Consider the following 144,179-nt stretch of genomic DNA (forward strand, 5'->3'; position numbering starts at 1 on the left):
TTCTTTTCCTTGCAGTGAATATGGATAGGAATGGACATGAGCTGCGAAAATATGGTTTGGTTCATGGAGTGCTCAGTTCATGAACCACAAACAATCATGAACTTTTAGGGGATAAATGAACTGGTTCAGTTTGTGAGGTCCATGGTATGGTAGAATGACCCCTAGTATACCAGAGACTCCAAACTTGCAGGGAATCTCCTTTTAGTGAAGATTGGATTTATTAGATATGTGACAACTCCAAAGAAGGTGCCCCCCCCCTTCTCCATCATTTCCAATGCACTGAGGTCAAATCAGGGAATCTCTCAGTAGAAACTGAAGGTTTACGTTATTTTTGGAAGTCCAGCAGAACCAGTGTCCCTGAGCCAATGCAAACCCAACAGCTCTAGGTCAAGCCAGAGAAACTCTGCAGTAGAAACTGAAGAGGGGGACATTTTTGCGAGGCCAGCAGAACCAGTACAATGTCCTAGTGCCTAGTAGAATGCAGTGCCATTGTGGTAATGCAAGAAAAAGGACTAATGTCAAACCAGAGAATCCCTGCAGTTACGATGTGCAGAGTGCCCAGAAGAACCCAAGCTTAAAAGGTCTGCTATCAAAGCACAAGGGCACAGCAAATCAAAGAACAGGGATAGATTTTGCAATCTCTTTGCAAGATAATGGGAACACAGGATGGCAGGCAAAGGAGAAAAAAAAAACACAACTTGAAACTGACATGACTAATTTGAAACTGACCAGAGTGTTTCCAAAGCTGGAGAATCCTCCCCACATGTTGCTTTGATGTATTGTAAACATTTTGAATGAGTGGAGACAGTCTGTCTGGAAATGTACCCATTCATGAACCTGCTGGAACTTTCTCAAACAGCCTTAAAGTTTGGAAAGTTTGTGCTTGTTGACCCATCCATAAACTTTGCTTGGTGAAACACGAACCAATCAAAATTCATCATGAACTTTAGTTCATGAGCCGGTTTGTGCCCAATAAATATGGATGTCATTTAGGAAGCCTGGAGCAGGGAAAACATCTATTAACCACTCACTGGGATCATCTCTATTTCTGACCAATGCAATGTATTGCTGTTCTTAATATACACTGGTACTAGTGTCATAATGAAAAAGGATGACTTACCTTTATTGACCATACTATTGTTGTTATGCTCTTTAACATCTACTTGGACCTACTGGGTGGGGACATCTGGTATTTGGGTTATGTAGCCACCAGTAAGCAGATAACATGCTGCTCTATTGCATGCTACTAGATTATCCCAGGGAGGGTGTAGAAACCTTGAACTGAACAGGTGCCTGGAGGCAGTTTTGGAGTGGATGCAGGATAAAAAACCTGAAGTTTAATTACAACAAGATGGAAGTACTACCGGTAGGTGGAAGGTCTGACCCCAAATTTAAGGAGTTAAACTCCCACTGAATAAACAGAATTCTAGTCTTGAGTGCTTTGGGACCCAGACCTACTGCTACATAAGCAGGTGGCAACTGTTGCAAAGAGTGCCTTTTATCACCTTTGACTGGTTAGTCAGTTGAAGGCTTTTCCTTTAGCTTTTCCTGGGAAGAAAAGATCAGCATGTTTTGATTACATTTAGATTAGATTACTAAAACATGCTCTGCATGGGGCTGCTCTTGTAAAGTATTTGGAAAGTTCAATTGGTACAGAATGCTGCTGCCAGAATATTGACTGGAGTGAGTTATAGGGCCAAGTTGCCCCAATTTGCTTCTGGGCACAATTCAAGGTGCTGGTGTTAAACTTTAAAACCTATGTGGCTCAGAACCAGCATATCTGCAAGTCATTGAGAACCTGTCTAACTACTGTAATCATTTTTGGATGCTCTGCTTCCAGTGCCCTCACATTATGAGATTAGGCATACAGTAACATAGGAACAGGGCCTCGCAGTTATGAAACCAAGGGTGGTTTCACACAGGGGATTTTCCTGACCTAGCCCCACCTCCCATTTGGATTAAAAGTGCATGATCACACAACCACATCTGCCCTCCGAGCTGCACCCATTCTCACCCTGTCTCCAGATGTCTCCTATCTGCATTAAAAAGCTATCTGGATTTTCCCGGTAGCATCCTCCTGAATCAGATGTAGGTCACATAATCGGCTGCTGTCTGAATGCCCCAGCACTGTCTGAATAAGTGGAAGAGCTGTGTGATTGGGCCAAGCCATTTCCAGCACTGTAGGGTTTTTTTCCCCTAACCCCTCTCCAAGGTGTGCTTCTCTGCTTGAGCACACATCAGGGGTCTTTTGTAAAAAAACCAACCCTTTCTGCAGCTGGTTCGTGCTTAAGCTGCGCTAGCAGTGTGAATGGGCAACCACGGACCGCTGCTGGGATCCTGCCGCTTCAAGGGCAGCTGTCTTGATAGCCCAGAAATGGATCAAACTCAAGCGGGTTTTTTTTCCCCAATGGGATAAAATCACATCCATTTCACAGTATGAAACCAGCCCAAGACTCTGGAACTCTTTCCCAAGGGATATGTATCTGTACTCTTCTGTTGCTATCTCCCACCAGTGGGTGAAGACTTTTTTGTTTCATTTTACATTCCCTCAGCAATCCCTCTTTCCTAACCAATATTTTAATTGTAGCTCATGTCTTTGTATATATTTTAACTCTATATTTGTTTTAATAATGTGTGCTTTATGTGTGGAGTGCTGGTTTAAAATGTGATTCTATTATGTTTGTTTTAATTTTTAGCTGCCATTGAGGGCAAAAAGGTGGGATAGAAATTTTGTAAAAACAAAAATCCCACAATATTGGTCTTTGATACAGTAGGGGTTTTTTTAAAACCATTCAACAAACATCAAATTAAATTAAAAAAATACTGTCAAAAATTGCTGAAAATCTTGTATCTCTAACTGAAATCTGAATTGGTGGTGGCATGATGGAAAATTTTGAGAATCTCCGGTCCTTATTGCTCAACTCATTTCTGGCACTATAACTGTGCATATGGAATGAATGCACTGCATAATAATCTTCTAGTATATGTGGTTGATTTTTTTTGGAGGAGCAATGTGTGGATTTTCCATCTCGGTACGTGTATACTGACACCAGATTAATCTGAGGTCTTTTACATGTGTTGCCCCTGTTATGTGTTTTATCTGGACCAGACATATTTATGTCCCTTACCATTAAGGCTTAGTTTTAAAAATATACTAAGCAACTTTGCTCTTTCTCCACCTTTCCACCTCACACATGCATATATTGATTCACAAGTCAGATATGCACTAGAACAGTGCAATGTCCTATGTGTCCTTTTTATGCTGAAAACACAGTATTCACAATTATGATCATGGAGATATGCTTCAGATATTGTAATACTTACAAAACAATTTATTTTATTTTCTGTTAATTTGCTACTTATTTATTTTAAACATAAAGAGTTTGGAATAAGACTTTTATTTCCAGGCTAATTCAAAGTCTAATAAGTTCAATAATGCATGTGTTAGCAGAGGGCTTTAGGGAATGGTTTGTCTTCCAAAACCACAAATTAACACAACAAAACAGAAAATATCTCTTGTACTGTACTTAGGGGAGTATGAGAAAATCATTGCATAATACCAGCAGTCTTGGGAAAGTGCTGTTTGTGATGAAAGGAATAAGGTAAACAGCTCAGTTACTTATACAAGTGCTACTTTAGGCTTCTTACATCAGGTCTGAAACACTGGAGTTATTCGATACTGCTTCACAAGAACATCTAACACTGGGATGTGCAGTTGGATATAATGACCCAATAAAATGTTATTGGGTCAGCAATATCTAGCGTTGGGCATGAACTGGATGATGAAATCACAAATTTCAGCTGGTTCATGGTTCACAAAGTGGTGTTAGTGAACTGAAGAACCACCACAAATTTCCATGGATTTTGGTGTTCTTCACAAAAAAACAACAACTCATCTGTTTGGTTTAAATGGTTCAGAGTCATTAAAATCCTGCTTTTTGTTCCCTATGAAAAGCCCCAGAGAGAAGAAAGCAAGGGCTTACTCTTTAAATGGCTTGTGAATGGATATGTGTAAGATTATGCTCAGGATCTGTCACAAGACTTCTTGACTAAATGCACAAAAGAAGCATTTAATGAAGAAACATTTAGCAAACACTTGTAGCATGTGCATGTGCATGCAGGGCTACTGTCTTGCCAGACTGATAACAACAGAAAGTCACAGTTCAGATATAGGTTACAGATTAATGGCCCATCAACTCTCCCACCTGAACGTCTGCTACCTAAAAGACTTTGGGCGTTTTTGCACTGACCTTAATCGGCAGCGACATCCCTCTTCATCGCGCAGGATCTGCGCGGATTTCGCACCAATTGCTGCGGAGCACCCGGAAGAGCCGCAAAGTCCCGCGGCTTTTGCGGCGCAAATGGAAACTGGTTTTTGGCGGTTTCCATGGTATTGCTTTTTTTCCCCGGGGCCTCATTCCAGTTCTGAATAAATCTTTCTGTTGGTGTCTATGTCTCATTTCCAGGGAGACAATATTAGGCTCAGGCTTCCCACAATAATCTACCATCTATTGGGACCCCATACATCCTTTAAGTAATAAAAGCCCCACCATGGTGGCAAATTTGAGGATTTTCATTGGTTGGACGTGGGCTATGCAGGATTGGTTCTCACTCTGTCTCTGGTGTGCCATTGGCTGATTCTGCTTTCACTTGCCCATCACCGGCCCTGTCAGGTGAGAACCACACCAGATGGCCACTGACCTCTGAGGAAGACAGCTCTCTGCTGACAGGTTCTCCTGGGGGCTTATTGATCACTACTGCCTCTCCTCAGGGCCTGTTGTAGGAAGTCCAGGGCAGTCCATCTCTACCCTCCACAAACAATGTTGCTGCAAAGCAAAAAGTGATGTAAACAGTAAACTGTGAGAGGCATGTTCATGAGGCAAACAGTAGCAATAACTTCTTTTCCACTGACACGAAAGGAATGTTCATTCACAGCAGGGAGGGGCCAGTTCAACAGCAGCAGATAAACAGACTGACACTATACAATGTATCAAACCCCCTTTACACCTGCAAATACTCTTCACTTTTTCTATTCAAATTAGGCTACAGTGGGCTCATATGATAGAATGGATTCTATTCTTTCCTATGGATCCATAGGACACGATTGACTCCATTCTACCCTTTCAGCCCATATTGGCCCATTGGACAGATAGGAGTTCATTCTATACTATGAGTCCATTGGGCAGAATGGACTCCATTGTATCCTATGGGGCCCATAGGATGGAGTGAACTCCATTCTGTACTGTGGACTCATACGATACAATGCAGTCCATTCTATCCTATGGCTGATAGCATAGAATGGAATTCACTCTGTCCTTTGGGCCCATAAGATACAATGGAGTCCACTCTATCCTATGGCCCCATGAGATGGAATGGACTCCCTTTCACTTTCCTGCCACCTGCAAGTGGGAGGGAGTGAAAGAAAGGCTTGCAATGGCTCCCTGCCTCTTACAACCACCAGCAGAGCAGGTCCACCTGTCAGCTGCTTGCTTTAAGAGGCGAGGAGTCATTGGACGGGTCCCTTTCGGTCCCCTCTGCCTGCAAGTGGGAGGGGGTGAAAGGCAGGCTTCTAATGGCTGCCTGCCTTCCTGTCATTTTTCTGTCTTCCTATCTTCCTTCTTTTCATTTTCTTTTTTTCACTCCTTTCTCCCCCTCTTTTCTGTAACCCTCCCTTCCTTTTTTCCTCTCATTCTTTCTCTCTCTTTTGTTCATGAGGCAAACATTTTTAATTCATTCTATCTTCCTTCTCATTTTTCTTTCACTCTTTTCTCCTCTTTACCTCTCTTTTCTGTTCTTGCTCTCATTCTTTCTTTGTATCTCTGTCTTTCTGTCTTTTTATTCCATTCTGTCTACCTTCTTTCCTTTCATTTTTCTCTTACTCCTTTCCCCCCATCTTTTTTCTACCATCCTTTCTCTCATTCTTTCTCTGTCTCTTTTTCTTCTTTTTCATTCTGTGTCTATCTTCCTTCCTTCCTTCCTGCCAAATTAGGCTACAGTGGGCTCATATGATAGAATGGATTCTATTCTGTCCTCTGGGTCCATAGAACACAATTGACTCCAATCTATCCTATCAGCCCATATGGGCCTATTGGACAGATAGGAGTCCATTCTATAGAAGATGAAGAAGATATTGGATTTATATCCCGCCCTCCACTCCGAAGAGTCTCAGAGCGGCTCACAATCTCCTTTACCTTCCTCCCCCACAACAGACACCCTGTGAGGTGGGTGGGGCTGGAGAGGGCTCTCACAGCAGCTGCCCTTTCAAGGACAACCTCTGCCAGAGCTATGGCTGACCCAAGGCCATGCTAGCAGGTGCAAGTGGAGGAGTGGGGAATCAAACCCGGTTCTCCCAGATAAGAGTCCGCACACTTAACCACTACACCAAACTGGCTCTCCTATACTATGGGCTATACTATGAGCCCATTGGACAGAATGGACTCTATTGTATCCTATCATTTTTTCTGTCTCCCTGTTTTCCTTTCTTCCTTTCATTTTCTTTTCTTTCACTTCTTTCTCCCCCTCTTTTCCATAACTCTTCCTTCCTTTCTTCCTCTCATTCTTTCTCTGTCTCTCTCTGTTTTGCCACGTACACATTCATCACCCCCCCCCCCCAATATTTTTCTAGGGCCATTGTATTTTTTCCTACAATGGGCTTTACTGCTAGTTATACTATAAAACCATAATGAATATATATGGATAGTTACATACATAACTATATAAAACAATACAGATGGAAATATAAATATGAGTACTTGGATATATGTGAATATGTAAATAGATATAAGTAATTATATGAATATAGATGTGAATACATGTCTATGCTTTTAGTAATTGACCATTCATTAGCAATGACAATATTAACAAAAAACCCCACTTGGTTGTTTCTGAATCACAAATCTAAAACCCAGTCATTGTCAAGGACTTGTACCTGACAATATGAACTAGGTTGGTTCGGGAACCAACCACGTGATTCATATAGGTTTCATGATTCAGCCATGAACCAGGAACTGAACTGCAAAAATGTGGTTCATGCCCATCACTGGAGATATCTAAAACAGTAAAAGACTTCCCAATAGTTTCTAATTTTCAATAATTTTCATCTGATAATTATCAGAAAAATCCAAAATTAGGTTCTGAGGCTAGTTTTCAGTTCTCTGAAGCTTGCCCAGGACAGATTGGAAGGGGGCAGGAGGGATGGATCTCGCAGCCAATCTGATCCTGGAGTGGCAGGTGACCAAGAGAGCTACACTTGGCCAAGCAGACTATCTTGTGCAGCAATTTGCCTCCTACCAGTCCTCACATGCTTCTGGCTGTTAAAAAGCCTTGGATTGTTTTGATTACCCTACCTGGAAGTTGCTTGCAAAACACAAATAGAGTACACACAGCCTGGACTTTAGATTTCCCTGCTGACCCTCTCTTGGACCAATCTGGTTTGATTCATTTTGATTATTATTAGTAGCTGGCTTTTCTTTTCCCGTGATCGTGGTGGTTAGTTAGAAAGAGGACACTTGTGTTCACTGGGATGGAGGGAATGGGAAGTTGCTTTGTTTTTATTAACATACTGTTCTTGTTCTAATTTTTTTTTTTAATGTGTTGTGTTTGGGCATACCATTTAGCTAAAAAAATAGTTGCTCCAGAATACCTATTTTCCCTCACAGGGAAAAAGGAAAGACAGATGGGTGGTACCTTCTACAATGGTCCATAATATCAGACCCTTTTGTCGAATTTATTTGAAACTTGGTGGGGTTATTAGTAGAGAGAGAGAAGACTATTGGCATGACTTTACAATATAAGCTGACATTTAATGAAAATGATTATCATGCCCTTTCTGAAATTATGATACAGAAATAAAACAATATTTTTAAAGTGTGTTCCTCTATTTTACACCAGAATTTAAGAATTAGGGAGAAGCATATACTTTACTAGAGTGGCTGGCAGGCAGGCAAGCTGTAAGCTTTTTTATTATGATATGGTCAATTTATGCTTTCAGGGGAGGAAAAAGATCTTTTTCATGACTTGTGGCATTGTGTCTATTGGATCTCCTCCCTCCTCCTTGCAGCCTCTAACTAGGAAAAAGACAGTCTTTCTCCACAGTGGGGACCAAAGCAGGAGGGAAGCGACTTCAGCAGGGTAAAATGACACAGAATCTAGCCTGCAAAGCAGCCATTTTGTTCAGGGGAGCTGATTTCTGCCATCTGGAGAGCAGTTATAATTCTGATTGATCTCTAGTCCTCACCTGGAGATTGGCAGCAATGGTTCTCCAGGAGGAAATGGCTGGTTTGAAGGTGGAGGATATGACATTGTACCTGTCTGAGGTCCCACCCCTCCTCAAACCCACCATCTCCAGGTTCCACCCCTCAAATCTCCAGGAATTTCTGAACCTGGAGTTGGCAACTGCTAAGTCACACTGGCTGTCCTAGGGGGGTTGCTGCGAAACAGGAGCATTTAGCCGGACCTAGTTAAGTCATGCCAGTCAAATGTGTCAAGTTACCTAGAGGGTGTTGCCAGGTTTAGGGTAGCCAACTTCCAGTTGGAGCTTGAAGATCTCCTGGGATCACAACTGAACTCCCAACAACAGATTGTTCTCCCCATCCTGAAGAAAATAACTGCTTTGGAGGGTGGACTCTATGGCATTATATTCAACTGAGGGGTCTCCCTTTACCGCCTAGCAACAGCCTCTGGCTAGCAGCTTTCCCAGTGGCCCAATCCTCATATGTCCTGGAGTGAGGCTGTGGGGAGGAGGGAGGGAGTGACAGGAAAGAGGTGGCTGCCATGACATCTGAGGAAATGCTTTGTGAGGCTGCAATAGAACAGCAGCCCTTTCTGAGGCCAGTTGATGGAAAGGACACAGAGAAGCATTAAATTACCGGACAAATACGTAGATTTTGCTTTTTATTAGACATGTACTATGTATATCATATACAAAACAGGATGGCTTATGGTTTAGTTATTGTTAATATTATCGTTATAGTTGATGTTTGTAAAATTGTGTTTATTACTAATTAATAAAAAATTTAAACTGGGGGGAAAAAAAGAGAGAGAAGCATTGGAGATGTGTCTGTCTCTGAGGAAAGACTATTTTAGCGGTTTGTTCAGTGTTCCCAGTCCTGCAGTAGGTGGGAGACAGGGGAGTCAGCCAATGGGAACCCAGAAGTGGTGACCGATGCATGATGGGCCAATAGTTTGTTGGGTACACCTGTCAGCTAACGGGAATGCTCTGTTTGGCCACCACCATTAGGGAATTATTATCTATGATACAAATGGGTAGCCATGTTGGTCTGAAACAGCAGAACAACGTTTGAGTCCAGTAGCACCTTTAAGGCCAACAAAGTTTTATCCAGTGTATGAGCTTTCCTCAGAAGTGTGCATGAACACAAAAGTTCATACATTGGATAAAACTTTGTTGATCTTAAACATGCCACTGGATTCAAACTTTGTTCTACTTTGTTATTTGTTTCAGATTCTGTAATCCTAGTGATAGCATATTGCTTATTAGATGTCTTATCCTATGGATTGTGTTGATTTACACTGTGCAATCCAGTTTGCAGCTCAGTGAGAAAGGCAAGCCGTGTGTGTGTGTGTGAGAGAGAGAGAGAGAGAGAGAGAATAAATAAATAAATAAATATGTCACCAAGACATCTTTTCACTGGGTTTCCAATATGATGTGTCAAAGATACGTTTTACGGGGACACATGAACATACTGAACATGTGGCAATGACATTTCTCAGACTGTAAAGTATATTGAAGTAATCTCAGCAATGGCACTGTTTTGATAAATGATTTTACCCATACTTCTAATCCTTTAGCATATTTGCTATTGCATTTCAGGATTATTTGTGTCACTATAAAGAAGAGTGTTCCATACTTTATTTTTATTTTAACAAGCCTGTGTGCCATTCAAAAAGCCTCAGGCCTTCATGTTGCCCTCTCTTGCTCTGCACAGAAGGAGTGTGAACGCACCCTAAGGCTAAGGAACAAGTATGAAGCTAATGATCTCGTCTGTTTAATCATGCTCTGACATTTTAATAATAGATTATGAATAAGTAATAATCCTTCTACATAGCTGGAGAGAAGAAAACACAGATGAAGCAATGGAGTCATTATAAGGAATGGGGATCAAAATGTGTTAGAGCAGGTAGCAACTAAATGGGAATAGGAACATTGTAAAAGAGATGTTGGTCAGGCCAGCAGTATGATAGCTTTGGATATACACTAAATCCTAATATAAGCTCAGTTTCCTGTAAAAGAAAAGAATACCCACCCAGACCCATTTTCTTCAAATAGCAAAAAAAAGACCTTTAAACTACCTTGACAAATAGCAGCTGACTAGAAAATTACAGTCATTAGCAGGATATCTCGAGAGTAGACTATTGTAAAAAAATTATACTAAGAGACAGATGTTAACAATTTCCAACCCCAAAAGACAGCTACAATAAAACCCTACATTTTTAGCCTTCTAAAGCCTTGCTATTGAGAGTCAGCCTAAAATGTAAAATGTATGCATTTCCTTTCTCTTTGCAGGAGTGAATTATACGGCCAAAGCACTGGAAGCATTCCACTGCATAGATTAATCAGATAAAAACTGTCTTAAAAATACAGACATCTGTCAGTATTTGACAATGAGGGTTCTAAATTGAGATCACTTACATTTGGTCTAGCCCAGTACTGGTAGGAAAGCTATAAATCACAAACTGGCTTCTTGATTACTGAGTACTGCTTTCAAAGATACTTCCTAAACACATGGTGGGGAGTGTGCACAGGTGTTTTAAAAATGCATGTAAATGTAATGCTGGTAGAGGAGGAAGAGGAGAAGGAGAAGGAAGCTGAACTGAGTCCATTCTGAAGGTACTTAGATTTTTTTGTTTTATGGAATGCCTCAGTCACTATAAACTGTATATCAGTATATAGAGGTCTCTTTTCCAACACAGGGATAGTCTTGAGCAAAACTCTGGAACACTATACAACAAGTGTGCATATCATCCTTGAGAAATAGGAAGATAATGTTAAACTTCCACTACTATGTTGAGAATTTAAGAGATGGAGAAAGTAGGTGGGTGCAGTCCCTTTCATATGAACTCATGTTAACCCATTTTGACTTCTGAAAGCAAACAGAATATTTTTTCACACCCCTTATGGGTAAAAGGCTATATTCCTGCAGTTAATGAATCTTTCACCTGAAGGTGGGTTCTCCCCCCCCCCACCCCCTTCCTCCATTTTGATCCAGTTGTCCTTAGGAGGCCCTTAGAGAAACATTTGTTAGAACTAGTGTGATGCATGGTACCACTTACATTGCTGGATGGAACCACTAACAGCTCCTTTGTGAAACATTGTGCTACTTATGTATTTAAGATTTGCAATGGAGCCAATGCAGCAGCTCCATAGGGAAGAGAAAGCAGTGTGGAGGGGAAGCTGATAGCTGCTTCTGTCCACATGTCCTGGTCATGAGGAGAAAATGATTTGTAGGAATCTGGAAGATTTCCACTAAATTTCTGATGCAAAGTCCTTGCGTTTTTGTCCAGCTGACACAAGGAATTTGTAAATCGTAAGGAGATGTTCATATTAGGATTTGGGAAGCCTGCAATCAAATCCCCACTGTGCTAGATTGCATACTGGGTGACCACAAGCAAGGTTTCTTACTTTCAGCTTCACCTACATCAAATGAGGTACATTTCCCAAGGGTGGGATAAAAATGCACGTGATAGAAGATTTGTGATTTGTAAGAGCCAGAGAGACTGCATGAAAAATGGTGGCTATCATGTGTCATTGTCTCACAGACTTGTAACAAGGACAAGGCAAGTGAAGCACTTGCCTTGAATGTACAAAGCTGAAGGGTACAGAAAAACTATATAAAATATTCATCTACTATCCCAAGCTGCCATGCCATCAGGAAAATGGAACATTTCTATAAATTCAAATTGAACCAACCAGCAGAGGCAGCTGGTACATTAAGGCAAAAAAGGCAGCTTTTTGCCACCTTTACAGAAAAGTAAAGCAACTGCCATACTGAACTTACAGGCAGTGCTTGCAGGATCCCTCCTTTTCTTGCTCACTTGTCTTTCTCAACCTCAACCAAGTTCTTTCCTACAATCAAGCTAGAGGGCTTTCCTCCCTGTAATGTACTGGGGTCGGCGCAGCAAGAGACCAGAGTCGGAGAGTGATTTCAGCAAGCTTTACTTCAGGAACACACACACAACACACAGAGCTCTGTTCAAACTTCCCGCTACTTTATACAATTCTTGCCACCTTCTGATTGGTCCTTACCTATCTACATGGATTGGCTATTTACAGGGCCCTAAGGGCCTATCAGGGTACAGTATGAGCCTGGATGTTGATTGGCTACTTATGTTTCAATCCTTCCCCTGATTGGGCACGCTTAGGCCTTCTCTAGAACCTTGGTGTGGAGTTCAAGCTCTGGCTTGTTCGGCTTCCCTCCAAAAGTAACAGTTCCCTCCAAAAGTAACAGTTCTCCCATTTGAGCCTAGGACACAACACCCCTCCTCCCATAGTTCCAGCTATCAGGTGACATAGTCCTGGAGATATGCCGGAGGGCGGCGGTCTCGTGTCGAGTGTCGGAGCTCCGTGGGGACTGGGCGTTCCGACTCGGTTGGTGGTTCCGTGGCTGCAGAGCTGGAGACATCTGGGACGGCGGCCCCGGGAGACCTGGGTTCAGCTGCGCGGTCAGGGGTCTCCTCCTGCTGGGCTGAAGCGGGCTCCACGGAACCCTGTTCTGTGTCAGGCTCTCGGGGACTTATGTTGTCCGCATCTGGAGCCTCTGACCTTGGCTCCCCGGCAGGCAGGCGACCTCAGAGTTGGTCGATGTGTCACCTCAGGAGATGTCCACCCCCCAAGGTCACTGCATAGGAGACTGGTCCGGTGATGTGGTCCACCTTTCCAGGGAGCCAGGCAGGGCCAGTGGTGGCATAGTTCCGTGCCCACACTGTCTCACCTGGGTAGAACCCTCTGGGGGCTTTAAGGTGTTCCGGCGCCGGTCGCCTGTCTGGGGGTCGGTCAGGGTGCAGCTTGTCCAGCAGGGTGCTGATGCGGCGGCCCATGAGGAGTTCTGCTGGACTGCGACCTGTGGAGGTGGTGGGTGTGGTCCGGTAGGCCATTAGGAAACACGCCATGTCTTTTGGCCAGTCTGAGGGGCCCAGATGGTTCAAGGCCTCCTTTGCCGTGCGCACCATCTGCTCTGCCTGGCCGTTGGTGGCTGGATGAAACAGGGCAGAGCGAATGTGCCTGATGAGGTTCCTGGCCAAGAAGTCCTGGAACACTGCGGACGTGAATGCTGTGCCGTTGTCGGTGACGATGGTCTCCGGCAAACCGTGGGTTGCAAAGATGGTCCTCAGAGCCCTGATGGTCGCCTGCGACGATGGCGAGGGCATCTGGACCACATCCAACCACTTGGAGTATGAATCCACTAGTATGAGTAGAGTCCGCCCATGGAAGGGGCCAGCAAAGTCCATATGCAGTCTTGACCAGGGGTTTTTGGTGGATTCCCATGATTGCACTGGGCCATGTGGGGGGTCAGGCCTTGACACCTGGCACGTCGGGCACCTTTTAACCCAAGCCTCAATTTCTGCATCGAGGCCGGGCCACCAGACATAGCTCCGTGCGAGAGCCTTCATGCGGACTATGCCCGGGTGTACCTCGTGCAGGGCTCGCAGTACTTGGTCTTGCAAGGGTTTGGGGATGACGACTCTGTTGTCCCATAGTAGGCAGCCTTTGTGGGTGGATAGTTCATCTTTCCGGGCTGCAAACGGAGTAAATTCCGGCCCAGTCGAGCCCTTGGGCCAACCCCTCCCCACCCAGTCCAAGACACGGGAGAGGACTGGATCACGAGCGGAGCGGGCAGCAACGTCGCGGGTGAGCAATGGCCTGTCTGGAAGCATGTCCATCAGTAGGATCTGATGAGCCAGGGCTGGATCGGGATCCACGTCAGGCAAGGGCAAGCAGCTCAGGGCGTCAGCATGGCTCATTGCCTTGCCCGGGCGATGCACTAGGGTGTAAGTGTAGCCGGCTAGAAAAATGGACCAACGGAGGACCCGTGAGGACAACACCTGAGGGGTCTGCCGGTCCGATGCAAAGAGGCCCAAGAGGGGTTTGTGGTCTGTATAGAAGGTAAAGGGCCAGCCATAGATGTAATCATGAAATTTTTTGACGCCGGCCACGACTGCCAACCCTTCTTTGTCTATTTGGGCGTAGTTCCGCTCCGCCGACGAGAGGGTCCGCGAGTAGTACGCGATAGGGACTTTGGTCCCATCCGGGAGTCGGTGGCCCAGAACTGCCCCCACACCATAAGGGGATGCGTCGCATGCAAGGACCAAGGGCAGGGTCTCGTTGAAATGGGCAAGGACGGAGTTGGACATCGGAAGGCCCTTGATATCCTGGAAGGCTTTAGCGTGCTGGCGGCCCCACGCCCAGGGTCAGTTCTTGTCTAGAAGCCGGTGCAGGGGTTCAGCCACCGCTGCCTTGTGGGGGAGAAAAGCATGATAAAAGTTTAGGAGGCCGAGGATGGCCTGGAGTTCTTGCTTTTTGGTGGGCACTGGGGCATCTCTGATGGCACGTAGCTTGGCGTCGGAGGGGTGGACCCCCTGGGCATCGATGGAGAACCCCAGGAATTCCACCCGATCCACGCCCAGGAGGCACTTCTCCCGTTTGACCTTGAGGCCGGCTGTTTCAAAACGTTGTAGGACTCCTCTAAGGCGGGCGGCGAATTCTTCAGGTGAGGCTGCCACGATCAGCACATCATCGAAGAATGGAGTGACTCTGGGGAGTCCTTTTAAAAGGGAGTCCATTAGTTCCTGGAACAACCCCGGAGCCACACTCACGCCAAATTGCAACCGCTTTACTCTAAAGGCCCCCCGGTGGGTCACAATTGTTTGGGCGTTGGCCGTGGCCTCATCCACCGGCGTCTCTGAGAGCTTCCTGGGTTGGAGAACAGCCCTGGCTAAGTCCACAGTCTCCATGCCACATGTACTGATAAGCAGAGGTCTCTGCATGGTAGTCTCTGTAATCTTCTGGAAGGTCAGGTATGACTGGAAGCCTTCGACCCACAAGTCCCACAGCTCGGGGCGATCGATATTAAAGGGCTGTAGGAGGTTGGCTGGAGCCTCCATTCTTGGCAGTATGTCTGGGCGGCTTGCGAGCTGGGGTGTGCGCAGAGCAGAGGTGCGGACCCAGATGGCTTGGATTTAGCCGCCTTTCCGTGTTCCTGGTTCTGTTGCTGGTTCTTACTGGCATCCCATCCTCGTCGCCAGTGTAATGTACTGGGGTCGGCGCAGTAAGAGACCAGAGTCGGAGAGTGATTTCAGCAAGCTTTACTTCAGGAACACACACACAACACACAGAGCTCTGTTCAAACTTCCCGCTACTTTATACAATTCTTGCCCCCTTCTGATTGGTCCTTACCTATCTACCTGGATTGGCTATTTACAGGGCCCTAAGGGCCTATCTGGGTTCAGTATGAGCCTGGATGTTGATTGGCTACTTATGTTTGAATACTTCCCCTGATTGGGCACGCTTAGGCCTTCTCTGGAACCTTGGTGCAGAGTTCAAGCTCTGGCTTGTTCGGCTTCCCTCCAAAAGTAACAGTTCTCTCCAAAAGTAACAGTTCTCCCATTTGAGCCTAGGACACAACACTCCCATTCTTCTTAAAAGCACAGGCTCTTTCAGGACAATGTTCTGAAGTTTTAGGTTACACATTGTTGGTTTTTCAACTTAAAAAGCAAAAACCTTCCTACACAAACTGAATATTGTCCACACAAGCTGAAATTTGTAAAACAAACAAACAAAACAAAAACACCTTAAGATTGAATTGGAGATTAATTTGCATATATTTTGGTTAGCATGAAGAATGCTTAGCTCCAGGGTTTTATTTGTAGAAAAAGCCCAGCAGGAACTCATTTGCATATTAGGCCACACCCCTGACACCAAGCCAGCCAGAACTGCATTCCTGTGCATTTGTGCTCAAAAAAAGCCCTGCTTGGCTCAACGATAACTGGGTGTAAGGAGAAAATAAATAATTCCAAAGACATGTGGACTGGCTGGTCCTGCTGACCTACCTACTATGTGGAGAACAAGCTAGAGCTTATGTGTCTCTACTGCTTCTCCCATCTGCAAAGCCTCCAGCTACCTCTCAAAGGCAAGGCAAACCACAGTGTTTGTTTCATTTTCCCCCACTAACACCCCAGACTGCCCTGTTTTGCTTTCAGAAAGAGATTAACCCTTTCCCCTGCGTACTTCAGCAAACAAAAACCCACATTTGTACTGTATATAGCCAAAAATAAAGTGTCCCCAAATGCAGTGAGATAGCGATCATTAGTAGAAAGTGGAAATATTCTGAACAGGATTCTTTAAAAAAAATAAAAACTTTTATCCTTATATTATGTCCACCAAATTAAGATTGACTGAGATAATTGTGAATTTTCTTTTGACTGAGCCCTAACACCCCATTTAGTTTAAAATTTTCATCTTTCTATGAACCAATGCCTCATTTTAAACTTTTAGTCTTACAAATCACACTGTCTATTCTTGAGTATAGGGGTCTTCCAGATGTTTAAGGAATGTAGTAATTCTCCTTGGGGGTAAAAAAACACTAATTGTTGCTTTGTTTAAGGTGGATGGTTAAAATTTAAGTGGTTTGGAGGATGTAACTGAGAGACCATGTTAAATTAGGGCTAGCCAGGGAATGTGCTCAGACCATAACTCATGTCTACATTTCTAATCACTGACCCTCAACTTCCTTGAAGACATGTCCCATAAATTATGACTATGTGAGACTTATTTAAATGTTGCATAATTTTGTCCTGTTTTTTAAAAATGAAAATTGATTACATTTTCTGCTGACTATCTTGATTTTTATATATCTATTCAGTTATTTCTCCCTGTGTGTTAATCAAAGGACACTTGCTTCTATACAATTGCTTGGAATAAATGTTCAAGAGTGGAGAAAGTTCAAGGGAATGATAATTTACTGACAAGAACATTACTTTTTATTTAGCATTCAAATTTAGGAATGTGATACATATGACTTGATTCAAGCTATAAATATGATTTCTTTAAAAAGATAAGGAGTTCCCTTGAATGTAGAAATAGTATTATACATAGTATTATATCTTCCACACTGATTTTAGAATTAGGTAATACTTGTTAGGCTAGTCGGTCTCCTCTGCTATTATGCTCTGTTAACTATTGAGTAATCAAGGTCATTTAGGAATGAAAGCACCACCTGTCTTCCAGTGTGCAGACGAAACCAGAAATTAACCTTTCTGAAGGATGTGTGCAAGTTCCATGGGGGGGAAAAGATACCATTTTAAATCAGGGCAGTGAGAAAAATAGTTTTGAGGCCAGTATTTTTGGGCCAGGCTATGCAGAATCAGCCTTGGGAAGTTCAAAAACTATGCTTCTAGTTTTATAGGACTAGGGTTGCCAACTCTGGTTTGGGAAATTCCTGGAGACTTGAGGTTGTGTCTGGTGGGGAGAGGCATTTGGGGAGAAAAGGGAGGTCAACAGTTATGTATTGTTATACAGTTGGCCCCTTGAAGCTACCATTTTATCCAGGAGAACTGGTCTCTGTAGTCTGGAGATCAGTTGCAATCCTGGAAGAACTCCAGCCCCAAAGAGGGGCTGGAGAGGGGTAGTACATAAGCACCTAGTTTATTTAAACGAAAATAATTCCTCAGAACCATGAACTGCATCCAATGATACTAGAAGAAATTGTGGATGTAATTTCTGAGACTCTGGCCATTATTTTTGATAATTCATGGAGAACAGGTGAAGTGCCAGAAGACTGGAGGCAGGCAAATGTCCCTATTTTCAAGAAGGAGAAAAAGGAGGATCCGGGTAACTAACCTGTCAGCTTGATGTCTATTCCTGGAAACTTTTTAGAACAAATCATCAAACAATCAGTTCTTGAGCATTTAGAAGAAGAAGAAGAAGATATTGGATTTATATCCCGCCCTCCACTCCGAAGAGTCTCAGAGCGGCTCACAATCTCCTTTACCTTCCTCCCCCACAACAGACACCCTGTGAGGTGGGTGGGGCTGGAGAGGGCTCTCACAGCAGCTGCCCTTTCAAGGACAACCTCTGCCAGAGCTATGGCTGACCCAAGGCCATGCCAGCAGGTACAAGTGGAGGAGTGGGGAAGCAAACCCGGTTCTCCCAGATAAGAGTCCGCACACTTAACCACTACACCAAACTGGCTCTCCAGAAAAGATAATTGTGATTACTAAGAGCCAGCATGGGTTTTTCAAGAACAACTCATGTCAGACTAAACTTATTTTAAAAAGAAAGTTACTACCTACAGGGGAATGCTGTGGACCTTAGTTTATCTTGATTTCATTAAGGCTTTTGATAAGGTTCCACATAATATTCTTGCTGAAAAATTGATAAAATGTGGTTTGGATCCTGTTACTGTTACTGGATTTGTAATCAGTTGACAGATCATGCCCAAAGAGTGTTTGCGAATGGTTCCTCATCCTTTTGGAGAGGAGTGACGTGGAGTACCTCAAGGATCTGGGACCTGTTTTGCTTAATATCTTTATAAATGATTTGGATGAAAGAATAGGGAATGCTTATTAAATTTGCAGATGATAATAAATTGGGAGGAGTAGCAAATACAGTAAAAGACAGAGTCAGGATACAGGATATCTTGACAGGCTGGATTACTGGGCTAAAACAAATCAAATTAATATTAATGGGGATAAATATAAAGTTCTGCATTTAGGCAGGAAAAATCCTACCTAACTTTTCTTGGCAGTATAGTGTGTGAAAAGGGAGACTTGTCTTGGCAGTAGAGTGTGTGAAAAGGATCTAGGGGGCTTAGTGGACTTTACACTGAACATTAGTCAGCAATGTGATGTGGTAGCTAAAAAGGCAAATTCAATTTTAGGCTGTATTAACAGAAGTATAGTGTCCAAATCATGTGAAGTGATGGTATCACTTTACTCTGCTCTGGTTAGACCTCACCTAACTAGAGTATTGTGTTCAGTTTTAGACACCACAATTTAAGAAGGATATAGACAAGCTGGAACATGTCCAGATGAGGGAACATGTCCAGAGGAGGGCAATAAAGATGGTGAGGGGTCTGGAGACCAAGGCCGAGGTCAGACGCACATAAACTGACGAGATGGGCATGGATGAAAGCCAAATGCATGTCGGATTTTATGCGGTTGTCCAAACATCAGCATCTGGCAATGGTTGTTGCCTCGTTCGTGTCCCGAACTGCCACGACTGAGACGCGGACTTTTTTGATAGTACATTAAATCTGGAATAATAATGCTTCTGACGACTCTCGCATGTACTTTCTATGTTTGAATGCTCCATTGTAGCCGACTCATCGCAAGTGCACATCCGCTTCCCTGCAAGAGCCCACTCCAAATGATATCATTGCTCCAGCAATTGTTGACTCAGCCTTCCATCCTTCCGAGGTCGGTAAAATGAGTACCCAGCTTGCTGGGGAGGGGGGGAGTGTAATGACCGGAGAAGGCAATGGCAAACCACCCCGTAAAAGGTCTGCCGTGAAAACTTTGTGAAAGCAGCGTAACCCCAGAGTCAAAAACGACTGGTGCTTGCACAGGGGACTTTTCCTAAATGGGGGGAGGGAGATCACCCACATTTGCTGTCTCCCTGCCAGGGGAGGAGGATGACCCACCTTTGCTGTCTCCCCGCCAGGAAGAGAGACAGCAAAGAGTTGCTGTGCGCCCCCCCCATTTAAACACCATGGCGGGGTGTTTAAATGGGGGGGGGACAAAGATCCCGCACCTTTGCTATCTACCCGCCAGGCGGAGAGACAGCAAAGAGAGTTGCCGTGCGCCCCCCCATTTAAACACCGCAGCGGGGTGTTTAAATGGGGGGGGAGGAAGATCCCACACGTTTGCTATCTCCCCGCCAAGTGGAGAGACAGCAAAGAGAGTTGCCGTGCGCCCACCCCATTTAAACACCACGACGGGGTGTTTAAATGGGGGGGAGAAAGATCCCGCACCTTTGCTATCTCCCCGCCAGGTGGAGAGACAGCAAAGAGAACTCCTGAGCTTCCCTTTCCTTTCCGGGTGTTTAAATTGGGGGTGGGGGGCAGATCGCCCACCTTTTCTGGCACTTAAAAAAAAAAAAAGCCAAGCATGATATCCCATGGTACTGTGCTTGCACGTGTGTGGAATGCCATCTCAAAAAATGAGGTCCGGTTGAGCACTCTGATCGACCAGCGATGGGACCCACATGGGATAGAACGGTAGCCTGGCTGTTGTCTGATTGGGAAATTGGTTGTGCGGATTATAATAGAGGCGCGTTGCAGATGGATTTAATGGTGAGTGTGACCGCACCCCAAGTCCTGCAAGGAAAGGTTGAAGGAGCTGGGTATGTTTAGCCTGGAGAGGAGATGACTGAGAGGTGATATGATCACCATCATCAAGTACTTGAAGGCTGTCATATAGATGGTGCTGTGTTATTTTCTGTTGCCCCAGAAGGTCAGACCAGTACCAATGGGTATAAATTAAATCAAATTAGCTTTTGACTAAACATTAGGAAGAACTTCCTGACAGTGTGATTCCTCAGTGGAACAGGCTTCTTTGGGACGTGGTGGGCTCTCCTTCTTTGGAGGCTTTTAAACAGAAGTTTAGCGCTCATGGTCCCTTCTGACATACCCTGGAAAATGCTGTTTGCCATTTTGGAGTCAAGCAGCAATTTTTCTCCAGGTCAGTTTTGCCATCTTTTGGGTGTGGAGCAGTTGTCACTGGTGGTGTGGGTGGAAGGTGCATTGTGTTGGAGCTTGTACTTGATGTCCCTGGAGGTCCCTTCCAACTCTATGATTCTAATATGAGCTAGATTTCTGTGTCTTCTATTATTAATTATATTGTTGTTTTGTAATTAATGAAATAAATTTTCCATTTAAAATAATGAAATGAAAACAAAATTTTATTTCATTTTTTTTGTTTCTTTTGTTATTGCAGCCTTTGCCTCTATTGGTTTCACTTTTACACAGCAGTCAGCATTTTCCAGATAAAAGGCATAGAGAGAGAGCACAATACTCCTTAGGGGGAGTAGGAAGGACATGCTATGGATTTTGCTTTCCTTTCTCCTCCCAGAGCCTGCCCTGCTGTGCCAAATTTCCCTTTGCTCTCTGCACTCCCCTGCTTGCTTGCTGCTCTCCAAACTTCATCCCTCCTCCAAGCAAATTTACCTCAAGGTCCTCCTGCTGCCTACCAGTCCCCCCAGATACCTTATCCTCCATGTGCCACCAAATGCCTTTGCCTTGTCAGTCTGCCTCTTCCTCATGCTGCTATTTTTAAGCTAAGCAGATGGTACTGTGTGCGCTACTATTTGGAATCTTTCCTATCAATTCTCCTTTATAATTTAATACTAAATATGGATGCCCTTCATTGCCTCAAAAATAGGTCCATTTATTCTATCTAAAATTTGTTAATGTGGATGTCCTTGGGAATTATTACCAATACCCCTGATTTTTGTTTCCACTATACATGACCATGAAGGCATAGTCCCAAGTAAAGGGGGATCTTCCCTTGAAACAATGGGAAATAAGACCAAATAGAATTAACAAAACAATAATGAAATATACAATAATGAAACACACTCATATGAAACAATCCAATAACAAAACATTTCCTTTTGGACAATAACAAAAATGAAAGCCAAAAAATGAAATCCCATACACTACTGCAGTAGGAACCATACAGCTTAAAGAGTAGCACTTCCCGTATGCCTGCTTATTTTTCACTCACCCCCCTCTTGCAAGGGAAAGAAAAAGATGGGGGAATAATATTTCTGTGGCCACAGATGAAAACTACAAAATGAGGAATGGCTTAAAACCACTTTAAAAGAAACAGAAACTAAAACAGGTTGTACAGAAACCTTTAAGCCTTACCCTAGAACAAACTTAGGATAAGTCCACAAAATACTAATCCTTTAACATTATTACATATAAAGAAAGGTCTCTGGATTCTAAATAATGATAGCATTCCCGAAACTTCTATCCAGACAATTCAAGCAATCAAGCTAAGCCACATGACACTTTAAAAAAAACAAAAACCTTTTAGCTATTTTTGGTGTATTTGAATGGCAGCTTTTCTATCTTTCATAACTGTGCTACTCAGAAAGCCCTAACCCCCTAAATAAATTTGTCAGGATGTCACTGATTTTCTGGAAGCTGCCATGCCTTATCACACATTCTAGAACAAGCCATGGAAAAGCATGAGCCACCTCTCAAAAGTCTTAAGAGTCATCAGGGCTTTTTTTTGTAGCAGGAACTGCTTTGCATATTAGGCCACATCCCATGTAGCCAATCCTCCAAGTGCTTACAGTAAGCCCTATAAAAAGTGCCCTGTAAGCTCTTGGAAAATTGGCTACATCAGGAAGGTGTGACCTAATATGCAAAATAGTTCCTGCTACAAAAAAAGCTCCAGGAGTCATACTTAAATTTTCCAGATGCATTCATCTGGCCACAGTAAGTAAGTAAGTAAGTAAAATTTTATTTGTATCCTGCCCTCCCCTGCCGAAGCAGGCTCAGGGCGGCTAACAACATCCAAAAGTGAACAATACAATAATAAGACATTAAAATCACATTAAAACCAATCAATAATTAATTAAAACATTTCTAAATCTAACACTATTAAGTCTGGCAGTAAATATTGTTGTTTGACGCTATGTCTGTCAGATGGTGTAGTGGTGGTGGATCCCTAGACCAGACCATTTTGGCGTTTCCTTTGTTGTGCACCTATAATTCAGTCATTGATAAATGCCTGTTTAAATTGGGTGGTCTTGCAGGCCCTGCGGAACCGGTCTAAGTTCTGCAGGGCCCGCACTTCCTCTGGGAGCTGATTCCAGAGGTGTGGGGCCGTGGCGGAAAAGGCCCGAGTGCGGGTGTTTTGAAGTTTAACTTCTTTTGGCCCAGGGATAGTCAATCTGTTTTTTTCCTACTGACCTCAGTGCTCTCTGGGGCTCATATGGGGAGAGACAGTCCCTCAGGTAAGTCGGTCCTTGGCCATATAGGGCTTTACAGGTAATGACCAGCACTTTGTACTGGATCCGGTATACAATCGGCAGCCAGTGCAGTCCGCGCAGCCCTGGCCGTATATGCTCCCATCTTGGGAGACCAAGTAGCAGCCTGGCCGCCGCATTCTGCACTAGCTGTAACTTCCGGGTCTGGCACAGAGGCAGCCCCATGTAGAGAGCATTAGAGTAGTCCAGTCTTGAGGTGACCGTCGCATGGATCACCATTGCTAGGTCCTGACGCTCTAGGAAAGGAGCCAACTGCCTCACCCGCCTCAGATGGAAAAATGCTGACTTGGCAGTGGCTGTTATCTGGGCCTCCATTGATAATGAAGGTAAACTATGGTCTGGTTTCTTCCAGTTTAGATTGTACCATTGACTCCTCAAGAGCCAGTTTGTACCAGGAGAGCCAGTTTGGTGTAGTGGTTAAGTGTGCGGACTCTTATCTGGGAGAACCAGGTTTGATTCCCCACTCCTCCACTTGCACTTGCTAGCATGGCCTTGGGTCAGCCATAGCTCTGGCAGAGGTTGTCCTTGAAAGGACAGCTGCTGTGAGAGCCCTCTCCAGCCCCACCCACCTCACAGGGTGTTTGTTGTGGGGGAGGAAGGTAAAGGAGATTGTGAGCCGCTCTGAGACTCTTCGGAGTGGAGGGCGGGATATAAATCCAATATCTTCTTCTTCTCAAATGGAGCTGTTGTGCTTGGAAACTGTGTGGAAACTTAATTTAGTCCCACATGTTCTACCTATTTATATTAAGAGTGAGCAGGATTTCACCAATGCTTCAGAAACTTCAGGGACTACTGACTTATTTCTGGGACCAATTTGAGGCACTGGTTACATCCAATCTTTCCTTCAGGAGTTCAGGACATTATACATGATCCATTTTATCCTCACAAGAACCTTCTGAATTAGATTAGGTGGTGAGTATAAGACTGTCCTGCCTCCAAGAGCATTCAGTGAGCTTTGTAGAGGTGTGGAAATTTCAGCCCAGGTCTTCCATATCTTAGCCCGACACTTTTATCCATAGTACAATGCCCACACATAACAAAGGTTTGTTTCTGTCAGCCACACATAAAGAAAAAGTCCAAGGAAGCAACTGTTGCTAAGGTCTTAATCCCATTATGAAGACCATCCCCATTGTGTTAGCTATGGTGTTACAGTAGGTTACAATGTGGCTCTAAATTAACCAATTCTTTTCTTTGTTTAAGGTAGTTTACCTTAAGTAACCCCCCTTATGACTTGCTAATTCTATCAAGCCTCTGGGAGCATCCCCCGTCCGCCTCTTTTGGTGACATAGGAGTCACATGTACTGGCATCACTGCAGTGTCACAGGTCACCTGACCTATTGGTCACACACCACATGACCTCATTACCTGAGGGCACAAATCTGGTTATATCAAGGCCAGCACATGGCAAGTTCAGTGTGTCTTGTCTTACCCTACCACAGACTTGGACCCCCAAACTCTATTTGGGACACTCTCTACCTTCATGCCTTCTGCTTCAAGGATCCGTGAACCAGGTAGTACCCCCCCACCTCTGCAAATATCCCTAAAAAACCCCCTATATTCCTCACCACTTATTTCCTAGTCTCTTGTTATGAGTGCTTGATTGGATGTGTGATTGTATGAAGTAAAAATTTTATTTTAAAAACTATTTAAATTGTTTAAAAAAAACCTATTTTATTGTTGGAGTCTCTTTTCTGAAAACTACACCTCCGTAAATTGGTGAAAGATCTCTCCTACTCTCTGCCAGGGTCTCCTCTGCTAATTCCCCCATCTAAGAGAAGAGGAGATCCACAGCAATTTCCCTAACATTTAGGGATGGGAGACCACCAAGGAAGCCCAGGGTTGCTGTGCAGAGGCAGCCAATGGCAAACCACCTCTGAATGTCTCTCGCTTTGAAAACCCTACCGGGTCGCCAATAAGTTGGCACTTTCCATTACCAGTGTGACTGTATTTTGAAAAGGGCTTTGAAACTTTTTTTAAAAATGTAAAGTGGTTTAGATATCCAGAAAAAGCATACATTTTGACCCTCAACCAAATCTACTATCTTTTCAAAAGTTTAATGAACAACTTCAGCACACAGTCTTGATTTTACCCAATGAGCAGAATATGCTGCCTACTTTGATACAGCAATAGCAGCAGTAAATAGGTCCCAATATATCTTGCTAGGTCCCAATATATCTTGCTACAGTTATAGAATCATTGGTCTGGCTGATCTGGTCTACAGCAGTTTGTTCTGCTTTTTGTTAAAAAAAAAAAGATGTTTGAACCAATCTGTTGCTACTCAGTGATGTGCATCCAAGTTACTCCCTTAATTTTGAATTCTAGCAAATTCAGAAAAGGAGACTCTTTCTTCCACTATAATATCTGCCAGTGTTGCTGTGGAATTAATTTAATATTGGTAAAGAACTTGATATACCAGTAAGAGGGTGCAATAAAGGAACACATTATTATTTCTAGAAATTAAATTAGCTACAGCATTTTGCATGGAAGAGCTGAGTCCTGCATTCTGTCTATAGGCAAGGAATGGTCATGAAACTCAGGAAGGGGGTGGTTCAAAGGTGACCTTTCCAATCCTGGAGCTCTCTTGACCTTCAAATAGCAAAAATGAGCTAGAAATCTTCTGAGAGCAGGCTCACATAAGCTTTCAGCCCAGTTGTGCTTTGGTCCCTGCCAGAAATAGCATGAGAAATATCTTTTCTCCAAATGCTTTTACTGTCCCTTGGACCTCACTTTAGATGTCCTGATTGACATCACTGGAAAACTAGGACCAGAAAAACCATATTTGCTTGATAGATGGTTGAATGCAAATTCTACTAAAGTGTTCTGAGCTTGGTATAAATGATAAGAAAAGCTTTCAATAATACATTAGTTGCTTTGCCATAGTACAGCATGCACATTTTGAAGCATGCATTTTATTTCAATTTTACAAGAATATACCATACAGGTACAAAATTTCAGTGATTATATAAAATCACATATAAATATACCCCCAAAGTAAAAGAAAATCAAGAGAAGGAAACCAGAAACCAGAAAAAAAGAAAAGCTGTCTGGGTAAGAAACTGGTAAGAAAATAAAAGGAGAATGAACATTGGCTCATATTAAATCTACAATTTTGTGTTTGGCAAAAATATGCTTATAAACCAGCAGGATCTCTATATATGTAATAAAGGGAAACTAAGCCAAAATAGACCCCACAGGGAAATCTTTTCCAGAAGGCTAATCTTATGGAAGGTTAGTAGCTAACTATATATAATGATTTTTAAGCAGAATCTCCAAGCAGTAAGTGGTATTATTCCATTTCCATACTATTCAGTGCCACTGTGGTGCATGTACTGGTAACATCTACTAGATTAGAGTAATGCAATGGGCTCTATATGGAGCTGCCCTTGAACAATGTCCAGAAGCTATAGTTGGTACAGAATTCTTTGGCCAGTGTTGACTGGAGTGGGTCATATCACTTCAGTCTTGTTGCATCTACACCGGCTTCCAATTTGCTTCCAAGCACAATTCAATATTCTGGTATTGACCTTTAAAGTTCTGTAAAACCTCAGAGCAACATTGCTTAAGGACTGCCTTCTCCCCCATGAACAGTCCATCAGGTCCTGCTTTGGTAGCCATCTAAAGCTACATTGGTTTCTCAATGTTTTAAAATATAAAACAAACAAGGTGATGTATGGTATCTTGGTTTGTACTTCTTGCTGTGATCAGGGGAAACCTCTGGAAGCTCTAATCTAGTCTTCTTCTTCTTGTTTGTTTGTTTATTTGACTTAATGAATCGCCCCATCCCAGCCAGTGCCAGGCTCTGGGCAATGTACAACATAAAAATAAAGTACATACATTTAAATCAATAAAACCAGTTACATTAAAAAGAAATTATAAACCCCAATGTTGTCTCATTTAAAGTGCTATTGTTCAGTTCCCAGTCATTAGACTGAGGTGAGAGGACCCCGCTCAGTACGGGGTGGGGGGAAAAGAGGCCTGTGCTATTTGTATAAAGGGTTACCAACTTCAAAGTGGGGCTTAAAGGTGTCCTGGGATTACAACCAGTCTCCAGACTACAAAATTCCGTTTCCCAGGAGGAAATGGGAGTTTTGGGAAGTGGACTCTATTATTCAAAGCATCACATCTCTTCTGAGTTCCCTCCCCAAATTCTGCTCCTAATCTCTAGGGATTTCCAAACAGACTTGGCAGCTGTATTTGAAGAACTTGCAAATGGTTTAATTAATTAACTTAATCCATACTCCACCCTTCTCCCCTTAAATGCATTAATAAAATTTGATTCAAGTATTGCAGATACTTGCTTGGTAAATTTATATATTACTATCTCCATCGTCTTACGCTATTTTTTAGTGTGCTGATGGTATTTTCAGTGTCCAGTATGTGAAATATGTCAGCATTATAAAACTGCTTGATGAAATGGATTCTAAGATAGTTAGATGGATAGGAATCTGGTTGGAGAATGACATTTTAAGAGTAGTTGTCAATGGCATTTTATCTGATTGGCAAGATGTATCCAGTGGGGGTGGCTCAAGACTTGGTTCTGGGCCCAGTACTTTTCAATATTTTTATAAATGGATGAGGGGGTGGGGGACTACTCATTAAATTAGCGGATGACTCCAAGTTTGGAAGAATAGTGAACACATTGGAAGATAGAAATAGAATTCAACAAGATCTGAATACAATGGAAAAGTGGGCTGATGTGAATAAGATGCAATTCAACAAGGATAAGTGCAGTGTTGTACATCTGGGCAACAAAAATGAAAAGCACGCATACTGGATGAGGAACACACTTCTAGATAACAGTGTATGTGAACAAGATTTTGGAGTGGACTGTGAGCAGTCAGTGTGATGCAGTGGCAAAAAAGCCTAATGCAGTCCTGGGATAGATCAACAGAAACATAACTTCCACATCACAAAATATCATAGTCCTGCTGAAAACTGCATTGGTCAGGCTACATTTGGAGTACTGTGTGCAGTTCTGGAGGCCTCACTTAAAAAAAGATGTAGACAAAATGGAACAGGTACAGAAGAGAGCAATGGAAATGATCAGGGGTCTGGAGACCAAGCCCCATGAAGAAAGGCTGAGGGACCTGGGAATGTTCAGTCTGGAGAACAGGAAGAAGGGGGAGCATGATTGTTCTTTAAATATTTCAAAAATTGTATATTTATATCAAAAAGAAAAGAGGAGCAATTTTGCCACATTCCTGCTAGCAATACAATGTAATTTATTTATTTATCATATGTCAGGAAGCATATCTTATAAAAGCCTAAAGTCCTGGCATTTTCCAGCTCTCGCATTGACTGTGGTGCATACCATATCAGCCATTGGCCTCTGAACTGCCAGTCAAAGCAATGTGTGTGCCATTGGCTGAGTCCACTCATCTTCCCTACCCAGGACAGATGAGGATTGAGCCACTGGGGAAACTGCTAGTAAGTATCTGTTGCTAGGCAGCCAAGTTTGCTTTTGTCAGTAAAATACAACCAGCCTTGGTTCTCTCACTAAAAAGTGAGGGTAGGCCCTTGCTAGGCCTCTTTTGGCCTCACTAGTATTTATACACCATCTGTTTGTTATGTGTATTGTGCATTGGACTACTTTATAATCGTATAGATTAATAATGCAGGCATGCTGTAATTTAAAAAAAAATTCTAAATAATAAAAATAAATACATTAAACTTTGAGGGTCAGGCAGCATAAGGAAAGGACACATGCTAGAAAGATGAGGACAATCAAGGAAATGACTTCTTTTGAAAGCAATATTTCCATATTGGATGAATGGATGGGGGAACTGGGATAGTCTTGGTAAAACATTTGTGATTAGCAGGGCTTTTTTTTGAGCAGGAACACACAGGAATGCTTGACATCAGGGGGTATGACCCAATATGCAAATGAGTTTGTGCTGGTCTTTTTCTACAATATATATATATTCATAATAGCTATGTAAGATAGATAGATAGATGATAGATAGATAGATAGATAGATAGATAGATAGATAGATAGATAGATAGATAGATAGATAGATAGATAGATAGATAGATAGATAGATATTATGAATGAGGAATGGGAATGTGGGAACATACCGTATTTGCCAGCGTATAAGATGACTTTTTTGCCGTGAAAAACATGCCTCCAAGTGGGGGGGTCGACTTATATGCTGGGTGCACTTCAGTTGAATAGGGGGGTTCCCTGCTCGTCCCCCAGACACAGCAGCCGGGCTTTCGGGAGGCCACCTTGGAAGTGCCACTGGAGCCACTGCGCTTTGCTCTTGGTCCAGCGGGCCCTGAAAGGGACTCGGGGGCCAGGAGGAGACTTCGGCGGCGGCAAGAGCAGCCGGTGTGCCTAGGGAGGGGGGGAGTGCGCGTCATGGTGCCTGTGCAGCTGGGCCCTACAAGCCCTCATGTGGGGCGGATGGGGCTCTTCAACTCCCCCCCCCCCGCCGAAGCGAGCAAGGCTGCCAAGAGACCAGCCAAACCTTGCTCTTGGTCCAGCAGTTTGGGGGTCCTGTCAGGCTGCTCAAACGGCTCCACAGGCCTTGGTGTGGCTGTGGCTCAAGCCGCTCTCCTGCAGGCCTCGTGAGTCCGAGCAGGGAGAAGAGAGCCCGCCGGGGACGGCTCTCGGGCTCGTGTGTGCCGCTCGCCCCCTCCGCTCTGCTGCCAGCTGGCTTCCACTCAAGATGGCTCTTGTCCAAAGCCACCCAGCCCCCGCAGGCCGGCAGCGAACCCTGAAAGGGACTCGGGGGCCAGGAGGAGACTTCGGCGGCGGCGAGAGCAGCCGGTGTGCCTAGGGAGGGGGGAGTGCGCGTCATGGCGTCTGTGCAGCCGGGCCCTACAAGCCCTCGGGTGGGGCGGACGGGGCTCTTTGACCCCCCCCCCCCCGCCGAAGTGAGTAAGGCTGTCAAGAGACCAGCTGAACCTTCGCACCGGCGCCCCCACCTCGACCCTGTTGCGTCTGGCGGCTGGGGGGGGCAAGGGGAGCATGGAGCGCTCGGAGGTCTACTCTTTCTTGGCCGCCCTCAGCTGCTCCTTCCTCGCCTCCTGCCTGCTCTTCTCGGCGCTCAACTGCCAGCAACGGGGGCCATACATGGACGAGGCCTTCCACATCCTGCATGCGCAGGCCTATTTCAAAGGCCGCTTCTGCAAGTAGGGAGGCGAGCCGAAGCGGGATCCCCCCTTACCTCTCCGAGGAGACGCCTGTAGGGTTGCCAGCTCCACATTCATGAGCAGTAGCCTTTCCGTTGCCCCCTCCCCCCTTCTTATGCATACCATACATTGATAAATACTCCCTATCCAAATCTCTTATCAGGTCATAATATACAGTATGTCACTTGGTATTAATATATGGTACGGTACTATAATACTAGTACTATCCATAATATGGATTCAAGGGCGGACCAGACTGCTGCTAGTGACATGGAGACAGGGAGGGCAGACAGGGAGCAGAGACCAATCCAATCAGGCTTTGTATACAGCCAACAGCCAACCACAGTACTGCACCATTGTACAGTACAGTACAGCATAGAAAATGTCCAGCAGTCAAACCCCTATCAACCCTATCATGGCACCAGCAAAAAGAAAGAAATATGATGCAAGTTTTAAACTTAAAGTTGTAAACTTTGCCATGGAACATAATAATTGTGCTGCTGCAAGACAATATGGAGTAACAGAGAAGATGGTTCAGGACTGGAAATCAAATGAAAAAGCATTAAAGAGTATGCCAAGGGGTAAGTGTGCATTAAGATGAGGCACCCCACACTGGCCAGAACTCGAAAAACATGTAGCAGACATGGTGGCTCAGCATTGCCAAAACGGTTATGTGGTGACACGAAATACAATTCGCTTGTTTGCACTTCAGTGGGCCAAATCTAACCCAGATTACAGCAACAATTTTAAGGCCACTATATCCTGGTGTAGTAGATTCATGGCAAGGCATGATCTGGCACTAAGGCAAAAGACAAAAATTGCCCAAAAATTACCTGCAGATCTGGATAACAAAGTGGATAGTTTCCATCGATACGTAATACAACAGCGCACTAAACATGGCTATGCGTTAAGTAATATTGGAAATATGGATGAAACTCCAATGAATTTTGATATGATTGGAAATAAAACTGTCCATCAAAAAGGTGAAAAAACTATTTTGATAAAAACAACAGGACATGAGAAGTCAAGTTTTATAGTGGTACTAGCATGCACAGCTGATGGCAACAAACTGAAACCTATGATTATTTTTAAAAGGAAAACAATGCCAAAACTCAAGTTCCCTGCTGGTTGTTTTGTGCACGTGCATGAAAAAGGCTGGATGGATGAGGAGGGTGTGAAACTATGGCTGGATAATGTATGGAGCAGACGACCAGGTGGTCTACTTCAAAAACATAGTCTACTTGTGTGGGATATGTTCAGGGCTCATTTAACTCCCACCACCAAGGAAAGGCTTGTGAGAATAAAAACAGATGCAGCAGTTATTCCTGCAGAATTGACATCATTGGTACAGCCCCTGGATGTGTGCCTAAACAAGCCGTTTAAAGATCGTATTCGAGAACAGTGGAATGAATGGATGGTTAGCAGCGAAAAGTCATACACAAAAGGAGGAAACATGCGTGCTCCACAGTTGGATGTTTTGTGCCAATTTGTCATAAAAGCCTGGACTGATATTGATGCACAAACAGTAATCAAGTCTTTCAAGAAGTGTGGCATATCAAATTCATTAGATGGTATGGAGGACGAGTACTTGTGGCAAGATGAAGAGGAAGCTGAAGCTGAGGCTACATCATCTGACATGGAATTAGATCCGTATGATGACTGCCTTGCAACTGTATCCCAAGATGTCATTGATGAACTTTTAATATCAGATGACGAACAGGAGTTTGAAGGCTTTTAAAGGGAAACTGTCACGCCAGCAAACTTGCTAGGGACTTGCCCGGCACTTGCTCTCTCCCTCTATTTGTTATCTTTCTTCTATCATTGACAGTTCCAGTTTGGTTAACAGCTTAGAAAACAAACAGCATGGCAGTTCCCATAGGTTTATTGTTCCATTCAGCTTTAGTGAATTAGCCTCTGGCATTTACTATTGGCTGGTAGAATACAGGATGGGGAGGGGTCTTAGCCACCCTCACACTATTTATGAACATTCCTTTGGGAGCTCAGCAAGGTCTGACGAAGGGGGCGTGTCCCCAGAAACATGTTACCTATCCCGTGGTTTTGCTGATCCAGTGTTTATACTCTTGATGTGCCTGTCATACTCCTATGTTTGTGAGTATCATTTTATCTCTGATTTACGGATCTATTAAAAAGGTTTTACACGAGGAGGTGGCGCCCACTGTTTTTCTTCTTGTCTGCTACAGTGTGTTGCCAGAGTCCCTCTGGGTTGTGGGCTGCCTGCCTGTGTTCCTGAGAAGCATCTACCCATCCATAGGGTCCACTTGGAGTGTTGCTTGCGCTGAGGAGGAGGGGAGTGTGTTGTCTTTAGTGAATTACGTTTAATAAACTTGCACTGTTTTATGTTTACTGTACATGTTTGATAACATACAGCCTTGTGACAGTTTTCCTGCATGTCATAAGCATTTGAATATAAATTAACATGTTGAAATCAAATCTGATGTTCTTTTACCTTTTAATTGGTGTGTGGAAGGTGTGCGGAAGAGGGGGTAGTCTTATACGGCGACTATATAACAAATTCTATATTTTGAGTGGAAATGTTGGGGGGTCGTCTTATTCGCCCAGTCGTCTTATACGCCGGCAAATACGGTACATACTCCAAGGATTTTCATCATTTTAACGTTTTTTAAAAATGATATGTTTTTAATTGATAAATGATGCTTGCAGTTAGTAAACACATTATGATCCAAATGAAGGGCTGACCAAGCATCCCAGGCATAATGTCACAAATGATGACAAAATAGATTGCCAGTTTCCTTTGGCCAGGTTTATTCTTATATCCGCCTCTGAGGCATGGCTTTAGCTTGGTTTCTCAATTCCTGGACTATTAAAAATGATAATGTGTCACTGTAATGATGATATCTAGTATTTTTAATGCAAAAAATCCAACGATTAGTCCCAGCAGAATGTGGTCATTATTGGTAGACCGTACTAACGGGGCCTAGTGCTTCCAGATATATGGCAAGGATGCTGGTCAGGAATATTGTTGTTTTGGCCTTTTCTAATTATCTGATAGAGCCAAGGATGAGTAATTTAATTGTGGAAGTCACTGCCAGTGGATGTAGCAGTAGCCACTAGTTTAGATGGCTTAAAAAGGAGATTAGACTGATTCTTGGAGGACAGGTACATTAATGGCTATTAGTCATAATGATGATAAAAAAGAACCTCCATACTGAATGACAGAAGAAATACTCAGAGACACCTGTAAGAGGCAGCATTAGGAGAAGCCTTGGACTCTGTGGTGTATTAGCTGTTTCTCCAGGGTAATTGGCTTTTCACTATGAGAAACGGGATAATGGACTAGACGGACAGGCTCTTCTTATGCTCTCATGTTAGACTTGATCTTCGCGTCGGGAGTTCTAGTGGACGATCTTGCTTCTATAGCGGTGCCATGGTCGGATCACTATGCCCTCAAGGCTCGTGTGGACGTCCCACCCCAACCCCGTTTGGGCGGCGAGCTTATTTTAGCTCGCCCGCGGAGCCTGATGGACCCGGAACGGTTCCTGACGGCTCTGCGGGATCCCTGCCCCCCTGGCGATTCCCTCGATGACCTGGTGGAGTCCTGGAATAATAGGCTCACCGGAGCCATCGATGAGATCGCGCCTAGGCGTCCTCTGCGCCCTCGCGCAAGGCCGACACCCTGGTGTAACCAGGGGCTGCGTCGGCTGAAACGGGGACTCAGACGACTAGAGAGGCAATGGCGGCGTACTCGAGACGAAGCGACTCGAACATCTTATAGAGAGGTTATGAAGTCCTATGAGATGGCAGTCAAGGCCGCAAAGAAAACTTACTTTGCGGCGGAGATTGCGTCCGCAATTTCGCGCCCGGCACAACTGTTCAATACAATCCGGACCCTTACAACGCTGCCACAGGGCAGACCAAATTTTAATGAATTGGAAATTGGCTGTGAGGCTTTTGCGGATTTTTTTGCGGATAAAATCGCATCGCTCCGTTCCGACTTTCCTGCCATATTAGATACAGTTAGCGAACCTGAGGCTCCGTGCCTGTCTTCGGATCGCGTCCTGGACGGCTTCGGCGCGCTCAGCCTGGAAGAAGTTGACAGGATCCTCCTATCTGCACGCCCAACAACTTGTAAATTGGACCCATGCCCCTCCTGGCTTATTAAGACCTGCCGGAGGGAGCTAAGATATCCTATACGGGATATCATAAATAGATCCCTACTGGAGGGGCATTTTCCATCAGCGCTCAGAGAGGCGGTGGTCCGTCCCCTCTTGAAGAAAACATCGTTAGATCCGACCGAATTGGCACACTATCGGCCGGTATCGAATTTGCCCTTTTTGGGCAAACTTATCGAGAGGGCAGTGGCGTTGCAGCTACAGAGCTTCCTGGAGGACGCTTCTGTCCTTGACCCCTACCAGTCTGGTTTTCGCCCGGGCCACGGGACGGAGACGATGCTGGTCGCCCTGGTGGATGACCTTCAGCGGCATCTGGATCAAGGCGGCTCGGCGGTGCTGATGTTGTTGGACCTATCGGCAGCGTTCGATATGGTCGACCATCGGCTTCTGGCGCGCCGCCTTGCCGACGCAGGGATTCAGGGGTTGGCCTTGCAATGGTTTTCCTCTTTCCTTGATGGTCGGGGACAAAGGGTGGCGATTGGGGAGGAACTGTCCCGGAGACACACACTTGATTGCGGGGTGCCTCAAGGGGCGGTGCTCTCCCCGATGTTATTCAACATCTACATGCGCCCCCTTGCCCAGATTGCCCGAAGGTACGGGCTCGGGTGTCATCAATATGCTGATGACACCCAGCTCTATCTGCTTATGGATGGCCGGCCCGCCTGCGCCCCAGAAAATCTGGACCGAGCGTTACAGGCAGTGGCTAGGTGGTTTAGGCTGAGCGGGCTGAAGCTGAATCCGGCGAAGACAGAGGTCCTGTGCCTTGGTCGCTGCGGCCCGGGAAGGGAAATCCCCCTGCCAGTTTTTGACGGCGCGCCACTAACAGCGTCGGGCAGGGTTAAGAGCCTGGGGGTGCTGTTGGAGCCTTCACTGACAATGGAGGCCCAGATAGTAGCCACTGCCAAGTCCGCGTTTTTTCACCTTCGGCGGGCGAAGCAGTTGGCCCCCTTCCTGGAACGTGACGACCTGGCAACAGTGATTCATGCTACGGTCACCTCGAGGTTAGACTACTGTAATGCCCTCTACATGGGGCTACCCTTGTGCCGGACCCGGAAACTGCAGTTGGTGCAGAACGCTGCTGCCCGGCTGTTATTAGGGCTCCCAAGACGGGAGCACATTCGGCCGGGGCTCCGGGATCTGCACTGGCTGCCAGTAATATTCCGAGTCCGGTACAAGGTGTTGGTTATTACCTTTAAAGCCCTATATGGCCTAGGACCTGTCTACCTTAGGGACCGTCTTTCCCCACACGTTCCCCAGAGAGTACTACGCTCGGGTTCACAAAACCTGTTGGTAGTCCCCGGGCCAAAGGAGGCCCGTCTAAAATCCACCAGGGATCGGGCCTTCTCAGTAACGGCACCTTATTGGTGGAACCAGCTGCCGGAGGAGGTGCGGGCCCTGCGGGACCTAGGGCAGTTCCGCAGGGCCTGTAAGACAGCCCTCTTCCGGCAGGCCTATAATACTGACTGACAAGGAAATCTTTTGGATGGAACAAAATGCATCTGTAGACCGCCGGTTTTTATCTATCTTGCTTTTATCAATTTATGGTTTTAATTTTACTTGTAAGTGTTTTAAATTGTAGTATTTGAATTATCATGTTGTGAGCCGCCCTGAGACACTTTGGTGCGAAGGGCGGGGTATAAATCCCAATATAAATAAATAATAAATAAATAAATAAATTATGAATTTTCTTCCAGTGTTTTTGTAGTGTTTCTAGAATGAAATTATTTAGCTTTTTAAATGCAAGATTACTAAAACTGAAAAATATAGCATTCTGTTTTCAAGTGTTCAAATAAATTATTCGTTCTCTTAAGTAATATCTGACTTTTACTGGTATTGCCCTGGTGTCATGTAATGTTGGTCTTGGCAATCAAAAATGCTAAGAGATAGTATTTTAGTCCTACAGTATTGCAATAATTATTATATTTTCCCAAACAATATACTTCTAAAAAAAACCCCTTAAAGACAAAAAGGCTGGGGAAAATCTCTGAAAGTAGTATTGAAATTACAATAGTTCATACTCGCTTGAGATTTCATGGGTCTTGCAATAACGCAGCTGTTTTCCTCAGGGTATTCTCACAAGTTCGTAAAGAAATCTATTTGTTATGAGCATTCTGGAACCCCAAGGAAGGCAGCTGTGTTTTTGATAAACTGGGCCACATTTTCAACACCTCAAGCTACAGAGACACTTATACAGGAATTCTGTGCAGCATATACATATATATACCCATAAGGAATGCATTTTTACAGTAACAACACAGTGTTGTTAGCTGAAGTTTATGCAGTAAAGCAAAGTGAATGCCAAACAGAGCAGTGATATGAAATTAAAAACCTGACCTCTAGCTCAGGATTTGCCCTAAACTTAAAACATGCCACCCAGAGTGAATTAAAAGTCACTGGGGAAATCACAGAATGGTATGCTCTGCATGTGAACTTTATATTGAGAATTTCTTATCTTCTTCCTGTTTTTGTTTGTTTAATTTTTACACCTTTGTGAAAGTGAAAAACACAATAAATGAGCAGAGTTTACTATGGATCTTTGCAAAACCAACATTCTCTTCCATCTTAAGCAATGCTTGTTTTTTATTTTTTTAAACATCCCACCCATAGCTATCTATGCTGTATATATATACTGGAGGGAAATATGAAGAATAGAGAAATAACCATTTTCTCAACATTATGCAAAGTAAAATTGGTTTGCAGAAAACACAGAACAAGTGGATCATTATTGAACGAATACTAAATGGTCTGTCTCCTTCTGTTGCCATCTTCTGCCAGCAGGTAAAGACTTTTGTTTTGTTTGGCATTCTCTCAGTGATCCCTCCTTCCTGACCAATGTTTTAATTGCTGTTTTTATGCCTTTATACATTTAACTCTGTGTTTAATGTGTTTTAATGATGTGTGTTGAAGGATTTGATTTTAAAAAGTGACTTTATCATGTATGTTTTAAATTGTTAGCCACCTTGATGTCCCTGATAATGGCATAAATGTAGAGCATAAATTTTGTGAGTAAATACATAATAATAAATATAGAAGTTGCAGTAGAAGTTGTTTCCTTTCACTTCTCATTCACAAGAACAGCACTTTACAGAGCTGATGTATTTTAGTTAGCTTCTTCAGAAAGGATGTACGTCTGCACTGAGACAGAAGTTGTTCCCATGGTTCTGGATGTGACATTTAGGATGCGGCAATTGTCCACAATTCTTAATTCTTTGGAGACTCTTAAATGTTTAAGGAGCCCTGCTTCACCCTCTCTTAATTCAAAAATGGCATAAGTTCTGCCAAATTTCAAAAAGCTATTTTATATTTGGGTTATGCCCATCATTTTTAGCATTTGGCACCTTTTGTAAATTGTATTGCATAATAATGATCCTTTGCAAATACTTGCGAAATAAAGAGCAGTGAGAAAATTCAAAACTGTTTGCAAAGCGCTTTCCTTAACCCAGACATTTTTTTTCACAGTAGAATTCAGTCCAGAGCCCTTATCTATTTTCTAATTTACAATCATTGATTAAACATTGGCTCATCCAAGTCTTCAGCATAGCAACAAAATTATCATGAACCAGAAAAGGAGAAGGTTAAAGAAAAATGAATTAATGGTCTGTGGGTTCCTGCATGCTAGTCCAATACTATACCAGGCAGTGTTCCCTCTAAGCTGAGATAGCATGAGCTAGCTCACAGATTTTTAGTCTTCAGATCACACATTTTTGTCTTAGCTCAGGAAGGATGACCTCAGAGTACAGTAATTTATGCAGTAGCTCATAACTTTATTGCCAGTAGCTCACAAAGAATTTTTGCTCACAAGACTCTGCAGTTTAGAGGGAACACTGATACCAGGTCACCTTTTATAAACCTAGTTACATTACGTACCTTATAGCAACTGCTATCTGGCCATGTAATATATAATTATATAAATAAGTAATTTGATATTCAAAATGCTAAGTAGAAATTGAGGTAAAAAGCTCCCCCCCCCCTTTCATTATTGGCCTTACCTCCTGAAGAGCCCATTGGCATAAAACTGTACACAGAAACAGGTCAAGTTTACGTTATGTCACAGAAAATTCAGATTTGGTTGAATGGATCTTTAGATCTGAACCACCAAAACCAGTTTTAAAGAAAACTTGTTGCCATCACCATTTGTTGTAATTAATATATTTCATTTATGCTCATACATAAACAAATGAAAGGGGAATATGGATTACTTTAATCATGGACCACATTAGCCTCTGTATACTGAATCAGACCATTGGTCCACAAAGTCATCAGAGGCTCTCCATGGTCTCAGGAAGAGGTCTTTCACATAACATACTACCTGTTCCTTTTAGCTGAGAAGGATATGATTGTACCTTCTGCATACAAAGCTGACACACTACAATGGAGCCTGGCTGCATCCCAAATATTGAAAAGTCAGAATAGATTGTTATCTGAACAGCTTCATGATTACAACACTGAAACTGCTAAGATAACAGGAATGCCAGGAGGAGGAGCTTACACTTAACTGTTAGTCATCAGGAATAACTCTTTCTGCCCCCCCCCCCCCATACACATAATTCTCTGTGCAAATCATACAACTTTCAGACATGGTTAACCACTGAAGAAGGGCTATTTGGAACTATCACAATAGTTCCCTTTTATATACATTGTAATTTTATGCTGTAATGAGACTACAATTGGGCCCCGAAATGTGTTTAACCATTAGATAATAAATACATGTATTTTTGGTAATGTTTAGGTTTCATATATCATTTTTAACAATTGGCCCTATATTGGTTCACCTTTTCAGTTCTTGATTCAGTGTTTTAGACTGCCCTAGTCCATTTCAGGACTTGATGTGGGCAAGAACACAGAGAAAGGAAGTTGTTCTCCATGCAGCTCTAGACAAAGAAATGGATTAATTCAGCTATGCTCCTGTTTGAAATTATACTGCCTTTTTATTTTGATGCCTAGAATTAAAGACACAATAGATGGAAGGATTTCCATCTTCTCACCTCACCCTTCCATAATACCCCCTCCAAATTAATGCATAATACTTCCCCAAACACTATTCATTAGGGGTCCCAATCCTCCCGCTCTGGCGGGAGACGCCAGGTTTTCCAGTCTCTTCCCCCGCTCCCCTCAAAAACGGCAGCGGGGGGAGGGGAGGGGAGGGAAACGGCGCCTTCTGCAGATTCAGAAACGAATCTGACTCTGCAGAAGGAAGTTCTGAGAAAGAGGTGTGCGTGCGTGTGTGAAGCGGCACGCGCAGGTTTCTGTCACATGCGCAGTGGCTGAGGCTCTGTTCGAGAGAGCGTGCCATGCCGTTGAGGCGCAGGCTGAGGGAAGGCGGGTCAGCCAGCTCGCGGCTGCCTGGCCTCGGTCTGTGGCGGCTCCGGCGCCCGCAGGACGTTCCAGAGTCCCCGGGGCTATGACCTGCCTCCCTGGCTTCCTCAGCGGTGGCTCTCCCTGCGCCGCCCTCCGCTCCCTAAGTTTCCCCTCCTCGCCTCCACCGGGCTCCCCGCGCCTTCCTCGGCGCAGTCGTCGCCCTCGCCACGGCACCTCAGCGCGGAATCAGTCGTCCCTGGGATCTGTGACTGTCAGCCATGAACACAGATGCCTGTCTCTTGATGAAATTAGATGGGGGTATGTGAAGAGAGCAAGCACACACACACACACACAGAGCTCTTATGGTTTTTTCTGTGTGCTACATGATAGTGATCTGTTTGGAAGCTACAATGCCTTTTAAAATTTAACTATGCCTCTCTTCCTATATTTCCTTCTGTATATAGTAGGCCAAGGGCTATTTTAAGTTTTAGATTTGGAAACATGTTTTCTTTCTGGCATGATTAGGGCTGTTTGTTTTCTGCCAGCTGCTGGTTAATATTTGGGCGGGGGGGGGTTAACATTAGAATAGGCAATAAGCAACTTTAGCTTGACATATATGTAAATGAAGAGTTATATGAAAATAGTCTGTGCCCTATTTTGTGCCCTCAGAGTTCTTGTTTCACATTCACAGTAGAGGAGCTTTTCCTTTATAGAGTGTCACAAGATTGCTAGAAACTATTTTAATAGCTATTTTTGCCATTTTGAATGTGAAGTAAGGTATAAAAACAGCAGGTTGGACCAGGGGGTCCAATTCTATGAGCCCCAAAAGAAGGTGCCCCTATCCTTCATTATTTCCTATGGAAGGAAGGAATTGAAAAGGTGTGCTGTCACTTTAAATGTGATGGCCAGAACTCCCTTTGGAATTCAATTCTGCTTGTCACAGCCTTGATCTTGGCTCCACCCCTAATGTCTCCTGGCTCCACCCCCAAAGTCTCCTGGCTCCACCCCCAAAGTCCCCAGATATTTCTTGAATTGGACTTGGCAACCCTACTATTCATGCAAATTCCGTTTCCCAGAACCAGCATTTCAGCAAGCATTTTGAGCTGCAATGGAAAGACAGAGGCACAAAAGTCATAGGCCATGGATGGAAATATTTCAGCTGACAAAAATCCTCTGTTGGATCCAAGCCATTGCCCAAGCACATTTGGGAGGACAGGAAACCCAGAGTAGCTGTATCTACTTTGCATAGATCCAAATCAAAAGGTGGTATAGTATGTGCCAATCTTATACAATATTATGAATCAACAAGATTAAAAATTATCTCTGCTTTGATACCTACTGTTCAGGATGCTCTGGTATAGATGATAACAAGTCTGTGCTAAAATATCACTTCCTTAGTTACCTTGGTATCTCAAGAGAACCTTACTGAATAGTAATCTTATTAATTACTTCATGTTGATGCTACAGTGCAAGCACAGAAGAATTTAAAAAATGGTTGAGACTGTCAATCTCTTTAGTAACATTTTTCATTTGTAATGTTTACTTTAAAATGGTCTGTTCTGGGCAAAATATAATATTACAACATATATTGATGCAATAACAGAAGGGCAATGCAGCTCTTTAGAATAAATATAAAATAAAATGTAGAATAACACTCTCATATAGTTTGGATATTTTCAAATACAGGAATACATACATTCAAATCCAAGGGAATAACATCTGAGAATTTCATTACGAAGTCTGAAGAGTCAAAAGTGCACTTTCTTAGTGTAAACTCCATTAAATAGAGTATTTTTTTAAAGTAAGAGGTCTCTTCATTTCCTAGTAGTGTAAGTCACAAAATGTTTTGCATATCATGGTACTTACCTTAGTTGGATTCTTGGGGTGCAAAAGAACATATGAAACCCAAACAACACTGTGAATTGCTGGATATACAACTAGTGGAACAGTATAGAAAGGCATTAATTAGATGGGTTTATGAGATTAGAAGCAGGGTTTTTTTTTTTTAGCAGGAACTCCTTTATTAGGCCACACGCCCCTGTTGTAGCCAATCCTCCAAGAGTTTACAGTAAGCCCTGTAAGAAGAACCCTATAAACTCTTGGCAGATTGGCTACATAAGGGGTGTGTGGCCTAATATGCAAAGGAGTTCCTACTACAAAAAAAGCCCTGACTAAAAGAGTTGGACTTGACTGTGCGACTGAACAACAACAAAAAGTATGACAGAATTCACAATATTTGTGTAACATTGCAAAGAGTCAACTAAGGCACCTCACAGATTAGCCCATTATACTTTTGCCAAAGTCATCTTGTTGTGAATGTTGTGAGCTGCTTCTAAAGGGAAGTCATCCAAACAAATGCTTTTCACTGTATTGCAGTGAATGAGGTAACTCAGCCCCAGTACTTCCAAACAACTTTATTTATTAGGAAACAGATAGAGCTTTCATTCATATACATGACTTTTCCATTGTAAAATTTCTTTGTGTGAAGGGAGACAGCATCCAAGAAAATATTCTGTTGGAAGCTCTCAGTGAGAAAGAATGGTGTGAAAATCTTCTGTCCTTGGGAGATTAGTACAGCATTTTCCTAAACACAGTCTCAGTGGCATCTGTGCCTATGCCTGATCCAAATAGCTCAATGGCTTGAAACAAGCATACTGATTCTAGTCAGTTTGGCCCTGGCCCTCTGACAAGACACTGGCTTTGATTAAAAAAAAAAAACAAACTCCATAAGATTTCCTTTTTCTTCAGAATGGCTGGCCTTCATTTTTTCCTCACCCAGAGAGCTGGCAAGTTATTGAATTTTACATTCCAACAGTTTGCAAGTTGCTGAAGTAAAAAAAGAGAAAAGTTCAGAATCCTTTTGAAATAAAAAATGGTCCCCTATACTATAGCCCTGATTTTTCAGAGGACTTAACTTTCTAACCTTAGTAATAACAGTATGTCAGCATAACACATTTTGCTAATTCAAGCATTTATATACACATGTAATGCAATATTTGACTGAAAAAAATCTATACATTCGGAGAGCTGAGGCTATGTACATTTGACCAATGAATAAAGATATATTTCTTCTGAGAAGAGCATAAGAACTAAAGAGGAGCCCTGCTGAATCAGACCAATAGTTCATCTAGTCCAGCATCCTATCTCACATAGTGGCCAACCAGTTCCTCTGGACATCCAGCAACAGGGCATAGTGGCTGAAGCCTTCCCTTGATGTTGATTTATGGCTCTGGGATTTAGAGGATTAGTTCTTCTGAATATGGAGGTTCCCCTCAGTTACCATGGCTAGTAGCCATTCACAGGCTGCTCCTCCATTAATCTATTTAAACCCCTTTTAAAGCTGAATATCCCTGTGACCATCACTACATCCTCTGGCAACAAATTCCACATTTTAATCACTCTCTGCATAAAGTAGTATTACTTTTGTCCTTTCTGAGCTTGTCCATCAGCTTCATTGGTTGCCCTCGACTTCTGTTATTTCGAAAGAGGGAGAAAAAAAAATATTTGTTAAATTCTCTCCACCCTATTCATAATTTTAGAAACTTATATCATGTTCCTCCTTAGGGCAAAGTTAGACTCCAATGGCATATTTAAGACCAACAAAGTCTTATTCAAGGTATGAGCTCTTGTGTGCACATATACTTCTTCAGATACATAGAAATGGAAGATAACTATAGACTTATAGACAGAGTCTGAACAGCAAATTAGCACGTAACATCATGAAGATAGTTTAAGATATGCAGGAATAACAAGTTAAGTTTATACAGTCAACAGTTGTTTGGATTTAATTAAGAGGCAACAACAGTGAAGCAATAAAAATGTCAAAATAGGAGATACATATGTGAAATAATCTTTTCTAATTGTGGGAAGTTAACTGAAGCCCTTTGCACACTAACCATTCACTCTGGTGCCCGCCCCCCCCCCCCCCCCAATATTAGATTCAAGGTGATTAAGTCCACAGAGAAACAGCTTCCAAAAAAATTCAGGGCAATAGTGGGCTGAAAGCAGGCCAACTGCTGATGGGAGGTAATATAATGCAGAACTGGGGGGAAAAATAGAATAAAAGGTTTGAATTCGATTTTAGTGCAGAATTGCTTAGAGGAGACCATGGTGAACAGGGATTAAAAGGAGAGTGCAGAAAGGGTCTGAGACTCCATTGCAACACTCCATTCATCTCTCAAGCATGGTAACAAACAGCATTTTATTCTTTTGTTGCAGTGGGGTGCTGTGTTATGTAGAGAAATGAGTTTAGCATGTGTAATGTCCTTGTTTAAATATGGGGACCAGAACTGTGAAAAGTATTCTAAATGTGGTCTCGCCTTAGATCTATATGGAAGCTTTACAATATTGACCATTTTATTCTTTTCTAATAATCCCTAACATAGAGTTTGCCTTTTTCACTGCTGCAGCACACTGGGTTGATACTTTAATTGATCTATCCACTATGACTCCAAGAGCTTTTGGTCTCTCTGTCTCAGCAAGTTCAGACTCCATTAGCCTGTACTTGGCAGTGGCAATTTTTTGTCCCAATGTGCATTATTTTACATTTAACAACACTGAACTTCATTTGCCACAATACTGCCCACACACCCAGTTTGTGGAGGTCCTTTTGGAGCTCTTCATAGTCAGCCATGGTTTCCATCATCCTGAATAATTTTGTGTTATCTGCAAACCTGACCACTACACTATGCAACCCCAGTTCCAGATAATTGATTAAAAAATAATAATTTGTACCAGCCCCAATACTGATCCTTGCAGGACCCCCACTGCTTACTTCCCTTTCATTGTGAGAATTGTCCATTGATTCTAACTTTTTGCTTCCTGTCATTTAACCAGTTTTTAATCTATAAGAGAACCCATCCTCTTAACCCATGGCTGCTAAATTTACTCAGGAGTCGGAGTCTACATGCTTGTTCACTTTCTCAAAGAACTCCCAAAGGCTGGTGAGGCAGGACTTCCTTTTGTGGAAACCCTGATTATTTTTTCCTCAGCAAGCATTGTCCCTCTATGTGTTTAACACTCATAAAAGTGCCATCAAAGGAAGTTGACCTCTGAATCCAACCCACTAAGGCTCATTATTCTAGCCCTTAGAAAACTGCAATACAATGCTGAACAATTTTCAGCATTTTTTTAAAAAAGCATACATTTCTGAGCATTCAAGGCTGATGCCCATAATTTGCAATTATATTGTGCTACAAACAAAAGATAGTTCACTCATTAGCAATTTATTTGCTTCACAGATTTGCTGAATGTATGTGATTGTGCAGGAAAATGGACATGTAGTGATCACCAATGAAATGCATATTGATAAATGACTATTAAAAAACACATACAGGAAATCCCTTATCACATTGATATTTCTCTGTGAAAAATGATAATATAGGGCTTCTACTTTTTTACTTGTAGCATGGTTATGCATCTGCCCAGAAGATGCAGAGATTTCCAATGTATGTTTTAATCTATTTATAGATTATTATATATTATTCAAGAGGCTTCTCAAGTATCAGCAAGTGGACTCATCTGAAGAAACTAGAGTTGTAATGCAAGACTGGAAAAGGAAAATTAAATTAGCAACCACAGACATGTATCTGTAACCTGGTTATTGACTAGATGAGGATCAAGAGGAATAATCAAAGCAAGACTCGCAATGGATTTGTATATGTTAGTGCCTGCAAATAAATGACAATGCAAGCAAATCATTAGTTATCTAAAGAAAGTTAAACACTGTGTTAACCCAGGGCTTTCTTTTTTTTTTTTTTTTTTTAGAGCATAAAGAAAATGATTATTGGAATACTCAGCACACTGGCGATGTCAGAACTCAAGGGAATGAGTAATCTCAATTATCAATAGAGCCAGTTTGTTTTTGATTGAACACAGAACAAATATTAATATTCAGACTGGAAAAATGAGCAACACAGAAATATAATAATAGTAGTAATAATATTTAACATTCAGAGAGATCATATTGCAAATTTATGTTAGATACTGGAGCATACAAGATCAGCCTCAAGCACTACAGCTTGATAGTCCCCAGCCCGATGGATGTCCATCTTGCCTCAACCAGGGCCAGGGCTTTTCTGGCTCTAGTTCCTGCCTGGTGGAACATGCTCCCAATTGAGATCAGGGATCCGTAGGATTTATAACAATTCTGCAGGACCTGTAAAATGGAGCTGTTTCACCAGCTTTTGGTTGAGGCAGTAGATGTTCAAATGACACCAGCCTTCCTGGCCTAATTTGATCAATTGGCTTCATTTGTAGTCTCGGCTCTGAGAAGATATGTCCTCACTGACATTGGGCTGCAGTCACTATAGTTAAAACTGTTATACTGCCATCTGGATTTTTAACTGCTGTGTTTCTTTCATTTTTATAAATAACTATGTATTATTTTATTATCTGTTGTGAGCCACCGTGAGCCCACCTGTGGGGTAGGGCGGGGTATAAATGAAATTAATTAATTAAAAAACAAGATAATTTTAGAAGAATATCAGCTTGTGTTTCATAGATTACAGCAAAGCTTTTGAGTGTGTGCTATGTAAAGCTATGGTTGTTTTTAAAGAAAAATTGGGTGTACTACAGCATCTAATTGTTTTAATGTGTAATCTGTAGTCCAGACAAGAGGCTGCTGTTAGGACAGAATATGGTGAAACAGAATGGTTTCCAATTGGTAAAGTATCAAGCAAGGGGAGTATTTTATCTACCTGTCTGTTTGATCTATATGCAGAACATAAAAGGGAAGATGGGTTAAATTTAGATGAAGACAGAGTGAAAACTGGTAAAAGAAACATTAACCATTTGTGATAGACAGTTGACACCACCTTATTGGCAGAAAGTAATGAAGACTTAAAATAACCACTCATTGCCCCCACAGACGGAAGGAAGAGACGGACACAAGGGTTTGGGTAACTAAGGGCCACTTTTTTATTATTAAATTAACAACAACGGCCATAAACATAACAGGCAGTATGGCAGGACCAGGGGACGAAATACCCCTCCCCTGCCGCATGACGGGTGAGCCACCTTGCCCCTAGGTATAGCCAAAAATGCATGGCTCGTACCCAGCCGGCCTAGCAAAGGTTATGCCCTGGAGTTCCAGTCCCCATCCGCATGGCTGAAGGGTGGATCAATCCATGAAAACCCGAGGCAGTCCGCTTCATCACTCAACTAGTCTGCATGGGCCTGGAATGATTTAGCTAGACTCCGTGCCCCAAAACTGGGGTGCTATTGGTGCTCATCGAGCTGCATAACAGAAGTTAGGCAAAAAACCCAGTCAACCTGAAAGTGACCAGCCTATTTAAACCAGCCACACCCTAGTCAATTCCACAATCCCTTCTACAAGCAGTGTGAGGTAGGCAAAAAACACCACTTCCAACAGCCAAACAGGAAGAGATGAAAAAATTCCTTCCCGGTCCTTTATAAATTAAGAGCAACCAGTTATCGCCCACACTGCCTGAAGGGCAGGAGGGTGGGCCGAGCACGAAGTGAAGACCCCATTATCCATGCCAGGCACATACCTGGGAAAAAATAAATTATTCCGCCACAGGCATTGTAGTGTGAAAGCCCGAACTAACCTCATAACCCTGGGTGATTTAGAAGTGAGGGCATTGATGACATGCACCACAGCTAAATTGTCACACCAAAAGTGGACTGTGTGGTCTGCCAACTCATTTCCCCACAATCAAACAGCCACCAAGATTGGGAAGAACTCTAAGAAGGTCAAGCCCCTGGTCCACCCGGCATCTACCCACTCCATAGGCCTGTCCTCTGCGCACCAGTGTCCGTGAAAATAGATGCCAAATCCCAAGGACCCTGCAGCATCGGATGCAATTCGAAGCTCAGCTTCCAACCTCAAATCCTCCCTCCAAAAGGAGACACCATTAAATGAGGTCAAAAACTCCTGCCACAAGAAGAGGTCCTCTTGTATGCATCCGGAAATCCTAATTCTGGCGTAGACCAGCCATTGCATCACACAGCCTCCTCAAGAAAGGACAACCAGGAGCGACCACCTTACAAGCAATATTTACGTGTCCCACTAACTGCTGCAACTCCTTCAAGGTTGCCTTCCTCTGCAACAAAAACTGGGCAACCAGCCCCTGGAGCCTCAATTTTTCCCCCCTGGGAGGTGAGAGGTTTGCTGCAAGGAATCTAGTTCAACACCTAAGAATGTCAATTGCTGGGTAGGGCCCTCTGTCTTCTCATGGACTAGGGGATGCCCAACTCCTCAGACTGTGCTGTAAAGGCCGCCAGCAAGCAGGCACACTGGCCAGAGCCCAAGGGGCCAGCAACAAAAAGTCATCAAGGTAATGCACCACATTGCTTAAACCAGCCCTACAGCACACACCCCATTCTAAAAAAGAGCTAAAGCGCTCAAACACAGCACAAGAAACAGAGCACCCCATGGGCAAGGCCCTATCCATGTAAAATTGCCCATCAAACTGGAAACCCAGCAATTCAAAATCCAAAGGATGAACAGGGAGAAGGTGAAAGGCAGACTTTATATCACATTTCACCAACTCAGCACCCACCCCACAGTGCCTCACCATGTGAACGGCTGCATCAAAAGATGTGTACCACACAGTACACAATACCTCAGGTATGGCATCATTCACTGACTCCCCACAAGGGTAAGATAAATGGTAGATCAATTTAAACTCCCCTGGGGTCTTTTTAGGCACAATGCCCAAAGGAGATACCCACAGAGAACTCACAGGAGGTGCAGGAAATGGACCAATCACCCTGCCCACAGCCAATTCTTTCCCTATTTTTTGTTGAACTATATGCTCCATACCTGTAACTGACTTCAGGTTATTGGCCATAAACAGCCTTCTGGGTCCCTGACAAGGAATTCTGAAACCGAACTTAAAACCGTTGAACAAGTAAACTCTATCCTCAACCTTAGGATAATTACAGAGCCAGGCCTCAAGCACTGTCACCCTTATTGGGCTGGAGCCCTTTCCCAAAAGGCTTATTTGTCCCACCAGAGCCCTGCCTGCATAGCCCCCTCCTGGGTTTACCCCGGGAACAATTTGTAAAGGAGTGAGACCCTCCACACAGAGGGCACTTGTGCTTAAATGGGCAGTTTTTCCTTCCACACACCCCCTGCGACCCAAACTCCCAGAAGAGCACGCGGGGTTGAACTGCCTGCCCCGCATTACTGCAGGAACCTGCAGCAGTGGCTATGCACTGCACAACATGGCCGCTGTCTGACTTTTCTCTGAGATTAGGTCTCACTGGAGACATAACTTGCAGCCACAACTGTGGCTGAATTTGATTTGAAGGGATGGGTTCAAGGCTGCCCTCATCCTGAATTCTTCATCATACTGAAGCCAGGCAGGGCTACTAAAGCTGGTGTAGCTCTTGTATATGATATCAAAATGCTGGAAAAGGGAACGGGTCCTCCATGGATGAGACCTGGAAATTATTCTGGCGTAAATAATGAAACCAGGCACCCAATTTGCCCAGGTTCTATCAACCTTATGCTGTTTGATTTTCTCCTTTTCCGTATCATCAAGGTCCTCCTTATTCTTTTTCTCAAGCTCCCTGTAGAGCAGAGAAAAAAGATCCACAAATTCACCCTTTAATATTTTATCCTTGGGGGCTGACAACAAGTGATCCCCTAAGGGAAGAGCCAGATCACCAAAAGGTAAAGCCTTAGCAGGCACGGAAGAGTAAGATGGGCCCTAGGGATAAGGAAAACCTCAGCCACCGCAAGGGGCTGAGGATAGTCCAGGAAACTGGCGAGTCATGCCACCCCAAGACGCTAGGGGGTTAGTCAAATTAAAACCCCAAGCCCAAGGCTGAGGACTAGTAAACACTGCAGACTGGCTATTGGCAGCAGGCCCAAATGTATCTGACTGCCCCCAGGGCCAAGCTACATTAATGCGTTGTACAGACTCGCCCCTTGCCAGGCGTCCACATCAGGAACTTCCACCAGGAGAGGTGACGCTCCATCCATCGCAACAGGACCAGACCTGCTCTCAAGAGAAGACAAGTGGTTAAGAATCTCTTCTTGTGACCATTTCCTATCAGCAGCCTTGACAGCTTTGGATGAAATGCCCTTCTTACCCCCAACCTCTGTGATATGGGGCTTGCAACTAGAACCCTCCAAAGCAGCCAACCTAGCTAATACAGACTGCTCAAAGGAATCATCCTCGTCCTCAGACGACATAGGCTGAGGCACCGGGCACTTATAAGAAACTGGCCGGCAAGGCTGGGATTTTGGTGCAGGGCTCTTGCCCTTTGATTTTCCTTGCCCCTTAGGCATGGCTAATGAGCCATGCACAATGCACAATGCACAGCAGCCAAGAAGGTCAGAGCGGCTGCTCCGGCTGCAACGCCACTGAGGATGTTCTCCACAGCTGAGAACGAAACGTCTGGAAGGAAAACTTTCTCCAGTAGAACACGGCACTTGAGCCCGAAAGATTTTACAAACCCTAAAGACACACACACACACACAAAATGAACTAAAATACCTAATCGGGCAAACCAATGAACCACAAAATGAAATGAACCACCATTTTTTTCATTCCGTGCCCATCTCTGGGTCAAGTCTAGTCTGGCCCCAATGAGTTCTCCCTCAAAAGTCAAAATAGGCCTGGTAAGGACCTCCTCCCCTAGCCTTTTAATGATAGAATTAAACTTGGAATACTAGGGTTTGCCTAGTAACTGCCACTGAGGGAAAATAGATGACCCAGTGGGATGAGCCATCTTCTCCAGTGGCCCAATCCTCATCTATCCTGGGGCTGGAGGGATGAGTGACATACAGCTCAGCCAAAGGGAGGATAAGTGAGTCTTCAGCAGAATGGCTTGGCTCCATCTACATAAGGATGGAGGTTGCTAAGATTTATAAATAAGAAGTATTGATATGATGAAAATGACACAGGGAAAACCAGTTAACCATCCTCATTCCCATCATATGTTTGATCTGACTCTGACATCCAAAGCTGATATTTACAGTTGAAAAATCAGTGACAGATCCACTCATTCATTTCCCATTGTCAAATCCCAAAGCTAATACGAAATCCCTCACTCATATACTGGCTTTTAGCAGGCTTGAAAGTCAGTCTGGAAAAAAGAAGACCTCAGCATATATTTAGAGGTCAATATTAAGCATTTTGATTCAAACAAATACTTGTGGATGTGCTAGGAATTTCATTGTGATATACTTAAAATGTATACTTGGTTTACTTTTATATGTAAACATTTCATATGAGCAGGGGTCATTTTGTAGAAAAATAGGTGGTGGGGCTTATTAGCATAACTCATTAGCAAATGCCATCTCCCCACAAGTCAAAAGCAACCTGATGCAAAAAAGGAGAGCTCCAGGTGAGTGAAGCCTGCTTGGACTGTCTAGAGATCTCACTCACCTGGGGCTCTCCTGGGCTGCCCTTCCCCACAGTCAAAAGGCCGGCAAGCCATCCACTGCCCAAAATCACATAAGAAGTGGAGAAAGGGTGGCACGGGCTTCTCCAGGGGTTAATGAGGGCTGTGGGGGTGTGGCAAACTCTTTGTGGCTGGCTTCCCACTCTCCTAATCCAGGGATTGCTTTGCAGCTACACCTACTATTCAGTGGACAAGGTAAATAGCTGGGGGGGGGGGGGAGGCTGTCAGAAAGGTTCAGGAGCTGTGCTCCTCTGAGCTCCTGCTGAATTCAAGGCCTGTATATGAGATAGAAAAGATATATTATTGCCTCTCAAAAACAAAGCAAAACAAAATCCAACACTAAGCAATAATCAGATTGGTTTCTCTCCTTTGGATTTTTTTTTAAAAATGATATAATTATTCTAAGTTTTGAGTCACCATGACTGAAACAGTTTAAAGGTCTATTGGAAAAAAAATAAATGCTTAGAAACTGCATGGAGGTTGGTTATTTGATTTCCAAAAGTGATGCTTCAGAGTTCGTATTTATTGAATTTTGCTTGTGATTTACTATTCCTAGGTAATTATTTTCCTATTTCAAAACTTCAGCTAGAAGCACTAGTACAAATCTTAAGCCAGAAATAATAGTAGAGAGCTTAGGTGAGAATAAAAATGACAAATAATTAATACAAATAAATTATGCAAATACTGTAACCTACTTTAAGAAACCTGTATTGATTTGTGAAAGCTTCATAAATAAGCACAAGAGAATTTCTCCATCCAATGTTATCAACAAAACAAATATAATTCAATCAGTTGCTCTATATAAGGCTGCTGTATACAATGGTTTAAATTTTAGACAATCTCTTTCTCTTCATCTACTGGTCTCATTTTGTCAGCAAAAGAAAAAAAAATCATAGAACTATGCAACAATGTACAAATCCTTTAAGATCCTCATTCTAAACACAATATGCTCTGAAATTTGAGAATTCACCTTTTCCCACATTTAAAGTATAGTTAAAGAACTGGAAAAAGTAGTTAACATATGTTGAGAGCTAACTATTCTTCACAGAGTGGTCTTGAATACATATATCTTAGTGGTTTTCATGAAAGTTTATGTAGATACAAGAAAGCGAGTGCCTACATGACTCCTTCGTGTCAAAACAACTTTTATGTTTTATTCAGCTTCATAGGTGAAGACAATCATGCCACTTTGTTAGGAATCAGGATCTGCTGTAAGGGAAAAAAAGAACTGAGGGCAGATACATCTGGCAATTTGAATCAGGGCAAGTTATAAAGGAACTGATCCAATTTGTGAGCTGTGACAGTTTTATAGGGGCAAGAACTAATCAAAAGGTTGCTGAGAATCAATTGACCATGAATCAGCATATACTTGGAGACTCTGTGGGGTTCCAGACACTATGTTTGGAGACAATATGAAGTCCCAGAATAGCTGCCATCATAGATCTGATTAGTACATTTATTGCTGGTTGTTAATTTGGATTATTATTGTTTTTAATGTCTTAATTTTATGTCCTTTACTGATGAGTTGTGACCTGCCCCGAGCCTACTTGAGGGGGAGGGGAAGATATAATAAGAAAAAGAATAATAGTTGTTGTTGTTGTTAATGTTTCAGTTTCTTTGGACACAGAACCTGCAAACTGGTGCAGAAAGTAGGAAAGGTACATGGTGATGCCACAGGTTATCAGGATGCAAAACAGCTAGCACAGGATTGGCAAAGTCCACACAGTATTGTTGACTGGCTCCTGAGCTGACTGAATGGTGTCTTCCTGGAGTTTCATTTCTTAATGAAATGTGGCTGAGAGGAGCAGCAATGTGCCTGGTGTCTGTAAATTTAACTTTATAGGAGCAATAGGGTGGATGATGACTTCATTTGATTTAAATTTAACAACTACCAGATCATCTCCTCTACAACAGGGGTTCTCAACCCCTGGGCCATGGACTGGTCCCGGTCCGTGGCCTGTTAGCAACCGGGCCACACAGGCATGGTGCTCTCAGCTTCCCAGGTCACAGATTCAGGAGGCTGAGAGTGGTGGAATGGTGCATCAGTGTCGGCAAAACATCCTCACTATGAGGCTATTGAAATTTATTCTACTTACATAGCATGTACCAAGACAACAGTGGACAATATTACTGTCAGCTGATCAGTGGGGATCTTTAAATGGGAGGGGGAGGCAGCTCAGCTGCTTCTGCTGCCTCATGGGGAGATAGCAGAAGCAGCCCCAGACTTCCCCCATTTAAAGAACCCCACGGGGAGCAGGGATGGGGGAATGGTTGCCGGGGCAGCAAAACCCCAGTGCCACCCCCCCTCTGGTCCGTGGAAAAATTGTCTTCCATGAAACCAGTCCCTGGTGCCAAAAAGGTTCAGAACCACTGCTCTACAAGTTTTAAAGTACCATATGTCATGAAATATGCCTATCCATGTTTTGCTTTATTGTTGCAAAAAGGCTAGCATTCTATTGTAGAAGCTAGCAATGCTGGCCAAGCAACGGGTTTGGGAGAGGCTGCAGCCCAGTGGAAGGGCCTTTGCTTTGCATGCAAAAAGTCCTAGGTTCAGTCTGTGGCCGGACCGCCTAATATAAGGCAGCTTCATGTGAATACATAGACCTGTTATTGTAACATGTTTTCTATTATGTTGTCTTATTACATACAGGAAGTCATGTTAGTAGACTATGCCTGGCTTAATTTTTTTCACTATGTGAATGCTAATAAGGTTTCTAAGCAGAATTGATTTGCTCTACTCTAAGTATTACATCATTCTTTCATTACTCTATCCTGGTTAACTTTTCACAAGCTCTGCCACTTAAGTACAATCATGTCCAGTGGTTCAAGTTACCAAGACAGCAGTCATCCTTTCTCTGTGTTCTAAAAGGTTTTCCCAATAAGGTGATGTGACTAAAAATGAGATTTAAAGATCCAGCAGGAATTAGTTTTTCAATCAAGTAGGCATTTATGTGTTTCAGTTCCTGAACAACAGGTACTGGAACAAAAATAGCCAGGCAGCTGCTTTTTCTTCTCTGGAAATTTTTTAAACAATAATTCTTTGAATGTTCTTTAATTCCTATATCAGTCACCCCTTTCTCAAAAACAAAGGTAAAGGTAAACCCCTGTGCAAGCACCAGTCGTTTTCAACTCTGGGGTGACGTTGCTTTCACAATGTTTTCATGGCAGACTTTTTATGGGGTGCTTTGCCATTCCCCAGTCATCTATACTTCCCCCCCAGCAAACTGGGTACTCATTTTACTAACCTCGGAACGATGGAAGGCTGAGTCAACCTGGAACTGGCTATCTGAACCAGATTCCGTTGGGATCGAACTCAGGTCATGAGCAGAGGGCTTCAACTGCAGCACTGCAGCTTTACCACTCAACGCCATGGGGCTCTTTTACTCAAAAATACAGAATTGCTAAATTTGCAAACCCAGGTGTCATGGCTACTATCGGAAACAAATGATTGTATCACCCTCTCAGTAGCAAAATTCATGCATAATCAAATATAAGAGAAATAATACTGAGTAAGGTCTTTTAAAATAATTTTTGGTTCTAACTTTTGCTTAAGGCAATAGCCATATGAGCAGTACTAGATAGGCAAAATTCCTGTATATAAACAAGTAAATTATCTATTAGCATCTTGAAGTAAAATCTGCTATGTCATTCAGATTTCTAGCAATAAAACTAGTTTTCTGTTTTACTACATCATTGAAGATGTACATTTTAAATCCCCTGAGTAAATATCCACTTGACTGTTGTGGTGGTACTCCAGTTAGTGATAAACAGATATTTGGAGTTTTATAAGGAATAGCTTGACAGTGCATGGCAATATGATAATAAAAGACTCTGTCCTTTTAACCCTGTGTTTTCCCATTCCATGTTCTCTTCTTACAGGGCCTACTATATTTATCTATGGATATCAGTCCGTGAGTTCACTCTTCCTTTTTAATTGCATTATGTTAACTAAACTGCGTATGTATAAACAAGAATTAAGCCAGTGAGAAGCTTCTATCTAAAGGCAGAAACTCTGAATGCCCATTATGAATGTTCTTCTTTTGTCTGATCATTTCTACATCCCCAGTTACAGTATGAGGGCTAATAAAAATAATGTCATTTAGCAATTACATCTAAATGAATAATTATAAAGTCCAAACAACTATATATAAATGACTGATCAGAAATTGCATTAGTTGAAGGTACCTTTATTCCTCCTGTACTAAGACAGAGTTCCTTACTATAATTCTCCATCTATGGTAGCAGTATTTGTTAATAATATCGATGCTATTAATTTATAGAGGCCTCCCCCGGTCAGAAAATAGTTGCCTACTTAGCTGGAGTTCTACAAATTCAATTAAATGTTGATGCCCTGGGCAAACTATTTAAAATACTATTCATTTGGAGGATTTTTTTTTTTTTTACAGTTTTGAATTTTCTCCTCTCACCCCTTTAATAGCATTAGAGCCAACCTCAAGGTTCATATATGGAAGAATGGAAGGCTGCAGCAGTGAAACCACCCATACTATTCAGTGTCATCTATGGTATACAATTTTTTTCTGAATATTTTTTTTTGTTTGGATCTATTGGACCCTCCCAGAATTTAGAGACTCCTGAAATAAACCAGATCCCAAACTGGCAAAGTATTTGGATCTGGATTTTTTCCAAAATCTTGAATGTTTTCAGGTCCAATAGATCCAAATAAAAAAATACAGAGAAAAAAACCCAGTGGCAAAGCCACAAAAAGGGACATTAAACCAAACTGCCCAAAGAGCCTGCAAAGCTCTTTTCCACATGGAAAACTCTTCCTGTGAGCTCAGCTGGGGCTCTCTTGGGCATTGTGACCTGCCCAACAGACCTGCCCATGAAAAGTTCTCCCCTGGTATCACATGCTTTGCAGACTTTTTTGGGCAGCCTGCTTAAAACTGGACTGTCCAAGATAGCCTCAGCTGCTTTGTGGGCTCTTTCAGGCAATTTGATTTAAACTGATTTAAATCAAAATCACCCAAAAGAGCCAAGTTGAGCCACAGGGAGAATTCTTCCCATGGGATCAGTCACTTTGCAGGATTTTTTGAGCAGCCTGGTTTAAACAATACTTCCCAGAAGAGCCTCAGCTGAACTGGGAGGAGGGGGAGTAGTACCCCCTCCCTGGCTCAGCTGTTTTGCAAATTATCTTCTGCAGTTGCTTTAAACACTCCCTGCTTCAAAGGACTGCAGAAGAAAGCCTGAAAAGGGCTGAGTATGATGAGTTCTAGCCCCTCAGCTGTTTTTCAGGGTTTGAACTACCAGAAATCCCCAAATATATTCAGGATTTTGTTGTTTGTTGTTGTTCTAACAAAAAATCCTGGATACACTTGTGATGGTGAAATATAACTGAACAATACTGACAAGGTGGGGTTATTTTGGGGGGTATATTTTTGGGTCAGGTAGATCCAAATGCACACCCTTAGTGTCCACACCTTAATGTATGGTTTCATATTTAGGAGAGTTTGGCCTTTATTTGGCGAGCAGACTCAGAGTGGCTAACAGTCATGTTAAAATAACAATTTCATTCGCAATTTAAAAACAATAATAACAATTTAAAACTCAATATTTGGTGCTATACAAGAATTTTGGCAGTTTGAATTATTTTTGGTGTCACAGTTCTGATGGTAAAATTTTAAACCTGCTCCAAACACCTTCCTAAGTAACACAGTTTTACAGTTCTCCAAAAGGCCAGCAAGCTTGCATTTCCACTTCTGTGAGGCTCCTCCAGAGTAGAGGCACAAATGCTAGAAAAGGCCATATGCAGGCAACAACTGTCACACCTAGCAAAGGAGATGATGAAGTGAAGACTCTGATGAAAGGAACAAAATTGTCATAAGGTACACACAGGGAGAGGCAGTACTTTAAGTTTTGGGTCCCATATCATGAAGTTCTGGGAGTAAAAACTGGTAGACTTTAGGGAATATGACCTTTGAGTTCCAAGATCCATCATTAAATTATGTGAATCAAGTATAACTCCACCAACTTTTTCTGAAGAATGCAAACATAAAAGCCAGTAAGACTTTCAATTTGAGGAGTTTAGGGATGCCAGGCTGTGTTCCCAACTCCTCACATGCTGAGCAGTTTCTCTCTTCCTCTCTCGCTGCCTTACCTTGACTACAGGGTTGTTATCTTGGGGAGATAGCAACAGAGGCTCCTCCCCAATGACCCCACAGTTCTTTGCATGAGCACTGCAAGTGTGGAGGGATCTAATTTCACACCCCCACACATACAAATCTTGTCTGTACAGATTTATTAATTTCAGTTGAAAAACTGCAGGGATCAGAAAGAAGGGCTTAAATGGAAGGAGTAAAGTCTCTTCCTGGGACATCTTTTTCCCTACCTTTCTGTTGGCTGTGGCTTGCTATGGCCAGTGGAAAATCTAGTACATTTTGTCATCAGCTTTTCTGTTAGATGTTTTAAAACATGTTAATTCCCGAATTATTGGATTTTTAAGTATTTTATAGTGTTTTCTGCAGTTGTGCTCCACCCTGAGCCCACTAATGGGGAGGGCAGAATAAAAATCTACTAAAATAAAATATAAATAAACAGAAATAGCAAGAGTAATAAACTCTTTACACCCCCACATGTGCTCACAAATCTTGTCTGAACAGATGTATTAATTTCAGTGGGATAAGCTGCAGGGAGAAGAAGGGGTTTAAATGGAAGGAGTGAAGTCTCTTCCTGGGGCATCTTTCCCCCTGTCTTTATGCTGGCTGTGGCCAGTGGAAAAATGGGAGGAATGCCTCAACAGGGGCATTTAACTCCTATCAGGAGGGGGTGAAATGTCCCCTGGGAAGTGCTTCACCTCTTCCTTTTTGCTGAATAGGGAAACCTGTTGCCAGCAGAAAGGAAAGGGTGAAATGCCCCTGGGAGCCACTTTACCACCATATTTAATCCTTGGGTTCTGTTTTGAAGCAGCAGGAAGCAAAAATGGAGGGTTAAATGGGAGCCATTTAAAACTAACAGCAGAGTGACAGGTTTAAATGGCCACCATTTAGCTGTCTTTTTTGGTAAAACTCTCATCTAACATCATATATTGGAGTGCAGATACTGGAGTGCTGCCAGGTTTGCTGGTGTTACACTGATGCCACTTCTGGTGCACACAGGAAGTGATGTCAGCGCATCACCTGAGATATCAGTGCATCACTATCAAGCTCCCTTCCCTGTAATTCTCCCTTGCCTCCAGGGGGGACCTGGAAATCTATCTATGCTTCAGTACATCTGCTGTATATTTGAAAAGTTCCTACTCCTAGGTAACAACTATTTTTTATGAATCCTCACCACTTATGAGTCGATGGCTCCAGATATAATTCGATGTATAAGACTGTTCACTTAATTAGTCCCTTATATATGCCAAAATTGATGATCTGTTCTAGAATACAGTATATTTAGTATGTTTTCCTAGAGGAAAATTGTTGACAGGAATTCTCTGCATTGTTCCAATATCAGTTTGTGTATGTGTGTATGAAAACTTTTAATTTAAATACATATCACTGAAGAACTTAGCAGATTTTTTAAAATGAACTTTAATTATGATGTAGGTTTTTCAGGAATTCTAGAACTCCTAGAACCTCTGGGACAAAGAGTAAGAAGAAACATGACACATAGCACTAGCAGCTGCCAACATTTTTTTTATTTCCAAGCTGGATTTAATTAGGTTTTTTAAAAAGCTATCAGCTTTGAACGAAGCTGATTTTATGAATGAAGACCTGCAGGCATAATTCTGAAAAAAAAATTACAAAAACATAAATGCTAGCATGCTTCTTGTGACAAAAGAAGAAGGAGTGGATATAGGAAACAGCACTCATATGCTAACATAGAGGAAGACAATGGGAAGTTAGCAGGATATGTTTATTTTTGCTAAAATGAATTTCCATTTACTCAGGGAAAGTTTTGCATTGCCAAAATTGGCCCAAGGAGGTGAATATATAAAGATAACATTAGCTAATACATAATAATAATATGAAAAAGACTGCAGATCTATACCCTACCAATTTCTCTGAATCAGAGACTCCTGTATCTTCTCCCCCCACAACAGATACCCTGTAAGGTGAGTAAGGCTGAGAGGGCTCTCACAGCAGCTGCCCCTTCAAGGACAACTGCGATAACTATGGCTAAGCCAATGCCATTCAGGCAGCTGCAAGTAGAGCAGTGGGGAATCAAACCCGGTTCTCCCAGATAAGAGAGTGCACACTTAACCACTACACCAAACATAGGTTTGCTCAATTTCTCTATATGATATGGAGTGGTCAACATCATGTTTTTACACAGGTTTGCTACATGCAGATAAGCATGTGTGTGTGTATAGGTGCGTGTGTGTGTGTATAGGTGAGTTTAAAGGTGTGTTCCTTCTTCTAAGGAACTAAGCATGTAATTCCCTTCCCTGTTACAGTGTAATACAAGTTTTTTTGTGCACCAGAAAGCAGTCACTCTCCATCCAATTAAAAGCAGAAGCTATTTTGAAATTCTGATAGAGAATTGACATAACAACAACAACAACAACAACAACAACAATAATAATAATAATAATAATAATAATAATAATAATAATAATAATAATAATAATAATAATAATATAATTTATATTCCGCCCTCCCCGCCAAAGCAGGCTCAGGGCGGCTTACATGACATAGTACATTGTACCATGATACAACAATAAAATTCAAAGCAATTTGCAATTAAAATACAATTACATAAAAACAACCTTTAAATTAATAATTTAAATTACAGTATAACATAAAATGGTACTACAGTCTGTGGAGTAGACATGTGGAGTAGGGGCCAGGTTTATGTCCACTGTTCTCACCCTTGACTTGCACAAAGTTAGCCAAAGAACTGTAGAAAGCCTGTTTGTGATCAGGAACCCAAAATGCAGGCTCCATGGTTATGTGGAAGGCCATGCACACACACAATTTCATATCTTCAGAGATCAGTTGGTGGGCAGTGGTCATGAAACCACTCTCTCATCCACACATTCAGTGACATAGCTATAGTGCCTGAAAAATCAACTACATTATAGTAGCACTATAATAAAGATCTAGTAGTAGGTGTATGAAAATCTCAGGACCCATACCTGAATTAGATTTTTGCCTGTAAGAGAAAAGAAGATTAAAATGATACATTCCCACACCTGGTTAGGGTGGTGTAGTGGTCAGAGTGTAGCACTGGGATCTGAGAGACCCAGGTTTGAATACCCAGCTTGCCATGAAAGCTTTTTGGCTGTTCTTGGGCCAATCACACACTTACAGCCTTATCTACTTTATATGGGTTGGAGTGAGGATAAAACATAGGAGATAATGATGTAAGCTGCTTTGGATCTCCACTGGGGAGAAAGGCAACATATAAATAAAGTAAACAAATAAGGTTCTGGCTTTGAAATGGGCACTGATGCTTGTGAAGAGGGAGAGAAAAGGCACAGGGTCAATGTAGACAAGGTTTAGGGCTAATGTTTTGCATATAACTAAATTATGCAACTTAAATTATTGGGTTTAAAAAAAAATACTCCAACTGCTTTTCAATTAAACTTTAAAAAACTTTTTTTTGTTAATCTCACAACATTTGTATGCATGTTAAATTCCAAGTCTTTATCAATTCCAGTATTGTTTAAATATCAGTGTAGTTTTTAAAATCAAAAGTATTCAACTGTTGAAATTATCTGCGAGATAACATGCTATTTAAAATAAAGACAGGCTTTCATGTTGTCATTTGTGATAGAGGTAAATAGTTTGAGGGGAAAAATAAAGATTTACCATGCAATGATTAGACGTCTTGTGTGACTAATAAAATACTCTCCCCCTAAAGGGAAAAGAAAAAAGAATAATCATATCAATACAAGTGCACTCAATTAGAGTTTTAAATTAGGGTGTAATTATATTTTGTAAGAGGAAAAGGGAAAGGTTTAATCTTGTAGGTGGCCTCATTCTGGTGAAAAGACAAATTTAAGAAATGTTTTGGCTAAGCAGACGCTCTTCTTTCCTCATAAAGTTGGAATAAATCCAGCCCCTTAAGGATTCAGTTGGATTGTTGCTTATGGGTACCTGACATTTTTAAATACTTTGTTTTACCACTAACACCCAAGTTGGCAACAAGCACTGTCTTTTCTGGCAAGGTTTCATAAGCTGTTTAAAGGTGTAGGCTTTTGCAATTTGAAGTGAGATGATGTTGGATCATATTGGACTGAAAATCTACCTGAAGCTTTTTTTTTTTTTTTAACTATCTGAGTTTTATTGAAGAACCACATACAACTGATTAAAATAATTGTAAATAATTAAGAGAAACAGCCTACATTATATGTATATAACTTCAAATAATAGTTAAAGTAAATTATTACAACCCCTCCAGGAGTATCTAATAACTTATATCTCTTTGCTTTTGATGAGTACTAAATATTAACTGTTCAGTTCTTCAAAATCAACATATTATATATGGTCCTATTGTTAGGCAAATTGCCCTAAAAATATGCTTTTGGGGAATTTAGAGTGGTGGGCAATTAGCCTTTTAGCGAGTTCTAAAAACCTGTTTATACAGAAGGCATCTGCTTTGAGAGTTACCCTCCCAGTAACGAGGCAATATGGTCTAATAATCAATGGGGTGTTTTATTTAAGGAATAAGGGCAAACATACAACAGTATAAAATCATACAGCATACATATAGGCCTAAGAAAACAGATATGAAATTGATAGAGGGGTAACACAAGGGTAAAAACATAGACAGGATATACAACCCGATCCTGGTGGCTTAGGGTCCAGTCACAATTAGAAGATATAGACATGCACTGCGATGTGCCATGCCTGATGCTCCTTACTTAGAGTAGGGAGGGAGGAACAATCTGGTTACATATCGCTCAGGCCGAGAGAGAAAGAGCGAGCATGGCTTGCTCTCATGTATATAATCTTAGGAGGGGGTGAGGCCCTCCCAGAAAAGGGGGTGGCTTGCAGTGAGCAGTGCTTGGTTGCTCACCTTAAGCCAATGAGCAGAACTGATTCTGGTCACCTGAATGGATCTCCAGGTAACAATAGATAGTGCTGGCTTAGTAATGTCCACCCAATAGGTTACAAAAGGTCAGGATATGTGTTAATGGTTTGGGCGGTTCAGGAAAGATACCCCTGAGGAGAGGCAAGTATAGAAAACAAAGAATCTGTCCAGGTGTTAGACATTACCATAGCAGTAGACAAAGAGAAACTGAGTCTCAGAAAGAGCCAAGGAGATGGCTGATTAATCAGTAGCTGAGGATTAGGATGTGAGTGATACTTACCAGCAGTCCCCATCGTTATTATGCATCCTGTTTGCGTGGAGGTGGAGGAACTGGATGGGGTTGCACTGAGAGGAGGCCTCCAGGTGATGACAAAACAAACTTTCTGCTGGGTCCACTCCATTTTAGATGGAGTGTTTTCTTGGCCTGTTTCTGGTCAGATTCCATTTTGTTTTCAGAAAAAGGAGCCCCACTCTCTCTCTCTAGGTATTGGGCTGCTCCATATTAACAGGAAGCACCTCTCAGTTGCACTTAAACTCAAAATGATCATCAATTATGCTTTGGACATATGGACATATGAAGCTGCCTTACACTGAATCAGACCCTTGGTCCATCAAAGTCAGTATTGTCTATTCAGACTGGCAGCGGCTCTCCAGGGTCTCAAGCTGAGGTTTTTTATGCCTGTTTGCCTGGACCCTTTTTTGGAGATGCCAGGGATTGAACCTGGGACCTTCTGCTTACCAAGCAGATGCTCTACCACTGAGCCACCATCCTCCCCAAACAAACTTTAAAACAAACAATAATGGTTTCCCAAGTTCTTAAATTCTTGAAGTCTTCTATCTTCTTGTTTTGATCTGATAATACAGTTGATTAACAGATAAGATATACATTATGTATGACTTCAGGAGTAGGTCACTTGCAAGGAGGCTCATTCAACTGTCCACACTCCACTCCAACAGATAAGGCAAAGGCATTTTATTAATGCTGAGAAATCCAAAAAAGACCTCAAATGCCCATTATCAAGCAGACAAAGAAAATTTGGAATGCTCCCAGAGGTTCAAAAACAATAACAATCAAAAACAAATCAGTTTTGATGCACACTATTCGGCCCTTCCCAGCCGAGCGGGCAAACGCCCGCCCTAGGCTGGGGGCCGTTCATTGCCTCCCCTGCAGGAGGGAGACAATGGTTTCACCCTCAACGGCCAGGGGGCGGGCCACCTTATATAGGCTGGCCCGGCCCCTTGTGGCGCAGTTGCTCCAGGGTTGTCGGGCTTTGAGGTGCACTCGGCCGTGCGCGCTGTTGGGCAGGCTGAGTGAAGCGGCGTCGAGGCGACCGGCGAGGGACGCTTCGTTACTGGCCCTCGGACGGGCAGTCGGGCCGTGACTCGTCGGAGCGGCGGGCATCGCGTGCGGCGCGATTTCCAGCGCCTGGGCGGTCTGTTGCCGACGGGGTTTTTTCCTCAACTCCGGTTCCCGGGAGCGTGCCACCCGGCATTAGGGCCGGCGGTGGGGAGCCTCCCGCTTCGGGCGGACGGCGGGCGCTCGCCTACCCCCCCTTATTTTCCCTTCTTGCTCTACAGCTGATCGGCGGGGTGGGGGCCTGGGCGGAGGTCAGGCGCACGTGTTTTTTACGGTTCTGGGGGTCTTTCCTTGCGCCGCGTGCGCGGCTTGAGGTTTCGGCCGCACGGCGGTGAGGCCGTTGGGAGCGTCGGCGGGCCTTCTGCTGCGGCCCTACCTGCTCCTCTCATTTCCCCGGCGTTGCGTTAACCGCCCGGCTTTTGTGGCCCTGTAGGCTGGGCTTTTAAGACTGGAACGGGCTCTTCTTCACCCCCCCCCAGGAAATTTTTTCCTTGGGGTGTTTTTCTTAGGGCGTTTGTTTGGGGGATTGGTTTTTGCTTACCAGCTAGTGATTGCTGATTGGCTGAGGCTTGGTTGCCCGGGTTCTGACGCCCTCATTCCTTGGGGCTTTGGATCTACGTTCTCCGGTCATGGGGCCTAAAAAGGGGCAGGGCCCTTCAAAGGGCAAGCAGCCCGCCAAGAAGCCGGTTAAGCGGCCCGCTCCGGCTGAGCCACCCACTGAAGAGGCTGATGATGCTGTCACGCGCCAGGCCATTTTGGACCAGCTTACAGCCTTAGAGGGTGAAATGGGGGTGGCGGGTCCCTCAAGGAGAGTAGCTGGGCTCATTGGAGCGGGCAGGGCGGCTACCATTGCCTTCCAGGAGGAGGTACTTGCACGTCTCTCTGCCTTACAGGGTCGAGAGGAGAGCAAGGATCCGGACCCTGAGACCCCTCCGGACGTACCTGTGCAACAGCCAGATGATGTCGTAGTGGTTCCAGCGGATCAAGAAGGTAGGTTGCCGGGCCAGCCACGGGGGTCGGGTTGGCCGTGGGGCCCGTGGGGTCCAGTCATTGGCCCTGGCATGGGTGGGACCGGGCATCACTACCTGCCTGTTGCTCAGTGGTTGGGCGGCTCATCCTCTTCGGGCCAGCAGTCGTTTGTGGGGTGGCCATCCTCAGCCCATTTTTCCCAAGGGCTGGCTGGATCGTCTTCAGCTTGGCAAGCTTTCCCGTTCGGGGCAACGCAGCCGGGGTCCAGTGGTGGTAAGGAAAACCCCCCTGTGGGTGCAGCTTCCCCGTGGGGGGTCCAATCAGGGCACACACAGCCATTGAGCCCCCCGCAGCAGTGGGGCGGGTGGGGTTTTGCACCCCCTCCGGCAGTTCCGTGGCATTTCACGCTATTCCCTTTGGGGATTCGGCCTTGCCACTCGGTGATCACCTTACTCCAGCCACAAGGGAGAAGATTCTGAAGGGCGAATACGTGGACGTATTCAGCCTGTTGTTTAGGGAGCTGGAAAGGAAACCCAAGGAAGAAATGGACGAAAAAGATAAAGAAAAGCTGAGAAAAAGGAAAGTGGACAGATCATGGTCCAATTGGCTACCCGGATTCTTAATTTATGCGGGTGTAATTGCCAGAGCTCAGCCGTGGCGTGCTGCCCATCTCTTCCAGTATTGCGATATCATTTATCGCGCATACAGTGATTTTGTTGGCGGGGCTTGGCTGCAGTATGATGAGGCGTTTAGAATGCGGGCTGCAGTAACCCCTGGTCTCCCTTGGGACCAAATTAACCAACAGCTTTGGCTGCAGCTCATGGCGCCGGCCAAACCTAATCTAGGGGACCGATCGGACAGTGGTCACATCGTTCAGAAATCTGCCCATCTTCCTACCGCCCACGCCCCTGCGGGGCAGCCGGTTCAACCTCGGCTGCTTTGCTGGGAGTTTACCTCCCAAGGGTCGTGCGCTAGAAGGGCATGTCGTTACAAACACGAGTGTCCGTTGTGTGGGGGCCCTCATGCCTTCACGGCATGTAACCGGTCCAAGCCTAAAAGTGGCTCCAAGCGGCCAGGAGGTGCCAGCCAGCAGTCTGGAAAAGGGTCCCAGCCCCATCAGGGTAACGGTTCTTAGGCGGCTGCTTCACAGCTATCCGTGTCCTGAAGACCAAAAAATTTTGTTAGAAGGGTTTGAGTTTGGGTTTAGGATCCCTTACCAGGGTCCTCGGGCTCCGTTCCTGTGTTCCAATCTGAAGTCCGTTAAGGGGTTGGAGCATATTGTTAGGGCCAAGATTAAAAAAGAGTGTGCGGAAGGGCGTGTTTTGGGTCCGTTTCCGGAACCCCCGGTGCCCAATTTGCGCGTTTTGCCTTTGGGGGTGGTGCCCAAAAAGGCAGAAGGGGAGTACCGCTTAATACATCACCTATCATATCCCCGTGGGCAGTCGGTTAACGATGCCATCCCCGTAGAAATGTGCTCCATGAGATACACTTCTTTTGACAAGGCTGTGGGGATTGTGCGGCGTTGCGGCCCAGGTGCCGAGCTGGCAAAAGCCGACATCAAGTCGGCTTTTCGGTTGTTGCCGGTGCACCCGGCTGATTTTGAGTTATTGGGTTTTTCCTTCGAGGGAGTTTTTTACATGGACCGGGCCCTTCCCATGGGATGTTCTGTTTCTTGCGCTGCGTTTGAGCGCTTTAGCACGTTTTTAGAGTGGGCCTTGCAGCGTCGGACGGGGATGCGCGACACGGCGCACAACCTTGATGACTTTCTTTTCGTAGGCCCGGCGGGCACGGGGCAATGTGCCCACCTGCTCAGAGCTTTTGAGAGCCTGGCGGAAGAACTGGGGGTCCCGTTGGCCGCGGAAAAGACTGAGGGCCCCTCTACGGTTTTGACGTTTTTAGGGATAGAACTTGACACTGTGCAGCAACTCTCACGGCTGCCATTGGAAAAGTTGCAGGTCTTGCGGCAGAGGATCGCCGACGTTAAGGGCAAGCGCAAGGTCACGCTCGTTGAGCTCCAACAGTTAGTTGGCCACTTGAATTTTGCCTGCAAGGTGGTGGCCCCAGGCAGGGCGTTTTTGCGGCAATTTTGCGAAGGCATGACTGCCTTACGCTCGCCACATCATTTCACTCGGGTTACCAAGGGCATGCGCGAGGACTTAAGGGTTTGGGAGGCCTTTTTGGAGGACTTCAATGGCGCTTCCTTCTGGCGCGAGGTCATGTTACTGGAGGCGGAGCTGCAGATCGTTTCAGACGCCTCCGGCGCCATTGGTTTTGGGGTGTATTTCCGGGGCCAATGGTGCGCAGAGCCTTGGCCGGCAGAGTGGAGGAACTCCGATTTAATCCGCAACTTGGCGTTTTTGGAGTTCTTCCCCATCGTAGTTGCTGTCTTTATCTGGGGGCATGCCCTATCAAACCACACGGTTCAGTTCTGGTGCGACAACCTGGCGGTTGTTCACGTTGTTAACAACTTAACGTCCAAGTCCCCACCTGTTATGCGTTTAGTCAGGGCGTTTACATTACGTTGCTTACAGCTGAATGTTTTGTTCGTTGCCCATCATGTCCCTGGTGTCAGCAATGGAGTGGCAGACGCTTTGTCTCGCCAACAGATGGCGCGCTTCCGGCAGCTGGCACCAGAAGCCGACCCGTGTCCAGTGCGCATGCCGGCGGAGCTTTGGCAAGTTGGAGGAACGAAGTAAACCGGGCCATTCAGCTGGCAATCGCACCCAGCACAAGGCGGACGTACCTTCGGGCTGCCAGCCAGTTCTCCACCTTCCGAGCGGGCGCGGGTTTAGAGGAGACCTGGCCCCTCCCAGTCGAGCACCTACTGCAATTTTGTGTGCGGCAGCGGGAGCGTGGCCTTTCTGTAAAATCCATAAAAGGGCAACTTGCAGGGTTAGCGTTTATCAGTAAGGCCCGGGGGCATAATGATCCTGTGAGGGATTTCAGGATTACCAAGACGTTAGAGGGATGGTCCCGGGAAGGGGGTAGACAGACGGACGCCAGGCGCCCTATTTCCCCTGTTATTCTCCGGGGCCTTCACGCTACTTGGTCCTCGGTCTGTGCCTCCGGGTACGAGCAGAAGTTATTCCATGCTGCCGCACTTACGGCGTTTTTTGGCGCGCTACGGGTATCCGAGTTAGTGGCAACCTCGCGGGGGGACGTTTCAGGTAGGGCCCTCCAAGTTGGGGATGTTAAGTTTACGGAGGGCCAGGCAGTTATCCACGTTCGCCGGTCTAAGACAGACCAACGACAGAGGGGGTGTTCCATAACCTTGGGCCCCTGTACGGAACCCGGTCTTTGCCCGGTACTTGCGCTCAAGTGTTATGTTGCTGCTCGCGGATCTGCACAGGGCCATTTTTTCTGCCATGAGGACTCCGTTCCGCTGACTAAGTACCAGTTTTGGGCCATCACCTGTAGGGCCTTGGAAAAACTGGGTTTGGGTGGTGCCAGGTTTGGCACCCATTCTTTCCGCATAGGTGCGGCTTCCACTGCGGCGGCAATGGGATATGGGAGCGATGCCATCCGGCGGGTTGGCCGTTGGAGGTCCGGGGCTTTTCGGACATACATTCGGCCCCTCGCAGAGTAATGGGCCTCTACCCGTTGGGTTTCTTCCTGTTATGTATTCTAAGTTCTTTGTTTTCTTTCATAGGTGCTGTGGCTGGCCGGAGAAGGATGCGGATCCTCATTTGCGGCCACAGTATTATCTTTTGGGCGGCCCACCATGCCCGTCGGACGCCAGTGGGATCCCAGTTGGGCCTGAGTGAGCGGGCCATAATTGAGTGGCAGGGCCGGCGGGGCATGCGGTGGGCGGGGCTCCTTTCCTTGCTGTTCCGGGAACGGAGAGGCCCTGTGCCGGACATTGTGGTGATTCACCTGGGGGAGAACGATTTGGGCCTCATGAAGGGGAAGGCCCTATCGATTCAGGCCCGTGATGATATCATCAAGATTAAGAGGAGATGGCCGGGCGTCCTTGTCCTCTGGTCGGCCATGTTGCCGCGCCGCGTCTGGCGGGCGGCTTGGGAGCCGTCAGGCTTGGAGCGGGCCAGGAGGAAAGCCAACCGAGCGTTGTGTTTAGCCTTGGAGGCGGGTTTGGGAGTTTACGTGCCCCATCCGGCCATCAAAGCCAGTTCTGCGGACTTGTATAGGCCGGATGGGCTACACCTTTCAGTTAAGGGCAATGAGGCTTTTTTGGCCGACTTGCGGCAGGGATTGGAACATGTTCTTGTTTAGTGGGGGACAGATGCCTAAGCTGAGGCTTGGCTCTGTCTATGGCGGTTTGTTAGGTTGGGAACATGTTCTTCTGGGGTTTCGGTGAGCTCCCTCGGCAACGCACCGTTTGGGTGTACGGTCTCCCTGGGGTGACCTAGGCTGCACGGCTCAAGGTTGGCTTCAGGGAGCCTCGTGATCCCGCCGCTTGGAGTCGTCCACATCCCAGGCTGCACGGCTGGGACGGGATGGAGCTCAGCGTTCGGGATCTCGTGCCTGGCTGGCTGGGCCTGAGCCGTTGGGTTGGCTCAGGCTCGGGGCCTTGGGGCTCGCCCAGTTCTCAGGTTGAGGAGGTGGTCAGCGGGATGACCCCTGGCTCAACCTGACCCCAATGTTTTTTCCCTTTGCCGTAAGTTCAATAAAGTGGCCCTTTTCATCCAACATGGTTGTATGTCTCATCATTCCGAATGGGGGGGCAATTCGGCCCTTCCCAGCCGAGCGGGCAAACGCCCGCCCTAGGCTGGGGGCCGTTCATTGCCTCCCCTGCAGGAGGGAGACAATGGTTTCACCCTCAACGGCCAGGGGGCGGGCCACCTTATATAGGCTGGCCCGGCCCCTTGTGGCGCAGTTGCTCCAGGGTTGTCGGCCCGCCCGTCATGCAGTGCAGGCACAGGCTGGTCGCCATGTTTACGGGGCCAGGTAGGAATTTTTCGCTTTCAAGTATATTGGCTCTACTTGAGAGTGTTTTCGCCTACCTTGTACTGCAGTTGGAGCGTGGCTAATTGGCTTAAGGCGGGACCGTTTAATCTGGTCACTGGCGGTTTGTTAGGTTGGGAACATGTTCTTCTGGGGTTTCGGTGAGCTCCCTCGGCAACGCACCGTTTGGGTGTACGGTCTCCCTGGGGTGACCTAGGCTGCACGGCTCAAGGTTGGCTTCAGGGAGCCTCGTGATCCCGCCGCTTGGAGTCGTCCACATCCCAGGCTGCACGGCTGGGACGGGGTGGAGCTCAGCGTTCGGGATCTCGTGCCTGGCTGGCCGGGCCTGAGCCGTTGGGTTGGCTCAGGCTCGGGGCCTTGGGGCTCGCCCAGTTCTCAGGTTGAGGAGGTGGTCAGCGGGATGACCCCTGGCTCAACCTGACCCCAATGTTTTTTCCCTTTGCCGTAAGTTCAATAAAGTGGCCCTTTTCATCCAACATGGTTGTATGTCTCATCATTCCGAATGGGGGGGCAATGTAGAATGGGTGTAGAAAGGTTTGCATGCTGAGATTGCCCCTTTTCTATGACTATAATGTCATTGTTATCCCTTGGGGTATTTGTCTATTTCCTTTAATTATTTTGAGTATCAGGTGTGTGAAGTTATCTCTGCTTGATGATTCAAAAGAGCTTGCCATTGTCTTAACAAGCAGTATTCCCACTGAAGAGGCAAGATGAATATTATATGACATGTGATATGTAAGCAATGACAAGATGTCACTGGCCTAAGTAAGTAGGTGCTGGAAAGGAATGGCAAGTCAGGGCCTAGCTGAGATGCTCTTTCTAAAATGATGGTACTATTCCAGACCTAGAATTTTACTCATAACTTGTATCACTTGAAAATATCCATAGATAAATCAGAATGATAAATATTCTTGTGTTGACCATCATCTGAAGATCATGGTATACATAAAGAAAACTCTCCAGTGACAATTTAGCTTGCCTAGCTCATGTGTGTCTAGAGAAGGACATGTAGGGTTGCCACCTCTGGGTTGGGGAATTCCTAGAGATTTGGGGGTGGAGCCTGGGGAAGTTGGGGTTTGTGGGGAGGACCTCAGATGGATATAATGCCACAAAGTCCACCATACAAAGCAGCCATGCTCTCCAGGGGAACAGATCTCTGTCATCTGGAGAGCACTTGCAAGAGATCTCCTTGCCCCACCTGGCGTTTGGAAACCCTAACATGATTCAATATCTACTGTTAACTCTTATGTAAAAATATGTATGCACTTCATGGCTGTGGAGAGTACACCTAACAAGAACAAAAGAGAACTGCTCTTTCCTTTAACAGAATTCAAAATGGACTTTGAACTGCCTTTGTGGATTTGGAAAGTGAATGAAGGAGGAGTTCTTTTGCATTCTTTATGGAACAATCTGGCTTCCTAAAAGCAGATTCCTGCTTTGCCACAAGCTTTTAATTGCTGTACTTATGACACCAACCACAAACCATATTTTGATTTGCAATAGCTGAAATATTCTTTCCTTGCCTTGTTGTATGAAGAAGGAATCTGGTACCAATTTGTGGCAGCCGTCAATGTCCACAGTTTTATTTTGGCAGGAACTGCAGGATTCTTTTGTCAAGGCTTTTTTGGATGCCCAAACGCAGCTGAAAATCTCCCTAAATGTGTTTGGCATTATCAGGCTGTGACCAACACAATTTTTTTGGTACAGGTAATATCTATGGTGGGACCATTTCAGTTTGCTTCCTACACCTGCTCTCAGCTTTGGAACCCACTATTTGTGTGTGCATGAAAGCAAAGGAAGTACTCTTCTCACTTAATGCCATTTTCTCCATTGTGTTATTTCGGGAGTGTGAAGAAATATATTTGGTCATGTGTCCAATTTCAGAAGAACATTCCATGTGCAAGAACCAGGAAGAATTTAGTTTTGGGTTTTAAAAAAATCTATATGAATAGTCAATTAAAAGATCAGATTTCTCGTTATATAAAGCAGTGATGTCCAACTTTTTATGGGGGAGGGAGGGTTGCACCACAACTAAATTTAAAATATGAAGAATTGAAGAATTGCAGATTTATACTCAGAGTGGCTTACAATCTCCCATGTCTTCTCCCCCCACAACAGACACCCTGTGAGGTGGGTGGGGCTGAGAGGGCTCTCCAAGCAGCTGCCCTTTCAAGGACAACCTCTGCCAGAGCTATGGCTAACTCAAGGCCATTCCAGCAGGTACAAGTGGAGGAGTGGGGAATCAAACCCGGTTCTCCCAGATAAGAGACCACACACTTAATCAGTACAGCAAACTGGCTCTCTATCTACATCTATGAAATGTAGTTCCCTGCAGTACACACAGAAAAAGGGCCAGTATGCTGCCTTGGAACCAGATTCAGGATCATCACACACTTTGGCTCATAAAACTAGAATGGACATTCCCTTAATCTACAAGAATTTTACAAACGATTACATGTGGAGTGTAAGCCAAAATGCCCTCAAAATGAGGATGGGGAATTGTCAGGTGGACACATAGCTTAATCAGGATCTTTATCTATGTATACAGGATCCACGTCCAGAAATTAATGCTTAAATTTATCAAGGACTCTAATTAAGTAAAACAATTTAAATTTATTCCAGAAAAATATAGGCATACATACAAGGCAATGTGCTCATGAAACATACATACAGTCCTAGGAAAAAGAGAGAGATATAGAGACAACACATGGATAGACAAACAGGGTGATAATTACCGATCGTCGTCTTCAAGGAAGGCTCCAATGGCAGCAAAAGAAGACGGGGGAAATGGGACCCTCAACTGTGGCCAGAATCAGGGATGGATCTAGACAGCGGAACTGTGGTACTGCTAGATGCACACCTGAGTGGAGTTGTGTCAGAGGTTAAATAGACTACCCTACACCCTCAGGGGATGGGAGGTATGGGGGCAGAAAAAGGGGAGGCTCTGCAGTGACCATAAGGGCTGGACTTCTGCAGTAGCCAAAAGCAAGTTAATTGGTGGCACCTAATTGGGTACCCACAACTGACCAATGAACAAGCTTGGGCCCTGGTTACCTGATTGGACCTCTAGGTAACAATGAGCCAGGGTGGGGAAGCTCCAGGATGACCGTTGGGGGAAAGAATGGGGGAAATCACTGGGTCGAGGGGTACTTAAGACTATTAAATTTATCTAAAAAGATGACAATAGATGGCCAAATTACTACCTAGGTAACACCCGGTTTACACAAAGGACTTGGCTCTGGTTGAAGATGGTCTTCCTCTTCTTCAGTGTTCTTCTTGGCACCTGTCTTTGTCCATAGTTCCGTTGGATAAAGGCTTAGGCGGTCCGGCAGGGTCCACACCTAGATAAGCTTGATGGCCTCATGGATGGGTGACATCTGTTGAGTACATGAGCCTCAACAACAACAACAACAACAATTTTTATATATATCCCGCCCTCCCCTCCGGAGTCTTGGTACTGCTGGAAGATAGCTGGTGTTAGCCTCCCAAAGTGGATTCTATAGTCAAGGCTGAAAACCGCATGGCCTGGATAGCTCCTAGAGGCACACCTTCTTCCGCTCTAACAATAGAGATGGTGTTTGCATGAAGCGACTGGAAACCATCCGTTCTCCTTGCTAGCACTCCTCCAGAAACATGGAGTGCTGTTTTAGCATTGTGGCTGTTAGTACTCATAAGTCCTTTCCAGTCTGGCAGCCAAACCCATGTTCTCCTAGCAGATGTGTGTGAGTTCAGTCTCCAGGCACCCTGGCAACCAGGCAGGTGATTACGATATTTTCTTACAGGAGGCAAAATTTTTGCTAGAACTGCCCTCTATTCTGCATATGTATGTATGCATTTATTTATTTAATCATTTATGTCATATTTTTTTCTCCAATAAAGGCTCAAAGATGCTTACAGTACAATGAAAAAGATAATAACAGAAACAAGAGAAGAAGGGAAAACATTTGAGTAAAGATTGGGTCTCTCTCTCTCCCCACCATATGTTCTATCCAATCCTCATTAGTGACCCGAATAGAAGGAGAGGGACAAGTGTCCTTCAGTTCACATCACTGGGCATGCCTAAGCTTTAAATACCTGCCTGAGTTGGAGGAGAAACTGACTCAGCCATATCTTATTCAGCTACTGCTCTTCTCTGCCAGGTCATTCGTGGGTGAACAGGTATGGGTGAGCATAGTATATTGTAATAGTATTTTAAGAATGCATTTCATATTTAAATTTTAAAAACGTTTCTGTGTGCGTGTGTTTCTTGTAATAATTGTGTTAGTTGTAACCATGTGACATTTGCTTAAAAATAATATCAGGAACAAAGAAGGTTGATGATGTATTTTCTATGAATGCAGAAAAATTGCATCATAATAGTTTTGAGATCATTATGCAAATAGGAACAATAACATTTGAATCAGAGCCTGCCAAGAATAGCTACCCACATCAAAAAAATTTAAAGAAATGCAGGAATCTTAGCTCACTTTACCTAAGTATATATACCAGATTAGGTTGCATACTCCCAGTTGCACAGAGGTCAATACTTGATTTTCAAGTAACAGTCTTGAAATAATTTATATTTTTGTTTATGCCATGCATACACAACAAGACCTAGAGAATGAGCAGGACTTGAAGGTGGGAGTGACCCTATAAGCCAAATTAGAAATTGATTGTCTCTGTCCAATGCACAAGTTGGATAAACAAGTAACTGTGTTCATTTTTAACAAGCACTGAACTGGAAAACTGTTCAAGACAGATGGTGAAAGCACAGAAAAATGTAATGTACTTTGGTGATTATTTAGGAAGATTATTAGGTTGGTCTTATTTTATGAAGATAAAACAAGAAAGGAAATCCATTCATGCAAACTAAGTACAATGAGTCACTTATTTCAATTGCTTCAGATAGTTTTGTGTCTATAATAGATTTGACTCCTGCTGTTTTTACCTGATGTCTTCATATCCTAACTACATTTCTCCCCAGGCAAAAATATTATCTTTTTATACTAATATCTTTATTATAAAAGCTTTCCTGGTTATGACCTAGAGAGTGTGGTTTTTTTAAATGAAAACAATATAATCCAGGGAATAGATAGGATCACGCTGATGCATGCCTACTCATATTCTTAGCACAGAATAATTTACAGTGCAATCCTACACAGTCAATTGACTTAGAAGTGTGTAACTTTGTTTAGGAGTGTACTGTTAAACCACTAAGCCCAAAACTGTGGCTGGATTCAGACAAGTCATTCCTGTAATGATTGAGCTTTTGTTCACAAGTGTACTGCCAGACTGTGTTTTAAGAAAGCTTTAAAGAGCAGGAGCTGTAAAAAGAAAAGAATATCACATGCTAGTTGTATGCTTGTAGTATTTGGAATTATGTATGATATCCTAGCATAGTCAAACCCAAATGTTAACAGGTTAGAAATGGACAAACAAGTATTTGCACAAGGCATCTCATTTCTTCTTTCCCCACTTTTCCCTCTTTTTCTTCCCTGAAAGCCCCCATAGCCTTTTGCCTTTTCCTGCTTTCTTTCTTACCCCCTTCTCCCCACCCTTCTTCAGCTTCCCTCTCCCCTGGCAGACTTTACCTGGGAAAACTATAGCCCAGTTGTGCAGAGCTCACCAGCAGACTGGACCTATTTGCATGGCGGGGAACCTGCAAGGACTTGTGGAGGCAGCACCTTTCACCTTGTATTCCCTTCAGCACACTTTCTCCACTAAGGAATTCCATTGCCCCCCCAGGCGGAATAACGAGGCAGACACAAGGTTGGGTTAAAGGGCCACTTTTATTAACTAACAACGGCAAGGGCAAAGACATGGGGACAGGTCATGCCAGGGGTCAACCGGACCACCTCCATGACCTGAAACTGGGCGAGCCCCCAAAGCCCCGGGTGTGAGCCAACTCAACGGCTCAGACCCAGCCGGCCCGGCACCTTGATCACCGCTCACCCGAGCTCCGCCATCCCCACAGACAGCAGCCTGGGATGCGGACGCACACACGTGCCGGGATCATCGGACTCCCTGGAGGCAACCTTGGGCCGTACAGCTTGCGGTTCCCCAGGACAGTCAGCACCAAATGGCGCGATGCTACGGGAGCTCACCAATCCCCAAAACATAATGCCAACCACAAACTGCCAAGGACAGCGCCAAGCCTCTGCTTAGGCCGCTGAACCCCCAAACTATAAAACACGCAGCAGCCCTTGCCGTAAGTCAGACAAAAACAACTCATTGCCCTTTTCTGACAAATGTACCCCGTCCCCCCGGTATAGCTCTGGCAAACTAGATAGAATCAAAGGATGGGGTACATACTCCCCCAGCCCGCCGAGCAGGGCCTTGCGCACCGCCCGGTTGGCTTTTATTCTGGCGCGCTCCAAACCTTCAGGGTCCCACGCCGTCCGCCACACTCGGCGCGGCAACATGGCAGACCACAAAAGCAGGACGCCCGGCCACCGCCTCCTTATCAATGCCAAATCCTCCTGGGCCTGAATGGAGAGGGCCCTGCCCTTGATCAGACCCAAGTCGTTCTCCCCCAGATGGATTACAATAATCTGTGGAGGAGGGCCAACCCGCTCTTTGAATAGCAAAGGCAGAAGCCCAGGCCATCTCATTCCCCGGCGGCCCAGCCAGGTGATTACCGCTCTGTCACTAAGGCCCAGCTGTGAGCCGATCGACGTCCGACGGGCCTGGTGTGCCGCCCAAAAGACAATGCTGTGGCCGCATATAAGGATCCTCCTCCTCTCATCGCCGGCCACAGCCCCTAGAAGAGAAAAACTATTAGAACTGAAACCAAACAACACATAACGTTTTCAGCCCAAGTTAACAGTATTAGGGGGGAAGCCAAAGAAACAACCCTATGGCTTCAAAGGCCTAACATAAGTTCGATAGGCCCCTGACTTCCACCGCCCGACCCGACGGATATCGTCCCCCCCGTATCCAAGCGCTGCGGCTGTCGAAGCCGCACCGATTCTAAAAGAATGGGTACCAAATTTTCGGCCACCAAGGCCTAACCGTTGCAATGCACGGCTGGTGACGGCCCAAAATTGGTACTTCGTCAAGGGAGCCCCGTCGGCATGGCGAAAAAGAGGGCCATCCGATCTGCCGCGCAATTCAAGGTAAAGTTTCATTGCCGCGACCGGACATAACTCCACTTCCGAACAAGACCCGATCTTAACAGAGCAGCCATGCTGCTTCTGGTCGGTCTTGGAACGTCGAACTCTAAACTCCACCCGGTCACTAGATAACAAAACATCCCTGAACTGCAGGGCCCTTGCAGAAACGTCATTACGTGAAAGGGTGACCAACTCGGATACCCTGAAGGCCCCAAAAAAGGCAGTCAATGAGGCGCCATGAAAGAGTGCCTCCTCATAGGCAGACCCGCAGACCTGAGCCCAAGAAGCACGGAGCCCACGCAGGATGGATGGCGAAATGGGCTGCCTCCCATCAGCCCTAGGACCGGCTTCCCGGGACCAACCCTCAAATACCTTCTGAATGCGAAAGTCCTTAGTGACATCGCGGTGCCCCCTGGCCTTACTAATAAAGGCAAGGGCTGCCATCTGGCCTCGAATGGACCTAACTGACAAACCTCGTTGTTTCTGATGCACGCAGAATTGCAACAGCTGGTCGACAGGAATCGGCCACACTTCCTGCAATCCTGCCCCCCTTCTAAACGACAAAAACTGGCTAGCCGCCCGGTCATACGACCTTTTAGTGCTTGGCGCTATGGCCAGCTGTATCGCCCGGCTCACTTCTTCCCTCCAATCTGCCATAATTCTGCCGGGATGCGCACGGGCGACAGGTCGGCCTCCGGGGCTAATTGACGGAAACGGTCCATCTGTTGGCGAGACAGAGCGTCCGCCACCCCGTTACAAATGCCAGGAACGTGCTTAGCCAAAAACAGTATATTTAACTTCAAACAACGCAAGGTAAATGCCCTAACAAGGCGCATAACAGCCGGAGACTTAGAGGTCAATCTATTGACAACATGGACCACGGCCATGTTGTCACACCAGAAGTGAACCGTGCAATTGGCCAGGGTGTCGCCCCAAAGAAACACGGCGACGAGAATAGGAAAAAACTCCAGGAAGGTAAGGTTCCGACACAACTCGGTGCCCAACCAGTCCTGTGGCCAATGCTCGGCACACCAGTGCCCCCTAAAATATACCCCAAAGCCAATGGAACCGGCGGCGTCGGAAACTATCTGCAACTCAGCTTCGAGCTGCATGTCTCTGCGCCAAAAGGAAATACCATTAAAATCCTGCAGAAATGACTCCCATACTGCCAGGTCCTCACGCATCTCTCTGGTGACTCGGGTAAAATGGTGGGGCAAGCGCAGATCAACCATACCATCACAAAAGTGCCGTAAAAAGGCCCTGCCTGGAGCCACCACTTTACAAGCAAAATTCAAGTGACCGACAAGCTGCTGCAACTCCAATAAGGTGACCTTGCGCTTGACCAAAACTGCTCGAATCCGGACTAATAGGCCGAGTCGTTTATCCTCGGGCAGCCTGGAGAACTGGCGCACCGTGTCAAGCTCGATGCCCAGAAAAGTCAAAACCGTGGCTGGACCCTCAGTCTTCTCCGGAGCCAACGGTACCCCTAGCTCCTCGGCCAAATCCTCAAACGCCTTCAACAAGAACCAACACTGGCCCGCCCCCGCGGGGCCCACAAAAAGAAAATCGTCTAAATAATGAACGGTATCCCGAATTCCAGTCCTAAACTGTAAGGCCCATTCCAAAAAGGAACTAAAACACTCAAACGCCGAACAAGAAACCGAACACCCCATGGGAAGGGCCCTGTCAACATAATAACTTCCTTCGAAGGCAAAGCCCAGTAGATCAAAATCGCCAGGGTGAACCGGGAGGAGGCGGAAGGCCGATTTTATATCGCACTTTGCCAGCTCCGCCCCGGGCCCACACCGTCGTACTATCTGAACCGCCCGATCAAATGAAGTGTATTTAACAGAGCACAATTCCGGAGGGATGGCATCATTCACAGATCGCCCCCTGGGGTAAGAAAGATGGTGAATCAACCGGTATTCACCTGCTACTTTCTTAGGTACAATTCCCAAGGGGGACACGCGCAAATTCGGCAGGGGAGGGGACTTAAACGGGCCTAACACGCGGCCCTCCGCGCATTCCTTACTAATCTTCTTCCTGACAATACTCTCCAAACCCCTAACTGAACGCAAATTGGAGGAAAAAACTGAAGTACGAGGGCCCTCATATGGGATTCTGAATCCCACAGAGAACCCTTCAGCAAGGTAACGTGCGTCCTCCCGACGAGGGTAACATTCCAACAACCGCCTAAGAGCCCTCAGACGAATGGGGCTGGGGCCCTTTTGGAGGGTGTTGCCCAGCCCCGCCACCTGCCCGCTTGATGGGCCAGCGCTGCTTAGATCTGGTGCAAGCCGTGAAGGCGTGAGGGCCCGCGCAAACCGGGCACTCATGTTTGTATTTACAGGCCTTCCTGGAGCACGACCCTTGGGAGGTGAACTCCCAGCAAAGCAGCCGTGGTTGAACCGACTGCCCCGCGGTCACGCGGGCACCAGACAAGGGTTGTACTGATGACTTCTGCACCAAATGACCACTGTCAGATCTCTCCCCCACATTTGGTTTAGCAGGCGCCATGAGTTGCAGCCAGAGCTGCTGATTAATTTGATTCCATTGCAGGAAAGGATTCACAGCCGCGCGCATGCGGAACTGCTCATCATACTGGAGCCACGCCCCACCAGCAAAGTCGTTGTAAGCACGATATATAATATCGCAATACTGAAACAAAGGGGCTGCTCTCCACGGCTGGGCCCTAGCAATGACGCCCGCATAAATGAGAAACCCAGGCAACCAATTTGCCCACGTTCTGTCAACCTTACGACGCTTGAGCTTCTCTTTATCCTTCTCGTCAAGCTCGTCTTTCGATTTTTTCTCTAGTTCTCTATATAACAAGCTGAATACATCAACGTATTCGCCCTTCAAGATTTTTTCCCTGGTCGCAGCGGTGAGGTGGTCACCCAAAGGCATGGCCGGGTCACCATACGGCACAGCATGAAAATCCAACGAACCGTAAGGGATAGGTGGGTGAGAAGGAAAACCCCAAAGGGGGCCCTGTTGCCCGGGCCAAGGTAAGGACATTGACTGGGCTTGTTGCCAACCCCACGGTGGCACGCATGCGGCCGGCCCCTGGCCGCCTAAGCCAAGACTACCTACAAAACCCTCACTCACTGGCGCCGCCCCCCAAATAAGGCCAGAAGTACCAGGCGTGGGCCCAGCGGAAGCAGCACCCACCTGAGGTAGTGAACTGGGACCCAAATGACCCCCAACAGGTGGCACAGCCCCCAAATAAGTAGCCGCCGCACCTTGGGCCCCACCCAATGGCTTGGAGACCGAAGCTACATTGGGACCCAACGGGCCCCATGGCCATACCGTACCCTGCTGTGGTGTGGGAAACTTACCTTCCCCAACAGGGGGCATCACCACCACGGCGTCAGGCTCCTCGCTCTGCTCCTCCTCGTGCAAGACTCCCTCCTTGGACACACCACTGGTCCCTTCGGCTTCCTGCAACACAGAAAGGCGAGCCAGCACCTCCTTCTGAAAGGAGATGGTGGCCGCTCGACCCGATCCCAACAAGCCTGAGACCCTACGGGAAGGGCCCGCCACGCCCCTTGCTTCCTCCAAGGCTGCAAGTTGGGACATGATGGCTTGCCGTGTTTGCGCCTCGTCACTCTCTTCCAGCGGGGGCGCCTCGGGGGTGGGCCTCTTGGCCGGTCGCTTGGCGGGCTGTTTGCCCTTTTTGTTGCCTTGTCCCTTCTTAGGGGCCATAGTTATAACTCTCTCCCCCTTATGAGATGGCCTCCAACGCCAAAGCCCACAGGCAGAGCCCCCGTCCAATTACACCAGGCCTGCCAGAAAATATGGTCAGTGGGGAAGTAACCTGTGCCAACACCTTGGCAGAGCTGCCAGCAAGAGGCCAGCCAAGGCCTCAAACACAAAAAACCCCACAGCAAGGAACACTGTCCCCCAGGCCCCTTATGACGCCAGAAGGCAGGAGCTAAAAGAATAAGAGAGGGGGGGGGTGTGGCAGACAACCCCAACAACCGGTGGAAGGGGATGAACAGGGGCCCCGCGACACAGCCCACGCACCCCCGGACCCTCAAGAGGCTGGGAAACAAAGCACGCTGCCTGAACAAAAAGAAAAACCCCGACGCGGCTGCCGCAAAGCCCCACGGCCCGGCAGACGGCTCCCGGCCTCGCGAGGCCTAAACGCGACGCGGGAGGGGAGGGAGGGGTAAGCCCCCGAACAGACGCGCCGCTTGCAGATCCCGCGCCGCCGACCAGCAACCCGAGCCCGGCTTCTGCGACGCCCGGACGAACGGCTGCGTCACACAGACGCTCCAGCCGCACCGGCTCCCTCCGGTAGCAACGCTCTCGAGGCCCCAACGACAACAGCCACGTAAGTGCCTGCCCGGGCCGAGAGCAATTTCCAACTGCGTTTGAGGGGGCGGGAGCAGCCTTTTAAGGCTGCTCCTCACCCCCTCCCATCCGGAAAATCCCATTGCCTCTCATCCGCGCGGGGAGGCAATGGGCGGCCCCCAGCCTCAGCAGTCCATGGACTGATCGGCTGGGAAGGGGCCGAAAAACAGCTTACATCATTCTTCCCTCCTCCATTTTATCCAATTTCTCACAAAACACTGTGAAACAAGCTAGGCTGAGCAAGTGTTACTGGCCTCAAATCACCCTGTGAGCATCTGTGGTAGTAGGAATTTGAACCTAGTTCTCCCAAATTGTAGTCTGAGACTCTAATCACCACATCACACCACACCACATTCATGTGGTGGCTACTGTTGAACAGCAGCAAACAGGTAAGCCTGGATGAGGCATGCAAGTCGAGTAGTAGAAAGTCACTTTGTAGTTTCTGGAGAATCTCAAAGGCCAAAAAGGGCCTTGGAAAGGCCCCCTCTGCCTTTTACTAACAAAAGCCAAGGTCTGAAGACTGGCAATACTGTTTGGTTGCCTAACAATTTCTACTGAGGGTAGGGTTTCCAGCCTCCAGGTGGGGCCTCAAGATCTCCCACTGCTACAGCTGATCTCCAACTGGCAGAGATCTGCTCCCCTGGAGAAAATGGCTGCTTTGAGGAGTGGACTTTATGGCATTGTGCCATGCTGAGGTCCCTCCTCACCCCAAATCCCACCCTCTCCCCACCCCCAAAGTATCCAGATATTTCCCAACACTGACCTGGTATGCCTAACTGAGGGCTTTTGGTTTTCTAAGCTACTGGAGCTATTTTTATTATTGGAGGTAACCCCAAATGTATTTTTCTTTAGTTTTCCAATTTTTCTGCAAACCCGAAGCTCGTCTCTGTAGAAAGATCTGTTGTCTGTTCATGTGTCCAGTCTCTGGATTTAAATATTCACATATAATAATAATAATAAATTTTATTTATACCCCGTCCTCCCTGCTGAGACATGTTGAGACATGTTGAGAATTAGATACCTTGATGATGATTGATGACTCTCGCAGAGTTGTCCTTGAGAGGGCAGCTTCTGTGAGAGCTCCCTCAGCCCTACCTACCTCACAGGGTGTCTGTTGTGGGGAAAGGAAATAAAGGAGATTGTAAGCTGCTCTGAGACTCTGATTCAGAGAGAAGGGTGGGGTATAAATCTACAGTCTTCTTCTTCTTCAAATCTACAGTCTTCTTCTTCAAGATATATTGATGTCCTCTCTGCTGCCTCCAGTATGTTTCTTAGTATTTTGGTGTCACTGTGTGCTGTTGTCTTATTGAAGTTGCAAGATAGCTAGCCTGTCAAAGGCCCTTTCTGCTTTTGTACTTTCAAAGGCCCTTTCTGCTTCGAAGCCTTTAAAAGCAAAAACATTTCCTTGGACTTTTCCCCTCCCCACCCCTGGTGGGTTAATTGGTCTGTTCTTTTTGGTCAGTTTCATCAAATTAGCTTGGTTGGTTAACTGCCTCCTCTCCAGCCAAGTTGTCAGCATTGACTCCCACTAAATTTTTAAAGCAGTGCTTGCCAGTGTTTTGTTTTGTTTTTTTTTCTAGCAAACTCCTTGACTATTGATAAAGGTGGGGGAACACTAATGGTGACCCCACAGTAAATTCAACTGGAAGAATCTCCTATTACAAAAGACATGCCCAGTGTGAGACTAACCAATCAGGAGAAACCAACCCCAGAACATTACTCAGGTTTTCTCATTGATATGCAGAATAGATGCACCACAATTCTCAATAGAAATCGGAAAGAGAAAAAAAGACGCAGAATGCAGGTACAGCATTAGAAGTGAACCCCAACCGGCACAACTTCAGTGAAAATCAGATGTAACCTGTGTATGCAGAATGGACCAAAGAAACAGCAGCCTAGGAAATGAGCATGAGAGACTTTAGGCCTGTTGTGGATTATTTCAAATCTTTTTAAAGCTATCCTAACTGCAGTCACTGTACCAGACATTATTTTGGATTGTAGTGTCACATGATTGTTTTGGGATGTAGTTATTATTTTGGGATGTAGTGTCACATGAAGAGTTTCCAGCTCAACATTAGGAAGAACTTCCTGACTGTTAAAGCAGTTCCTCAGTGGAACAGGCTTCCTCGGGGTGGGCTCTCCTTCCTTGGAGGTTTTTAAACAGAGGTTAGATGGCGATCTGACAGCAATGAAGATACTGTAAATTTAGGGGGAGGTATTTGTGAGTTTCCTGCATTGTGCAGGGGATTGGACTAGATGACCCTGGAGGTCCCTTCCAACTCTTTGATTCTATGGTTCTATGATCACGTCACTTCATGAGCTTTTTTGCATTCATCTCAAAGTGAAGAGTTAATTGCAAAGATTTAACAGCTCTCTTGGCAGCTCAGCTACTGCACACCTGTTGGACAAACCTCCTACTGAGCAAAAGACGGCAAAGGGAGTAACTAGCTGGCAATGATGGCATATTCTCAGATCCATTCAGGTGAATAAGTCAGTTTGTTCTGGAAGGCATAGCTGTTCTGCACTCTTGTATCAAAAGGCTTCTTTGCAAGACAGATTTTCATGTAAATCTCTAACACAAGAAAAAAGTTTGGTGTTCAGCTGAACATTATGCATCAAAAAAATGCCATCATTCTTAGTTTCATGGGGCTGAAAAAATTAGTCTTATGCCAAAATTAATATGGCATTGTGTCAAAAAAGTTATCTCTACATACACTATTACTATACATTACTTTATTCTAAACAAGAATACCTTTTGGGATTCCTTTTGATAACACAACAACAACAACAACAACAACAAATTTTATTTGTATCCCGCCCTCCCCGCCGGAGCAGGCTCAGGGCGGCTAACAACATGGCTCAGAGCCAAATTATACAGGTGAATAAAACTACATCAAACATCAAACATTTAATTAAAATCTGGTTAGGCTTTAAAATTAAGTTAATTTTTAAAAGTGCTAGTGCTACATTTACTTTTTCTGATGGCGGTTTCCTTCGTAATTTCCATTTCGATCAGGGAAAGCCAGTCTGAAGAGGAAGGTCTTGCAGGCCCTGCGGAACTGTTCTAGGTCCCGCAGGGCCCGCATTTCCTCTGGAAGTTGGTTCCATAGGCTCGGGGCTACAGAGGAGAAGGCCCGGTTACGGGTGCTTTGCAGCTTCACCTCTCTCGGTCCGGGGACAGTCAGCAGGTTTTTCCCGGCTGACCTCAGTGCTCTCTGGGGTTCATATGAGGAGAGACGGTCCCTAAGGTAGACAGGTCCTCGACCATATAGGGCTTTAAAGGTAATGACCAGCACTTTGTAACGAACCCGGTATGTAACTGGCAGCCAGTGCAGTTCGCGCAGCCCAGGCTGTATGTGCTCCCATTTAGGGAGTCCCAGCAACAGTCTAGCCGCTGCGTTCTGCACCAGTTGCAGCTTCCGGGTTCGGCACAGAGGCAGCCCCATGTAGAGGGCATTACAGTAATCCAGTCTCGAGGTGACCGTTGCATGAAGCACCATTGCCAGATCTTGGCGCTCTAGGAAGGGAGCCAACTGCTTTGCCCGCCTTAGATGGAAAAAGGCTGACTTGGCAGTGGCTGCAATCTGGGCCTCCATTGATAATGCAGGCTCCAGTAAAACTCCCAGGCTCTTAACTCGGTGCGCCGCTTTCAACGGCGCCCCGTCGAAGACCGGGAGAAGTATTTCCCCTCCCCGAGCGCCCCGACCCAGACAAAGGACTTCTGTCTTCGCTGGATTCAGTTTCAGCCCGCTCTTCCTCAACCAGGTTGCCAAATCCTGCAGGGCCCGGTCTAAATTCTCTGGGACGCAGTCAGGCCGGCCGTCCATTAGCAGATAGAGTTGGGTGTCATCTGCGTATTGATGGCACCCAAGTCCGTGTCTCCTGGCAATCTGGGCAAGGGGGCGCATGTAGATGTTAAATAACATCGGTGAGAGAACTGCCCCCTGAGGCACTCCGCAATCCAGTGTGCGCCTCTGGGACAGCTCGCCCCCAATTGCCACCCTTTGTCCCCGATCCTCGAGGAAGGAGGCAAGCCATTGTAAGGCAGACCCCCTCACCCCTACATCGGCGGGGTTTAACACAAGATAAACTCATGTTTCACCTTAAGAATACATTCATGTTTCCTTAGTTTGCACAAGCTATTTACAGTAGTTGTAAAACAGGCAGTTTATATATATGGAGTACAAAAAGGAAATTAGTTCAAATACAGTGAGGACAGAAGAATTATTAAAAAGGAGGGGTGGCTCCTCTGAAATGAGACCAGGTTGTCATGCCAGTAAACTGCATTCTATCTCAGGGACTCTGAGTCACTAAAGGATTATCTGTCCTTCTGTGCAGTTGGATCACAAACTGTGTAGATGGACACAGATGGTACCACCTACTTTCAGTGCCACATCACTTGTTCAATTATTCTGTATGTGTCTTGATCTTTTAACAACATGTTCTGAAGAAATGTGAAGAAGGGTTGGTAGGCTTTCAGATAACAAAGTGACTGAATAGATGAACATGCTCATGTTTGTCTTTTTCATTCATTTTCAAGTCTTTGTTTGTCTATATTATTTTGATTTTCATTTTTAACCAGATATTCACTCCACTGAATGGCAATCTATTCCTTTTACTCAACCATCGCTTGTTCATTATTATGCAGGGTCACAGTGATCACCATGATGACCTGATGTGTACTGCAATGCCATGGTACGTTTGTTGTCTGTGTCTTTCTGCCAAGAAATAACCATAATTATTTCAACTAGCTTTTAACTGAAACTGCCGAAATATTAGATCTAAATGGATGTCTAGGAATGCTGAATGCCATCTGTAACTAAATGGAAATTAGCATCAAATTGTTTAAATTGTTTTAATTTAATGTTTAGTTTATTTGTTTTATTATGACTTTACAGTGTATTGTGAGCCGCCATGAGCCTGCTTCGGCAAGAGGGCGGGTTATAAACCGAATAAACTAAACTATAATGTCACTCATCATGTGCAAATATATGGTAAAATGGAATGGAATATTTGCCCCCCCAAGTCGGAATGAAGAATCGGACATAATGCATTGGTATAAATAACGGGCCACTTTTTAAATCATCATAATAAAATGGCAAGGGCACCCAGACTGCGGCCTGGTCAGGGCTAGGGGTCTCAACAGACCACTCCCCTGCCATTCGTGGGTGAGAGACCCAGCCCCCAGCTGGAGCTGTGTAACACAGCTCCCGCCAGGCTGGCCCAGCTGGGAGGCATGCCCCAGAGGGCCCAACCACCAGATGCACATCTCAATGGAAGGCACCCTCTAGTCGAACCTCCGGGACAGTCTGCATTCTCCCCACCCCAGGTCATCAAACCCCAAGGTTGATCATGCCAGACCCCAAATTCCACAAAAGGGGGATGCTTCAGGGTCCTCCCCTAGCCACATAGTACCCTAATCCAGAAAAACGTGCCAAACTAAAGTGACCAACCTATTTAACAGCACCTCCTGATAGCCAAATCCACTGTTTTGCTATGTAGGGTAGGCAAAAAACACACCCCAGCAACTGCCAATCAGATGGGGAGCAAAAAATTCCTATCCGGCCCCCCAAACATGAGACGACCAGCAACCGCTTACATAACAAACAGGGCGGGCGGGAGGGCCGATCGTCATTGAGACTGAAGCAGGAAGTCTGGCCATTACAATGACCTGGCCCCACCCTCTCAAATACGTGCCTAAATGGCCTGTAGATCCTCCCTTCCCTCCCAGGGAGGCAAACCTTGCTACTGCAGCCTAGCAGCATTGCTGCAGGCTGCAAGCATCGAAAAATGCACAGATCCATTCCAAGACGAGGACAGGCATTATGGATCTTAGTCAGCTGTGCCCATTAAAATGAGTGGGCAGCTTCACTGAAATATGTCTCTATAGATCCCTGCATACAACAATAAAAAATCTAAGCCCATGATAATGGTAACACTGTGCAAGGGAAAGGGATATGGGAGATCAATTTCAAAAGTTATTGTTGATAGATCTGTATAAAATATTTCATGGACAATTTGGTCTTTAATCACTCAGTGGACAATGCCTCAGGTTTCCTAAATAATGTCTTGGGTTTTCAGTCTGTGAATTTAGGCAATCCAAATAGCATTAACAAATTCATCTTCAAATTGTGTATAAGATAATAGATTTGTAGTGATATATGACAGTGTTTATGTTGTTCTGCTTAAATATTTGATAAGATGGAATTACCTCAGAATTCATACACATTTACTCAACTCTGCAGCTGCTATTTTTTTGCCAAAAACTTCATGAGCTGCAGAATGATCCATTTCCTTATTAGCCCTCTTCCCTTCTGTCTGAAGGATACAAAAAATGAAATCCAAGGAAATGTGCCAATCATGATACATTCAGACAATATATCCAATTGCTTATGTGTAGGGCTTTTTGTAGAAAAAGCCCAGCAGGAACTCATTTGCATAGTAGGCCACACCCCCTGATGCCAAGCCCACTAGAACTGTGTTCCTGTGCATTCCTGCTCAAAAAAGGCCCTGCTTATGTGCATAAAGAACCAATTTGTGTATAGCAATACCAGAGCATCTCCATGAAATCACTGCCAGAGAGATCATCCCTAAGAGGGGTTCACAGCACCATACAAGTCTTCCCAAGCCTTGTGAGTGTTCCATTCCAAGCCAACTCTTGGTTTGCAAGGGTATTCTGTGGATTGGAACTGAAAGTTTATCCAAGTAGCTTGAAAATCTCAAGCCACCACCTATCACCTGGAGTGGGAGCCAGCAGCTCAGGTAATCAGGAGCATACTTGGGGAAGTATACAGCATAGGGCCCTAATTCACTGCATTCAAGGGACAGCTCTAACCACCAATATAAAACAGACAATAGGAAAACACAAATCTATGACAGGGCTCTTAACACTGAAATCCACTGTGGTTTATGCAATAGGAGCTGTGTAATTAAAACACTCCAGGAATCTCTCCAAATGCTCATGGAGCCTCAGGCTACACACAAACTGCACAGCTAGTGATGCTGCATTCTATTTAAAAAAGGGGGGGCAGGTTAGAAAAGAACTTTCCTGGCTTGCAATGCCCATTTTCTCTGGAGCTGAATGCTGAGTAGGCTCGCGCTGATGATTCGCTGACAAATTCAAATAAGCAGTGATTGAATGGTTTTATATCTATTCAGTTAGTGGCATTCAGCATAGCTGGTGGCTGGGCAGCTGCTGTGAGCTCATGCTCATAATGTACTCACTTTCAGGGGAATACATGTGCCTTGGAGTTAGGATGGACAGGTCATAGATCATTTAAGATGAGCTGTATTTCAGATGGATATGCTGCTTTTGTATCTGCATAGCTGGCAGCATTCTCTAGGTTGGTGAGTGCTTAGAATAGCCCAGATTGAACCAACAATGGAAATATGAGAATTTATTTATGACTAAAACAAGAATACTGCTTTGGCAGTCAGACAAGCAAAAAGGGATACTGAAATATTTAGTCAAGCCATAGAGTTTCCCCCCCTTCCCTGCCCCGCTAGGAAAGAAAAGCAGTTCTATTCTGTTGGAATCCAGTAGCACCTTTAAGACCAGCAAAGTTTTAATCAAGCTATAAGTTTTTGTGTGCATACACACTTCTTCAGATACAATGAAATGGGAGAAAAGCATTCCAACTTATAAACAGGATTGAGGGAAAAAAACAAATTAGCATATAACATGATGCAGGGACAACAAGCAAAGTGCACAGAGTCAACACTAGTTCTTCTCTGTTGTTATTGTTTGAAAATGTTCCTTGTAATTTCTGAACAATTAGCAATCCAAGTAGAAGAGGGAGTGCTGCACATTACTGCACTGCAAAAAACAACTCTATTAACAAGAAAACTAACAGGGAAAGAAGACAGAGCATTGCTACCCCAGCACCAGGTCACCTTTGCTGCTGGGAGAATGCTTCCCAGGCAATTCCACTGCTGCAATTGAAACAATGTACCTGTAAGGGTGAAAAGGAGCACTAAGACAACGAGGGAAATGACAACCAGACATTTACAGGGGAACTACCTTGTCATCTTACTATAAATCAGTGGGGAAAGCATTGAAAGGGAGATAAAGACTTGAGTCAAGGGGGAGGTTGGAATTCACAACATGTGTCCTGGCTGATAAGCTAGTAGCAACCATTTCAGCAAAAAAACAGAGGATCCAGGAGTAGAAACCTCTAAGCTAGTTAAGCCAGGCTTATGGCTAAACATCTGCCATCCTTTCTTTGCAGCTAGTTTAAGCCTGGGCTTGTCCAAAGGAAAGAGCTAAAGGACTTTGCTTCTGGCTTACAGTCTGTGAACCTGTGTGAGCTTTGCTGCCAGGACTGGCAACAGCCCAGGATGACTTTATATCCTATCATCTGCAGGAAGAATGTCCTTTCAGTTGTAGTGGTTTATTATGGTCATAGACCAGCAATATCATTAGTTGTATATCATTATTAAGTTGTATTTTTTGAACATTTTTCATATAAGCCAACATGGGGAAAATGTTAAAACAAACTAAGTTCAACCACAGGAACATACAAGGGAATATGTTGTGGGAAATTTATGCTCTTACATTTGTCTTGGCTCTATAACCAACCACATACTTCAAGAAAGAAAGGCTTCACTGGAGTATGTTGGTTCTGCCTCCAGTTGCTTTCCCAGTAGGCAGTTCACCTGCCTTGTGATCAGACTAGGAAAGGGTACGAATGGAGGATAAACCTTCAGTGCATAACAATAAAAATACTTATACATCAAACTAAATGCTAGAGATCTGTGCTATGAAATGATTTTGTCTCTCTGTGTGAAAATAACTGCTGTTTGTTAACAACCACCCCCCTTCCAAAAGAAAAGCTGGACTTGTCACTTGAGGATCCTGGAGACAGAGGGAAAAACTCACTTTATTTTTGATATTAAGGGATCCAACACATATTTTTGAAACCCTCCTTCCTTCCTTCCTTCCTTCCTTCCTTCCTTCCTTCCTTCCTTCCTTCCTTCCTTCCTTCCTTCCTTCCTTCCTTCCTTCCTTCCTTCCTTCCTTCCTTCCTTCCTGCTCAATGTTTTTGCTAAACAAAGTCCATGATGACATTTTATACTGGGCAGAAATCATCTGCATAAGACAGGTGAAGACTTCCTGTGCCAATGAAAAGGGCTCGCTAAGTAGGGAAATAATTTCACTGGCTTTTAGTTCTTCATTTAACCCAGAAGCAAGACCACTTCTGTCATTACTGGTATAATGTTATGCCAAGCTTATACTCCTCTAAACCCATTGTCTTTATTTGATTGCACTGCACTGTGCATGACACTGCTCCCTTCCATTTTGAGCCTTTGTGTGCTAGCAAAGATGAACCAGCATGGTGTTTCACAGGGAAATGTTATGGCAGCAAAAGTCTGGTGTAAGGCTGACAGAGCCCCTGATCCCAGTGCATGTTTGAGATATGCCTCTGGCATAACTGGAATACAAGTTTTTGCTGTTAGTATTCTTTAAGTCAGTTCGGTGTAGTTGTTAAATGCACAGACTTATATCTGGGAGAACCGAGTTTGATTCCCCACTCCTTCACATGGACCTGCTGATGTGAGCTTGGGTCAGCCACAAGCTGTTCTGCTCAAGAGCAGTTACAGGAGAGCTCTCTCAGGCTCACCTACCTCACAAGATGTCTGTTGGGGGAAGGGGTGGGAAAGGAGATTTTAAGCCGCTCTGAGACTCCTTTGGGTAGTAAAAGGTGGGGTATAAATTCAATCTCATCATCTTCTTTAATATGCATTTAGGAATAGGGATGGGCATGAACTGAAGTTTGTTGTGAATTTTGGCTGGTTCATGGTTTGCAAAGTAATGTTTATGGCAGGGTGACCAGCATGGACATTCCATGAACTTTCATGTTGTTTTTGGCAGTTCATGGTGGTTTGTGAACTGATATATTTCCAGTCTTTTGCCACTCAAACCATTCACAAAACTTCAAAGCAACAGGGGGTGGTATTCCCCAGCCTTGGAAATACCAATGGGGCTCTTCAAAGTTGAACAGGTACTGCGGGCTGTCAATAACAAAGTTCCCATTCTGCTCTATTGGATCAGAATGCTATATATGCCCTCAGCTCAGCACCACAACCTCTATCCTGTTGGCAGTTAGACAGAGAGGCAGGGAACTTCTTAAAAGCAGAACATAATCATCACTTATTCCTGGTTGACAACACATCTTCCCTGCTGGGGTTTGGATATGAGATGGACTCATGTGGAGCAGAAGGGCTTAGCTACTGGGTCCCTTGGCTGAATGAAGATCCTCATTTTATATCCTCCTGAATGTGAACTCTCCTCTGCTGGGGCTTGGGTGTTAGATAGACTCAGTGCTCATGATTGCACAAGAAAGGGTAGGTCAGATGACAGCATTGCATGACCAGTAGAAATGTGCAAAAAAAAAAAAAAAAACCCACCTCAGTATTTTTCGGGTTCAAGTATATTGAACCTGAAAAAACATTGGTATTTCCTGATATTCCTGAATGCCAGTACTGGTATGGTATTTGGATTCAGGAAATATTCAGAAAGACTGGTTTTTTTTTTTTGGGGGGGGGGTTACCCATTGATCCAGAATTGACACTTGGAAGATTGATTCATGGAGAATTGATCCAGAGGTATCTCAGGCACAGGGATGCTGTTTTTTGAGGTAGAGGCACCAAATTGCAGCGTAACGGATTGTGCTTCTCAAAACAACAACAAATCTCAAAAAGTTTAGATCAGTGGTCCAATTCTATGGGGCCTCAAAGAAAGTGCCCCCATCCTTCTTTGAAACCAATGAAGGGGGGGGGAAGGGGAGGAAAGGATCACAGTCCCTTTAAATGTCTTCAAGCTGCACAGCTCTGTTTGACTCCTTGGGTGGGATTGGCTCGTGGTATGGTTGATACACCCCCAAAAAAGCAACAAAGAGGGGGAACTTTTTATGGGCTCAACTATACCAGTAGCCAAATACAGTTCTCTGATCTGTATTCAGCTTAAATAATACCCACCCCCAAAAAATACTGCTTCCATTGTAGGGGCTCTGCATTCAGGAGAGCTGCCTTTCATCTGGGAGGGTCACAGATAGAGGCCAGCCTGTACTCCCATTTTGCAGATGCAACCTGGTAGTGATGCCCACCTGCAACCTCTCTGCCAAGGCCCTGACCTGTGTGAGAATAGTTGTCCCCTTTGGGCCCAGTTCCAGCGCAGAGGCCAGCCCTTGGTCCAGCACTCAAATTGGAGGGATAACTTCCCCAGGACGGCCATATGGATGCACAACACATCGGTGGTGTCCTGGAAAGGCTTGAAGACCCACACCAAATGGAAGAAGGTCAGCCAGTTGTTGGAGCTGATGCTGAACTCTTCTTCTCCATGCAGGATGGTCATGGAAGAGGTGATACCCATGAAGGATGGCTATGGAGGAGGTGACATCCTTTGCAGCCCTCTTCAGCTCCACCAAACTTGCATAGATGGAATTCCGCATCCCTGTCTCCCTGCCTTTCATGAAGCAGACTGGCAGGCTTGATGCTGTGTGAGAAGTGGGCAGCCAGGTACCAGCAGGTCTCAAGCAAGGACTGCATCTCAAGGAGGGCAGCATGCCGGTTGGCTTTCACAGTGCTCCCCAGCCCTTGAGCAGTAGGCTTTCGCAGTGCTCCCCAGCCCTTCATCACAAGCTGAAGCACATATGCCAGACAGATGATGCCTTTGAGGTGCACACATTTTCCCCAGAAAGCACTTTCCTGGAGGGACCGTTAGAAGAGAGTCAGCCAGAGATCTCCTGTGAGCTTGGTATCTCTAGCATGATTTGGCAGCTAAAAGTTTGTGACAGTTTGTAGTTTGCAGACTGGTGCACCAAGAACCATGTACTGAATCACATTTTCCTGGTTTGTGCCCATCCCTATTTAGGAATGCTGTCAGAATAAACACAAATATTTAAAAACCTGACCTAGTTTCATTGGCTTTGTTTTAAGCATAGATGAGCAGATTTTAAGCGTAACAGAAATAAAGGCAGTAAATATAGGTCAGTGAGGAAATCTGAATCTCTATTGGGAGGGATTTTCAAATGTTGACAGGTATGACTTTTTTTCCAAATTGCTAATCTTCATACTTCAGATTTTCACAGCATTTAGTTAAAGACCATACAATTTTCAACAGATAAGTAAATGGCATCTTTTGGGTTTTTCCCTTTTTCTAAACAGCAGCTGAATCCCCCACCCCACTTCTGCTGCTTACATTTGAGTTTGTGGTATAGCAAAAGCTCCTAGAGTTCTTAACTTAGTTGCCTGCTGTTATTTTGCTGTGGAGATATTTATACTTTAGATGTTTGATTATGACTATAGCTGGGTTTCTTTTCCCCATGTCTCTGTGGGTTGTGGGTTTTGTGTTTTTTCGAGAAAGCTTTGCCCTTTACTGCATTTGTTCACTATTCATTATGAATGGCTTGAAAGTGTTCTTCCATCCCCCTTCAGCTTCCTCCCATACCACTGTGAAAATGAGTACTGCTGTGATAAGGTGGAGAAGAAACAACCTACAAAAACATGGTGTAGCAAGCGGAATCTACCCTTTGACTGTCAGCTTATGATACAAAAGCATATCAACAAAAGCTGCTGTGGTTTTTATTTTGTTTTTTTCCCCTATAGCATTCCATAAATCCCAACAGAAAGCAAAATATGTGACAGTTTAGCTTGAGGTGTAAAATATACCTCCCAGCTACAGCAACAAAACACATTAAGATGTATCCTGCTTAGCAGTCTAATGAACACTGAGGAACCAAGCTTAGCTTGGCTGACACAATCAATACAGCAGAGTGACATCTGCTGAAACAAAATAATGTTTTTGCCAAAGCTGACTTGATTAATTTATTAAGGACTTATCTAAAGACTCATTTATCAAGCCTTTAATACCTCTAATGAGAAAATATCCAGCAGAAATATTGAGCTTTTCCTTGGCTCAGTCAATGGTGAACACAGAGGAGGAGTAGAAAAAAAATTGTTTACATCATGCCAAGGAGATGTGTGATTTGTGCTGCTTTAATTCTGGGAGTGTTATAACACCCACCAGTGTACCTCTCTTTGTGTGTGTGTACCTCTCTTTTTCATGTGTGAGAACCTGTGACTTTTTGTCATGCATGCGTATAAGAATCATCTCATCAGTCAGAAGAGCAAAAAAAAAGCCTCAGAATGGGAAATAAGCAAAACTACCACCACCTCTTTTCCAAGCCAAAACATAAGGTTGGATCTAATCAGCTTTTCTGCTGGTGATAAAGGAATGAGGGAGTTCTCTTTGACCAACCAAAATGATTATGCTGAACATTATGGGACTTGCATGTACTCCAAACAGAGTGTGAGCTTGTAGTAAAGAGAGGAAAAGATAGTAGAATTCAACTCATTATCCCAGCAGCCTAGTTCACCAAACCTTTCATAGTAAATGTTTTCCCCTTTAAACTTTATTTACATTTCCTTTTTATATCTCTTTCCTGACAGCATCAAAAGCCTATCATGTGATACTTATAATATCTTTGAGTTTGGTTATGTAAAGTTCTTTGAGGTCACTTGACCATCTGGTTGAATAACTGACCACCTCCTGTTACGAGATACATTCTATACTGTTCCATGACATAGTTGAAGGTCAACCATTTCCAACTCCCAGCTGGCTGTCAGACTGTTGTACATGATCTGAATAAAGGATTTCTCCACTGTTATGATAGACAGGACTCTCATTCAATAGGAAAAGCTGCAATGGAGACCTTTAGTTGAATTGTATGCAGATCTGGAAGTGCAGTTGCAGGATACAAATCAGGGAGCTAAGAAAGGAATCTAAATAAAATCCCAAGCTTTCCATAGCTTTATCAATAAAGCTTGAATTATGGAAGCTAGGAGTTTGTAGCTGTTAAATAATCCAAGCACTATTAAAACATACACTGCCTGGTTCTACAATAAAGCAGCACTAGGGAGCTGGTAGTTCATCTGTTCTAATATTCCTTCTCAAAATGGATGGTCTATATAAGGTACACAAGACATAGGCTGAGTTAGTGTGAGCTAGTTCACAATTTTTTAGCCTGCAGCTCACACACTTTTGTCTCAGCTCAGGAAAAATGGCCTGAGTAAACAGAGTAAACTAATTTTATGCAGTAGCTCACAACTTTAATGCCAGTAGCTTACAAAGTAAAATTTTTGCTCACAAGACTCCACAGCTTAGAGGGAACATTGGGCATAGGGAAATAAATATATCACGTCTCAACTGGAAATTCCAGAAACTTGCTAGGAGACAGGAATATCAGTGATGCTGAATGATTAACATATAGAGACATGAGTTCTAGCTTGTCTTGATGAATATTATAGCCTTATGTCAAATCAAGCCGATAATGACTTGAAACAATACTTAGTTATTTCACGGGTGAGAACTAATATTGTATCACAATAACTAAAGCTAAGAAGTGAAATGGGAAAACATTCATTTAAAATTAAAGTTAGGAGTAGATTATTATGGGGTGTTCAGTTACAGCACAACAGTTGCTGTAATAAAAAAAAATCATGTAGCTTGATTTTATACCAGGTCAGTGGCTTTTTCCCTTGGTAGTTGGTAGTTCGTTTTATTTGGTGAAACAGGCAGAATTTTTTTTTTAAATGAACACTGCATTGAAGTTAGGATATATAATGATCACCTAAAGCCAGCCAAATAATTTGAAAAAGTGAGCCTGAGATAACAGGCATGGATTTGAATGGATTTAGAAGTCAGATCATCCAAACAAACCCATCATGTTATCCTGATTCCTCTCTGTGTCATGTTCAACTCTTCAGCACAGTGCCCTTTTGACCATTTATTAACTTGAAGAAGGGTTCATCTTTTCCAGTCTCCATTTCCCACCCCCTAACGCTGCCAAGTCTTTCTTTCAGGTTCTTATTTGACCTGATTTTTTACTAATTGTTAGAAATATCTGCACCTTCTATCTATTTCCATCAGGATAGTAATCTTGCAAGATTTAGGGATTTGCATAAATATTATAGCAGCATAAATTGATATAAGCCTCTCCTGTGGATAAGTTATATCAAATTATAGAAACCTGGGGTTTCATTCTGTATTCTACGCTACCTGCAAGCTAAACATATTGCAGTATTTAGAATAATCTCCAACAACTCTCCATACTCTTCCATTTTAGAAGTCTTGTCAGGTCAGCATCTAATTCTACCATTTTTCTTCTTCTTTGAGTATTTATCTTACACCATTGTTTTAATTGGCTTTAAGTCATAGCTTTAATAAATTTCCCATTTCATAGTATGTGCTGGTAAACAGAAGACAAGAAGGCACTTCTTTCCCCTGTGTCATTGAACAGATTGCCTAGTTTGGCTATAGCAGTTAGCACCCAGAAGTAATATAATCATTTTGTGCTGCTGGTAGGGATGGACACAAACTGGGAAAATGTGGTTCATGTTGGTTCATGGTACATTTGATTAAGCAAACAACAAACTTACACAAACCACCATTTCCCTGAGTCTGTTTATGGTTTGTTTGGTTCATTTGGTTTGAGAGGTGGTAGAACAGCCCCTTCACAAGTTAGAGATGCCAAAATCACAGGGACTCTTCAGCAGCCTCTCCTCCACCCACCCTCCAAGTTTAGTGAATATTGGGTGTGGCATGTCTGAGTTAGAGCCCCTCAAAGTAGATACCCCCAGGAAAGCTCAGCTGTAACTTCAGATTTTGTCCCCGAAATAATAGCAAGAAATGCCTTCCCAGCCAGAAGAGGTGTTTTAAAAATTGTCCCACTGTGGGGGTGGGGGGGGGAAGGAGTCCCTCAAGGCCTCCCTAAATCAGCCATGCTCTCACAACAACTAATTCTTCTGTCTTCATACTGCAAAGTGAAAGCAGCTGAGTCAGGGTGTGGTATAATGGTATATAATCTGCTCCCATAGAGCTCTGTGGTTGGCTCCCAGAGCTGCCAATCAAGCTATGGACAATGTTTTGGGTATTAGGGCTCTCCATAGCAGTGCCTAGGAACTGAATGATCCAGCACCACGCTGTCTGGAGAATGAACAGCTAAAATGAACCACCAAACCTCCATAGAAGAAGGCAGTTCATTTTGGGGTTTGGAAATGACACAACCAAATGAACCAGTTCAAAATAAACCATGAACTAGCCCAGTTTGTGCTTAAACCATGGATCAGTTCTGGTGTGTGCCCATCCCTTGCTAGATTGATCTAAAAGAGTCAGCAGACGCAGTGGTATGGGAATGCTCTGGTCTTGGCCACAAAAGATACAGAATCCTGATGAGAGGGAGAGAAGGCGATAGAGTCAGAGGAGTATCTGTGACTAACATGGTCCCTGAAGCCTGAATTCCAGAGGCTAGAGAAGCCCTCACATGAAGCAAAGGTCAATACAACTCGTTTGAGAGAAGTAAGATGAGGTAGCAACAAGGAGTTACAGCAAACTTCTCAAAGATGCGGAAACATAAAGTGGACTGAGTAAAGCCGTCACATACTAACAGTTCTGTTGGGAAGAAAAGTTATGAGAATGTTCTGAACTAGTTAGATTCAAAAGCATGCTTACTCAGCCAGGGTGACATATTCATTGAGAGTGCCATACAACTGGAAGGCAAGCCCCCATACAAAGAGCACTAATACTTTTCAATCCCATCAAACACTTCTTCACTTTCATTTCTCTCACACATTATTCTCCACTGCCACATTTGAAAAGCATCAGTTGTTCTTTATTTCATTTCACATATTGGTTTCTTGCATGTATTTCCTCAGCAGAATTTTTTAAAAAAAAATATTTGGGCTTGCATTTACTAAACAAAGCCATTACATTCTATTCTTCCAAACCAAAACATCAGTCTCCCAGTCTTAAAATAGCCTAGATGGTTATTTGCTGTGATCCAAGAATGAAAATCTTGTTATACCTCTAGGGTTCTGCCATAATATGTATGTACCTAGCCTAACAGAGAATGATGTTTACTGTACCATTTCAGTAATTATACCATGCTGTGCATCACCAACCCTCAGTCCCCTTGTAACAATTGAAACCTGGATGAAAAATCTGTAGTGCTGGATTAATATAGTAGTAAAGCTCCTTTCCCTATTACCATGTACTCAGAGCTCTGAACACCATCAGGATTTTAGAGGACAGATGGGGATAATACGAAAACAAATGCATGATACCACAAATCCCACCACAGTTAACATAATGCATAACCAAAAATGCAAAATCTGCCAAATGCAACTGTTTGACATTTAAACTGAAAGTCCAATTAAGTCTTAAAATTATGCAGATTTCTAGAGCGTTAAGGCCCCCATAAATTCTGTGGCTAGTGGAAGTATGTTCTCTGTAGGACTGTTAGGTATGTCTTAGGACTAATAGCCCTTTTTCTGTAAATTTATGCATATATTCCAGGGGTGGCCAATGGTAGCTCTCCAGATGTTTTTTGCCTACAACTCCCATCAGCCCCAGCCAGCATGGCCAATGGCTGGGGCTGATGGGAGTTGTAGGCAAAAAAACATCTGGAGAGCTACCATTGGACACCCCTGATATATTCTAACAGTGTATCAGTGCATTGCACATGACCTCACACCATGTGGACTTGGTGGAAGACTTTTAGGAAAAGTTCAGGGAGCAACTTAAACTGGACCAAAATTAGGATTACAAATAATATGGTTTATATACACTCCAGTGCATCTATCAGGCCACCAAATAAAATAAGTACTTCATTCTTTTGTCTCTGACTTAACAAACTTTACCTTAAAGATTTCTTTCTTTGCACTGTTTGGGCAACCTATAAATTAAATGCTTCACCACATTTGATTTAACTGATACCTTTGCTACTTGTTCATTATCTCTTTAGTATGTTCATTAATCAGTGCTCATTTATATCTTAGGCCATTTATAACTGAAAGTTAGCAATTACATTTTATGGCACTTTGTGGCTATAGTTTCCTAGCAACACAATTTCTCGTTAGGCTGACCCTTGTCATTTAAGAAGGTCTGCAGTCTTTATCAATCACAGTTTTAAAATAGCCTTTTCTATTATATATTTTTGCAACTTTAAATAATATGCTTTAAATAATAGTTTGATTTTACATACATTTGGTTTATGTTCCATCACTGTGTTGTATGGGTACAGTAATATTTTAGTGAAATATACAGAATAATTTAGCCAGGTATTCAACATTAAATACTGTTGGCTCTCAAAGTTTGGTTTTGGTTAAAAAAATGGAAATAAATCAATTTGCACTCTTCTATTATGGACTCTGTGATGCAGAATAAGACCACAGCAACACAATTTTCATATAATGCAGAGGACAAATACAGATAAATATTTACCAAGTTGAGACTTAACATAATGTGCTGAACACATCTGTTGTCCTTCCAAAGGATAATTTTTATTTATTTATTTGTAATTTGTATCCCGCCCTTCCCACCAGGTGGCTCAGGGAAATGTGAAACATACCACTATCCTGCTTCCCTAGAATTCTGATCAGGTGCAGAACAGTGTCATAAGTTTTTCTCCTCACCACCTGGCATCACAACACAGATGACAGGTTTACCAAGTGCCTGCATGCTCATTTGGAATATAGTCATTGTATTCATTCAACAATACTGTGATGAAATCCTGGCTGTCATCTATCTGCAGTACAGATTGCATTGATCAATTGCCCATCAGTCAACTTTCAACATATTAGAGATCATGAGAATCAGAACATGTCCACACAGAAGCTTTATAATATCCCACTCCAGTGACTTTGAGTATAGCTGGAAAATGTGGTAAAAAAATTTCAGATGATGTCAGGTTTTGCTGATCAAGCATATTACCTTTCCCATGTGGACTGTGCCATTTATGTACAGCTTGAAGTTCCTCATATCTTTGCAGTTCTAAGTGTGGAGGAGGGCACCATGAAGATAAAAGAAAAGGAACACATACAAAGTAAACATGAGAGATGTGTGGAATAAAACAGGCTACAGGACAAGGCTGACGTCCTTTCATTTGGGCAGATCATTCTTCCCCAGTTGAATCACAATGACATCAGGAGGACCTAAGGAAGGAACAGTACAAAGAACATTCTGTTAGAAGAAGTCTCACTGTGTTCCCCTGTACTCCAACCACTGAATCTACAGTAATTCTTGGAGACCCAACAAAACACCCCCTCCTTAAAAAGATTTGCAACAGCCAGCCCAGTACACAATACTGTGGCAGACAATCCACACCAACTTAAGGTGTCCTTAAGTAAAAAGAAGACACATGGGAAGTGATGAATGTAGGATACATAGGCTGCAGATCTTTAGCAGCCAATGGAGCAAATGCAGTGAGGCAGACAAGCCACACTGAGCAGCCAATGAGCTGCACCAATTCAAAAGGAATGTGACCCAAAGTCCACTGGAGGAAGAACAACAGCTGAGAGCACTACTGTCAGCTCTGTATCTATCCTCAAATGAAGACACTTTCCACGTTATAAGGATAAGGTCTTTATTTGATAGATAGAACACAGACACTTCCAAGGAAGTGTCAGAACTAAAGATCACAGTCCAGGACACAGGTTATATACTTTATCTGGAACCATTACAGCCTCCAGTCTAAATTCAAGCTCTTGAAAGCACACCTTGGCAAAATTACCCAGTTCTCACAGAAAAGTTAGGTACAGATGGTTTGTGATTCTAATATCTCCACATTAAATAGTAGTGTGCTGTCACTATGTGTGGGGTGCACATTCTTGTTTCAGTTACAGGAAAGGCATTGAACTCTACAGCAAGCTAGCATAATAAAATTCATAGTACTAGCATAATACTAATTCATAGTAAGAAGTAATACATGGCAAGGGCACTTGACAACTACTTGCAAGATGCCAGTGAACTGAGACCTGGTAGGTAAAGAATCATCCTCATGGGCTGGTGGGCCATATGTTTAAATATTGCCTGATGGTGCAAACTGGCAAGTCTGACCAGCTGCGGTTGCCCTGAGGCAAAAACACACACCCCTCCCCTTTTTAGCCATATTGGATTTTCTAATGAGTATTTATATGGTATACCCCAGAATATGAACATCACAAACCCTGAGGGCCCGACCTGACTGATCATCTTTGGCAGAAGAAACCAGCTTGCTGCATAGTCAGATTTAAAAAAAGTGAGTGAAAAAGCAGCCTGAAATAAGGTAGCTCCAGAGGGCTCTGAGACCTTGAAGAGCCACTATCAGTCAGAGTAGATAATACTGATCATGATTGACCAGTAGTCTGATTTAGGATAAGGTAGCTTCATTGACATGAATGGTCATATGTTTAGGACCACACTGTTAATGTAGCACTATATTCCCACACAAAGGAAAAATCTAATAGTGCATTGCTAATCAAGGACTGCAGCCTTAAAGCAAATCCCTATTATGTTTACTCAGAAGTAAGTCCAATTCAGTTCAGCAGGATTTATTCTCTACAAAATATGCTTATGATTGTAGCCTTTAATCAGTGGAGATTGCTTGTTTAGTAAAATAGCAGTTTACTGTGTATGTAACCATATCCTGAACTTATGTATTCTCAACCACTGGCTCTCTAATTACTACATTTCTCAGAACTCAAAACCCATTTAATTGCTCTTTCAACTTTCATTTTATTTTGCATTAACACAGTTTTGGAATTGACATTGATGTTCACTCCTCTGCCCAGTCACTCCTGCTTCCAACCCCTTCCTTCACATCCTCAGCCAGTGCTGAGCACTGGAGCTTAGCCCGCCTTCTCCAGAACCTCTGAGAGCAAGCATTATTCAGTACCTAAGCTGCTTCTGTTTTCTAGAAAGGTGTCCTCAGCTCATCACAATGCAGGCAGTGACAGCCATGGTCCATCAGCAGAGCAGTGTTCTGGGGCAGAGGAAAGTAAGATGGAGGGGAAGAGAAACTAGCATGCTCCAGACTTAGGAGAATTGAGGATTTGAGCGTCTGAAGTCTAGCATGCTTTACAAGTCTAGCATGGCCACAGTCCATCAGCTTCCTGGGCTTGGTACCCAGTAGATTTAATTTTAATTTAATTTTGCCATTTATACCCCGCCCTATCCCACAAGTGGGCTCTGGGTGGCTTCCAACATTAAAAACCTTACAAAACATCAAACAAACGACATCCAACTAAATAGTCTCATAATTACATAATTAACAGAAACCACATTTTTATTAATTTTCTGAAACAGAAACCATGATCCACCAGAAGAAGGTGTCCTTGGGAGCAGCAGGTTTTCTTCCACCAAGATGGGTGCCTTAAGTAAGGTTCCCCAAGACCATGGCCCGTGCAAACAAAATATTTAAAAACACCTGATTTATTTTTTATTACTATATTTTCTTTTTTATACAACAACAGAAATGAGAATATGAAAAGGACATTTATCTGTTAAAAGAAGGGGAGGGGGGGACATTATAGGCCATGTAGTGTCTGTATAGCAAAGAAATGGTAGTTTATTAACCATTTTTTTGTATTTGTGTGTTTGTGCGCTTGCATGTGTGTCTTCACCTGAAAGTCATGCTGACTTCTGATGACTGACCCCAACTGGGGGCCTGGAGGATATTCAGCGAGGTGGCTGAATAAAGCCTACCCCTGTCCTCCCAACTTGGTATTTCAAGTCTCCCATCCAAGTACTAACCAGAGTTGACCCTCCTTAGCTTCTGAGATCTGACAAGATCAGGCTTGCCTGGGCTATCCAGGTCAATCTTGATGCTAACCCTAAACAAACCCTGACTAGGTTTTTCAAAAATGCTTTGGTTATCCATGCTGGATAGGTTAACACTGCTATTTCATTTAAAGCAAAACAAAAATTGTTCTGAAAAGAATATGGGATGATGACACACAAAGTAATCAAAGTAATGGCGATGAAACAGGAGCTCGGGTGCTAGAGCTCCTTGAAACTCAGGCTTCCACTTGCCTGTTTTAGCCATTTCAAACAGAAAAAAAATTGCAGATTGGAAATTTAAACTCTTACTTTGAGAAGAGGGAAAGCATAACATTGGAGGGTCCTGCAAGAACATCAGCTAAGCTCTGTCTTTACCCTGCCGTCTCTGGCGAGTGGGGCCTGGCGTGGATGTGGAGGGCTGCTGAGGCGGCGGTCTGGAGTGTGGGTATGGCCGGACAGGGCCTGGCGGCGAGCGGAGTCGGACGGAGCCGAGCTGAGCTGAGTTGAGTTGGAGGGACCCGTATGGCGAGTGGGGCACTGACGTGGTCAGGCGCCGGGAGTGGAGTGCTGACAGGGGAGATTGGCGGCGGCGGTTGGAGTGCCTCTATCTTGGACTCGGGCAAGGAGGAGGACTGGAAGCAACTGTCCTGGGTGCTGACAAGTGCACAGGCGGAGCAGAGGTCCACGATGAGCCGGATGATCCCACAAATAGAGCCGTGGAGCCTTACTGTGTGGCAGGGAGGCATGAGGGGGATCTCCACCCCCCCCCCAGGCCTGCCAGGTTACACAGGGGGAATATCGGACTTAGGCTCGTTCATTTGCTTGATATACATATTGCCCTACATCCTACCGTATGACCGCTCCACTTAACTCTGCACTCGGCTCTGCACTTAACTCTGCACTTTACTCCGCACTTTACTCCATAATTACAACTGAGAAGCTGCACTTTTCCTTACTACTACATTTGAGAAATTGGGGAGCTGTTTTTTATACAAATTGCAATCTGAGGAGAACTTTGTATCGATCTTATAGAAGCACAACAGCACTTTACTCTGTGATAACAATCTAACTCCAACCATTTACAGATTGCCAGTTTATAATTGAGTTGTTTATGAGTTTTGTTAATTAACTTATAGAGATTAGTTGGATTAGTTGGTTTCTGAATTAATATATATTTTGGCAAATTAATTAAGGGTGGTTATTGTAAGGGTGGGATTTATATTTAATAATTAGCCAATAGAATTAAATTAAGTATTTTTGCCAATTAATGTAAAAAGGGAGATTGTGGGTAGGGTTTTAACTGGGTTGATTGACTTGAGAATTGGTAGCTGGCGAGGCGGAGTGGACTGGGGAGTTACTCAAGGGTGGTGTGTTAGTTGTGTATTTGTAGTGGCTACGACAGAAGTAGCCACCAGCGGGGGATGATTGGCCTAGGGATTCCAGTGCTCCTGGGGAGGGGGAGATATGACGGTGGGAACAGACAACGATACAAGGGAAGGAGACCGGGACCAGATAGTGCTCGACCACCTTCCAGTCTGTGTCCCAGCTTGAGGATGACAGGTAGAGGGGCCAGGTTGAATGACTCGCCTCCATCATTGGTGTTATGCAATGCCAGGTCCATTAACAATAAGACCTCTGTCCTCCGAGAGTTTTTACTCGAGCAGGATATGGACCTGGCTTGTGTGACTGAGACCTGGGTTCAGGAGGGAGACACAGTGGCTCTCACAAACAGCTCCCTCGGGTTACTCGGTCTTTCACCAATCGCAGACTAGCGGGCAGGGGGGAGGAGTGGCCCTATTCATTCGAGAGGCTTACTCTTTTAGGGCTCTCCCGGCCCCAAGGATCAAGGGCATTGAATGTGCCGGTCTGGCGTGGGAGGTTGGAGAGGGGTTGGCGATTTGGCTGGTGTACTGTCTGCCTAACACACCAGCCAACGCCTTACCATCCCTGTTTGAGGCTGCAACAGTCTGGGCATTGGAGTACCCAAGGCTGGTGATCCTGGGTGACTTCAATGTCCATGCTGATGACTCAGCCTCTAGTCAGGCAACAGACCTAGTGTCATCCATGGTGACACTAGGACTCTCTCAACTTGTTACATCCCCCACCCAACAGGCAGGGCACATGTTAGACTTGATCTTTGTGGCTGGGGTTATGGTGAACGATATAACTGCAGAAGCGGTGCCATGGTTGGACCACTTTGCCCTTAGGGCTTGTGTGGATGCTCCACTCCAAACCCGTTTAGCCGATGAGCTTATTATGGCTCGCCCGCAGAGTCAGATGGATCCAGAACGGTTCCAAATGGCTCTACGGAATCCCTGGCCCCCTGGCAATTCTCTCAATGGTCTGGTTGATACCTGGCATAGCCGGCTCTCCAGAGCCATTGATGAGATCGCACCTCGAAGCCCTCTGCAACTCCGCATTAAGCTGGCCCTGTAGTACACCCTGGAATTACGCCAGCTGAAATGAGGACTCAGATGGCTAGAGAGGCAATGGCGGCGTACTCGGGACGAAGCGACTAGAACACCTTATAGAGAGTTTATGAGGTCCTATGAGATGGCAGTTAAAGCCAAAAAGAAAATATACTTTGCAGCTAAGATTGCGTCTGCAAATTAGCGCCCGGCACAATTGTTTAGGATAATTTGGAACCTTACAACACTGCCACAAGGCAGGCCAAATGTTAAGGAATTAGAGATAGGCTGTGAGGCTTTTGCAAAAATTTTTGCATACAAGGTCATGTCACTTCGCCATGACTTCCCCGTCACATTAGATACAGTATGTGAACTCGAGACCCCGTGCCTGTCTTCCAGTTTGATCCTGGATTGCTTCGACACACTCAGCTTGGAGGAAATCGACAGAATCCTCTCTACTGCATGTCCAACAACCTGTGATCTGGACCCATGTCGCTTCTGGCTAATTAAAGCTTGCCGGGGGAGCTAAGATGTCCTATACGGAACATCATAAATAGATCCCTCTCGGGGGGCCTTTTTCCAACACATCTGAAAGAGGCAGTGGTTCACCCCCTCCTGAAAAAGGCTACATCAGATCCGACCGAATTGGCACATTACTGGCTGGTCTCAAATTTGCCCTTTTTGGGCAAAATTATAGAGAGGGCAGTGGCATTGCAGTTTTCTGGATGACACTTCCACCTTAGATCCATACCAGTCCAGCTTCCGCCTGGGCCATGGGATGGAGACAGTGCTTGTCACCCTCATGGATGATCTCCAGCGGCATCTGGATTGAGGTGGTTTGGCAGTACTGTTGTTGTTAGACCTATTGGCTGCGTTCGATGTGGTTGACCACCAGTTGCTGACCTGCCGCCTCGCTGATGCAGGGATTCAGGGCTGGCCTTGCAGTGGCTTTCCTCTTTCCTTGAGAGTCGGGGACAAAGGGTGGTGATTGAGGGAGAACTATCCCAGAGACACCTACTTAACTGTGGGGTGCCTCAGGGGGTGGTCCTCTCCCCGATGTTGTTTAACATCTACATGCGCCCTCTTGCCCAGATTGCCCAGAGATATGGGCTGGGTTGTCACCAGTATGCTGATGACACCCAGCTCTATCTATTGATGGACAGCCAGACTGACGATGTCCCTGCAAATCTGGACCTGGCATTGCAAGCCGTGGCAGGTTGGCTTAGGCTGAGTGGGCTGAAGTTAAATCCAGTGAAGACAGAGGTCCTTTGCCTAGGTCGCGGTGGTCTAGGAGGGGAAATCCCCCTACTGGCCTTTGATGGTGTGTCACTGGAAGCAGTGCGCAGGGTCAAGAGCTTGGGGTGCTACTGGAGTCTTCCCTGACAATGGAAGCCCAGATAGAAGCTACTGCTAAATCTGCCTTTTTTCATCTTAGGCGGGCGAGGCAGTTGGTTCCCTTCCTGGAGCATGACGACCTGGCAACAGTGATCCATGCAATGGTCACCTCAAGGTTAGACTACTGTAATGCCCTCTACATGGGGCTGCCCCTGTGCCAAACTTGGAAACTGCAGCTAGTGCAGAACGCGGCAGCTAGACTGTTAATGGGACTCCCTAAGTGGGAACATATACAGCCTAGGCTGCAGGAACTGCACTGGCTGCCAATTGTGTACCGAGTTCATTACAAGGTGCTGGTTATTACCTTCAAAGCCCTATATGGCTGAGGACCTGCCTACCTTAGGGACCATCTCTCCCCATATGTTCCCCAGAGAGTACTGAAATCTGCTGAAAATCCCTGGGCCAAAGGAGGCCAAATTAAAAGCGACAAGGGAGTGGGCCTTCTTGATAACAGCACCCCAATGGTGGAACCAGCTGCCAGAGGAGGTGTGGGCCCTGTGGAACCTTAATCAGTTCCATAGGGCTTGCAAAACCGTCCTCTTCCAGCTGGCTTTTTAAGGTGGAACCATTGCATCAACATGAAAACTATGTCTATACGCACATCAAGACTGAAGCACCATATTATGTTATATTGTGGTTTTAAAATTATTAACTTAAATGTTGTTTTATATGTAATTGTATTTTAACTGCTATCATTTTGAATTGTATTGTATCATTGTACGACTATGTCTTGTAAGCCGCCCCGAGCCTGCTTCGGCATGGAGGGCGGGGTATAAATTAAACATCATCATCATCATCATCATCATTATTATTATTATTATTAAAACTAATATACAATATGTGGAAAATGATGCCATATGAATTCTCTGCAATAACTTAGGAGAACAAATGGTGTTAATTCTGAAGAAAAGGGGTAGTATGAAAACTAGTTACTATTAGAAAGTATCTAAATACAACCATCTTATTTTCTTCGTGTCCATTGTATGTAGACAATGGTCTTTATCCAGAGATCCTCATATGCAGGAATTTAAAGATACAGGGGTTTCCCCCATTTTTCCTCCATTGAACATACAAATCATTTGAATTAATGGCTTTATCTGCTCACTAGTTGGAGACACTTGTTGGTGCCTGTATTCAGCCCAAACTTTGAGAGATCAGCAAAATGACAGATATGGCTTTGACACATGAGAGTAATTTGTGTGTATTTCCAGACACTAGATATGAAACTACATCACTCTGCCACATCTTTTTGTGCCAGGGAATGAAAAATAAGTAAGCCATTTTGGTCCCCAGTGGGGGAGAAGGACAGGGTATAAATGAAGTAAGTAAATAAGTAAACTTAGAATTCTAGAGAGGTAGCCATTGTAGTATGTTATAAAAGTGGTACTTGTGCAGTTTCTAATGGGAGTAACAATATAAGAACAAACAGTAAAAGCACGAGTGCAGGTAAATCAATCAAAAATATAGGAACTTTCAAATGTATTTTCATGTGTTTATTTATTTGATTTATATACTGCCCTCCCCCCACTAAGGCTTAATAACAATTTATAAATGCAATTCTAACACAACAGATAGATAATAGATAAATATGAGGGAGAGAGAGAGAGAGATTTAAAACAGTAACCCAGTAGTAATCAAAACTGATCAGATAGTATTAGATTTCATATCCTTCCTTGGGGGAGGAGATGGGAAGGCCAAACTTGTTGGTAAACTGTTGCTGTCCTCTACCATAGGCTTGGCAGAACATCTCTGTCTTACAGGCCCTGCAGAACTCATTAACGCTAACAGGACATGGATGTCATTAGGTAGAGAGTTCCACCAGGCCAGTGTCAAGGCCAAGAAAGCCCTGGGAGAGGTAGTCCCTTAGATATGGTGGTCTCAGACCATTCAGGGCCTTGAAAATCAATACCAAAAACAAATATTGAAACAGAAACTGTTTTAAGTCAGTTCTTCATTTCTTGTTTTCATTACTAAAATCCATTGGCAGAGCTGGTTCCACAGTTAGTGGGGTAAAGGAATCCAACTTAAGAAAATAATAATTTAGTTTTTTTAATTTTATTTTTACTACAATGAGGGATGCATTTGAACTGTTTGTTTCTAACTGAGGCATCAGAATGGCTTTGAGAATCTCTGATAATTAGTTGCAAATCTCTTAATCAAGGTGGGGAGGGGAACTGGATAGTGAGAACACAGCTACATGACTTGAGAGTTTAATTAGTTGTAAAGTATATTCTTTCAAAATATCCCAAACTGTTTGGGGGAGACGGGTCTTTGTGTTTTAATTATACCCCTAGGGAGTGTAACAGTCAACTGGCAACATCGAGTTTGTCATGAGATATAAACTGACCTGGACACTGTAATCCAACATTTCATGGAGTAAAATCATTAAATTATAATGGAAATAGTTGAACAAAACAGGAGTCAATTTGCACCTTTAAAACCAACCAATTTTTATTTAGAAGGTTTTGTGTGCTCTTAAGCACACTTCATCAGACGAGGAATTCCTCATCTGATGACGTGTGCTTAAGAGCACACAAAAGCTTACGTTCTAAATAAAAATTAGTTGGTCTTAAAGGTGCAAATTGACTCCTGTTTTGTTCAGCTGCTTCAGATCAACATGGCTTCCCTCTTGGATTTATAATGGAAATGTTTGAGCTAGAATGTTGGAAGTTGTTTTTTTTTTCCCCAAAAGGAAACTATTGCATTAACAAAAGCCATTACTGCTGCTTAGCAGTGTTGAATTTGACCTCCTAGGAACATCCTAGAAGAACATGCAATTAGCTGAATTCTTCTTCTTTGAAATAAAAGTATTAACTTATTTCTAGGAGATTTTTTTAAAAAAGTTTACCAACTATTAAAATGAGTCCCAAATTAACAGAACTTTAGATCCTTGATGATTTTTCACCTATCAATTGCCCTGTTTTACATTACAGCATATAAGCCATTTACTCTGAAAATCTTCCCTAGAATTGCCCCCCCAGTCGGAATGAAGAGGCAGACACAGGAATTGGGTTTAAAACCGGGCCGCTTTATTAAACACATAACACTGTAACTGGCAGGGGGTGAAACCTGAACCAGACAAGCCCTGGGGTCAACACCTGGACCCCGCCTTGTCCAAAGGGCGAGCCACCCTGCCCCCAGCACAAGCCCGCCATATTCGGGTTGTAGCCGAGCGGCCAGGCCTCCAGCCATCACCATCTGGGCTGGCATCGATCCCCATGGAAAGATCCAACCAGGTGAGGCTCCGAGTGATCTGCATCACCGCACTGAGCCGTGTAGCCCATCTACGGTTCCTGCAGACCACCGCACCAACGGTGCTAGGCCATAGGTGCTCCCCTGGAAAACCCTGTGGCCAAACCACCTCCAGCCTGCGACCTTAACCATTACCCATAACAAAACTAAACTAACCGGCAGTACAAGGTAGGCGAAAAACACCCCCACAATGGCCAATTGTGTGGAGATGAAAAAATTCCTACCTGGCCCCTAATAAGGCGACCGGCATACGCCTGTACTACCGAAAGGGATGGGTGGGCGGGCAGAGAGCCAAAGGAACTGCGTGGAGAGGAGGCGGGGGCCGGGGCTTATATAGCCCCGGCTCCGCGCCTGCAACAAACACCCGTATGTGGGGTGATGTTGCCCCTCCCTCCTTCCGGGGCGGCAAAGGCGGCCCCCAGCCTGAGCGCCGGCGAGCCGGCTTGGCTGGGAGGGGCCGGACATTTCATAGGTATTCCAGATGGAATAAGATTTGAGGGTTGTCACGGAAAAGTCCAATACCTTGTGTTCCTGTCTTCTCTTCATATAGTTAAGGTGAGAAATAACGTCACCCTGTTTTAATTCTTGCTCTCTCTTCCCTGTGGTATCCAGTAATGTGATATGGAAGCAAGGAAACACACAACATAATACGTTATAGCACACAGGATGGAGAGAGATAAGAGAATTCATAATAGATTTGTCATTTGCAGCAGCAGCAGCCTTGTGATCAATGTCACATCTAGATTGACCTGTAGGGTCAACTATATTCAACAAATGGAGAGAACAGAATGAACCCTTCATTACAACAAAACAAACCTTCTGAATCAAAGCTGCCCAGGGTCCAATCTGGGTCAGTGCTGCCTTTTTTATTTTTTTGTGACCCGAATCTCCTGTTCCTTGGAACTGTTACCTATAATACCAATACATTCTCAAAAGGGGGCAAGTAAAAGCCCTGATTTGTAGGCAGTTTTGATCAAAAAAATTACACACTCCAAGCTGTTTTGGGGGAAAATATAGATAATATTTATTTTAATAGTCAGGAATCCCTTTTCTCTAATACAGTCTCTGCCTCAGAACTGTGGTGGTGGTGGTGGAGGAAAGTGCCATCAAGACACAGCTGATTTATAGAAACCCATTGAAGTTATCAAGACAAGAGATATTCAAAGTTCATTTGTCATTTACTTCCTCTAGCATAGCAACTCTGGAGTGTCTAGGTGGTCTCCTGTTCAAATACTAAGCAAGGCCAATCTTGCTTGACTTCTGAGATCTAACAAGATTGAGCTAGTCTGGGCCATTCAGATCAGGACCTTCAGAACTGTGGGATAATTTAAATGATCAGTGGAATTGAGTGCTCTCCTGGACTGTATCAATTTAGTGTTCAGCACATGGTGAATACATATTTGAATGCTGCTGTGCTTTAAAAAAAAACCCTCCTGAAAACAGGAAGATATGTACCACAATTCTGCTGATTGTATAATCTGGCTCTAAATTCTGGTTTTCACCAGTTCTGCACATTATAGAACTCAAAAGATGCTACCAAAGTGCAATAGCACACTCAGATGCTACCAAGCATGCATAGTGTAAGCAGGCCTGTTTGGGGGTGGAGCTCACCAGAGCAGCACTCTGGAAGCTCTATTCAACCCCTTGCCTGTGGCTCCCAAGCCTCTCACCACCACCCTTTCTGTAATCTTGAGTGACTCCATGTTCTGTTCATGGCCTTTACCTTTTTCACTAGGAACTAGGCAGCTCTGACTACCCCTTCACCTACTTCTGGTGGCCACACAGGAACGTTACTCCCTACACACTTCCTCCTATTTCCCAGACTACAACCTGCTCTTCCACGGTCTTCTTCCACTGCACTATGGGCCACCCCAGGCATCACGATTGGACTTTTCAGTTCCCCATCTTGGCTCCTTCCCCCACTGGCCTGCCATGCCCAGATCCTCAGTCCCGCAGCACAGCCTGGCCACGTCCTCTGCCCCTCTGCCTCAAATCTCAGTCTTCCCTTCCCCATGGGAGTTGGGCTCCGCCTTGGCCCAGCACGGATCTGGACCCACTAGGTACTTCTTGCTGGGCCTGTTGAGGGGAGCCTGGTGTCATATCTTACCCCTGGAGCTTCCTTCTGATTTCGCACAAGCTGTCTCAGGGCTGCGACTTGCCTCGCCTCTTTCCTGCAGCAAGCAAGATCCTCTGAAAACTGGTTTCTGCTTGTCGTGGGAAAGAGGCAAGACAAGTTGCAGTCGTATGGCAGTTTATGCAAAATCGGACGGAAGCATCAGAGGGATGCTGGAATAAGCCTAGTGGGGAATCAGTTCAGGTGTTGGAGGCACTGCAAGAGCAAGACCTACTTCTCTCCCTCCCCCTTCCATTTCTTTTTGCTCTTCTCTCCCCCCTCAAGATGATATTTGCTAGCAGTTTCAGAACATGTTTAAGGATGCTCTGAGCCAGCAGAGTGATTTTGGGATGCAGGTTCAGTATCCTGGTTTAAACTTTTATAGACGATGTTCTGATATCCATAATAGCTGGAATACAAGTTCTTTTTTTCCTTCTAAAGTGCGAGGATTTTAGTCTAGTTTCAAAATTTTGTGAATTAGCCCATGTCTTTCAGTGCTCTGGTATCCACAAAAGTTTGTGTTGGAATAAAATCCTCTCTCTTTAGAAAGATACCACCATACTTCTCTGACAACAGAGCCACATTGTATAATTCTTTAAAAGGTCACTTTCCAGAGTAACTGGCTTCTTCCCTCATTAAAACTTTCATTGAATGTTGGACTACTTAACCACTGTTAAATGAAATTGTATTGATAATCATAACTTAAACACCAGGCTAGTAATATTTAACTGGTTATTAAATTTGTTAGAATCAATTGAGTGTCTTGTTCTTTTGGGATTTGAGAGAAGATCCTGATGCTGGAAAAGACAGAAGGCAAAAGAAGAAGGGTACAGCAAAAGATGAGATGGCTGGACAGCGTTACTGATGTAACTAACATAAATTTGAGCAGACTTTGGAAGATGGTGGAAGACAGGAGGGCCTGGCATGACTTGCTCCATGAGGTTGCAAATAGTTGGATTTGACTGTGCAACTGAACAACAACAACAAAAGCTTCTGTTAAGGACCAATTGTAAATCAGGCCCTGAAGTTACTTGCTAGCTCTGAGTTGAGAAGTACCTGGAGATTTTTGGGGTGGAGCCTGAGTGGTGGGTGTTGCCTTCTGATGCACTTCCAGTAATGTTATGCACAGTTAATGACCATTAGTGAAGAGTAGGGATGGGCACAAACTACATGTTTGTGGTTTGGTTTGTGGTTTGTAGCTGAACTGTAACTAGAGCCACGAACTGATACAAACTGGGAGGTTGGCTTGTGAACTGAACTGGTTTGTATTAGTTCATGAGCCATTTAAAATTTAAATCCCTGTTTTCTGCTGCCTGTTGCTTTTTATGGAGAGCAGAAAATATGAGGCCATTTAAATCAAGACTTTCTGCTCCCTGCAAAAAGCCACTGGGCAGAAAGCATGGGGTGAAATGGCTGGGAGCAATGTTCCCTCTAAGCTGCAGAGTCGTGTGAGCAAAAATTCTACTTTGTGAGCTACTGGAATTAAAGTTGTGAGCTACTGGCATTAAAGTTGTGAGCTACTGCATAAATTAGTGTGCTCTGGGGTCATCCTCCTTGAGCTAAGACAAAAATGTTTGAGCTGGAGGCTAAAGATCTGTGAGCTAGCTCACACTAACTCAGCTTAGAGGGAACACTGGCTGGGAGCTATTTAAACCCTTGCTTTCTGCACCCCACGGCTTTTTGCAGACAGCTGTTTTTCATTCACAAACCACCACAAACCATCATGAATTGCATCAAAATTCATGGAAGTTCATGGAGGTTCTTCAATTCATGAACATTGCCTCACAAACAACAAACCATCCAAAATTTGTGATTAGATTTAGTTTGTCAGTCAGTTTGTGTCATCCCTAGTGGAGACTGAATGACAACTTCCATGGTACAAAATATTCTAAATATGGAAGACTGATGGAAGGAGTCAGCAGCATTAATAATCACGCTGACTTTTCCTATGTAGATTTTGGTTACTAGAAATATGTGGTGGTCACATAACTATCCCCTGGCTGAACTATGTATGGCTTTCCACATCTCCATTTATAATAGAGTCTCTGAACACTCAGTTTCAGGGATAGGCTTGAAATGTAGTTGAGATAAGGTAGTGCTTTGTTGATATTACTGTAATGTGCTAACTAGTCCTGGTTGATCAGAGACTATTCTTGCTGGACAATTTCATGGCTCAGTGTTGCATGCCCCTCATCCATCTGTGCCTTATAGAGGCTTAGGCAAATAAAAATCTAGGTAATTCACTAAATTTGTTCCCATGATGTTCCGTTTCTAGTCTAACACGTGCATTGATGGTACAAAATAAAGCTGGGATTGCCATGTTCCTGTTGGCACTTCAACAGCAAGTGATTTAATTTAAAATTTTCATCAGCCATTTTTTCTGGTAACACTTGTAAGATTTCTGCCAGCGATTAGCTTAACATTTTTTGCAAATCTTCAGATTTTTCCTCTGGAACATTTTGGAACCACAACATGTAGGCTGCTCTGTTGGTTTCTACTTGAAGAAATCTGGTATAAAATAATTTCTGTTCTTTTTCCAGCTGCTCCACCTTTTGGGTATTGCCCGTCACTTGAACATCTAAGGCCTTTAAGGCTTTATTAGTCTCTTCTGTCTGTTTTCTATTCTCTTGTAGCTCTAGTTTAATTTCTGTCATTTGTTCTCCTATATTGTCTACCTTGTCAGATAGTTGTGCTATAGCTGTTAGGAGAGCATTTTGCATTTCTTTCATATGTCCCTGCATAGTTGTGGCTGTGAGCCTCCCAAGACCAGGTTAAAAACTGGGCGAAGGGGTCATAGCTCTACCTTCCCGATTTTCTCTTTTTGGGGGGCTCTCCTTGAACCCAGTTGCCGTTTTATTATTAAATTCCTCTAATATATTAATACTTTTACCAAAACAGTTTAATAATTTTCACTTCTCAAATTGTTATGGAACAAAATTCTCTTATTTCTGTCAACAGACTGTGCTTCCCACAGAAAACATCAATATTATGGGAGAGTATTAGTTTGTTTGGGAACAGTACCTTCCAACTTACTTCAACAGTTCCAAAAAACCCCAAATAATGCTTGCAAGTATATTAAACAATACCAATTTAAAATAACAACCAAATAAGTATACCACAATATACCACCCGATCTGCAGTTAAGTAATAACACTTTATATTATGTACTTAAGACAGATTATTATTATTATTATTATTATTATTATTATTATTATTATTATTATTATTATTATTATTATTATTATTATTATTATTATTATTATTATTAAATTAATTTATATCCCGCCCTTTCCAACAAGTGGCTCAGGGCGGCTCACAGCATAAAATTCCACATAATAACATTTAGACATAAAACAGTTAAAATTAATTAATACATTTAAAATTATAAAATATTTAAAATTATAAGACATTTAAAACATTTAAAACATTAGGGACAGCAACCTCTAATATAACTACACCTGGATTTCTTGTACCAGCTAGTCATAGGCCAGCCGGAAGAGGGTTGTCTTACAGGCCCTGCGGAACTGGGCAAGGTCCCGCAGGGCTCTCACCTCCTCCGGCAACTGGTTCCACCAGGAGGGGGCCGCCACAGAAAAGGCCCGGTCCCTGGTGGATTGTAAGTGGGCTTCTTTTGGCCCGGGGATAACTAGGAGATTTCGAGTTCCCGATCTCAGTACTCTCTGGGGCACATGTGGGGAGAGACGGTCCTTCAGGTAGGCAGGTCCTAGGCCATTTAGGGCTTTAAAGGTAATAACCAGCAGCTTGTACCGGACTCAGTAAGCTATTGGCAGCCAGTGCAGATCCCGGAGCCCTGGCCGGATGTGCTCCCTTCTTGGGAGTCCTAACAACAGCCGGGCCGCGGCATTCTGCACTAGCTGTAGCTTTCGGGTTCAGCACAAAGGCAGCCCCATGTAGAGAGCATTGCAGTAGTCCAACCTCGAGGTGACCGTGGCATGGATCACTGTTGCTAGATCGTCGCGCTCCAGGAAGGGGGCCAACTGCCTTGCCCGCCTAAGATGAAAAAAAGAGGACTTGGCAGTGGCTGCTATCTGAGCCTCCATCATTAAGGTCCAATAGTTCTGTTAACTCAGTTCATCCAAGCAATCCAGCAAAAAAGTTATAAATTGTAATCCAGAGCAGCCAAGCCCAATTGACGTACACCTCTCTCTGTATCCACTCTAGAAGCAAGCTTGTAATCCAAAGATGTTAAACAATGCCATCCACAAAAAATAGAAAAAATAATATCAATAAAAATAAAGAAAAATAATGAAGCCAAAGAACCAGATTCAAAACATATATAATCCAACCAGATTTTGAAGAGGGCTCAGAGCTACATATTCCATTGTAGAGTAAAAGGAAAAACAAAACAAAACCCCATATATTCCAACATGAGATTTAAGGTCCACCAGACAAAAAGGGAACAGCCAAAAACTTGAATTTGCCCCAGTTCCTTCCTGTAATCCACTAGTAAAGGTAAATTTCTCAGTCTGATTGTTTAAGACCAACAAAAAAGATCTCTTCCCTCTATCTTCATCCTAAAAGTTCTTTTAAACCTTTAAGACCAACAAAGTTTTACTCAGAGTATATCCCTTCTGTCTCTCTGGTATTTGATCTTCTGTGCTTCTCTAATTTTTACTCCAGAAATCTCCAGACTAGCAACTAGTCTTCACTGGCTTCACAGCCTGGTGCAACTTCTGTTAGAATATCAGGCAATGCAACTCACAACAGCTCCGCGACATATATTGATTGTAACAATAGTTCAGCTCAGATCAGATTTATATAGATTGGTTAGAGAATCTTCTTCATATTAAAACTGGTGAGGGCCAGCACATTCTTCTAAGAGTGAAATTTTAGCAGTTCAGAATTTTGATCAAAGAGTCTTTTGGAGGCCTCTGAGTTGAGGAGAAGGAAGCTGGGTAATTTCCCCCCCCCCCCTTCTTCTACAATCACCTCTGTCTCCACTCCACATATTTCCGTTCTCAAAGTCCCATCTATCTGGCCATCCAGTTACAACAGAAAATAGCAATATTGCCAGAAAACTTACAATCAGCTGATCAAAAAGCTGCACTCCATAGAATCATACAGAGATGAAGATTGGAGAAAGAAGAAAAAAGAAAAGCTGGTGTTCAACCCCAATGCCATAAAAATGGTGATCAGGACAGCGAAGCTCGCAGCAATAGCGGGCTCGGGAAACAGCCACCGCTGTTGGTCCCACTCCACACTACTGAGCCATCAGCCTTCTCGGACCTCCTCGGGTCCGAGAATCGAGTCCCCCCAACACAAGAGGACCCATCCACTGTCCAATTAGAGAGCGACTCTCAGGAGCTGGCCCGGGCCACTTCTCTATGTTGGGTCGTCAATCAAGTGAAGCGGGTCCCATCAAGCTTCGCGAGGAGGAATAAATTGCCTAGCAAAATCTTACAAAGAAGAGGACCAGAGATAATATTGTGAGGCAAACAAGAGAAAAGATGGTGGTGATTGCAGATTTTTGCTGCAACAGACTCTAATAAGAAGAATAGAGGCATGGCAACTTATGTAAAGGATAAATTTGACCCACAATTACAATTTGCGTCAGAAGATATAAGGATTTTCATAGTTGAGGTTACCATAGAAAATAAAAAGATTCTACTGGCAAATATTTATGCACCAAATGAACATCAAGAACATTTTTTTCAAAGATTTGCATTCTAAGTTGACAAACTTGGACCATTCAGAATGCTGTTTAATAGGAGATTTTAATGCAGTTTTTGATAGGCAACTCGACAGAAGTACACACAAGCATACCAAAACTAAGGGTCCACAACTTCCAACAAGCTTCCTGAAATTAGTTGAAGAATTAGAATTGGTGGGTGCATGGTGAACAAGATACCCAAATTGAAGAGACTTTATATTCTACTCGACTAGTCACCTGTCATTGTCAAGAATGATATGTGTTGGCTGTCTACAGATATGATCAAAGACTTAGCCTAAATTGATATTCAACCAAGAGTGATTTCAGATCATAATCCAGTAACCATAAAACTCAAGGGACCCCATGTGAGAAGGTCATGGAAGTTGAATACACAAATTTTAAAAGACAAGACCTTTCTACAAGAAACTGAATTAGAAATGGATGCCTTTTTTAAACAGAATATAACTCATGACGTGAAGATCCAAGTGGTTTGGGATGCAGCTAAGGCATATTTTAGAGGTCTTGCAATCAGATTCAACGCCAAGAGAAAGAAACAGAAAGCTGAAAATTTTCAAAAATTGATGACACAAGTAAGAGAAGTGGAAAAGAATCTAAAGGCACATCCAACAAAACAGGAACTCCAAGAAAGGATTAAAAAAAATACATCAACTTAACTTTCTACTGGCAGAAGAAGTGGAAAAAAAGTTAAGATTTGCTAAACAAAACTTTTTTGAATTTGCCAATAAACCGGAAGATGGCTGGGATATAAATTGAGAAAGGAAAGTGCCAAAAGAACAATAACAGTGTTGAAAGATGCAAATAACAAAGAAAAATTCCAAAGACAGAAAATAGGCCAGATCGTGGAGCACTTCTATAAAAAGTTATATGGAACTAAACAAATCCAAGGTGAGGATCTAGAAAACTATCCTAAAAAACACAATTTGAACAAATTTACAGAGGAACAATGGAAAACTTTGAATGAACCAATAACAATAAGAGAATTGGGAGAGGCAATTGCACGGCAAAAGAATGCTAAATCACCTGGTCCAGATAGCCTTCCAGCAGAATATTATAAAACATTTGAAGATTGTTTATCAAAACCATTTAAACAGCTTGTAGAAAAGGTACTAGAAGAAGCGGAGATACCAAATTCATGGCATGAAGCAATAATTTCTCTAATTCCAAAAGAGGGTACAGATTTGAAAGATATAAAAAACTTTAGACCAATTTCCCTTTTGAATGTGGATTATAAAATCTTTGCCTCGATATTGGCACAATGGCTTAAAAAAGTCCTATCGATCATTATCCATCAAGACCAAGCAGGATTTCTACCTAGAAGATATTTGAAAGATAATGTTAGGACAGTATGTAATATAATTGAATACAATAAGAACCATCCAGAGAAGCAATTGGCATTGATCTGTTTGGATGCAGAGAAGGGGATGGAATGTGGCGAAAACTTTCTAAGGGCGATACAGTCACTATACTCTCAATCTGCAAAGGTGTGGGTGAATGGCGAACTAGTAGATGTAATTCCTATTCAGAAAGGTACAAGACAAGGTTGTCCATTATCACCACTTCTTTTTATTCTATGTCTGGAGATATTGAATACTCAAATAAGAGAAGATCCAAATATTAAGGGGGCATTGATCAAGGGCGAACAGTATAAATTGAGAGCATTTGCAGATGATTTGGCATTCATATTAGAGCAACCATTAGATTCAATTGACTACTTGATAAATAGAATTGAACAATTTGACCACTGGGCAGGTTTGAAGATAAAACGAAGTTTCTGGCCAAAAACATGACAACAGATCTAATTCATTTGCTCCAACAAAATCAGGATTTTCATATGAGAAAAAAGTGAAATACTTGGACATATATATTTCAAATAAATGCAGCAACTTAAAGATGGATAATTATGACAAACTCATTATAGAGATTTAAAAAGACCTGGAAAAATGGCAAGATCTGAATTTATCGTTAATGGGAAGAATAGCTTTGATAAAAATGAATATTTTACCAAGAATGTTGTTTTTATTCCAAACTATTCCGGTGCTCCTAACTAATGTATTTTTTCAATAACTGAATAAAATGACCTCTGAATTTTTATGGGGAAAGAAAAAAACAAGAATCAAATTAAAAATATTACAACACTCCAAATCAAGAGCAGGTCTGGGTCTACCTGATTGGCAATTGAACTATAGAGCTTCAGTTTTATCGTGGCTGAGAGAGTGGGTGTTATTGAAAGATAAGAGACAGTGCTAGAAGGGTATGAACTTACTTTGGGTTGGCATGCATATTTGTGGTATCAAAGACTGGAAGGACACTCTTATTTTAAAAACCATTGGTTTTGGAAATCTTTGTACCACACTTGGATTTGGTTAAAACCCAGAATCTACCATAAAATTCCAAGATGGGTGTCACCAGTGGAAGCACTGACACCACCAAATCTTCTAAAACCAAACCAGACCTATAGATACGAAGAACTGTTGAAAAAAGATAATGATTTGAAAACAAAGGAAGAACTTCAGGGTATAGACATTAGAATGAACTGGTGGATGAGAACGCAAATATAATCTAGTTATGCCAAAGATAAGACAATAGGTTTTAACAGGGAACAATATCCATTTGATAAAATCTTTTTGGGACCTCAGGAGAAATTGATTTTGAATTTGTATTCATATCTATTACAAATGAAAATGCAAGATGAGATTGTAAAAGATTGCATGGTTCAGTGGGCAAAGAATATGGGCTGTAATATCATGTTAAAGGAATGGGAGATGCTATGTCAGTAGCCTTTAAAGAAAACTTGTATAAAATGTTTTATAAGTGGTATGTAACTCCTCAGAAACTATCTAAAATGTACTCGAATATGTCTAATATGTGTTGGAAATGTACAAAACATGTGGAATCATTTTATCATATGTGGTGACCTGTGAGGTGGTGAAAGACTATTGGAAGATGGTGCAGAAAATACTCCTACAGAAAATAATGAAGACAGAGATTCAGTTTAAACCAGAACTATTTTTATTCAACATATATCCTAATGACTATACAAAAGAGATGAGACATTTGATAACTCATATGAAGACAGCTGCCAGAATTCTTCTGGCACAGAAATGGAAACTCCAGGAAATCTCTACCAGATCGGATTTGATAGGGAAAATTTTAGAAACAGCAGAAATGGACTACTTATCCCAGTTGTGTGTTTATTTATTTATTTTGTTCCACTTATATCCTGCCCTCCCCACTGAAGCGGGCTCAGGGCGGCTCATGCAGACATGTGCATGCATGAATAAACATAATAGTATAACATTAAAACCATAAAACACAGAATATTTTATTATTATTTATTTATTTATCTGAGATTTATATCCCGCCCTTCCCACTAGGTGGCTCAGGGCGGCTTACAACATGTAAAACTAACATAAAATATAAAATTAAGCATTAAAATTAACATTACATAATTTATAGTTAAAAATCTAAACATTTGTTATATACATAAAACATTAAAATCATTCAGCGGTCTTAAGTTACGCTCAATTCAAATTCGATGTTCAGTGTTCAGTGTTCAGTACTCGGTGCCGGTCAGTTGTGGACCAGCCGGAATAAAATAAACATAAATACATTTAAAAAATGGTGCTATGATCTTTACCATTTCCAGATTTGTAATTCTCTGTACAACAGGTCTTAGTTATCCTCTCTGCAGCTGCTGTACAGGAGATCGTTGGTGGTGGTACATATGCTGCATTAAGCTGTAGTGGCCAGCAACCTAGTTCACAAATGCCTGGTGGAAGAGTGCTGTCTTACAGGCCCTGTGGAACTGTATGAGCTCCCACAGAGCCCTGACCTCTTCCGGCAACTCATTCCACTAGCGTAGGGCCACTACAGAGAAGGCTCTGGCTGAGAGACTGTTGGCTGGGAAATCCAAGGACGAAGCAAAGAAATATTGGGAAAGACTATATATATGGTTAGATACTTAAGATATACTGATGCAGACCTGTATTATCATCTCTTAAAATGTATTGTAAAACATAGAAAGGCAACTTAATCTAAGCAGAAATATACTTAAATGATAACTTACAATCGATATAATAGGCTTTAGAATATGAAGTTACGATGTTAAATATATAACAATACCCCAATGATATCTTATTTGTAAGAAGTATTATCATGCAGATTGGACTATAACTGTACTTCTATCTGTATTTTAACTTTCTATTTCCAACTCCCCCTCCTCCCTTTTTTCTTTTGAAATCAATAAAAACTTAAAACTCATAAAATTTCCATCAGCAATGGCGTGCTGTCACTTCCAGAGATACCCTTAGTCTTCCACTGGTTGCCCCTCCCTAGACAGAGCACACATTATCTATATTCAGTGGAGCGTTTTCTAACAGAGCACTAAAACGTCTTGTTAAGTATTTTCAGAGCCATAGAACAATAACAGCAGTCACTTTCTGGCCAAACCAAGCTTCAGTGTATAAATAATTTCCGATTTTATCTGTGCTCTTTCTTGGCTATATAAGCTGCTTCTGGTTCCCCACCACCACCACATTTTCCCAGTTGTTTCATAGAAAACGGTATTAAAAAGCTGTGTAAGCATTAGGAAAAAATAAATCGTTATTGTGCTTAATTACAGACTTCTGTAATTTTATTTTAAAAATAATTTATATGCATGAAGTTTAATTAAGAAGATCCCATTGCTCATGGGCCTTAATTAACCATAATATAATGGCATGTGATCTCAGTACAGCACCCCAGTCTTTTGCTACAGGGCACAGTGTATTCTTGATTAAATTATATTTCAATTAGGAAGTACATTGGCACAAATAATCTGATTGCCAAAATACTTGTGAATGCTAAACTAATACGGGAATATGATCTTGCATAATGAAGACATCAAAGTTTTTACTTATTTAAACCTGAGCCAAGTCTTTTCACCACAGAAAGCAAGGAAAATATTGTTCCCAGTATTTTTGTTTTATTATTATTATTATTTTTTTAAAAATATATATCTTAGCTGTTCTTCCTGAGTAGCTGAAGCCAGTATATATACATAGGAAAATGTATTAGAAGTGAATGCAATGGCCACCATGGGCCCCCAGACAAAGATTCCATCTGCCCCCCCCCCATATGACCCTGATCCAAACCAAATATTGTAACAAAACAGGCATTTATAACAGGGGTGGCCAACGGTAGCTCACCAGATGTTTTTTGCCTACAACTCCCATCAGCCCCAGCCATTGGCCATCAATTCATCTGTCCATTTGAGGCAGGTATAACTCAGAAAATAAAACTATGGGTCACCAGCTTCAAGATGATCATGGGAGTTCCAGGGCCATAAATCAGAAGAATTGGAATATTCTGGCCCAGGTTATCTCCATATACCCCATGCTATTTGCAATGGAAGTTAAATTTGTATAGTGGTTAAAGTGTCAGACTTGCATTAGGGAAAGTAGATTCAAATCCCCACTCTGCTACAGAAGCTTGCTTGGTAACTTTGGGTCTCTTACACACTCAGCCAAACTAACTTCACAGGGTTGTTGTGTGGATAAAACAAAGGAAAATAGGATGGAGGAGGGGAAAGCATCCTTTTAGTATTTTGATAGATTTGGGGGAAATATTAACTCTTCCCTTCTGTTTATAATATTAACAAAAATTTGGTCCTATACTATTAACCTTCCCAAGGTTTTTCAAAACCCAGCTATGCTACTATGGCATAGGGGTCAAAGTGACCCCACATTTCAGCAAAAAGCAATGGAAACCCGATAGCTCTCTCAGTCATGGCATTAGCTACTAAGAAAAAAATCAGCCCTCAAGAATAACTTTCTTCAGAGATACAGGGCAAAGGACAGTCAAATTTGGAATTGGGGAGAAAAATATCCATTATTGAAAACATCAAAAACCCACAGCAATGTAAATGGGGTCAAATTGACTCTACCATTTTTAAAGCAGAAGGCACAGTTGGGAATCTCTAAATCTGTTTATTTTTTAAGAAAGTAATTATTGTAACCTTCCAAAAACAAACACACACACCAAATATGTAAAGTTGAGGAGATGAATCAGAGGATTAGAAAATTTGAAGGTGAACAATTCAGTGCACAGGTGGCTATGGGTCATCTAGACTAACTTTCCCCTTTAAAGTTGACATGATCAATTCAGAGGTTTGGAAAATTTGAAGGACAGCTCAGTGGTAGGGCTGCCAAGCCCCTGTCTGGGAGGTTCCTGACCCGCTGCCCCAATGTGGGTACAAAAGGTATCATAGAGTTCTTCCCTCCCAAATGGCTAGAGCGTCCAGGAAAACCATAGCATTTTTCCGGAAACGCCTAGAGCGGCTGTGTGTGACCATCACCAGTCCAATGATGTCACTTTCAGGTGATGTCATCACACCATGTGCACAATGCGCAAACAAAAGCCCCCCGCTGCGGAATGCAGCGGACTTGGCAACCCTAATCAGTGGCTGGGGTCATCTAGAGTACTTACCCCGCATATATATGTAAAGTGGAGAAGATCACTCTGAGGTTTGCAGACTTTGAAGGGGAAAGGGAAGCAATTAGCTCAGAAAACAGGTGTCCACAGGTCTTCTAGAGTTCCAGGCTTCATGGCTCCTTCAAGTCTGGAAAATGCGAGGTTCAGAGAATGCTTCCAAAAATATCCAGACTTATCCTGCTGGGGGTAAAATGATCCCATTTTCAAAAGTGCAGTGCAGTTCAATTTGAGTTTTTTCCATGGGGCTTTGGGCCTGAGGGAAGCTTTAACAAACACCTGCTTCTACTATATACTCTGCTTCTACAATATACTCAACAATTCAGGTTGTAAAGACTGCTTTCCCTTGGTGTCATTGCAATCCCCAATTTCAAAAATGTTGTAAAGCCTCAAAGCGTAAATAAATAAATAAATAAATAAATAAAAGTCTATAGACATAAATTATGAGAAAAAATTGTTTTCACTCTTTGCTCCACCTTTCTATAAAATGGAGATAATAGGTGTTGGTCCATCAAATCATTTTTTCCCAATATTTGTCATTGTCAATAGAACCCCAAATTTCAATTATGTATAGTGGTTTCATTTCCAAGCCAAGTCTACTAGGGGCCAGATTGACCTCATTTTTCCTTTTGATAAAATGCACAATTTTAAAAAAGGCAGTGGGGAGGGGAGAGAGGGACTTCAGGGCAATGCAGTTCACTGAGGAGAAGGCATAAGGAGAAGACTGGTGTCTGGTGTCTGGCATAAGGAGAAGACTGGTGTCTGTAGAAAGCTTTAAATGGGTAAACCCTTATTTCCCACATGACCCTGGGTTAAAAAAACATCCCCAATTCCTTGGAAGGGTTAAATAAGTGCTAAGTTGCCCACCAGGATAAGTAAGGAGGAGTTGAGACTGAAAGTTAGAAGAGGAGAAAGAAAAAATTAGAAATGTGGATAGATGCATAACAGATCACGAAAGGAAGAAAGCAAAATGAAGGAGAGAAAAGTGTGGAAAAGAGAAATGTAAAAAAAGATGTTAAAATGTTTTATTATATTTTATTGTTTTATCATATGTTGTACTCCGCCCTACAGGGAATAGGTGGAATAGAAATATACTTAAATAAATAAATAAGATAACAAAAGAGTTTTCCAGCCTTTTTTTGTTTTGTTTTTTGCTACCTCACATTAATAAGGCTGCCCTTTTGTAAGCTCTGTCTGTGCAGAACACTAATGGAAAAAGGAAACTATAGACCAGGGGTGGCCAACGGTAGCTCTCCAGATGTTTTTGCCTACAACTCCCATCAGTCCCAGCCAGCATGGCTGATGACTGGGCTGATGGGAGTTGTAGGTAACAAACATCTGGAGAGCTACCATTGGCCACCCCTGCTATATACCTTGTTAGGAGTCTGCATCCTGGCATTGACTGGCTGGTCTTGCCTTGCTCCAGTGCTGGCTTGGCTGATGGTTTAATATGATCTGATCAGCCGAGGGTTTCCCTCCGCCTCTTAGTAAACATTGCTAAAAGACCCTACTAGCAAACTCTGTGCACTTTTTACTGTGCTCAGCCTTCCCTGAACAATCAGACTGTTTGGAACATTGGTTTCTGTTTCTTGAATATAAGGAAAGACATAATAAATTAAGAAGTCAATTCCAGACAACCTCAAGATCATTGTATTGTATCGTATTGAATTGTAGTTAAACTTTATTGTTTTGACTTTTGAATGTTTTTACCTTTTTCTTGTTAGTAAAAATTGAAGGTTTATTGGCTTTATCATAGTATGTTTATCATTTTTTTTAAAAAAAATCATTTTTAAAAACTAATTCTGTGAATACAACAAAATTTGAGTCCAGTGGTACCTTTAAGACCAACAAAGTTTAATTCTGGCTTTTGTGGGCATGCAAATTGGATTAAAGCAGCTATACTGAGACTGGATTAAAGCAGCTATACTTATCACCCAGTTACTTATGAATCTTGATTCTAACTAGCCTTTCCTGGTAACTAACTCCAGTCTCTTTCTACCTATATGTAAAGCTTGAGAAAAACTGTTTCATTGTATCTGATGAAGTGTGTACACACACAAAAGCTCACATCCTGAATTAAACTTTGTATGGTGAATGGGACAACACATCATCACCTTCCCCCACCAAAAAAATTCTTCCATCTGAGGCTTCAGGCAGCTTCATTATAGAGTGAGATGTGACACCATATCAATTTTCACCTGGCAACAAAAGTTTTATAGAGAGGCTTTCCTGCAAAGACTACACCAAAATTCCAGCAATGAAAAATGATTATTGTATGTCCCCTTAGTTCTTACCTCTAACATATGACACCAGGAGCAAAGCACATCTATCCATGCCCCAGAAGACACTGACAGTCCTCTAGCCTTTAGCTCTCATTGGTCTTTCTCACAGACCAACTATGCAGCAAGGAAGAGTGGGCACAAATGTTCTGGCTCTGCCTCCTTCCTCCTCACTATTGCCTTCCTAATGTAGGTGATGGAACTGAAGGACTTTGCACTGTCTCTTAGCCTCAGATTTCAGATGGGGTCTGTAAGAGAGAAAGAGAAGCCAGGATAGTGATCATCCTTTTCCTTACAGAGGGAGTAAGAGAGACAGAGAAGCCGGGACAGTGATAATCCTTCCCTTTACTCTCTGATGCTATCCCTTTGATATGTAGATTGTTACTCTCAGGGAATCTTCCTTCCTTCCTTCCTTCCTTCCTTCCTTCCTTCCTTCCTTCCTTCCTTCCTTCCTTCCTTCCTGCTTGACACCTTTCCACACTATGCTATTCTTCTCCATCTTGGCACTATGAGGACAGGACATGCTTCCTGCATCTCTATCCATCCAAGCTAGTTAGATTATACTAGAATCCTATCTCTATCCTGTCTATGTTGGAGTTCCTTATGATAGAAGACTAATATTAGTTTTGCAAAGATAAAGATGCTCCATCTGTAACTTTGTTTTGTGTCATCACACACTAATCAGATTGGCTTTGCTGCATTATGTGCCTTGAGCACGCTGCTACCTAAATAATCCTTCAGAAGTAAGTGTGTATATGCACACTTTCTCCCCATGATCAGTATCATTCTGAAAGTAGAGTCACTTATCACAGCGAGGGGGTTATGCATGATCACTTCCTCTGCACAGTTGTACTCTGCAGGTAATCATGGGGAGGCAGGGTGAGGCACTGTACATTACCTCACAGAAGATAGCATGCTACATCTGAGTGTTGAACATTTTGTAGCACACAACTTAATATCAGAGCTTTCTTGGTGGTGACACTCATTGTGAAACTTCTTCCCATTGAAAAATCCAGCAGGTCCGCCTAGTTTTAATTTATGGAAACCACATAACAGATCCTGGAAACTTCTACTGTAACTATATAACAATTTTTTGACATTTCATAAAGGTTCTAAATAGGGCAATTCTGGGAATGACTTTGAGGGGTCTAACAATATTGATAATTATCTGATTGTGATTTCTTCTGTACTTAAATGTACATTTTGTACTTAAATGTACATATTGTACATATGTGTAATACTGGAAACAGACTGTGTATAATTGCTCAATGGAGTCATTAAATTGAGGGAAAGGTTTGTGCTTCATGTTGACATGACCCATTTCAGTATGTTTGAGGGAGGGGATAAATACAAGTCATACATTATGTTCAGAAAATGAAGACTTACAAAGCATGCTGGGAATACTTGGAATCAGATTGCTACTGCTATACATTTTCATTTCAGGCTGTATTCAAAGGTATAAAGGCTGTTTGCAAATACAGTTCTTGGCATACCCCAGTTTTTTCCCAAATGCAACAGTGAATATTTTCATAGTTTGGAGGAGAAAATTGGACAAATAATGGTTGAAAACAATCATACTCACAACTGAGATGAGTCTAAATGAAGGAGGATTTAAAGACTATTTCAGGATGATTGATATGTCCCTACTCCTTTCCCCCATATTTTCAGACTGCAAGTGACCATTTCTATATTTCTGTCTAACTTACTGATTTCACAGTAGTTGAATGACTAGTGTTATAAACAATTTACAAAGCAATCCTACACAGAATTAATATCATCTGAACCTACTGATTAATACATTCTTAAAGGTCCTCTATACTAGTTAGAGAGAGCCTGGTGGCACAGAGTGTTAAAGCTGCAGTGTTGCAGTCCTAAGCTCTGCTCACGACCTGAGTTTTCAGGTAGCCGGCTCGAGGCTGACTCAGCCTTCCATCCTTCCGAGGTCAGTAAAATGAGTAACCAGCTTGCTGGGGGGAAAGTGTAGATGACTGGGGAAGGCAATGGCAAACCACCCCATAAAAAGTCTGCCATGAAAACGTGAAAGCAACATCACCCCAGAGTCGGAAATGACTAGTGCTTGCACAGGGGACCTTTCCTTTCTAATACTAGTTAGGCAATAACCTTTTTCAGAAGTATAGCTCCTGATCTGTTTTGATAACAATTGTAATATTTATTAAGAAGGGTAAAAAAACCTATCTATAGCAAATGCTGTAAAAATATGTTCTTTATTCGCAATTTTATCATGGATTTCTCTAAGAATGGGTCTTTAAACCTTGCAGAAACCTGGCAGCAGAAACAATATTCCTAAAATTCCTTCCCCTCCCCTAGCCAGACTGTCCTCAATTCTTGTTCATGTCCTTTACCATGTCTTTAGGGAAGTATTTACTCTTAAGTCCTAATTTCTAGTACTTCTTAGCTACATTGCCTTGCTCACATATTTTTATCCTTTTTATAGATGTCAATGAAACTTTGTACCACTACCCCCTAATAAGGACATAAGCAGGCCTGGCACCCCAGGCAGCCTCAATGCCCACCTCCCCCCCCCCCCCGTGTCACCCTGTTCACCCTCCACGGAGCTTCCCCCTCCCATCCACCCTCCCAATTTTAACACAGTGTAGTGCCGTTTCCTGGGGGTCTTTCAAGCCCCCCCCCACACACACACACACCAATCAGCTGATCAGCAATTTGGCAACTACCTAGTTTGCCTAGTGGGGAGCCAGCCCTGGACTTAAGACACCAAGAACAAATTTATTAATGGCTGATCCATATCAAATAAGTATCCCTGAATTAGTGCACGTTGGTGCTAACAAACATCCTGCCATGGCTACCAGCACTCTGGGCAAAGCAACCCTGGTTCCAAAGTGAGCCCTTGCATTATCGCTGACCTTGTTATCCTTGTCTGTATGTAAAGTAGTGCCAAAGCCTCATCATTATCCTCCACAAACTGCTCCATCAACTAAGGACAATGCCTTCTTAGCTTACCAGGCTTCTTGACCCAATGATGAGTTAGCTTGGGATTGGGAACAGCCCCCATAACTGAATTGTTCACAGTGCTTGCCCGTTAGCCTATACATACTATAACAACTCATACCATTCTTGCACAAACTAGTCAAGAACTAGCCAGTCAAAAGACCAGGCTTAATTAGAGAATACAACTATTTCTCAAGACACAGTGAAACAGGTGGGGAAAGGCCCTACTTCCTGGCCAAATTCCTGCTCAGTCCTTCAAAAAACTACTCCTGCATTATGCAAGGGGTGAGTGGGCTAACTTGGAGCAAAAGTCAGCTTCGGAGAACAGGCCATTTCATAATAACTTCTTCAGCACCCTTTTGATTGGCTGCTTCACAGATGTTACCAAACGGCTCAAGAGTCAGTAGTGGTCTTGTGCCTTATTTAAAATTGGAACAGGCATAAGGAAGTACCCTAGCCATATAGGCTAAGAACTAAACAGGCTGCATCAGATTATTTTCCATTATTATTCAGATGTTCACAAAGGCCTCTCTGAGTCAGATATTCTGTGTGAATTTTTTTAAAAAGTACTCCAAGCCTGGCTTTATTCCACCAATGTAATTAGAATTCCTGAGCCATATAGAAGTGCTGATTATTTTGTATTTCAGCTATACTGAAAGTATAGGGGATTGCCCATTGCACCGAAGGTGTTCATTTAGTTTCCTCTTTGCTTAGATAGAGAAATTTGATTTTAATTATGCTTCAGTCGAAATCTGCTCTAGACGCTAAATGCAGACCATTATCATTTCTACCATTTTAACTGGTTTATTATGATGTTTTGAATCTTTTGGTTTTTTCCCCCCTTTTTGCTATGTAATTCTGTGTCAAAGATCCTCAATATCCCTTTGTTGACAATGGGGCTAAATGAATGAATTATTCAGTTATGGTTGAAGTACATTAGCATGTTCCTAGACCCTTCAGTTCAGCAATTATCATGCATTGTTGCTGCCACACCCCTGTGTCAAAAAGATCACTCAGCCTTGAAGCATCTTGCTTTGTGATTCATCATATCACTACAGGGATTTGGTTTTGGGGGGGTTTTTTGTACACCAAACACGGCTATAAGAAGGCCTGGAAGAACTGCAGGAGCTTTAATGAATAAAAGACAATGAACTCTTTCCCTGCTGCTTCTATGCTTGCTGTCTGATTATAATACAATATTTAAGTTCTTGTTGTTATTGTATTTTTTTTATTAAGGCAACAGAAAATACGCATTAGCAGGGGGCTTTTTTAGCAGGAATGTACACAAATGCAGTTCTGGCTGGCTTGGTGTCAAGAGACATGGCCTAATATGCAAATGAGTCCCTACTGGGCTTTTCTACAAAAAAAAAAGCCCTGTGCAAAACAATGATGACATAAGGGAATGTGGTGTAATATGCAAATGAGTTCCGGATAGGCTTTTTCTAAAAAAAAAAAACAAGCCCTAGGCATTAGGATTCCTCTTTGTCCTCTCATTGTGGTTGTCCCATTATGTAATCTGGGCATGACCACTTTGAATCACATACTATTCTAGATTTGGTGATTAGCTTTCACTATGTTGATTAGCATTTTTTATACATGCTACCCGGGTGCACCTCCCCCAAGTTCACTTCAGATTTGATTCCTTTCTCATCCCCCCAAAAATGTTAGAATCTTTGATACTATTAGATCAGGAAATCAGCCATTTCCATGGCTTTCAGAGCAAAAGTCAGTGTGATATAATGTATGATTGTTATACTATTCATGAGCTATTCATATTCCCATTTCCAGGACATCATCATCAACATTTAAGTGAGGAGTTTTGATCCAGAGGAAGAAGTCAGCACCAGCACTTGGGAGCTGACACAAGGCTGGCACCCCGGCCAGATGCCCCCCCACCCCTTGCTTCCTTGACAAGGGTGAGATCGCTGGTGGCCTTCTGGACTCAGCAAGCATGCACATGTGCCATCACTCTGCCCCTCATGTCTGTGCTTGGAAGCACAGATGCAAGGGATGGAGTGATAGTGATTGAGCTGCGTGCGTGTACACTGCAGCCGAGGTTGCTATTTCTATTGCTGAGGAAGCAACGGTGGGCAGGAGCGCCGAAACTGGTGCTCTCCCCGCAGAGCCCTCCAGGCAGCCACCTCATGCTGCCTAATGGATACGCTGGCTCTGGAAGGAGTCTCCTCCTCTTTCACATCAAGAGTCCTTCCTCAGGAAGAAGATTCAACGAGTGGTATGATCCAACCCAATTATTACATACTTTTAATATATCTCATGTAGGTAAATACATACATATTCACTCCAAAACTCTCCCATTTAAGTTCATATAACCACTCTCAGGATAATGATTTTTATATTAAAACTGCAGCTTCCTCAAACTCATTTTGCCCTCCCTTCATTCCCAGTCTCCAAAATGATTTGAGACACAAGTATGCAGATTAACTAGTTTGTTTACCTGAATCCCTGAATTAATGAGTAGAAGAGTTAATGGTTTGATCATTATCACCCTCTCATCATTGCCATATTCATTTTTTAAAAGAGTTATCATACAGCTGGACTAGTATATCATACAGATATTTTCTGAATAAAGCATATCATTTTTAGCCTCAAACTAACATTATACATAACATTTTCTATGTTCAGTGCTACGGAGGATACAAATGCAACAAAGCGATCCAAGCTGTTTAACTTCATCTCTAAAACATTGTCTAATTACATGATTTTAAATCTGTTGGCTTCAATAAGCTTAAGGATGTTGTAGGAGGGCACAAGTCTGACATTCCAAAGTTAAATGCGTGTAATTGAAGATAAGTCCTATTGATAGTAGTGGAACTTCAGGCTGATCAGATATGTCTGGTAAATTAAATCCCATAAATAAATAAATCCCACTGTACACTGCATTGGTCAGGCCACATCTGGAATATTGTATGCAGTTCTGGAGACCTCACTTCAAGAAGGATGTGGACAGAATGGAGAGAGTGCGGAGGAGAACCATGAGGTTGATCAGGGCCTGGAGACCAAGCCCTATGAGGAAAGGTTGAGGGACTTAGGAATGTTCAGTCTGGAGAAGAGAAGGTTGAGGGGGACATGACTGAAGGGCTGTCACTTAGGGGAGAGCAGAGAGCTGTTCCTGTTGGCAGCAGAGGAGATGACTCATAATACTGGTTTAAATTAAGGGTGGGAAGGTATCAACTGGATATTAGGAAAAACGTTTTCACAGTAAGAGTTGTTTGACAGTGGAATCAGCTACCAAGGCAGGTGGTAAGCTTCCCCTCACTGGCACTCTTTAAGCAGTGGCTGGATGAACAGTGGTCTGGAATGCTCTAGGCTGATCCTGCATTGACCAGGGGGTTGGACTAGATGGCCTGTATGGCCCCTTTCAACTCTATGATTCTATAATAATGACAAGCAGGGGTCATTTTGTAGAAAAAATAGGTGGTGGAGCTTATCCAGGGATTGTTATGCAGGTGCACCTACTATTCAATGGACAGGGTGGGGAGGAGGGCGGGGAACTCTCAGAAAGGTTCAGGAGCTGTGGTCCTGTGAGCTCCTGCTGAATCTGAGGCCTGATGACAAGTACTGCTATACGAAATTTTTGGTATGAATTGTTGTTTCAGGAAAGTGGGCAAAATGATTAAAATGTTATATTCTAGCAGCAAAATCAGGATATCTTTGGATAATTAAAGTTGGTGACTGGAGCTGTGAACAGGCAAGACAGATCTTTCTACAAACACGAAAAGGACCCCAGATTTGCAGAAAAATATGAAAAAATATTCACTGGCAACTTAAAAATATGAAAATAATAAAAGGAGCACCTGTAGCTTTGAGCAACGGATTCCCTCAATGGCTGCTGCTAGGCAACGACAGCATTCCAAGGCTTCCTTCTGTCAGTAAAAGGCAGGGGAGGAGCAGGACTCTATTCTGGCCTATTTTGGCCTTTGAGGGAAGGCATCTTGGGGCCAGGCCTGGGTAGGCTTATCACCTGCAAACTGGGAAATTCCTGGAGATTTTGTAGTAGAGTCTGAGGAGGGTAGGGTTTGGGGAGGGGACAGGCCTCAGCTAAATATAATGTCACAGAATCCACTCTCTAAAGCAGTCATTTTCTCCAGGGGTAGAAAAAGATTGATTTTAAGGGGCTGATATACCAGGATGTCCTCAGCCCCCTAAGATCAGATTTAAGAGGTCACATACTTTGAAAGAGCAACTAACCAGTGAGTGATCTTGGACTAGTCACATACTTTCACACTAACCTATTTCATTTGGTTGTTGTGCAGATAAAAAGGAAAAGAGGTGAATAATGTAAACTGCCCTTGAGATCATATGAGACATATGCTTTCTACTGCTACATGCTTAAGGGTCAAGTCTTATAGCACTTGAGATCATATGAGCCAATTCTGGGTTAGGAAATTCCTGGAGAGGTGGGGGTGGAGCCTGGAGAGGATGGGACTTGGGGAGGTTTACTCAGCAGGGTATAATGCCATAGACACCACCTTTCAAAGCTGCCTTTCCCCCCAGATAAACTGGTCTTTGTAACTTGGAGCTCAGTTATAATTATCAGAATTACAACTAAGCTCTAGGTCCTATCTAGATGTTGGCAATCCTAGCTCTCATTTGATGTCTCCTTTCTTCCTTCCCACTTGCCCAGGTTGCCAGTCCTCAGGTCTCAGTGGGGGATCCCCAGTTTTGGCAGTATCTCTTCTCCACAGACCAGCACAGGGACATCTCTGTGCAACATGCAATGATGTCACTCGGACGTTATGTCATTATGTTAGGGATGTTGTGTGGGGAACACTCTGGTTTAAGGGCAAACTCTTATGGTTTAAACCCAATTTAACCATTGATTTTGCCCCAAAACCAGAGCATCCTCCCATGTAGCATCCCTGCCCACCCTTGAATACCCCCCCCAAATCCTCCTTAAACCCATTTTTATTTAATTTATTAGAAAATGTGTTACTTTTCTTGAATACCCCCCAAATCCTCCTGCTGGATGGACAAGGGAACCTGGCAATCCTACACATGCCTGTCTGGGCCTGCCACAATGAAAGTGCTAGGAGCTTCACAACCATGCCTGCCTGCAATCTGGACATCAAGAGCAGCCTTTGGCCTGAAACAGCTATCATGGGTCCTGTCCTTCATATCAATTGTTTGTCAGGCTGACGGAAGGAAGTCCTGATACTGCAGCAACTGCTGCTAGCCCCCACTGGAGCTGCCAGAGGGCCTGCCTTCAATCTTTATGAGCCAGTATCTTTGGCCCATGTGGTCCCAGATGAGTGGGAGTCTTCCAGGTTTGAGCCTCACTTGGATGCACAGCTAAATATGCGTACAAGAATCCACATTTCACATCACTAGTCAAATGACTGTGACTTCATGGGGGTGATCTCATTGGCAGGTTGTCTTGACAAAAAGAATACATAACTGTTATCCCAGTCAAGCCCCTGTCCTTGCAGATATATATATTTGCAAACAGATATGAAAAATTGCCAGGGGAGAAAGAGACATTTTGTGTGTTTGGAATGATCATGAGCCATCACTTGGTATAGTTCAGGCCTAAAAATATTACTCAAACCCATTTTTATTTAATTTATTAGAAAATGCATTACTTTTCTTTCAACAAAACTAAGCTTATACACAGGGCTCTTTTTTTAGCAGGAGCTCCTCTGCATATTAGGCCACACACCCCCTGATGTAGCCAATCCTCCTGGAGCTTACAGTAGGCCCTGTACAAAGAGCTCTCTAAGTAAGCTTTTGGAGGATTGGCTACATCAGGGAGTGTGGCCTAATATGCAGACTGGCCTAATATGCAAAAGAGCCCCGCTTATATAAACTATTAACCACACAATGTGCATTACCATTCTAAAATTCCTGCAACCTAGATTGCTTTTGAAACCCTTAATGAAAACCCTTAATGTGCCATGTGACAGTTAAAATATGACATTTTCAGGCCCTATGTAGCTGAAGAATCAATGTTGGGAAAGTATTTCTTTCTTATCTTTGTGTATGGCTAGACCTTTGCAATCATCTGTCTTTGCTTCAATTTTCAATATCAATTTTCCTTTCTTCTTATCTCTCCATTTGATAGACTGCAATTGCTCACAAAATAAATAAGATAAGAACACAGAGAGAGATGATAATGGCAAAATTTAATGACAATTGCACACATTGCTTAAAGGTGTAAATAGAGTAAGCTGCCTCTTGGATAGATGAGTAATGCAGAGGTATGAAGTACCAAGCTAACCCCTCTTCTCAATCTGAATGGATATCTCTTAGGGAGACATTGTACACTGTATTTATGAACATACAAAAATAAAGAATATAAAACATACCAGCACTGTGTTTGGGAAATTTAAAGCATGATTAGGGATGCTAAAATATCAATATGGAAATAATAATAATAATAATATCTTTCATTTATATCCCGCCCTCCCCGCCGAAGCAGGCTCAGGGCGGCTAACAACAGAGTTCAGTATACATGGGAATGATGCACTGAAGAACTATACAAAAAGAGATAAAAGGATAACCAATCACTTCCAAGAAAGAACCTACACTTTTAGAAAGTGAAATGAAAGCTGCACTGAGAACAACTGGGAGAAACAAATCACCAGGAGTAGATGGGATATCAGTAGAGCTATTCCAAGCCAAAGAAACAGAGTTCATCAAACTCTTAACAAGAATATACCAACAAAACAATGGTCCACAGACTGGAAATGTCCTATTTGCATTCCAATTCCAAAGAAAAGGGTTGTCAAAAACTATAGCTACTATCATACCTTTGGATTAATTTCTTATGCAAGTAAAGTGATGCTCAAAATCTTACAACCAAGACTGTCACCATATATGGAATGAGAAATGACAGATGTTCAAGCTGGATTCATAAAAGGAAGTAGCATTAGAGATCATATTGCAAATTTATGTTGGCTACTGGAGCATACGAGAGAACTTCAGAAGAAAATCAGCTTGTGTTTCCTAGATTATAGCAAAGTTTTTGACTGTGTGGATCATGAAAGGCTATGACTGGTTTTAAAAGAAATTGGTGTGTCACAGCATCTGATTGTTTTGATGAGCAGCCTGTACTCTGGACAAGAGGCTACTGTCAGGACAGAATATGGGGAAACAGAAAGGTTTCAAACAAGGATGTATTTTATCTCCCTGTCTCTTTGATCTGATCTATATGTAGAACATACAATAAGGAAAATTGGATTAGATTTAGATGAATCTGGATTTAGATGAAGGTAATGTAGAAATTGGTAGAAGCAACATTAACATTTTGAGATACGCAGATGACACCACACTACTGGTAGAAAATAGTGAAGACTTGAAATGACTACTGATAAATGTTAAAGCAGGAAGTTCCAAAGCAGGATTACAGCTAGACAATACAATGACAAAAGTGATAACTATTGGGCAATTACACAACTTTAAGGCTGGTAATGAAGAAATTGAAATTGTTCAAGATTTCATTTTGGAGGTCATTAATTCATAGGATTGCCATAGATCAGAAGTGACTTGATGGCATATCACACACACACACACAGAGGTAGGGTAATCATGCCATATTTTTATATCCTATTGATTTGAGTGTTCTAGTTTCCTTTTCCACATCTATCATTTGTGGAATTTATCAAGGTATACTGGGCTATCTCTAGTCTGTCAGCTAGTTTCAAAAGTTTGCCACATTCAGATTCCAAGTAGACAACTTGGGACAGGGGATTTCTGCAAAATAACATTTTCATATCTGAATGGATTACCTGCTCACAGAGACAGGGCTGCCGAGGTGTGGGTGTTGGGTGATATGGGGAGATAATTCTGAGGACATGTAATAGACAGTTTTCAGGTCTGGCCCCCAGGTGTCACAGCCCATCCTTGATCCCCTAGGGTGTATGTTCATTCCTAGAGGCTATAAATCCTTTGAAGAAGAGAGGAGGAGATTGTGAGAAGGTGTTAGAAGAAGATAAAGAGAAGATTAAAGATGGGTGAGAGGATCAGGGGAGAATCCTGATACCAGCTAACCTTAAGAACATAAGAGAAGCCATGTTAGATCAGGCCAATGGCCCATCCAGTCCAACACTCTGTGTCACACAGTGGCAAATATATATATGTGTGTGTGTGTGTGTGTGTGTATGTGTGCGTCAGTGTGTATATATACACACACACACACACTGTGGCTAATAGCCACTGATGGACCTCTGCTCCATATTTTTTATCTAAACCCCTCTTGAAGGTGGCTATGCTTGTGGCCGCCACCACCTCCTGCGGCAGTGAATTCCACATGTTAATCACACTTTGGGTGAAGAAGTACTTCCTTTTATCCGTTTAAACCTGTCTGCTCAGCAATTTCATCAAATGCCCACGAGTTCTTGTATTGTGAGAAAGGGAGAAAAGTACTTCTATCTCTACTTTCTCCATCCCTTGCATTATCTTGTAAACCTCTATCATGTCACCCCGCAGTCGACGTTTCTCCAAGCTAAAGAGTCCCAAGCGTTTCAACCTTTCTTCATAGGGAAGGTGTTCCAACCCTTTAATCATTCTAGTTGCCCTTTTCTGGACTTTCTCCAATGCTATAATATCCTTTTTGAGGTGCGGCGACCAGAACTGCACACAGTACTCCAAATGAGACCGCACCATCGATTTATACAGGGGCATTATGATACTGGCTGATTTGTTTTCAATTCCCTTCCTAATAATTCCCAGCATAGTGTTGGCCTTTTTTATTGCAAACACACACTGTCTTGACATTTTCAGTGAGTTATCTACCACGACCCCAAGATCTCTTTCTTGGTCAGTCTCTGCCAGTTCACACCCCATCAACTTGTATTTGTAGCTGGGATTCTTGGCCCCAATGTGCATTACTTTGCACTTGGCCACATTGAACCACATCTGCCACGTTGACGCCCACTCAACCAGCCTCAACAGATCCCTTTGGAGTTCCTCACAATCCTCTCTGGTTCTCACCACCCTGAACAATTTAGTGTCATCCGCAAACTTGGCCACTTCACTGCTCACTCCCAACTCTAAATCATTTATGAACAAGTTAAAGAGGATGGGACCCAGTACCAAACCCTGCGGCACCCCACTGCTTACCGTCCTCCACTGCGAAGACTGCCCATTTATACTCACTCTCTGCTTTCTATTACTCAGCCAGTTTTTGATCCACAAGAGGACCTGTCCTTTTACTCCATGACTCTCAAGCTTTCTAAGGAGCCTTTGATGAGGAACTTTATCAAAAGCTTTCTGGAAGTCAAGGTAAACAACATCTCTCGGGTCTCCTTTGTCCACATGTTTGTTCACCCCCTCAAAGAAATGTAACAGGTTAGTGAGGCAAGATCTTCCCTTACAGAACCCATGCTGAGTCTTCCTCAATAACCCGTGTCCATCAATGTGCCTACTCATTCTGTCGTTGATAATGCTTTCTACCAACTTTCCCGGTATTGAAGTCAGACTGACTGGCCTGTAATTTCCCGGTTCTCCTCTGGAACCATTTTTAAAGATGGGGGTGACATTTGCTACCTTCCAGTCCTCAGGAACAGAGGCAGATTTCAATGAAAGATTACAGATTTTTGTTAGAAGATCCACAAGTTCAACTTTGAGTTCTTTCAGAACTCTCGGATGTATGCCATCCGGACCCGGTGACTTATTAGTTTTTAAGTTGTCTATCAGTTGTAGGACCTCCCCTTTTGTCACCTCAATCTGACTCAGGTCTTTCAACACCCCTTCCAAAATTAGTGGTTCTGGGGCAGGCAAAGAGTTCTCATCTTCCACAATGAAGACGGAGGCAAAAAATGCATTCAGCTTCTCAGCCATTTCCCTATCCTCCTTCAGTAATCCTTTTACCCCATGGTCATTCAAGGGCCCCACTGCCTCCCTGGCTGGTTTCCTACTTCTAATATATTTGAAGAAATTTTTATTGTTGGTCTATGTTTTTTGCAATATGTTCCTCATAGTCCCTTTTTGCCTGCCTAATCACAGTCTTGCATTTGATTTGCCACAGCCTGTGTTCCCTTTTACTAATCTCACTTGGACTGGTTTTCCACCGCTTAAAGGAGTCCTTCTTACCTTTTACAGCTTCCATTACTTTGTTTGTTAACCATGCAGGCCTTTTCTTATGCCTGTTTGTGCCTTTCCTAACTTGTGGTATGTATTTTATCTGAGCTTCTAGGATTATAGTTTTAAATAGTCTCCAAGCTTCCCCAAGGGTTTTGTCCGTATTTACCTTTCCTTTCAGTTTCCTCCTCACATGCCTCCTCATCTCAGTGAATTTATCCCTTTTAAAGTTAAACATAGTTGTGGCAGTCTTTTTGGGCAACTCCCTATTTATACAAACGGTGAAATCAATAACATTATGGTCACTGCTCCCAAGCGGCGCAATCACTTTTACATCTCTCACCAAGTCTTGGGCATTACTTAGGACCAAATCCAGGATCGCCCCACCCCTGGTAGGTTCTGAGACCATCTGCTCCATAGCACAGTCATTGAGAGCATCAAGAAACTCAATCTCTTTCTCTCGACCAGAACACATATTGACCCAATCAATCTGCGGGTAGTTAAACTATTATGACACAGTTTTGATGTTTAGCCACTATCTTTAAGCCTTTCATCATATTATAATCATCCTCTTTCTTTTGATTTGGTGGGCGATAACAAACTCCCATAGTTAAATTTCCTTTTGGGCCCTTTATTTCAACCCAAAGCAATTCTCTGACCTCAGTCTTACTGGACCGTATATCCTCTCTGACATACAGAGCCACCCCACCTCCAATCCTTCCCTCCCTATCCTTCCGATATAACTTATATCCAGGAATCACCGTGTCCCACTGATTCTCCTCATTCCACCAAGTTTCTGAAATTCCCACAATGTCTATGTTTTCTCCCAACACTAAACATTCCAATTCACCAATTTTACTTCAAACACTTCTAGCATTTGCATACAAACATCTATAATTTCCCAGGCAAGCTAGGTCCGCCACCTTCCTCCTTTGGTGTTTTGAGTAAAGGTGTTAGCAAACTGTGAAAGTATAGTACATATTTAAGGCATTACCCCCAGCATTGGTGGTGACCATAGTTCTCCCCACTAGCCATAGAGTTGCTGTAGGATGCACATAAATTCTATGATTAAACCATAGAACTCTGGCAAAACCTAATGCCCATCTGAGCACCTCCCCCCTATTTTTGTAACTCCACACACAAGAGAATCTGGGAGCGAAAGGGTTAAGAGCATTCTCTCACTCAGGTACACTTGGCAGTTGGCCCCACCCTCTCATTGGTTAGATGCTGAGCCTCTTCGGCCATTAACTGCCTTCTGCTGTTTCATCTTATATAAGACCTCTCTTCTCTCTCTTACTTGGGCTCAGAGCTGTACCAAGTTAACCTTTTTGAAGATAGCCTGTTCACAATCAATTAAATATGTCATGAATATGCTTCTATTTTTGTAATTAAAAATTCTTTCTCTTGTTACCACTGGAGTCATATCATCTTTGTAATTTGTTTGAACAGTATTTTCTCCTTAACCTGGAAATGTGAAGGATCGGAGATACTACTACTGATTTCCCACTAACCTTGCCCCAGTCTCACACTCCTCTTCTCTGCAGTGCTTCCATCTGATTTTGCACAAGCTGCCTTGGAGCTGCAACTTGCCTCCCCCACCCCTTCCCCACAGCAAGCAAGATCCTCTGAAAACTGGTTTCTGCTTGTCATGGGAATGAGACGAGGTGAGTCGCAGCTCTGAGGCAGCTTGTGAGAAGTTGGATGGAAACCCTGCAGAGAAGAGGTGTGTGAGACCGGGACAAGGTAGTGGGAAATCAGTATACATAAGTTTCTGTGCTTCCAAGGCAAATGATTTTTTTTTTTTTTTACATTTAACACAATAGCTTTCACTGTGTTAAATATAAGGAAAGGTCAGAGGTTTGGCACGCCAGCCTTGGCCTGAATTCATCTATAGACTTAGAAGGCAGTCTTAAGACTTTGTGTATTTTGCCCTTATGCAAGGGTGCTGATGCTCTTAGAATGTTACCTTTCACCTCCTTCCTGGAATACACATTTGTGGTAGAGCTAAAGTAAACATCTGTCTCCTTGTTCTGCATGCTTGTAGTAAATGATTGTGTAAAGCAAAGTGTATAAAAATAAATGACCACTGTCACACAGACAGACTGGTGCGTAGAACCTCAAGCCTGTGTTGTGATTCCTTCAACTGGTGCCTGAACAGGGACCCCTCTCATCAACGCCTGGCATAGGCTCCTTGAGTACACTCTGACGTTCTCTACGACCCCTTCATTGGTGAGTATGGGAGGACAGTTCTCGCAAACCCAGCGCAGACATTTGGAGGAGCTGCGGTTCCTCATCCATAAACCCAGCGGGTCCATGACTTCTGGACAACTTATGACTCTGTTACAAGAAATCAGTAAGCAGTGCCCCTGGTACCCAGAAGGAGGTTCTCTTAAACTTCGGGACTGAGAGAAGATAGGGAAGACCTTTCATACAAAGCCCCGAGCTTCTGTCGAACTTCTTCATGCCTGGCATCAATGTCAGCATGCAGTAGAAAAATTTATGCCCGTTTTTAACACAAGCCAGCTCTCCAAAGATTGTCCCCAAAAATACACTGGTGTCCAACTTGTGCCCCCTGCCCTTCCTTTTCCCCCTCCTCCGCCAGTGATTCCATCCATGGGCCCACCATCTAACGCCCTGGGACAAATGGTTCGTGAAGTTTTGGAGAAGGAACTTGGTCAGGCTAAATTGGAAGATGTCCCAGAATTGGTGGAAATGTTGTCTATTTGCCCTGTACATTTGAGAGATCAGGTTGACAACCAAGGAAGACACATTGTGGAGTATAAATCCCTATCTTACCCAATGCTTATTGAACTTCGAAAAGCCATTAGGGACTTGGGGATTAGCAGCACTTATGTGCAAGGCATGCTAGAAGCTACCATGAGAAATCATACCTTGGTCCCAGAGGATTGAAAAACCACTGTTCGTATGCTTTTAACACCCACGCAATATGTGGTATGGGACAGTGAACATTGTAATATGGCTGATGTTCAAGGATGTGGCTCCAATGGGGCTTATATTGCTGAACAACTATATGGATCTGGACAGTTCAGTACTATTGAAGCACAAGCTGTGCTCCCTGTTGCAACCCTTGCTATTGTATCTAAATGTGCTTTACAGGTCTTTGCCAAGGTACCTACAGAAGGGCAGCCAGCCCATAGTTTTGCAACTGTCTGTCAAAAGCCACAAGAGCCCTATTTAGACTTTATCAACTGTCTTCAGGCAGCAATCAGAAGACAGGTTGATAATCCTGACACAGCAGGAGAATTGATGATGAAATTGGCCAAGGAAAATGCTAATTTGTATTCAGAAAGAGTCTCGTGGTAAAGAGTGTTAAAGCTGAAGTATTGCTGTCCTAGGCTCTGCTCACGGCCTGAGTTTGATCCTGGCAGAAGCTGATTTCAGGTAGCTGCCTCAAGGTTACTCAGCCTTCCATCCTTCCTAGGTTGGTAAAATGAGTACCCAGTTTGCTGGGGGGAAAGTGTAAAAGAGTCACTTTACTTTGCAACAGCGCTCAGCACAACAGGCTGAAATTGCTGCTATAACCCTGCTATAACAATGGCCTTTCAGCTCCATTCACAAGCATTTTAACCTTTCTTCATAGGGAAAGTGTTCCTTAACGAGCTTTGGCAAATGGATGTTACCCATATAGCTTCCCTGAAACCCTGGTACTGTGTCCATGTTTGCGTAGACATGTACTCTGGATATCTTTGGGCTACTGCCCACCATGGTGAAGCCACTAAACATGTCCTGGCTCACCTTATTTCTGCCTTTGCGGTAATGGGTCGTCCGCCCCAGCATATAGTACTTCTGGATTTGTTGCTTTTTGTGCACAATGGAACATTCAAATCCAGCTTAGCATTGTGTATAATTCCACAGGTCAAGCTATTGTGGAACATCAGACATTCAAAACCACTCTTCAAAAAGAATTAAAAAGAGTGAAAATGAGGGTTCCTACCTAAATGCAGGTTCAGGAACAATTGAATTTGGTCTTATTAACTTGGCATGGTCCGGTTCCCCTTATTACCTGGGCATGCTGCTGTGTTCTCTCTTGCACGTCCTTTGTGGGTTCTGGCATGTTGTGTTCGCCCAGCTAAAGATGGCATGGCATCAGAGTCTCCCAAATCCGATTCCCAATTTCAATCTTAGCCTCAAAAGAGAGATGGTGAAACCCACACACCCAGATGGCTCATGATATCACATGAGGGGATGTGAAGCATCTAACTAATCAAGCTCAAAAAAAATTGGAAGAGCCTGGGCGAGAGCCATCCCTGGAGAACTTGGTGGCTGCTTTATTTGCACAACTCACAATGAACTCTGTGACTGTTTTCTGTTGTTTGTGTTTATGTATTTTGTCTCCTGTCGAGGTGATTAGTTTTGGAGATCATCAGTTTAATATTTGGGAATGCTTAGCTAACATTAACAATGTTTCACCTTTTTGTTTGACACAACGTACTGATTTACGTATGTTATTAGGGTCCTGTTTAATTCCTGTTTGCAAGGCTCCAGGAACTGTAGGAAATGATACAGCTCTTGGTAAATTTTAAATGAGTCCCAAATCTCTTATGCAACTTTCTCCAACTGGCATTTCCACCTATAAGCTTCTAGCAGGTACCTTAACTCTATATAACCCTTATGTGGCTAACCATGAAAATCTTACTTGTGCACAGATGGTAAATTGCTCCCACCATAAGCCATTGCATGGTTGCCTGCAAACAGGTGCCCCCTTGTGGAAATGTAATGCAACAATTAATGTAACCAGTAATTATGGCCATATTCCTTTACCACCTGGTTGGTTTTTCTCTTCTGGCCGTCGGACTTTTAGTTATATTCCTGCTAATATATTTCTTTCTGTATGTTGTTTAATGTAACCAGTAATTATGGCCATATTCCTTTACCACCTGGTTGGTTTTTCTCTTCTGGCCGTCAGACTTTTAGTTATATTCCTGCTAATATATCTCTTTCTGTATGTTGTTTAATGTAACCAGTAATTATGGCCATATTCCTTTACCACCTGGTTGGTTTTTCTCTTCTGGCCGTCGGACTTTTAGTTATATTCCTGCTAATATATCTCTTTCTGTATGTTGTTTAAGTCACCTTGCTGTGGTGTTGCCTCAAAGATCCTGGCTTACGGAACGCTCTGCCTCACGCATTAGCAGAGAAACTGTCCCCTTAGACTCTACCTGTGATTCTTCTGATATGGCATTTTTATCTCAAGCTGAATATGTGTCCCTTGCTGCTTCACTCATCGGGGTGCCAGCCTTAGCTGTTATTAATCACAAACCATTAAGTAAAATTGCTTGCAGCTTAGCAAAAACTATTA

At 43.5% G+C, this 144,179-nt stretch overlaps 1 long non-coding RNA gene across 1 annotated transcript; it reads left to right on the forward strand.

Moving 5' to 3' along the window:
• The first annotated feature begins 10,709 nt into the window (after positions 1-10,709).
• LOC132573375 (uncharacterized) lies at positions 10,710-92,560 on the forward strand. The gene is made up of 4 exons (XR_009555531.1): positions 10,710-10,846; positions 73,082-73,360; positions 85,298-85,344; positions 91,994-92,560. It is a non-coding gene; the product is annotated as an uncharacterized LOC132573375 (long non-coding RNA).
• The last annotated feature ends 51,619 nt before the right edge of the window (positions 92,561-144,179 follow it).

The sequence above is a fragment of the Heteronotia binoei genome, chromosome 6 (genome assembly GCF_032191835.1).
Source record: "Heteronotia binoei isolate CCM8104 ecotype False Entrance Well chromosome 6, APGP_CSIRO_Hbin_v1, whole genome shotgun sequence".
Lineage (NCBI taxonomy): Eukaryota > Metazoa > Chordata > Lepidosauria > Squamata > Gekkonidae > Heteronotia > Heteronotia binoei.